Source organism: Ammodytes marinus, assembly GCF_949987685.1.
Source record: "Ammodytes marinus genome assembly, chromosome: 10".
Lineage (NCBI taxonomy): Eukaryota > Metazoa > Chordata > Actinopteri > Uranoscopiformes > Ammodytidae > Ammodytes > Ammodytes marinus.
In genome coordinates, this window is record NC_137214.1 from 28,116,776 (window position 1) to 28,241,178 (window position 124,403).

Sequence of the window (124,403 nt, forward strand, 5' to 3'; positions counted from 1 at the left end):
CAGCTATTTTAAACACATGAGTGAGTGTTGCGCTGTCTGACATGTTGCTTCACGCCGATGCACACGGACGGACACTGTAGTTTATTTATAGTCAGTCGATCCCACACAGCTACTGGTGGTTCTGCTGCCTCGGATAAGTAACCAGCAAAAACACATGAGTATTAAGCAATGGATGAAAATGGATCCTAGGAAAATGCACTTAAGCATAATTTCCCTATGGTTTTAGAGGAATAAAATGATTCTATATATGTAAAGAAAAGTTTTGGAAGTTAGTAAAAACATCACAGAGACAAACTAAAATATTCCTGGTTTTGGCCTTTATGCATAAATACAGAATAACAACTGCTCAATCTTTTAAATAAAAATTTTATTAAGTTAAAAAAAAATTATCTCTTTTCACTATCTGTCTTTTTAATGTCTTCAGATTCATTTTGGGAAGTTTAGTTAATGTAAGTGCTTTAGAAGTTGAGATCTTTGTTTCAGAATATTGAAAAAAAACTAATGCTGAGATAATGGCCGTAAAAGATGGTTTAGGAGAAATACACAGACGCAAACAGACTGAGAAGGGCAAATTAATCTTTTAATAAAAACTACATGTATAGCCTTTTAACAAATACGACTATTAATCTTGCTTACAGGCGTGGCAGAACAATCTCTATGATGGCGCTGGAATGTGGAAGAAATGCACTTAATCAAATGTCTAGATCTGCTGTGTGCAGACCAATGCAATGCCTGGAGGAAGATTTATAATGAATTCAATTTGTTTAAAGCTTCATATAACAAAATGAAGTGAGTGGGATGTTGAATGATTGAACTCTTCTGCTCTCATGTCAGTCTCTAGGATGTAAAACCCATTTCATATAATTTAGTTAACGCAGGAAAATATATAATTCACACAAGTTTGTTGATTAAAATTGACTCCATGGAAACCAACTGAAAATATTTATAGTTGGTTGATGACGTCTATTATTAAATGATTTAGTTCAAATAAAAAAGAACCAAGGAACGAGATTAATGTTAAACTGACTTTTGATTAAGATTAGAAAAATTAAGAGATACAACTTCGATTAATTTGCTTTAATATGTTTTAAACAATGACTGATAATGATGACAGCAATAATAATAATTGGAAAAATGGTGATAATGTTTTTTTTGTACCAAGTCCAAAACTACGTCAAAGACTTAAAAAGGCAAGAGTGTCCAAAGAGTATGTTGACCAGAGTTGTAACTTTTTGATTAAAAATTTGAGCAGACGTCGCCATGTGTAAAAAAACTAAAACCTTCAACTAAAAGAGGCTGAAAAGCTCTGAACTGTAGGGTCAGATAATGATTTATTCTTTGGGTTCGTCACATTAAGAAACACTTTTCACTTTAACACCGTGTTCTCTGATCCATTGATAATACAAAACTATTGATTACTGCAGCTTTAAATAATACTCTTGACCAACTTTTGTGTCTTTGTTCATTTTCCTCGGAGTGCTGCTCATTTGACAGGCAAACACACACACACACACACACACACACACACACACACACACACACACACACACACACACACACACACACACACACACACACACACTCGTCTCATCCAGGCCGGACAAGTCTCCCGCCTCTGTATTGATTCCATCGATCAATTCCTCAAACAATGTACTTTTAGTTCCAACCAACAACAACAGCAGTGAAGAGACTTGCTCTGGGTTCATTAATATTTATGGGCTAACTCAGGGTTCTCTACAGGCTGACCTGTCACCGCTGTTGTAACTGCTGCTGTAAAACTGCATCTCAGACGACACACACACACACACACACACACACACACACACACACACACACACACACACACACACACACACACACATACACACACACACACACACACACACACACACACACCCACACACACATACACACACACACATACACACACAGACACACACACACACACACACACACACACACACACACACAGACACACACACACACACACAAGCACGTACACACACACACACACACACACACACACAAGCACGTACACACACACACACACACACAAGCACGTACACGCACACACACACACACACACACACAGAAACACTCTTACACACGTTCACACACACACACACACACACACACACACACACACACACACACACACACACACACACACACACACACACACACACACACACACACACACACACACACACACACACACACAGTGACTTGTAGTGACTGAGGTCAAAAGGCTGCCCTTGAAGGTGATTTTACCACAAAGTGAGGAATATATCTGGAATATTGTGTGTGTCACTGAACAGGTTTATGTCTGTTTCACTCGTTGGGTAAAGCAATGTCCTGTACCGTCGTCAATATTGAAATTAAATTCATTTATAGCTAATTCTGCAGTGGTATAAAGCCTTCAACATTTTTGCAGCAGTGTGTAAATGTGCTTGTAAATGAAGCTTTTTGAGGACCAATTTAATCTTTTAACCTGTCACAGTGAGGACATTTCTCAAGGTGAGGACATTTTGCTTGGTCCTCAATTTTCAAAGGGCTGTTTGAGAGCTAATGCTTGGTTTGAAGGTTAGTGTGAGGGTTGAATTTTGTAGTTTAGTTTTGATGGGTAAAGGACCTATGAGGAACTTTAGGTATTTGTTGATTCTAGCGCCCCCTCTGGACAAAAGCGGCTGTGTTTTTACGACACCAGTGCCTGCAATCCTAAAGATATTTGCTAGCTTGCATTTGTTTAGGAAGCGAGTGAAATAGAGACGGTAGGATGCATAGCCATGAGGTAATGTATTTATATGTGACTATGTCAGATTAATAATGGAAATATGACCATGGCGAAGCAAAGCAAACTTTGATTTAGAACCGTTCATAAACACAGGCTGTTCCAGTCTGCCTGCCATAAATCGATTTGTCTGAGTTGGCGGGGATTCAGACCAGAGCAAAGGCATTAATAATAACTATATAAAAATAACATTATTTTCGCTGATGTTCTCGTTTGCTGTTGCAGGTCATTCATCCTCATCAGAGGAAAAATGTTTTCCAAAAAGTTTCATAAACTTTTAAAAGTTCTTCGTAGGAGGTATATCAAGGATTTTGCACACAAAGATAGAAGTCCAAGGATGTGTGTCTGTGTGTGTGTGTGTGTGTGTGTGTGTGTGTGTGTGTGTGTGTGTGTGTGTGTGTGTGTGTGCGTGAGTGTGTGTGTGTGTGCGTGCTATCTCACGGATAAGGATGGGAATTACTTTCCTCCCCACTAGCAGCATCTCCCGGCTTTGCGAGCGTGACGGGGAAATGGTCTGTGTTATGGAGGTGAGCGAGGCGCAGACATCTGCTGTTAACAACTTCTGCCTCATCAAATTTGTCGGACAATTGAATTCCACAGTTTTTCTTCCCGATATTTAAATGCATGCTGCGTTCAGGTGACTGCTCCCACTGTGAGTTAAAACTGAAGCCCGTATTTTTCTGGTCTGAGTTTATTTGTGTAATGCTCTTAATCACAGTTACCGTTCTCAAAAAGGTTTCACGACACATTCCACATTATGGAGCAACGAATGTGAAAATTGGTTTTGAAACTACTGATCAGCAAAGCGTGGACATTTATATAATTATATATAAAATATTTTAAAATATAAATAAGAATTGTGGATTTTAAGAGCTGTGTGTTTTCTTTCTGCTGAAGCCTGGTCTGAGGGATCCAGTCAAATTGTTGCAGTTAACAGTGCAGAAGCACAATACATACTTTTTATTTATTTTTTGGAACATTTTTAAAGATTCATAACAGTAATTGTACCCATAAAACCCTCGTGCATCCTTCAGCTCAATCAGCTGTTTAGAAATATATCGTAAGATTGGCTCGACTAAACCCCTTTGTGCATTTGGGATGAAAGTGGACAAATTCACCTTCACTATCAAAAATAATTATAACAATAAACATTCAACTAACTTACTCTCTCAATTGGAATGTATTTATGACACTTTGACTGGGAAAATACAATTTCAAATCTTTTGTTTAAATGTATTAATTTCAAGCATTTTGAGGGGGGGAGGGGGGCCTTACAGATTTGGGCCCTGGGTATTTAGGTCCACTTTACCCCACTACAACGCCCATGGCTGTTAAAGGTGTTTGACATCCACAGCGTCTGCCAATGGAAACACTGACAGAGACACACAGACTGCCAGCCAGCAGCTCTGCCAATCAATCAAACAATCTGCAGACCATCAACACATCATTCACAGCACCGTCTCTTATCTGCAAACCTACGCAGAGTCGTAATGACCTAATTAGACTCAGGCTCTCTCACACACACACACACACACACACACACACAGAAAGACACACACACACACACACACACACAGAAAGACACACACACACACACGCACTGACACACACACACACACACACACACACAGAAAGACACACACACACACACACGCACTGACACACACACACACACACACACACACACACACACACACACACAAAGACACACGCACACATGCACGCACGCACGCACACACACACATACACACACACACACACACACACACACACACACACACGCACACACACACACACACAGAAAGACACACACACACACACACTGGCAGCTGTACTGGTACAGTCAATGAGGTGGCTCATTGTGATGAATTGGTGGGCCAGGGTCATTCCCATGGTGCATTTCTCTCACCTGAGTCTTTCAAACGTTTTAGTTAATTAAGTGAAAAACTCGTCTCAGCTCTGAACTCAGTCTAAATGGACTGGAAACAAATGAAACCTGCAACACTGTCCGAGCAGGTAACAACCAGAGGGTCATTTAACATATCCTTGAACATATCTCAATGTTAAAAAAACTAATTTTTTTACTTTTGCCAATGTTTTCTGCAAGCCCTGGTTACATGAAACGTTAATGTTTTTACGTATGGCAATGTCTGTGTGTTGGTAGATCTTTCCAGCGATATCTGGACAACAACTAAATGGACTGACAAAACTTTCATACAGTCATTTGAAGTACCCAAGAGGATGACCCCTAATTATTTTGGTGATCACCTTGACTTAAGCTCTTGTGTTTCTGAGTGAAATGTCTACAAAACTATCAACATTATGTTATTTAATGTGTTGCTTTTAAAAGTGTCCCCCAAACATAACTCAAGCTGTCTTTGGAGTATCAGCGAGGAAAGTGCTACCGATGCAAAATTTAGCTATGGAAATGTTACAGAAAGAGTGGGATGTGGATTACTTTATGACTGTGAGAGATCTCAATAAAATACTGCCTGGTACAAGGAGGATCGCTCATTCATCCTTAAACTTTCTTGATGGTTTACTGTGTCTGCTTGCAACCATGATGATTAAACCTAAAGAAAAAAATCAAATTCTTCTTTAATACAGAAGTTTCCACAACATTATATTTCCTAAACTTTTAGTAAATTACCAAGTATTTGCAAGACTAATGACTTTCCAAACATCCTCAACTGTACTTTTGGGATTTGGGGCTAATTAGAAAATACTAACGAGGTAAACTAACTTCAGTCAGTATGTACCACTTTTAATTAAACCCATAAATATGCACTTACAAAACAAACAAACAAAAAAAACACATACTTTTTAGCGTCTCAACTTTTAATTGTGTCATTGTATCTACCATGTTTTAATTTATTTAAGATGGATAGAGGTCTTCAATTGAATTAAACTAAAGTGATCTAAGCACCACTGTGCCTAAGTAGATTCTCACAGAGCATTTACCATGGAAAATACTTGTATAGTCTTACCATAACTTATCCAACCAAGTTTGATCCTCATGCTCTTTCATCCAGCATAAAATCAATAGTCTACAGAGACAATATATGAGCTTATGGATGGAATAAAGGCTTTAAACGTTCCCCCAACACATTATTTTCTAAATGAGAAATGTATCTTTCTTGTGCCTCTTCTCCTCATTAAACAGATAAGATATTAACTCACACTCATTTACTCAGAGACTGTGGGCTGTGTCAGCTTCTGTTGAGGCATCGCAGCATTGACTGTCGATGACTCTCTCTCTCTCTCACACACACACACACACACACACACACACACACACACACACACACACACACACACACACACACACACACACACACACACACACACACACACACACACACACACACACACACACACACACACACACACTCTCTCTCTCTCGCTTACTGTCTTTTAAATGAATACATAGTAGCACTGTGAGAATTTCCTTCTGCTTTTATGCAACCTTTTTTGATTTTACAAAAACAGTATGTTGTGTGTTACTCTTGTTTCCTTGATTTAAAAGTATTTGGATACCTGTATCCAAAAATGTTGATGGATACAGTAGAATATAGATAGATAGATAGATAGATAGATAGATAGATAGATAGATAGATAGATAGATAGATAGATAGATAGATAGATAGATAGATAGATAGATAGATAGATAGATAGATAGATAGATAGATAGATAGATAGATAGATAGATAGATAGATAGATAGATAGATAGATAGATAGATAGATAGATAGATAGATAGATAGATAGATAGATAGATAGATAGATAGATAGATAGATAGATAGATGGATGGATGGATAGTTTGTCTCTTAGTTTCAGTAAAGGACTGGTGGTGTATGTGTCTGGGTGTGGGTTATTGAGTCCAGTCAGCTGCCATCCATCTGGGCAGGTCTGGATGTTTCAGCACCACGGACAGCGCACAGCCTCAGTCCATCCACAGCTGCTCTATTATTAATGCTCTGATTTATCATATCCAGACAGAGCCACCACACAAACAACTGCAACAAGGACCACATAGACACAGCACAGTATGTATGTATGGATGTGGTATCTATGTGATAGCTATAGTTAATACATACAGTTGCTCACATAATCCTTTTCTCGTTAATAGTTGAGAAAATAAAGTATACCTGAAAATGAATTTACTAAAATCACACGAACAATGTAAAGCTATACCTCAAAGTCCATTTCCAAAGTCCATTTCAAATCTTCAAGACCATAAAAAAAATCTATTGTTCTAGACAATTTCTTGTGAAAATGAAAACAATTTTACTTTATCACTTTCTGACATAAATAAAAACTTAGAAGTACACCAGAATTTTGTCTCATATTCACCATACATTGATGCATACAAATTCACTAGACTGCAGGAAATGGAATGTTTGATTCAACATTTTCTGGGTAATGAGAACTAGAACCCCGATCTTAAAATGCCCCCAAAAAAGGTTGAACGGAAACCTACGCCTATGTGAAAGCAGTGGTCATTGGTTCACAGGACCCTCAAATCAGCCACCTCCTTCTCTGCCCCCCCCCCCCCCCCCCACCACACACACACACACACACACACACACACACACACACACACACAAAACGCCACCCAGCATTCACTCTTTGCTTGGCTGCAGATCAGACGACACTGTGTGTTCAAGAGAGAGGTGGGGAGAGGAAAAACGAAAAACTTTTTCTACATTCTATGGACAGCGAGGTGATTTTTGGATAAACGTTACCATCGCTAATTGTGTGTGGATTATTGTCAAGTGAACACACACACACACACTCCCTCACTCACACACACACACACATTGCCTAAAAGGAACGTGATCGTGCATGGCATTAGTTATTTATATATTCCTGTAAAAGCGTCTACCGCTGCGGGCATGCGAGAGAGACGCCACAGCTTTTGGAGACTACTAAGCAGTTAGGGCGATCGACCGCTGGATTTAAGGGTTCGTGGTTCGATCCCCGCCTCTTGCCACATGTCAAAGTGTCCATGGGCAAGACACTGAACCCCGGATTGAATTGAATTACTACCGATGGATAACTTGCACCCTGCTGCTGCTATGTGTGTTTGAGTATGTGTGTGCGCATGGGTGATTGTGGCAAAACAATGTAAAAACGACTTTTGAGTTCTGAGGGGAAAAAAAATCAGTGAAACCCGCTAGAGTGGGGTCCAGTTACCATTCACCATTTAAAGCGGTGAGGATCCAACTGAAGAGTCACTGATGTCCCAATGTGAGAGACGCACGTCCATAGGCGACGAGGGAGGATGAACGAGCCGTGTGGAGAGCGACCGAGAGCGGCAGCAGCAGAGGCGGTGGAAGAGGCAGCGGTGGAATATAATGAAGTTGAGTGGGAAAGGACTGTGCGCCGTCTTCTCCAGCACCCTCCTGTTCGTGTGCGCCCTGAGCGAAGTTGTTGTTGGATTAAGATGCGTCTCGCTGGGATCTACGGTGAAGGGGCATTTCCACCTGGGGACCTCTGCCGGGGCTTTCTACTCGGGCTTACTTGTGGGCTTGGGGCAAGTCCTGCTGAGCTGCGCGCTGCTGTGTTGCATGGACAAGCCCCAGTGCCGGAATTTATTTCTCCTAGGCGTTGTGGTGTTTCTGTTGGGAGTCCTGACCGCCTTTTCGGGCGCAGTAGTGGACGGGGACACGGCTTCTCTGGTGGCAAGGAAATATTCACATTACTGCTTCCATGCGCTGATTGTGAACCCCGCGTGCGAGCAGTTGATGGAGTACCAGCGCAGTTTGGTCATCTCCACTGTTCTAAGTACGTTGGAGTGCGTCCTGGGGCTCATCAACTTACTGGTCATCAAAAGGTACAAAACAGCGCAGTTTGCTAGTAGGAGCCGGCAGTGTCGTCACCACCATCAAAGACAGCGCGAGGGAGCTATCATATTCAGCGAAGAGAGGGACATCTCTTCTGTGGATTTTCAGCCGGTGTCTTACATCAATTTGGGTGTTTTTAACGTGTTTGACGAGACAGGCGCGGAAGTGCAGCGCAGCGGGCATCCGTCCACAGAGCTGCCTGGATACTCGCCCACGGACCCGGAGCTCAACCACTGTTTCCCTTTCTCCTACCCGCTTCCGAGTGAACTACCGCCCGCTTATGAAGACATTTTCCCCGCTGAGGCATGCAACACATAGCCCCCCCCCCCTACCCTATCAGAAGCTGCTGTGACAATCAGTGTGACTTTGAATGGGTTAAAGCTGTACTGTGTAAGATTTTCAAATAAATACAAAAAGTTGGTCTTTTTACATTTTCATTGGCTTTTTGTCTATAATAACCATCCCACTCAAATTTGACTTAAAATGGACTTATTCTCTAAATATTAACTTATGTCTCTCTAGTGTCTGTCCCCTACATTCACGCCAGGATGACGCAGGCACTCAGTGATGTAAACACTGGAATGCATTAAGTACTAGAGACAAAAGATAAACTCCAAGACTTGCTTTGGATAACTATTTAGCTAATTATCTAGAGATGGGAGAGCAGTCAAAAAAGAGACCACACATTCCAGAAAGTAATGCCTCCCCCTCCCGCTGTTATGCCTTCGAATGAAACTCTGGTGTACGCCCACAACGCAGTTTCGTTTTGAAAAAAATATCTTGGAATTGCATCAGGCCAAAGACGTTGTAATGACCACTTTCTACCAGAGGTGCTGCTAAAAACACATTACAAAAAGCAAAGTGATACATAGTACAGCTTTAACAATATATCCCTTCCTCCGCTTCCAACCAAAAAAAAACAGTAAGTTGCACACAGGAGGAGGGCAACAGCAGTGGATTTTTAATCAACTGGTTCCTTCTCATTACAACGGTCTGGTAGCATTGAATATCAAACATCAACAGACAGACTTTGCAAAGTGAAACGTGCAGGAGAGACCGATGCCCATAAACGCAACAACAGCTTGATATTATAACAAACAAGAAGCAGAGTTTGTGTTATGAATGTTTGCTGTTTACATTTTTACTTGTGAATAAAAAGTGTATTCAACCTCATCTGGTGACGTCATGACGCTGCTCCCACTGTAGTTAAGTTAAGTTAAAGCTGGGGTGGAGGATTTGGGGAGAAAATGGCAGTTGGGATAGAGATTCGAATCCAAATACCTCAACCGCTCCACTTGTTCTCTTTGGTCCCTCCCCTATGGTCCCTCCCTGACACGTTCTAGTCTACACCAACAGTCGTGCCAAAGTGAATGGACAGTCCCAACAACCAATAAGAACAGAGAATCGGAGCCTCGCTCTGATTGGTCAAAGTGCACAGCTCATGTTAATTTTGACCAATCAGAAATCACATACCCCAGCTTTAGGTTAGGTTAAAGGCCTTCTTCACCGGTTGGAATATGAAGGTGTATTGAACTCGGAGATCCTATGAAGTATAAATGTGATGATCCGATTTCAATTTTTTTTTTTTTTCACCTAACTACTCTCTCTCACGGAGCTGAAAGATTATATGTCCTCACAGAAAGCGAATGAACGAGAGCCGGCAGTTAGTATGGATCACGATGAGGTAATGTGTTTGTGTTGTTGATGTAAATAATGACTATTTCAGATAATGGTTATCTGATGATGGTGAAGCAAAGCAAACTTTGTATTAGTACCAACCGCTCATTCATTTAGGAGTAAACACTGCAATCTAGTTTGCTCTCGTGAAATTGTATACACGTTGCTTGGCAACGTCGTCCCGCCCGGAGCCATATCACTCTCCCTTTTAGCTTCATTGCATTCTCTTTTTTTTCTTTGATGGTTCAGCCCCGTTATCAGTCAATATGACGACAAGCAACTGTCTCAAACAAGGCTCCCGCTCCCCTTCCCTCACCTGGAGGGATAGGCTTCTCAAATCGCGTTGCTGCGCTTCACTGAAATCTGCGACCAATACGGATATGTGACCATAGAGCATGTACGCGTGAACCGAAAATCGGACTGGGTGTGCGACCAGACCAAACGTAGTAATAAAAACTATATAAAAACGTCTTTCTTTGCACTGATGGTCTCGTTTGCTGTTAAAGGTAATTTATGATTATGAGAGGAAACATGAGGCTGTTTAAAAGATATTTAAATGTTACTCAGAGCTGCTTTAATTGGATACACTGAAGGTGAATAGGGTAAAACTAAATATCATCATGAAACTTTAACAGCTGATTAAGTACATTAAAACAATAATTTTTTCCCAGAAATATTTGAACAAATATGAACATTTGGCATTATCTAACTTATTATGTGTTGAAGGTGGAGTCAGTGATTCTAGAGAACGCTTGTTGTCAAAATCACTTTTTGTAGAAAATCAGTGAATATCTGCTCATGATCTGCTACCTGTCAGTATTGTGTGTGCGCTGAAAAAACAATCTGGTGTTAATAAACAGCCTAGGCTCTGTAAACTGGAATGAAAACAAAGGAGTTCCAAATATCAGTTTACAGAGCCTAGCCTGTGTATTCGCACTGGATTTTTTTTCTTCAGTTAACACACACTGTACTGACAGGTAATGGATCGTGAGGAGATATTCACTGATTTGGACAAAAAGCTTTCTCCAGAATATATGACTCCATCTTTAATGATGAGTAATGTGTTGTATCACAAGAAGTGGGGGGACAATCTGAGCCTGAATGCATCATTTCCTTCATGGTGATCCCTCAGAAATCCCTTATTTTCATGGGTCTTTAAATGCACCTCCAGATGTGGCATGCAGGGTGTCTGTATATGGTGCAGACTGAAGGCTCCGCTGCATTGTTTTCTGATTTTAATTAACTTCAGTGCACACAACGTTTAGCTCTCTGCATGGATCCCCCTATGGCCATCAAACCCCCCTTCTCAACCTCACTGTTTTTAATGTACGGCTGCGATCATTATGTGCTTAACTTTAGACAAGATTACTTTGAGTTAAATGAAACCAAAACGGTCCCTTTTAGCCTCAAATTAAAGCCCCTCAAATGAGCATCAGTGGCCAAATGTCTCTTCAGAGGCACTTTGAGGGGAAATACTTTAAGAAGTATCCTTTGCTTGGCTCAGTGTTATAATCCTCTTCTTATCCCTTCTCAAACTGTGTGAAGATGCTTTACACTCACTCCTTGTACTTAAAAGTTGGGGCCGGGAAAAAAGGCCTTTTGGCCAACAAAAAATAAATAAATAAAAAAATCAATTTTTTTCTTTAATTCCATGCCAGAAGAAAAAGCAAACACAGCTATAACTCAGGGATTAAGTCAAGCCATTGGCCGAAGAACAAAAGGGTTTTCTTGAGGGAGCAATGGTGTCCTACATTTTTCACTGAGGGGCGTCCAAAGGAATCTGCTAACAAAAGCTAATGGTTAGGGCTCTGTTAAAGTCACCAGCTGTGGCCTTGCATCTTAAAACTATAGAACAGAAGAGAATATTTTAGCTGATAAATATAAAAGATGTGTCGCTTCATTTATGATCCGCCCTGTTAAAAATGTTACCTAAGTAAAAGTAAGTATAGTAGGTATAACCAGGAAAATCTACTTAAAATAAAGTAAAAGTACGCAATGCAGATATGACTGTTCTATACAGTATACTAGATTATTATAACTCATGCATCAATGTCAAAGTAGGGTCTGTAGCTGGATGAAGTGGAGCTTTTTGTAGTGGACCTCAAATACATTTTATTTTCATTGTGAATTTGAAGTTTTTTTAAATGTTTTCATTCATAGATTGATTGTTTGCTTGGTAAATATTAAATGATTGACAGGAAAAGAGGCAAAACCACACATTTGAGAAGCTGAAACCAAGACATTTTTGGCATATCATTGAAAAATGACCCTCCACTGAAATGATCAAACGAGTCAACAGCCAATACATTTTGTCAATCAGTTATCGATCTTAAGTTATCTTAATTGGTGAAGTAAGTTATCAGTTAAATTATAGTGGAGTAGAAGTATAACGTAGCATGAAAAGAAAATAGTGCAGTATTTTCTTAAATTACATGTGCCTCAAACAAGTATAGTTAAGCACAGTACTTGAGTAATTGTACATAGTTACATTCTCCACCTCTGTATTTTTTCACTCCTTTATGTGATTGCCAAACAAAGCTTTTCAGTGGGACAAAAGATAAAATAGGTTTACCTCCATACCTCTACCCTCAGGGGAATTCTGTGAGACTCTTTTCCACCTTCATTCTTAGCTTTCAACATCTTGAAATTGAAAAAAAAAGCCAGGTTTTGTACAGAATACAGATCATTATATAGGGGAGCTGCTGCAATGACGAAACACTGCTTCTCATATGTGTTTATTTTATGCATGGTGTAGTGTGCTAAAAAATATATATATTCCGACATTGAAAAACTTTGAGTATTCAAGAAGCTATATATGGGAGACAGGCATCATTAAGTTCTACTCAACCGGAGGAGACTTTATATGGTGTGAACCGACAATATTAAGTATAGATGAAACTCCAGTCTGCTATGCTACGTGACCCTCCTATTAAATCTCTGGGAAATTCACTTCTGTCTTTATTTGCACTGGGAGTTATTGAACTGAGGCTTAGCACAGGGGATTTAATATATTTTCCTTATGACTTATGCGATAATTGGATGAAAAAAAAGTCTAGAATTTTTCAAAGTCAGTCAAACTGTGCGTAAACATCATGACAAAATGTAGATAGATTACTGATTGCTATAGTCCCAGAGTCCCGTAGATGCTCTGACATTTTCTGACATTTACTATTGAAATCTATCGCACTGATAACACGTCAATATTGAAACTTAGTCAAGATATTTAAAAGATAATTTTGTTGGACTACATAATGTCAAAAGTATGACGCTATAGGGTGATTAATAAGTCAGAGATGGGAAGCTACTAAAGTCCTATACTTAAGTTAAAGGTGCTATGAGAAACTTTTTAATATTTCTGAAACTAATTCTTCCTGAAGATCATTGATTACATGTATCAGCAAACAAGACCATCAGTTATACTGTTTTTCTTAATACCTTTGTCATGGGTACGCTCACCCAAGAGCAACAGCTGGGGTAGCAGAAACACTACCGCTGGTGTGCAAAGGGGGTGCAAGAAAAAACTTTGAGTACAACTCAACAGTTAAAGACTGCGGTAAAGCTGGAAACATATTGACAGATTGGAACATCTACGATCAATAACTCGTAACACATTGTTAAAAAAACAAACAATGCATCTTTGCTATTGTCATTCAATACTTTCACTCTGCAGTGCAGTTATGAGTTGAGCTAAAGTAGTGTGGTTTATTTGAAGCTATAGTACTGACGTGATTCTTGGTTGAAAGCACTTATTGGAAGTCACTTTGGATAGAAGTGTCAGCTAAATGAAATGTAACGTAATGTAAAAGCTGAGAAAACATCTGCTTTTGGTGAAAATAAGGTTGTAGCAAAGATGCATTGTTTGTTTTTTAATAACATTTTGGCCATACGTTATTGATACTGGAAGTACAGTATGCTCAAAGTGCATAGGCTATATGCATACAAAAATCTATCTCCCGTGGCCCTATTTCTATTTAGTACCAACAGGGAGAGCTGTAAGAACGTTTGAAATGATCACGTTTTTTTTCAAACACTAATATAAAGTCAATAACCACCACTTTAAAATGCTATTGCCAGAGGGTATCTCTAAGTGATTACCTCAGCTTATGTATGCACTGTGCTTTTGAAGATATCCTTTCTAGCACTTGAAAGAAGAAAACTACTGGTTCAGAGGTGAAATGGAGAGTAATTGCATGTTTAGAAAAAGAAAAAAAAGAGAAAAAAAATGATGTCGTAGTGTGGGCCAGTGTATTATCTGAAGATCTGTGTTCTGTTTCGGTCTCCGTGGTGACAGAGCCCTTTGTTGGATTGCATCGCTGCATTAGTGTAATGACACCAGAGGCCTCCGGCGCTGGTCACACAAACTCTGACAAAACGCTGACTTGCTGCATTTCAAAGTTCCCCCACAGAGGAGTGAATGGAAGGGTTTCTGCACAAGTGACTACTCTGCAGATAGCTGGATGAATGATGTTGAAGAAGGTATAGATCAAAGATGTGTCAAAGATGTCTTCAGTGCTACCTGAGACTTAAAGGAGCAGTGTGTAATATCTGAATATTTAGTGGCAGTTATAGTGCAGAAAATTCCATTTCGACTAAGTCTGTTCTGAAAAAATGCCATTAAATTCTACACACTGCACCTTTAAAGCCTCTGGAAACTTGGTCTAAAATAGCATTAAAAAATATATAAATTATATTAAAATAAGATTACAATATCTTATATTTGGATTGATAAATATGCCTACTAACTCTTTTCAGATGCTTACTAACTATCATGCAACTAACTCCTCATATTACATAGTTAGAAGGATTTAGTGGATTTGGGTCTACATGGGCTTTAAGACAATGAGCTTAGGAACCAGTACTAACACAGACAAAATGATAGTTGTGAGAGAATCACAGACGCAAATGGTTCTCAAACACACACACACACACACACACACACACACACACACACACACACACACACACACACACACACACACACATACACACACACACACACACACACACACACACAAACATGTCTAGCGTTACATTTTTATCTCCATCTGCATGGATCTGAATCTATATCAAGGACAGGTCTGCCAACCAACCACACTTATGGTTCAAAAATCAATACCCTCTAAAAGCCTTTCATTAGACACGTATCCATTTGTCTGTGTGCGGCTGCCAGCCATCGGAAAGTTGTGTCTGGAAAAGCTCCAGTGGTTTTATAAAAGGCAACACTGAGCCTTTGCCTGGACTAAAGTGTGGTTCACTACCTTTATGTCAGTGTCTAAGCCATTAGACTCGCTTCTGCCAAACTCTGAAAAAACCTGATTCTTCTCTGTAATGTCTTTGAAGATTACGAATTTCATCTGCTAGAGTTCTCTGACTGAGTAGGCACACACACTAACATACGCACGCGCTCACTCACTCACTCACTCACTCACTCACTCACTCACTCACTCACTCACTCGTGCAGGCACACACACACACGCACACACACACGCACGCACGCACGCACGCACGCACGCACGCACGCACGCACGCACGCACACACGCACACACGCACACACACACACACACACACACACACACACACACACACAAACAAAGGCACCAACACCAGGGCTTCAAAATGACTTGGCAGCTTAACTAGGCCTACATGTGTCCCATGTGTTCACATTATTTTCAGATAATTATGAATGTACATGTGATGTGCTGGAAACATAATCAAAAGGATCTTATGCTTTATATTCAGCGAACACAGAGTCACTTCCACTCACTGATCACATGGATGCTGTATCTGTCTGTGTGCTTTGAACTGCAGTGTACACTATGTTCTGGGTGTCACACACAGCTCAGTGACGCAGGCAAGGAATGTAGCAGACATTTTAAGATGGAGTCAGCGATTCTGAAGAAAGTTTTTGTCGAAATCAGTGAATATCTCCTCACAATCCACTACCTGTCCGCACTGTGTGTGTTAATACTCAAAGCAGTAAGTCACCTGCATTTTCTGGAACTGTAAACCGTATCAATTGGTCTCTACAAGTGTTGAAGAGAGGTCGAAAAACCCAAACCAAATCTCCATCCACTAATGAAGAAGCTGTAATCTCTTGGACCAAACTACTCTCTCCAAAGTGTAATGCTTTAGTCAAAGATAGTTTAGATCAGACTTTGATTAAAGTGTTAGAAGGACAATAGGAACCAATTATCAGCTTGAGTGCACACAGGTTGATACCGCTGGAGTTTTTTTTTTGTCGATTCTGCACCAGAGATTTAATGTTTAAATTCAGTCATTTGCATTTAAAGGAAACCTGTATACTGCACCTATACCTCGAGAAATATCCTCCACTTTAAAAATGTGACTTCATGGTTCGTATCATTTACTGTAATTTAAAAAGAGGGAACAACTTTGTATAAAAGGAGAAAAAGGGATGTATTGACCAGGGTCTTGCCGCTTGGCTAAATGTGGTCGATCGGGGTTAATGAAAGACTTAACAACCTTTTAATGACCAACTTGTTGGAATCTGTGGATTACAATCGACTTGTCTCACTTGGTGTCTTAATGGAGTTAACACTTAATGAATGCTCTGTTTGCTTCTAATATATATGTCTCCTATACCATCCCTAACGGCCATTATCTCGACATTCATTTTTAAACTGAAAATCTGAACTTCTAAAGTACTTACATCAACTAAATTTTCCATAATCATCCTTGGGACTATTCTGAAGGTTATTACATAAGGAACGATGTTGTTAATTGTTTCATGATACATTTCGTTCTTAAGAAATGAAAGCATGTTAGAAACTTGCATATAACATTTCTAAAAAAGTGTAATACAAATAAATATTATTTTATTGTAAGTAATCAATTGGAAAAGTTTCATGATGAAATCTATAAGCTAAAATGTTTGCCCTACTCACCTGCAGTGTCTGGCTTTGATCCTGAAAATGATCAAGTTAATGGGATAGCTGAGCCATATTTCTCACCTGCTACAGTACATTACTCTGAGTGTGGAGTCATTATGAAAAGTGCAAGACAGTGTCCTGACATTTAAAAGTGGACTATAAAATACTGCACGTTTAGTTTGCAGGTCAATTCCATATGGCGAGACCTTGAACAGTCTAGTAGTTGGACATATGTATCAATGAAGGGATCTTAATGTAGCTCACGACACTGCTGTGTAGGTCATGCCAGTAGTACTTTACCTCCTCTTCCTGAACTCTAAACAGTATAATATGGTGTTTACTACTGTGGCCCGTAAAGTGCGATGAAATCATGAAAACTACTATCTCCAAAAGTTCAATGTTTCAGTCAAAGATAGTTAATTAGACTTGTATGAAACTGTTGGATGCGACATCCTAGAAAAATTTAAATCCGACATTTAAAGGAAGCTTGTATTGACCCCATATAGCCTACGTTTGATAATCATGATTAACGGGCGAATTAATCGCACTAAAAAAACGGCGCCCGGTGTGCAAAGGCCTTAAGCACCCATTTTCAAACTTCAAAGTTGATACTTCAGGAGGTTTGTGGAACAGCACAATAGACTTAATGATTCATTTCATCATAGCCAAACATCTGTCTACTTCCTTATCTACTTCTTAATCCTGAAAATGATCATTGATATTGTTACATTGAAACATTGATACTATAGTCATTATGTTAGTGCGAGAAAGTGTCCTGCCAATTTTAAATTGCCGTAAAAAAATACTGCTTCTTTAGTTTTTCAGGTAATTTCCATATTTCTTGCCCTCACTTGAACACACAGCCAGACCTTGAAAAGTCAAGTCGAATCAAATTAATTTATCAATGAAAGAAATCTCAATCTACACCCACAACACTGCTGTGGAAATCAATAAGCCAGTGGTAATGTTATGCAAACAGCAAGTGTTACCCTGTTGGCTTCAGAGTTTTAGTGAGCTGAGTATCTCTCTGTAACTTGGATCATAAAGTGTGGCCAAGCTTCTCCTACTGTGAGGGGAATCCTGGCATCGTCTACGGCCACAGAGCGATTCGTGTGTCAATCAATATCTCCTGCAGTGGATGTGTTTTCAAAAGGGAGCCAGCACTAAACACACACACACACACACACACACACACACACACACACACACACACACACACACACACACACACACACACACACACACACACACACACACACACACACACACACACACACACACACACACACACACACACACACTCTCTCTCTCTCTCTGAACTCGCAATAAGATCTTTGGCGCGCCGCCATCTCCCACTTAGCAGACAGACTCCTGGAGCGGGGCGAGCGGTGCATTTGAGGTAAGGTCGAGATCTTTTTCCAGGGAAATAGGCAACTTAGAAACACTCCCTGTGTTCCAAATCGCATAGCCAGGCCTACTCTTTCATTTGACTATTCTACATGCTACAGATGATCATAAGAAGTATGTAGTTAACATGCAGTAGCCATACACTTGGCACATACTATAACTTATTTGTTTCATCATAACATGATGCCCTGAACTTGCCTTCTGCTTAGATCTGTCAAATTGCTGGTTGTTTTCAAACAGGGGATCTGTCTCACAGTAGATTGTGGGTGAGAATTGCCAGAAGGGCATTTAGCATGATGTATTGGGACATCCTATATGTTCACATGAAAGAGGAATGATTCAGATATGTCCTTCAAGCAAATAATATGCAGAGGAGGGTCAAACCGCTGACTGATTTATGACAACGTGATTTACTCCTCTTCACATGCGCACACATCTCTCTAACGGTTTGTTTTCAATATCATTCAAGGTTATCATGATTGTTTAATTTTTAATCAAAGGTAGAGTGTGCAGGAAAAAGGCATGTTTTAATTAGTGTAGGCTATATCGGTTTAAAATAAAAGTGTTTTTTTACTACAGTAGAGGACACACTTAACAGTTCTGCCATCTTAAGTAACTACATTCTTGTCCTTGAAGGCCACCGTAGCTTCTTTAGATTCTCCCAAATGGAAGCGGTTAGCAAGGGAGCATTGTAATCTAGAACCTCACTACTAGAAGCCGCTAAAAATACTCCAATATTACTCACAGCACCTTTAAAGAAAAGGGTACAAATAAGTTCCCAAAGTGAAAGTTGTGCCCCTAAAGATACAATAATTTGCCTTGTTTTTCTGAGGGTGTAGTGTAGGCTACTATGAGCTTCATCGATTTTTCACTGAAACTATGATGCTGATGAGAACGGTGAGACTGACTGACCCAAAACAACCCAAGACAGAAATTCCAGCAGTGATAAACCGTGGCATTATGCTCCGACACGTTCCTCTCCCAGAGTTTACCGGGGGGTAAAAAGGAGGGCTAGCCAGGTCCTCATGAGCCGCCATGTTTTATCAAAGTGATTTATGGCCGTAGCTGCTTCCAGAAAACCTAAGGCCAAGAAGCTGAGTGCAGTGGGCCAATGTTTAAAAGCCTTAGCTACTCAACAGAAGGTCATGTGTGCCCGGGTGTGATGGAAACCTAAAAACACTGTTGGGGGGCAGTAATGGTGGGCCTGGGAATATTCTCCTTTTCACATACACCAAACAGGCACCTGGCGATTTAAAGCTTTAGTGTGTAACTTTTTAATTTAAATTAATGTTCGTTACACTCAAGCAATTGCCAAACGCGTTGACACAAAGTTGATTTAGCCTATAATCAGCCTAGCTTTTTACATTTTAAAATAAAGCATATATAGATAAACGTATTTTAGAAGCCTCATATGCCTTGATGGTACATTCTAATTTTCCTAAAAAAAAAATCACAATTCAACGTTAAAATTAAATTATTTATTAGTCAATTATTTCATCATTCATTTATATGATTATTTTCATGAATCTAATTGGTTGGTCCACTAGTCAATCATCTAGGCCCACCCATAGATCCGCCCCTGTAGGGGAGGGGGCTGACAAGGTGAGGGAAGACGTCTTTTGTGTTTAGCTTTAGTTGGGCCAATAAACCCTGACTGTTATTGGCAGGGCAAAAGGACTGTAGCCTGTGTGTGGGCGTTGAAACAAAAAGTAATTTGGTGTAATCACTTGGTGGGTCCACAGAGAGTTGCATTTTGTAAACATCAGTCAGACTGTCAGACGTGTCGGGAAGCAGGAGAGTGAAGAAGAGTGTCTTAGTTGGTGACATGCGGCTTCATCGTCTCAGACAATATAAACTTTAAACTTGTGTCAACAAAATCCTCCACACTGCAATTCATACCATTTTCACCATGAAGTAAAAAGTTACAAAATGTAAAAAGATTTAAATGTTCCCAGAATGCACGTTGTAGTCTTGATATTCTGTGATTTGATTGTAAATAACAACATACTAAAGACATGTTGACTTTGCCCCAAAATGTTTTCAGTTCAAATGATAACATAACATTTTTTTTACCATGAAATTTGGAATTTCGATTGGTATGGATCAGATATCCAACTGATTCCAGCCATAATGGATCTGATACTGACATTGGATCGGTCCCATCCCTTGTATACAGAACGGGATGTAGGCCAAGAAAATGCACAATAATTAAATATCTCTTTTAGTCTGTGATCGCCTCAGGATCCCCCAGGAAAGCTGGAGGCACCAAACATTTTTCAGTAACTTCAGGACAAAATTTGTTGAACTGGGAAATAAATCTAGATGTTACTGCAATAAGACGTTCTACTTTCTTTTTTTTTTTTTTACCATATCTATTAAAAATACATGTATTAATGAAAGAATTAACATGAAAGTATCTGTATCACTGTGTTCAATTCATGGACATACAGTATTTGGTTCTGAGCAAACCGTCAAGAACGTGAGAATTTTACCGTAAGTACGTCACTGCAATTGCTCAGCTGCTTTTTGAAAATCTACAGAAAGTAAATAGCAAAAATATATGTATTTATGAAAGAAATAACATTAAAGTGTGCACTGTATCTACATTCATAGACATGGTTTGGCTTTGAGCAAAAGTTCACATTAAAAACTAATTGAATTCACTTTTGTGTCCGTGTGATTTCTGATCTTAAAGTGCATCTTTGCCTTTGTAGGGCCAGAAGAGAGGCTCCCACTCAGTGTGAGATGTGATGGCAGTGCAGTCCAGCTCCTGAAGGCATAAAATAATTATTTGGTGGGTGGAGAGCAGCTCGAGGGTTGATTACTAAATAACCTTCCTCCTACTAGAGCATTGTATGTGGAGATACGCGGCTAGGTGCACTTTCAAAGATGCTTTCTCGTGTCCAGTTTCACTAAGTTGGTAGGAGAGAATTTGACAAGAAAAACTGCAGTGAAACAACCAGTATGTAGTGAATCTTCGCCCACCACGACCAAGGATGCACAACTTTGACAGACAATTTAATGGGCAAATAATCGCTAATATAACAAGAGACCAGTGGCTAATAGAGTTCTCTAATACTTTATATATGGAGATAATTCATTATGAGATATCAGGGAAAGCAGAAACCTTTAAACCGATATGGCAGCCTTTCCTTGACTTTATAACAGTACTGGAGGGACCTTCATGACACCTTATTGACTTTTTATTTTTTTGCTTATACCTTTTGCCTATAGTTTAAACAATGTCCTTAGAAACCTGTTAAGTAGAGCACCCCATGTTGGTTGTTTGTTTTGTTTTCATGGGCAAATGATCGCTAATATTACAAGAGGACAGTGCATGAATTCTTAATAAAATGTCAGCTTGAAATATAGGAATGTCCAACTTTAATCAGGCTCTAAAAGTGTTTCTCCCCAAAGGACTTGTTACAGCTGAAAAAACTAAATCACACTGAAACTGTAATGGAAGTGTTGTAAATCATTTATTTCATTATAAGGAACATAAATAATTCAGGAATGAGTCACGATTAATTTTATACAAAAAAAAAAAAAAACTTTGGGAAATATTCATCTCTCACTTTTCATGATTCAGTATCAACTCAGACAATACAGAAATCAGAAGGCAAACACAGAAAAAGTAAGAAAAATGATCATGGAATCACCCATTTTTGATAGAGCAGTAAAAATGCGAACACACATATAAACAGGATGATCTAGATATAAACCATAACCTACATGAAACAGAATGAGAAAAAATATGCTAATTTAATTAAGTGTGGAGTCAGTGATTCTGGAGAACAGAGATGCTCCTGGTTAAATAAATAAATACAAATGTTGCTATAGCTATGGTGGGCACCTTTTGTTAACATACCAGTTTACAGAGCCTAGGCTGTGTATTAACAATGGATTTTTTCCCCCACACACACACACAGAATGGAAAGGTAGCGGATTGTGATGAGACATTCACTGATTTTGCCATCAAGCATTCTCCAGAATCACTGACTCCACCTTTAATAGGAAGCCCAAGTTATATGGATTTGTTTCTGACAACAGTCTAACAGCAGGAGAAGAACATAGCAAAACAAAATGACTAATGAAAGCTAATGCAAAGCTATAAAATGTGCTGCAAATATCCGTCTGAGAAACAAAATTCATACCTTAAAACATAGATCCAATATACATTTCAACTGAAGTTTCATACATCAATATGACTCTAAAAAGATGTGGTTATTAAAAACTATCCCCCCCCCCACCCACTTTTCATGTGATGTATTCACTGCATTTCAACACTTGCTCAGAAGCTCCTCAACCGCATATAAAGCGCAATTATTCTGATCCATTTCACGGCCCGCTGGTTATTTGGTTACAGAGGAACGGATTCACACAGACACTGCCGTCCCATAAGATTTACCAGACGCTGCTACGAGGCTTGTTGCTGCTCCGGTGCAGTCAGGTTTCACATTGAGCTCCGTAGAGAAATGAAAAAAAAAAAATAAACCAACTTATAAAACTGTTATGTAATGATGCAACACTAGCTATTTTCTGTGAGCATTTTTTATTGGAGTTTATTACAGGCAGACTGGAGACACCACTCTCTATTCAGCTATTTGGACTTCATTTTAAAAAGGGATATTTCTTGACTTTTGTGTACCGTAGATAAAAACAGTGAGTGAATATTTCCTCACAATCCACTATCCGGTAAGTTAAGTAAAGCCTAAGTTAAAGGTCATGTTGCTAGCTGCGGTGGCCCCCATGCTTACATACCAGTTTACAGAGTCTAGGCTTTTTTTTTCAGCGCAAGGACAGTACAGACAGGTACTGGATCATGAGGAGATATTCACAGACAAAAAGTGATTATGACAGCAAGCAGAAGTAGATTTTCTGTTCAATCTCACCACTCACTGTACTGTTAGCATGTGTTTTACATCTCTGGATTGTTTAGAATGAACCAACAATTATGAATGGACCAAGAAAAGGTAATGCCAAAATGTAATCAGCTCAAAACCAAAGGTAAAACAAATGAGATTGCTGTCCACTAGCACGGAACCTGCTGCCAGCACCAAGAAAAATCACCATGGTAATGGTATTACCAAACTCCGTGTTCCAATGTACTTTGGCAATTTCTCATCGTCCGCAAAACCAAAGTGGTGGCACGCACGCACTCTCACTCTCACACACACACACACACACACACACACACACACACACACACACACACACACACACACACACACACACACACACACACACACACACACACACACACACACACACACACACACACACACACACACACACACACACACACACACACACACACACACACACACACACACACACACACACACACACGTTTTTCATTTCAGTGCTCAGTAGCTGATGAGATGCAGAGGAACGCTGATCCAACATAATTCATCTTCAAGCTTCAGAAAACCTGCCGAGCAATTCACCAACTACAACTCAACTCTCTATCTCTCACAACAGGAAAATATCAAGCTGAGGATTTTTTTAAAGGTGAGAAACTGCAGGCAAAAAAATAAATCGTTTTTTCATGCACTGGTCAACTTTGAGATTTTTTTTTTCTTCAATAACTTCCAAAATCATCTTTCATAGTTTTATAAATAAAAGGTCCAAAATGTACATTCAGGTGTTTATTTTACTAAACCTTGTCTATTTGCTCATGTATGTTTCTCCTATACAATCATCTTTAACGGCCATTATCTCAACATCAGGTTCAAATACCCTGAACCAAAAATCTCAACTTCTAAAGCACTTACATCAACTTAACTTTGCATACTAATTCTAAGCACTATTCTGAAGGTTATCACAGGTTATCACATTCATATGTTGTTAATTGTCTGATTCATTTTTAAGACCTATACTCAGTATTAATTGATTTAATAAATGAAAAAAGGCATAAAAATGAAATGGAGATTTTAACTCTGGCTTTATCCAACTACAAACATCTAGATTCTTGGTTTTTACAAGAGATGCGAATTTACCTACAGTATATTATATTTAGTCATAAATAGCCAAATATGCGTATTTATTCCAACATTTCAGAAAAAATTACAATACAAAAGATAATTATTTCAATGCAAGTAATCAACTGTATGACTGATTGTTTTACCCTAATCACCAAATTTCAGTGTGTACAATAGCTTGATATTGTAATATTTATAATAATAGCTCGATATTGTAATATTTATAATAATAGCTCGATATTGTAATATTTATAATAATAGCTCGATATTGTAATATTTATAATAATAGCTCGATATTGTAATATTTATAATAATAGCTCGATATTGTAATATTTATAATAATAGCTCGATATTGTTGGCAGGTTGTTGGTTAAAGACATCAGTTAAGCGATGACATAATGATGTTCCTTAGACAAGCGAAGTGATGTGAAGCGCACTGAACGCTGACAGAAGAAACCACATGAGTGATGTAGATTATTATCTGCTTCATCAACTCTCTCACTCAGACTGTGTTTGAAAGCTGTGAATTCCCCTGTTCCAATGCACAGAGGGGGGAGAGAGGGAAAGGGAGGGAGAGAGAGAGAGAGAGAGAAGGCACTAGACAGACTAGTGTGTTGTTCATTTAGAGAAGGAAAAAAAGGGTCCTTTCAAATTTGACCTTCGTAGCCTGAAAAACAACCCAAAAAATAGGCTGAAAAAAAGGTGTCTCCTGCTTTTGATGCAGATCAGCTAACCTGCAGCCATCCACTTGCAGTGTGTGGGTGTGTGTGTCTGTTTTTGTGTGTGTGTGTGTGTGTGTGTCTCTGTGTGTGTCTGTGACCCTGTGTGTGTACACAAATGTAAATCCTCTTGTTTGTCTCGACTTTTCAATGTTTTTGGGGACATTTAAAATTCCATATCCTTGTGTGTGTAGTCGCCGTCAAGGTGAGACACAGCGGCGACCAGGCAAAACAAGGTGTGGGGGGCAGACTATTCAAACACACTGACAATCAACTTTGCCTTGCAGAAAACCTGTGTGTGTGTATCAGTATGTGTGTGTGTGTGTGAATGTGGTGTGTGTGTGTGTGTGTGTGTGTGTGTGTGTGTGTGTGTGTGTGTGTGTGTGTGTGTGTGAGACATAGCGGCGAGTCGACCAGGCATAAACAAACACAGTGACGATCAACATTTGCCTTTTAGAAAATCTGCGTGTGTGTGTGTGTGTGTGTGTGTGTGTGTGTGTGTGTGTGTGTGTGTGTGTGTGTGTGTGTGTGCGTGAGTGAGTTTGTGCCTCTGCGCTGCCTGTGGGAGCTCTGGGGATGTCAGCAGTCTTTTAGCCGCGGGCGAGATGCGTCTTCAAGGCAGACAGCTCGTCAAAGTGAGTGACAGTTCAGTTGTTGGTGTGGGAACTTCCTATTGCTATTTTTTCACTTTCCCCCCAAGATGAAAAGTTGCACACTGTCGCTTTAACAACAAAATATTTCAACTTGGCAAGTTTTTTTATTTTTATTTTTTTTCTGGACAAATCTCGAAGGTGGTTTAGATGTGAGAACTGCGATGTTATAATGAGGAAGTAACTGAATGAGACACCGCTGGTCATTGACAACACAGACCGACACATAACTAAACTGAATAACGTCTGGAGTGAAAGAAGTAGCAGTTTGCTGTTATTTTGTGAAGCAAACGGAGTGTTGGGGTCAGTGGTTAGGGGAATAGTCACAGGAGGATTTTTTTGTATTACATCTGTAATCGTTTCCGACTTTCGGTAAGGTTTTGGCAAAAATACGTTTGTGTTTTAATAACGTTTTGATTATGACTTATCGATCCCAGAAGTCCTAATCTGTCCGTCAATATGTTTCAAACTTTCAGTCTTGAACTGTCGAGTTTATTCTCTAAAACAGTGTACGAGGTGTTATCGATGGGCTGCAGACCTCTACCAGACATTACATGCTTTCAAGACAATACAATTGCTACTGTATTGATAAAATCTCAGCCAGAGCTGGAGGAAAATTACAATACATTTGTTCATAATTCACCATGATATTGTCTGTCCTTTTTAAGTTTACTTCTGTCTGTATGACCCGACTGGGCTGACTCTCTGGCTGGTTCTAATTGTGGTTCGATGTTATAGGTCGCTGTGGCCATTCTTTTTAAAATTATAATGGGGATCATAATGAATGTGTTGGAAATTATGATAAGAATAACTGTCGTTCAGTAAGTAGATGTATATTATAAATATTGGTTTATTGTCTCAAAGCATATTGATAAAAATGGTAGACTATGAGCAAGAAGACCCACAGTTCTTCTGATTTACAAATATCTTAAAGCTTTTAGTTTGTACTTTAGGGACGCAGTTTTCCAAAACATTCTAAAACACACAAACATCTCCGTAGCTTCGTCTGGTGTCTGGTATTATTTCTAAAAGGTTTTTCTGTAAATGGAGTGTTGAATACATTTATGTGAATACGAAGAGAAAGAATAATATTACATCATACGTCTTGAAATAATGTCTTGAAAGCTTCCATACAAAAACCGCCTGTATGCGCCTCCACGTTTCACCCACACAGGCGATTTCACTCACGCTGCCTGATTAGACCGACGTGTGGGCCGGTGCACAATCGCACTGATGAAGTCTTCATTTAAATTAATGTTGGTTCTGTTGTAAAAACCCAAAAACCTTTAATAATTAGTTCATAGACTGCAAAACATCATAGCAGATTAAACTTCTATCAGGATCAGCATGGGTGTTACCGATTAAATAAGTCACTACTAGCTACGTTTCCATCTAAATGTGAAGAAAATATTTTGAAATTAAAATACATATAGGCTATATATATATTCAAGAAAAATCCACCACATTTTTTTATTTTGCCATTTCATAACCCAAACTCTTTTCCATTTGAGGCAATACTTCAAAATGCTAATCAGTACGGTGATGGAAAAACCAAAATCTGTTCCATTCATGTGTGCCAGTTAGTCATGCTGTCAGTGAACCAGTATGCTCTGTACCAGGATTCCTGAAACTGACACAGCTAAAGTGCATTCAGCGGTCATTTTGTTTCATGATTCACACCTATGCTGCACTGCTCAACTCACTTTTAAACTAACTTGCAATCATCCAGAATAATTGAAAACTCCTGTGAGGGCGCAAATGTTCACTAAGCTGTAATTAAAATAGAAAAAATTATATATTAATAATTCCAGCTCCATACAAATCATGTTTACACTTATTTCCCCACATAAAAACATGATATTCTCCAGTGGAACATCAAAGTCATTCCATCATAGCCGAAGCCCAAACCTCATCATGCTGCATTGTTGTCTAATTAGCCCCGTAGCTCAGTGTACACGTGTCCCTGAGGTAATGTTATTATAGGTAATATATTCACTGTATTTACATGTAGAAAAAAGAAATCCTCCTTATAGAAATTCACTTTAATTCAGTCGCGAAACAGTTTCTCCTCAGAAATAATTTAATAATCAAATAGGCTGCTTGAAAAATACATTAGAAGAGCATTTTTTAAATATTTTTTTGCAAACCCAAAAAACCTACAGATCCCTTTTTCAGAAGCACACATTGTGATCAGTTTTACAGGTTTTTAAAAGGTGGAGTCAGTGATTCTGGAGAAAGCTTGTTGTCGAAATCACTTTGTCAAAATCAGTGAATATCTCATCCTGATCTGCTACCTGTACGTACTGTTTGTGCCCTAAAAAAAGTTTATACACAGCCTAGGCTCTGTAAACTAGGTCATGTTAAGAAAAGGGGCCCACCATAGCAATTCACAGAGCCTAGGCTGTGTTAAAACACCAGACTTGTTTTCAGTTCACACAGACAGGTAAGCATATTGTGACGAAATACACACTGATTTTGACAACAAGAATTCTTTAGAATCGCCGACTCCACCTTTACCAACGACGATAAGCATACAGTAGTCCGTCTCCTTCAAAGTCTCTCTCCGACCCTTTTAACTTCTGGAAAATCCTTTTTACATTCAAATTAAAGTCTCTCTGTTGCTTCCTAAGACTTACTGGAACTCGGGCTTTGTTCCATGGCGTTGAATATGAGACAGATGGCGGCGGTGAGCAGCAGGTGCATGCACTCGTAGAGCAGTTTGGGAGAGAAGACGCTCCAGATGAAGAGATGGTAGCGCAGCACCGTCACCAGCACGATGTAGGCCGCGGCCGGGACAGAGCGCAGCAGGGCCAGGCAGTAGCACCCGTGGCCCACCGCTACAGGGCTCCTGGAGGAAAGGGAAAAAAAAATATTATATATATATTTTTTTTTGTGATATTTTTCGGGTTTTAAAAGTACATTATATGGGGCGTTCTGATGGCGTAGTGGATAGAGCGCGTACCATATTGGCTCTCCCCCCTGTCTCTCTGTCTCCCCATCTCAACTCTAGTCTAATCTAACTGGGAGGAAAATGGTTTGAGCTACTTGAAATGACAGAATGCTGTGTGAATCAGCATAAAGGTCGAGCTCGTCAGCTGATGGGGAGATACACACACACACAGACAGACAGACAGACAGACAGGCAGACAGACAGACAGACAGGCACGCACGCACGCACAGCATGCGGCATCTTGTCTGATTTAAAGTGTTATGAATAAATGAGCTGATACAGAAGCTTAGTTCAACTATTACCAGATGTTAGTTATACAGAATGTGGGTAGAAAAGTGAAAGTCGTATTTAGGCCTAAACCCGTTCAGAACCAAATTAAGATTCAAATACATAAAAAATAAATTTAATGGTGGATTTCTATTGCACTCATAATTTATGTTTATTGTATATGTATATAATAATAATTTAATAACAACTCTATAATGTTATCTAACTATTATTATATATATATTTTTTCTTTTACAATTTTTACAAAACTACGACGAATTTCTTGCTTCTCCTCTGTTTTAAGCATCCCGGAAAAGTAATTTCCATTGGAATTGAGAGGGTTAAAATAAAACTAAAGAAATGGTCTCTGAAAAGGGTAACCCAAATGTGCAAAAATAATAACTTAAATATTCAAAATGAAGGATAAATTAAGCAGTGAGTGGGTGAGATCCAACTGCTGACAATATGGCACCAAAACAGTGGCTTTAGATGAAAGGCAAAGGTTGTCCTTCAACACAATGTTTTTTTTCCAAACCATTTCACTGTCGAGCTCAGAGACTAGAAAGAGATCAGCTTCCTGTCACCGGCTCCACTTATGCCTCTGCACAGCTCTCAACAAAAAAGCTTTTTTTTTTTCAAAGACACAATGCAGCTTTTTGAAATGACGTACACGGTGGAAACAGTCTAACCTCGAGGTGTCTTTGTCAGGAGGGGGAATTGAGATGCTTTACATATGCTCCTATAGAATGTAGAAACATATACCTAGGCATAGGGGGATTTCTGTAAGTATGTTACATGCAAAAATTAGCATACATAAGGATTTTATATTAGGTTACGTTTTGTATGCAAGAGAACGGCAAAGTATTTTTTTTATTGCACGTGATTAAGACTGTGACATTTAGATAGTTTTAATGTCAAATTGTGTAGTAAGCAGTGTATTAAATCAGCGAGAAATGGGATTGATAAGTCTGTTAAATGCAAAAAGGTTGTAAAGAAAGATATTAAATCAAATACAGTATAAAACCAGTATTGAACAGTTGGATTAGTACGTTGTATTGCTTTAACTGTTTGTATTTATGTCAGAATGCGACTTTTTAGGGACATTTTCAAAGATGAAGATAAAATCCTTTTGACGATTCTCCTCTGATCAGTCTGTTAAAGGTTAACGTGCACTAAAGCCATTTAAACATTCGCCTCAAACTGTAAAAAACTGCTTTGAGTCCAGAGTGATTGCGAGAGCCGTTGAAAAGCTATTGATCAAAGTCTGTTTCCAGTCACTGTGTGTGTGTGTGTGTGTGTGTGTTGTGGTGAGGCTGCTGATGGTGCAGAGAGAATCCTAAATGAGCCGCTGTACATCAGGCTGTTTCAGACTTTCATTCGTCATAATGTCTCTGAGTGAACAAAACACATTACAGGTTACATGTTAATACGGAAAGAATCACGCTGTGATTAAAATCAATAAGGATACAGGGTTGTGATTGTCCTGGAACGCAGTATGGATTTAATTTAAACACAGACAGACAGACAGACAGACAGACAGACAGACGGACGGACGCACATGCACACACACACACACACTTAATGTTAGTGTAAGCTCAGTGTCATAAAACAAATCCCAGCTGTGTTCACACATTCATCATCAATATTCTAAGTGAATTTTTTCAATAGAGGCAATTTTATAGAGGCTTAGAGATTTTCATTATTTCTCAAATTTTTTATGATGTTTTTTATATATTTTACAAAAAAATGATCCTGAAAACATTTTAGGGCAGTGATTTACCACTAAAGCCGAAGGTGTAAGTATTTTAATGTTTTTAGATTTCACGTCTCCATCTGCTACAGAGGCTGAGGAATAAAGAATTTAGTAAGCGTTGACATTCTGTGCAGTTTCTCAGAAAACCCTCAAAAGGTTTTGGGAGGTTGGGTTAGGAGTTGTTATTAGGCGGACTTGGCTCTTGATGGGTTATATTAAATGCTACTTTATAATCAGAGACTGGACCAATGAAACAGAATCACTTGTACCATCAAAGAAAACAAATGATACTGTATATACCTACTTTTTTCTTTTTAACATAAAGCAATTACTTTTTTGTAGACATATACCTGCATTTTCGCTAGCAGCGTTTGAACAACAGAAGCAGGTTCAACAAACTCTTCCTATGCAAATACCTGTCTACTGTATGTCTACATCAAAACAGCATTTCAGTTTTGGCTCCATCACCATGGCAGCTGTTGCCCAGTCCCAGACCTCATCACTCAAGGCTGTGTTCAAACACACACGCACACACACACACACACACACACACACACACACACACACACACACACACACACACACACACACACACACACACACACACACACACACACACACACACACACACACACACACACACACACACACACACACACACACACACACACACACACACACACACACAGGCTTTGCTCCATTGAAGGTCTTCTGCAGGTTAAGCTGTTAACATGCATCTTTGAAACCCTGTGAGCTCGTTCTCCTTGTTGCACTGAGTAAACCAATTAGCAGAATATTTCTCTGCACCTGTAGCCTCTCGCCCACAGAGAGGATCTGGTATTAAGAACGAAAAAGTATCAAGAAGAAACAAACTAACACTCAAAAGTGACTGCAAAAGTGATGATGGTGTAAGAAAGTGTATTAGGCCAGGTGGGAGAATTTTTTTTAGAAGAAAATATGTTTTCATTTATTTTTTCATTATGCATTTCAAGAAAAAAAGTTGAAATTTTGAGAATAAAGTCGACAGGTCGAGACTGCGGTAAAGTTGGAAAGATGTTGACAGATTAGAGCTTCCGTGATCAGTAACTTCTGAAAAAAATTAACTTTATTAAGAAACAAACGATTAAACTTTGCTTTCGTCCTAAGGCAGTCAATGGGCTACAACCTAATTTTTGACCCAAACCAGACGTCCTCTAAGCTCCACTAATAACATTGGTCTCTATGTGCAGCGGGCCGTGAGACGAGAGCACAGGGACCGTCTACAAAGGGCGACACCCAAGAGAAAAATATTGAATACCTTCACTCGTATACAGTGCGGTACAGTCACTAGTGGAGCTTAGTCTACTTTAAAATAATAAGTTTGTTTTATTAGGTACATAAGGTTGTATCCTCTTGTCTGCCTTACGACGATAGCAAAGATTCATTAAGACCTAGAGATTCACAAAATTATATTTCCACTTTTTTCTCTTAGTGACTAAATGATAAAAATAAAAATAATAATAATCCTCTTTTCCTATTTTTTTCCATCCCCCGGCCCTAATATTCTACTGTATAGAATTTTTTTTGGATTAATCCATTATTGGAGAACAGCCCTTGTTGGACATCCCTGCCATAAAGCAACACATACAGTATATAATACCCCATAGAGCAACATATACTGTAAATAAACCCCCATAAAGCAACATACAGTACATATAAACCCCCCTCACCTGTCTCTCTGCGAGCTGAGGAAGCAGACGAGGTGACAGGCCCAGAGCAGCGGCCCGGCGTACGTGCTGAGGGCCGTCAGGAAGATGGCGGGCGCCTCGATGTAACTCTCCAGTCCTACGAAGCCAACAGAGATGTCCACCGTCGCTATGTTGTTAGAGTTACCCTGAAAACACACACACACACACACATTCATGTTTTTATCTCTTCCGGGGACATTACGTAGAGATACATTGAATACCTGGAGACTTATCTTTACCTGGACCTTACCCTAACCCTAAACCTTACCCTTACCCTAACCTTAAGTCTATTCATACCATAGAGTAAGCCTTCCCCCTAAAATGCAAGTATTAACGTTATGGGGACTTCCATTTTGTCCCCAAAAGGAAGGTACGTCCCCAATATCACAATATGTAAACAGAAAAAAGTTCCCACAACATAAGTAATACACACACACACACAGACACACACACACACACTAGAAAACACCTTTCAGCATTGCAGAGGGCACAGAAATAACTAACAAGTACACAAAGGTCTGTGTGTGAGGCTTTGTAAGCACTTCAGAAGGTCTAGAGGAATGCTCCTTTGCTTTATCATCATTAACTCGTAGCTTCGGGCCACTTCCCAGCAGACCAGTTGTTTGTGTGTTCCAGTCCCTGACCGGAGAAGCTTTCTGTGTGAACCTGGACTCTTGTTAGACCCATGAAGGGCAGGGTGTAAATTTGCCAGCACACACTTTTTCTATTTTTTTTTTATAAAGAGTATATTTCTAGCTCAGTTACCTTTGCAAACAGTTTTACAGTATCTCTGGAACAAGCCAAATACAGTATGTCTGTAGTAAACTTTTCTAAGGCTGTTTTATGTATTTTCTTTTTTATAGCCACAATTCAAAAGGTATTTGGTTCTGTTAATGCATGAAATATTCACAAAATGAATAATGTAACATAGCACAATATGCAATGCAACAATATATGCTAGGGGTTTCTTATGTCATTTTTTGCTGTAACAGCTAAACCAGAATATAAGAAAATCATGATGACTGTCTTTAAAAATTCTAAGTCAAATATATTAAAGTGTCTTTGGACAGTGCAGATCATGGTATAGTGGGATCGCCATCTAAGCAGGTTAAATTATTTTGGGAACATTACAGCTAGTTAAATCAAGGGAAACAAAACACGATATATCATTGACAAGCTTTACAATAAATTCAGTTATTAAGTTAAAACTATGATAAAAAAATAATACAAACTGGCAAATGGACTTACTAGCGTTTTTTTAGCCGATTTTCTCAGTCCCAAAGCGCTTTACATTTCTAACCACATTCACCCATTCACACACACACTCATACACCGATGGCAGTAGTGTTACTTAATCTGATTATCACATTATTCAGATCAATGAAATTATTAAGAATCTTTTCACGCCTTCAGACAGATCAATCAAACTGAACCTCTGAACAGCGGCTCAGACAAAACGCCTAAACGCCTCCGCTCAATTATTTTCTTGTAAACTTCAAAGTGGCCCGTTTACAGTATTTCACTGTGTGAGTGTTTTGCAAAATCAATATCCGCGTGCATAACAAGTGATTATTACACTCAAAAATCAATTGTGATTTTAAGCTGTAGCACACACAAACGTGAACACACACACACACACACACACACACACACGCACGTCTCTGATCAGAGAGGAAGAGCACAGCTTGCTCCACCCGGGTTTAGAGTCATATTTTCTCTTCTAGCTTTTCTTACTGAAATCTCTCTGTGATTTTTCAAATGTGTCATTGTGTACCAGAGGAAAACATATCACTTATGCAGAAACAGGGAGTACAACAAATGGTTTTATGATTACATTTCAGACAAATTGTCAAGACAACTGTCAGAGAGTGTGGCTGATATAATACAGGCGCCGCATTAGGAGTCAAGACACACTTTTGATTTTTTGGGGGAAAAGTCTGAATACTGTGTGCTGAGAATAACTTAAAAGCAGTTTTATTTTACCAAGATGTTAGCCCGATGAGACCAGTTTGATCTTGTACAAGTTTTACATTCTTTTCTCTCCAACAGATCAGTTTGGACTTTCTCCAATCTCCGTGGGGAGGAGGTCGGTCAAAAAATGCCCTAGCCAATCAGGGCCTGTGTTCTGACCTAATGTCCATCCCTTTTTAATAGAAGGCAGCTTCTGATTGGTTCATGTAGTCGTCAATCTCTAGCCTCAAGAGCACAGCCATATCGCACAAGTGTATTCGTCGATCCATGTTGACACCAGTGACTACAATAACCAATCAGGGGCTGCCTTCCACTAACGGACGGGATCCGGTCCATCCCCACGGTTAATTCCTCATGTCACACAATTTAACTTTTTTTTCTGTGGCAATCGTAATGTCTGTATCCTAGGTTACCTGGAATATGTCCCATAATCCACTTGTGTTAGTGTGTGTTTGGCTGCCAAGAAACAAGGACACTTTGAAAAACAACAGATTCTTGCCAATATTTATGATAAAGCTTTTCATAAATACAACGGAGAAAGTAACTATGCTGCTACATTGAAGCTACAGTATAGTGCGTAACGTTTCCATATAAACTTCAGTCATGGGTGTGACTGAAGTTGCACACTATAACTTTAAATGCCACTACACTGATCAACTGTAACTGAACTCGCCAGTTGTTCTCAATTCAACATCCCTTTGATTGTTCTGTATAACAATGGGTTTTAGTTGCAGAGCAGCGAATTTGAATCAAATATGTCGCTTAGTTTAACCGATCCATTATAGTAACAGCTTGGTTGAGAATGTTATTACTCAAACGGTCTGTAATTACATGCCTGGGCGCCTACACTAAAGAATAGTCTGGTGGCGGTTTATTCTATTCCAGAGGCCATCAGAGTATTAATGAGCCAAGGGTGATAAGGGTAATTAAACTGTTAGGGATGTAGAAATTCAGTGTTGACAATAATACACACGTCTGCTGTCTTCGTGTGTGTGTGTGTGTGTGTGTGTGTGTGTATGTGCAGGTTAAATGAAAAGGCAGGTGTCATATCTGCCTTTGAAGAACATTCGGAGTTCTTAACACTATAACTCATCCACAGAAATCACACTAGTCCAGTTGGCCTTCACGCAAGTCCGGAAATTAAAGTTTATTACACACACACACACACACACACACACACACACACACACACACCCCCCCACACACCCACACACACACACACACACACACACACACACACACACACACACACACACACACACACACACACACACACACACACACACACACACACACACACACACACACACACACACACACACACACACACACACACACACACACACACACACACACACACACACACACACACACACACACACACACACACACACACACACACACACACACACACACACACGCTTGCTCCTATTACAGTATCCCTACACTTTATCAGAGGTGATAGCTTTCACTAATACATCTAGCCTCTGTGTCAGAGCGGTAAATTACATGTCCCTTACAATCAGACAAGAAAAACTAGCTGCCTGCCCTGAACTGACTTTAATAGACAGCGACCCAGTGCTCACACTACCATGCTAAAGAACAGTTTTTATCACCATGCCATCCAGTTTTTAAACTCCAATGAAAGTTGTAGGACAGAAAAATGTCTATACCTGTTAATGTCACGTACAGTACGTCTTTTTCTATATTTTTGTTACACTTTAAGTATATTGTCACTTTTATGTACAGGTATATAGGTCTTTGATTTTATTATTGTATATTTATTTTACTTGTACCCTACTTTTTAACTTACATTTTTAATTGTTTTTGAAACAGTCTAATTTTTCCTCTGATGATTTTAAATGGCCTGTAACTGCAAATGAAAACATCAGCGAAAACAAAGCTATTTGTATAGAGTCAGTGGCGTGCACAGACATTTCGGGGGGCAGATGCTCAGTGCAAAAAAAAGGGCACAATATATTCTATCGATGAATGAACAAATCATTTTAAGGGTATTTGTATAAACCCCCCCCCTGGCCTAATGACTGTTAATACCCGGCCTCACATTGAGTGTTTCTCACAGGAATTTGGGAGACTGTGTTTGGGACCCTGGACCTTGTAAGGGGGTCCGGGGGGATTCTCCCCCGGAAGAAAAATGTTAACCTTTTAAAGAAAAATTCATCAATCTGGTGCACTTTGAGAAGAAAGCTAAGGCTAAATCACCTGTGTCAATGTGGGCTATTTAGTACTATTTTCTGGAATAATTTGGAGACACAGAATTACCAAAAAGCAGAAAGAAAAGTTTGAAAAAAAAAACAGTCAGCTTCGGATTTTTTTTAAATAATCCCTTAACCCGAATTCTGTCTTTGAAGTCTTCGTTAGGCCCCTGATCTCCGTACTAATAATATCCTATTAAGGTAAATACAAGATTACTGCAAGTCTGGTAACAGAAATAATTTATGGTTGGGACAAAATAATATAATTAGCTTATATAGCTTCATGACTGATTTAGTACCACCAACCCACTTTGTGTACTTAAAATAACATGTGTGGACAGCTTTTAAGATATTTCAATAACATTTGAGGAACAGTTCAACATTAAAATATGAGCTTTAAAAGGCCCTGAACAGTTAACATGACTCTGGTCTTGACTCTAACCTTTCATCTTCATCTTCCTCCTTGCTGCTGGTGGATGCTTTCATCCAGGAGAGCAGACAGCTGCTCCCCTGGGCTGCCTGCTGTAGCTCCCTTTCTTTTTCCTTTTTAACCTCTCCTTTCTAGGCATTATACTGCAGCTGTGAACTGCTGCTGCAACGCGCCTCCGTTTGTGTCCACTCTGCGCGTTCACGTTGACAAAGTGTGCGGAGGAGGAGGAGGGGGGAGGGGGCATATTTATTGGGGCATTATTGTCAAACGTTTATAATCGTTGAGCATTTATAAATGATAATGTCGGCATGGGCCACATACACTGTAAAAAAAAAAGAAATAAAAAAAAAAGAAATAACTTTCAGATTTAAAAAAATAAAAAATTCAAAAGGGCACTTGATTGGGCCAGGGGAAAAGGGCAGGTGCTTCAGCACCACTTCAGGTCTACCTGTGCACGCCACTGTATAGAGTTAATATTAATGCCTTCGCTCAGATCCAATATCCTGGAAACCTAAGACAAAACGATTTACAGCAGCAGACCGGAACATCCTGTGTCCGAACGGTGCTGTATCAACATTTTCTTTGCTTCACCATCATCATATTACCATTATTAAGCTGACATGGTCACATGTGAATACATTAGCTCATCACGAATCACACACCGCCTAAGCAAATGCAAGCATTGCAGGCACGCGCTATAGCAAAGATCTTGAGGACAGCAGGCGCTGGTGTTGTATAAAACACTTCCGCCTATGTACAAAGGAGAGGCTAGAATCAACAAAAACTGAAAGTTCCACGTAGCGAGTTTTTACAAAATGTAAAGTAATATGATTCCAATATGTCTTAAAGCCATCTATTGGGTTTTTAAGACTATTTTGATGATTATCAGGATAATTGTAAATAAGAACGTGTTCGTAGTGACTTACCTGTAAAAATAAAGATGACATTTTTTTTTTTTTTTTAATAAAATATGGCCAGGATATTTATGAAGTGTAGTTTTCATATGGACCCATGTCTATTCACATTATTTCTGTAAATGTGTTTGATTAAAAGAAATAAAAGATGTGTGTGCTTTCAGTGAATCAACAAAAAAAAAATCTTATACCTCATCGATTACAGATTAATACATTACAGCCATTTATAGAGTTCTAAATAATATTTTGATGATGATTATGGGGATCATTACATTTTTCTATTTTTAAATTGTGGGTAATTGTGACAGCTCCTTTTCAAACTGTCCCATGCCTAGTTTCCTTATCCCTGTTGCTTACCTGAAAGTAGAAGAAGGCCTGTCCAAACCAGTAGTGCATGATGGTGGTTTGCGCTGCGTCATAGTGGAGTTTCTTCCAGATGAACTGAGCCATGAGCGTCTGAATCAAGAGGCAGCCGCACAGCACCGGCAGGTTGTGAGCTCGAAACAGCAGCGAAACCAACAGCACCAGGCCGCTGTAGATTTCCCACAATCCTTTGCTCCTCAGCTTGGCGTCCGCAGAGATGATCTGGGAGCGAAGCAGGTCCTTGGTGCCCGAGAAGAGGATGCCCAAAACAAAGACGTAAACAAACCGCGCCTCCACTGTTCCCCTAAGAAGATGACACAGAAAAGTAACACATTGTTAGCTTAGGAATATGCATAGACTGAGTAGGGCAGCACAATTAATTGAAAAAAATTAAATTGTGATCTTGATTCATATATCTATGTCATCTCATTTCTAAATGATGACGATTCCCCCATACATGTAAGTCACACAAAATGTTCACTTCTTTTCTTGGGAAGAATTCTAGTTGTTTTATTAATGACAATTATAGCTACACAATGTCAAGCAATTAAAGTGTCATTCACTCAAACAACTCAATAGATGTTGTAACTTGCCAGTATTCCTCCTTCAGTCTCGCAAAATAAGAGAGGAACATTCTAATTTATTTGGTATTATTATTACTTATTTTCTTACATTAGAACAGACTTGTATGAGAGAATCGTGGTTTACATTCTTGGGGAGAAAAATCGCTATCCCAATTTTAGCAAGAAATCATGCAGCGCCACTCAGTGTGGAAATTGTGTCTGTAACATAAGAATATGAGAACAACAGCAAATTAAAAATGTATTACAGTGTCTGCCTTTCTCCAGAAACTTCCGGTCTCAGTTAACATTGTGGTATATGCAGCAGTTGGTTGGACACCCTTGTGCTTGGAAACTCCCAGCTCCCAATGTGTTAATCATTAATGTGTTGGGTTCAGTAGTCAGATGTATGCGACCGGCACAATATTACCTGCATTTTAATCTAACAATTATCCATGTGCCGTAATATTTGTGCGTGTGAGACGGATTTCAAAAGAGTGTTTTGGTTTATTTTGTTGGCTGCCCCACAGCAGAAAAACAAAACAGAAAGGTTACAGAGTCATTTTATGGATTTACAAGAAGACACTTATTGATTTTCCTGTACAAAACTCCTCATTCAATATTCAAGTAATCGTTGTAAGGGTAATTATGGGGGCGGTGGGGCCTGCAGCTGTCCATGCATTTAGCGATGAAATATCCAGTGATAGGTTTTAGATACGTCAAATTCAATTGAGCATAAAAGTCCCTTCAAAATATAATGGATACAAATAGAAAAAAAAGATTAAAAATAGAAATAAATAAGGCAAACAGTTTGTACAACTGAAAAGATATATATCATCCCTGTGAATCTGACATTATTTTGTGGATTAAGAAAATGTTGATAAATGCGGAACCTCAAGATACAGTATATGGGCAAATATGACAGCAGCACTAACAGCAGATATGAAAAATTTAGTGTAAAAGCTAAAAAAACAACAAAGAATAGCTCAGTTTTAGTGTTTTGTGTTTCAGTCACTAAAGGTATAGTGCGTATCTTTTTCATGTAAATGAATGTTGACACTAAATTGATTAGGCTTATCAGCTCCACAAAACTCTCTGTATATTTTTCAATATGGCACCGTTTACAAACTGGTGTCGCCCCCTGACAAATGCGCAGGAGCTCAGAAAAATCGCAAGAAATGTTTCAGTTGTTGATTCTACTGCTAAGAAAAAACCTGGACATACAGCAGTAGGTATAAAATCCATGCACTGCACGTTCACCGAATGCTTGCCTAATGTGCACCGACAGTGTTGTTGTAATTACTCAAGAAAATTCTCATTGGGGGCGATAGAAGTTACGCACTATAGCTTTAACTTTATTCATTATATCACTGAAAAAGCTAAGAGTATACAATAATTTTTTTAATGAGACAGCTAAGGATCTACATTTGGTACCATTGCATTAAGTCAGACCCCTTTGTAATACTAGTTCACTACATTGATTCATATCATACCCACACACACACACACACACACACACACACACACACACACACACACGCCTGCCTCTTCTCAGACAGGATTCCTTATATTTCTGTAACTCATAACCTTCTTTCATTTAGTATTCTGTGTGTCAATGTAACATTAATAATTAAAGGCATGAGACAGGAAGACAGAATGAAACGCCGCAGGAGAACACACACACACACACACACACACACACACACACACACACACACACACACACACACACACACACACACACACACACACACACACACACACACACACACACACACACACACACACACACACACACACACACACACACACACACACACACACACACACACACACACACACACACACACACACACACACACACACACACCGTCTTGTTGTGCTCTCTGCAGCGCTACAGTCTAAGAAACAGGGTATCAAGTAAGTTTAGGGTCAGATTACTTTCTTCAGCTGCCAATGATGTAAGAAAAATCTATTTTTTCTGAGTAGCACAGGTAGTAAATAATAAGGATAACAAGATTGTTTGTGGCAACACTATGTAATTTTTTTTTTCTGTTTTCACACTGTGTTTTATACAGAAAGTAACACAACTTGTTTACCAAAACATATCGCCTGTATTTCTTGACATAATCTAACATTGCATGATAGATGACTGTACAATACGTCTTACTAGACCGCTGATCTCGGGGATATATAACACGGTTTACTACATCCTGGTTATCTTATATCCGTCCCTATATTCATAAGAAGAACGTAACATATTGCAGGAGCAGTTTTTGTCTTTAAGTTGAGAGTGTTGAATCAAAGGATCCAGTAGCAAGCCATGACATTGAAGATGCCAAGAAATATTATGGAGAAATGTTAATTTTAGGAAGGCAAGAAAATAGCAGCATGTCACTTTTACAACAACATGTTTACAACAGTTTTCATAAAGTATAGTATATATACATGTTAAGGGCCCTACACATCCAAACAGGTGTTTTTCTGATGACTATGGCGTAATGTGCCAACAAGTAAGATAACATGGCACACACACACACACACACACACACACACACACACACACACACACACACACACACACACACACACACACACACACACACACACACACACACACACACACACACACACACACACACACACACACACACACACACACACACACAACACACACACACACACACACACACACACACACACACACACACACACCAAATTAAACTGCCAAACTTTTTAAAACGATTCCTGTCTCTGTCTGCCAGTTTGACAGGGGAGCACATGCTGGGGTGATTGTTTACAAGAGCTGTGAGTGTTTATGAGCTGTTAAATCAATGCAATTAAAGAACCGATGCGTGCTTTCTTTCAATTATAAGTCTCATAATTCAACACTGAATGACATAAATCATGTGTCTAGTCGGTCGAGCTCTGGTAAATTCAATCCAAATTAGTTTCTAGTGTATTTTAACGTCTTTATCTGCTAACAATTCACATTAAAAATCTTAGAAAACAGGCGGTCCCAGCCCTTAATGGGTTAGAAGTTGAGTTATGTAAGTTTTGAATTTATGTCCGCGAGATTTAATAAAGATTTAAGGATGGGTATTAAAGTGTGTGCCCCTGTGGGTGTGCGACAGCGAGTCTGGGTCTAAGGTCTGAAGCTACAGCAAGGTTAATAAAAAGTTTCACTGGGACTCTTCTCCTCCTAAAAGGCTTACTCCACAGAAAACCTCTCTCCAGATATTAATTATTTATACGCCCCAAAAAGTTCCAAATCGAACCTTTAAAGGAAAAGTGCTTTCGATTATGAAGGGCGATTACATTTAGTCTAAAATCCAATTCAGGCATTCAGCGTATATGTCCCCTTATCCACGGAAAACTTTTGCCCCTAAATTGTCTGTTTAATTAACTTAGATTCATTGTTTGTCCCAAAAAAAAGGAGAAAGAAAAGACATAAGAGTGTATGAGTGTGTGTATGAATGGGTGAATGCGGTAAAAAAATTTAAGCGCTTTGGGGCTGAGAAAATCGGCTAAAAAGCGCAATATAAGTCAAGTCCATTTACCATTTATTTACCATATTAGTTATAGCAATGATAAGTTGTTTTAATCGTATTTCAAAATGGAGGGAGGAGAAATACAGAGCAAATTAAGTTTTTGGAGACACTAAATTTGAGTTTAACCCAGAAAAACTGAGGATTTTAATTGTATTATTCAAACATGTAGAGATTCTGCTATTCTGATTATTATAAAATAATGCAGTTACTGTCCAGAGCTAATTCAAAGTCACTTTCAAACTGTCCAAAAGTTTTTTTTCCAATACAGGAAAGTAAATAAGCTACTTTTCAAAAAGCAAACAAATATTTAAAAGGAGATGCATGTGTTTTTTTGTATGGGTACAATTACGGAACAATGACAACCTAATGTTTCTAGATACTGTATTGCAAGCAATGCTGTCTACTATCTACTGTGATATTGTTTTAAATGATTGTTTTATGATGACTGAATAAACAACTACAAATACTACTACTACGAACATATATTAACACTGCTATAGAGAATACAATGATTTTCTGACCAGCAGATCATATTCATAACTGGATCTTATATTTATTTAAAGAAGCTTTTGGTTATATTCCCAAACTGCAAAGACTCCAAAGCTATTTACGCATTAAAAAAAAGATCTCCTGTTTGCAGTGACATTACACGATGACATTACGAAAGCTACCGCAGAGTAGAGAAAGGAACTGTTCCGTTGCAGTAGAATCCAGGCAAAGCTACAAAAGCATTACAGGATAAAAGCTGATCCTCAAGGAGTTGAGAGAGCATTGCCCATGTTTTATTAATCAGTGTGTTTTATGGAAACCTGTTCCAACAGCGGAAAAGGCACCGAGTTATACGCTGCATACAGACCTATTCTTTATTATTCACGACTCTCCTAACAATGTGGCGGGGATTGTGTTCATCATTATTTTATGCAAAAGGGAAAAAAAGTAGAAAATCCTAGGCCTTGGATTTGACTGTGTGACGGTGACAGTGATAGGGTTTTGTGCTACAGAGTTTTGCTTGTTAACTTGCCTCCCAGGGGGTGAAACTTTAAAGCCTTCAGGAAACCTGGTCTAACATTATATTTTTTTTTATGAATATATGTAATATAAAGGTTTGGTTTCTTAATAAGCTTTTACAAAAATCTTGATTGGAAATAAAATGTTATAAATATTAGAATGAAAACTTTGTTAAAAATAACTGTCTAGATATTTGACAGGACTGTGCGGGCGTGGCCGTATCAAACGGTCTCCATGTCATGTCATTGTCTTTATAGAACGTTCGGGCAGAGAACTGCCGTGATTGGTTCAAAATACTTACTGTGTCATAAGAACCAGAGCATAGCCCTTCTCATCTAAACTGAATTTCTGTAAAGTTTATCAAACTTAAATGACAATAACTTTCATTTGGATTGATAAATATGCCTAACTCTTTTCAGATGCTTTACTAACTATCATCCATTTAACTCCCCACATTACATAGTTAGAAGGATTTTGTGGATTTGGGTTTACTGGGGCTTTAAATAAAGATGTGTTATCTGACAACTACTCTGGGTATTCATAGACACATTCTCCCCTATGAAAACCTGCATGTGTTTCTATGGACTGGACGTCTTGTGTACTAATCCACATCACTCTGAGACAATAAGCATTTTGACACGACACTGACGCACGCAGACTTTGTGAGCGCTGAAAGATATCTTGTTTGCTTTGACATTTTCAGGGCAGGAAGCGCGAGGCCTCCTCCTCCTCCCTGTCTGAGTATTAAAGGCTATTTGCAGTTTATGTAACTTCCCCAATTGCAACCTCACTGAGGTAAATGTCTATTTGTCATATTGGGATGTATAAATAACCACCTCAAAAGTGTCCTGATTATAGTTGTCGCAAAGCACAGATTTGCAGATATCAGATAATTCACCTTTTCCAGCTCCTTCTTAAAGGTGGGGTCAGCGATTATGAATAATGCTTGTTGTCAAAATCTCTTCTTGTCAAAATCAGTGAATATCTCCTCACGATCCGCTACCTGTCTTTACTGTGTGTGTGTGTGTGCTGAAAAAAAATCCTGTGTTGATTGTACACAGCCTAGGCTCTGTAAACTTGCTAGCTACAGTCGGTCCCTTTGGTTACATAACATTTGTTTACATACCCAGGAGCACACGCAGGTAGCGGATCATGAGGAGACATTCACTGATTTTGATAAAATTATTTTGACAACAAGTGTTCCCCAGAATCGCTCACTGCACCTTTAAATTAGACTTGTCATTTAGCTAAAGGGTTGTTACGCAATCTATCATTTTCATCTGACTCCACAGATAGAAATTGGGCAGCAATGATACTAAGCAAGAAACCAGGCAACCCCTCGGGACAATAACCTCTTGCAGCACAATCGCAATGTCATGTTTCTCCAAACAGACAGATGTAATCCAGGTTAAAAAGCAGATACTGTAACCATGGCAAATGCTGTGTTGCAAATGCTGCATTTTTATTTTGTGTGTGTGTGTTTGGTGGCAGAATGCAAAATCCTCCTGGAAATCAAGTCTAGAGGTAGATTCCTGTTGCAGCCAGACTTCAATCTAATTAGTACGGAAGAGTGTTAGAGCTACAGGAGAGGGGAAAAGAAATGAAAGGAGGGTGTTTATTTTCTTCATTATGAAATCGAGAAAAAAGTCAAAATGTTGAGAATATATTAGACAGTCAGAGACTACAGTGCAAGCTGTAAAGATGTTGACAGATTCAAACCTCCGGGATATACCTCATAAGTTAAACATTATTAAAACACAAACGATGTATATTTTGCTCTTTCCAAAATCCCTCCCTCATTAACCAGTATGACAGACACTACATAGTTGACCCTATAGTCGGCACTGAATTTCATTTTCCTGTCATGGATGAATCTTCTTTGTTTTTAGCAACTTTTTTATCTTTAAAATGTGCCGTAGTGGTTAGAGCGCCCGCCCATAGAGGCTCAGTCCTCTCCACAGCAGACCAAGGGTTCAAATCCAGCCCGTAGTCGTTCTCTGAATGTCATTCCCTTCCCTGCCCAATTTCATCTCTGTCTCTCCAAAACTATCCAATAAAGCATAAAAAAAAAAAAAAAAAAAAAAAAAAAGACCGCTGTGGAGTTTTTAGCTTACGTTGCCAAGGCTACTGTCAATTTAAACATATGAGCTGAGTATTTTAATTATATTGAATCTTCACGTGGAACACCATGTAGTTATTTTAAACCTTGAACTTCTTTATTCATGAATATGTAAAAAAAAATTGGATTTGGACTTTCAATCCTTGGGGAATTCTCCGCATATTACTCTGAGAAAACTAGACAGTACGAATCAATCTAGAACATGTTTTCTGCATTATGTTTGTGTTAATGGTGAGAGAAAATAGTAGCCTGTCAAAATGGGAAACAGAGGAGCTGCCTGGATTCCATGTTACCTTGGAAACAAGCTCCAGTGTTCCAGCGAGTGAATAACAAAAGGTAAGACAACGACCAAATCCCCTCAACAGGTTTTTAGTGTATCCCCTCCATCAGTCAACTGCAGCGGGCCTAGCACACACACACAGGCGCTCACACACACACACACACACACACAAGCGCGCACACACACACACACACACAGGCAGGCACACACAGAGTCTCACGGACACACACACTCTCAAAGACACGCACACAGGTGCGCACACACACACACACACACACACACACACACACACACACACACACACACACACACACACACACACACACACACACACACACACACACACACACACACACACACACACACACACACACACACACACACACACACACACACACACACACACACACACACACTAAATCATTCAATTCAAGGTAACGTATTGCCATAGGAATAGCTTTGAAGCAGACAAGCTTGATGACAGCTTGAAACTGTTGCATCCTATCTCCATTCTCACTATTTTTTTAAAGATAATTTTTTGGCATTTTTGCTTTTTATTAGACAGTTTGGAGAGACAGAGATACAATGGGGTAGAGAGGGGAATAACATGCAGAGAACGACCACGGGCCATATTCTAACCCGTGTTCTGCTGTGATGAGGACTGAGCCTCTATGGGGGGACTACACTCTAACCCCTACACTTCGAGCGCTTTATTTAAAATAATTCTTAATCAATACACAAGTTATACAGTGTTATAGAAAAGGTACCAAAATTAAAAATATTCTTGAAACTTAAAATTACTAAAACAACAGGGATCATTGCAGTACAGCAAATCAGAGTAATCAAGTAGGCTAACTCCGTGCCAGAGGAACCAGCTTTGAAGCAGACTATAGGGCTGGCCCACTGTGTGTCTGATCCACAGCGTTGAATCTGGGCACGTTGAACTCACAGCCATTGAAACGCCACAGGGACAAAGTGGCAGAGTTTAAAACAACGGCTACATACCGACCGTCTAATTGCACAACAAACAACTGGATCAATAGCTGCTCTGCTGGCAGTAATGGCTGATGTCTTTCTCAGCTTTTGGTCAGATTTAGAAGAGAAAGAAAACTCATTTTGAAACTGGTTTAGAAAGAATAAAGTACAAAGAATGGCACTTTCTTGAGCTATGCTTAAAGCTGTAGTGCGTAACTTCTGTTGCAACCATGAGGTATTCTGAGTAATTACAACAACACTGTCGGTGTATCTACATGAGGTAAGCCTTGAGCTATTGTGTACGGATATGTTTCCTTCTGCTGTACCAGCAGGTTTTTTCTTAGCGGTAGAATCAACAACTGAAACATTTTGTTGGCGCTTCTTGAGCTCCTGCACCAGTGTCGGGGGGCGACACCTGTAAACGCTGCCATAGTGAGAAATACAGAGAGATTTTTGTGGAGCTGATAGGCTTAATCAACTTTGTTTCAACTCATTTGGCGATGACTTGAATTTAACGACATTCATTTATGTGAAAAAGTTACGCACTAAAGCCTTAAAGTCAGCGGAAGCATAATGATTTTGTCAGCAGAATTGCCTTTGAAACAGGGGTTATAAAATGGTTTACCTCTTAGGTAATAAAAGTGAAGACTGAATTCTGTGTGTGTGTGTGTGTGTGTGGTTGTGTGTGGGTGCGTGTGTCTGTGTGTGTGCGTGTGTCTGTGTGTGTGTGTGTGTGTGTGTGTGTGTGTGGCCTATGTAAGAGTGTGTGTGTGTGTGTGTGTGTGTGTGTGTGTGTGTGTGTGTGTGTGTGTGTGTTGTCTATGTGTGAGTGCGGGTCTATGTGTGTGTAGTAGGGGTTCACAGGTGTTTTGAGACGAGTGTGAATATATTTCCATTTTTAAGAGGGGATCGGTATGCATGAATATTTTTAAATTGGGAACCTGCGCCACAGTCCCTCTCTGGATAAAGGCACTACATGATAAAATGGGTCATATTCTTTGCAAGTGGGGAACCAATTCTCTCACTCTCACACACACACACACACGGACAGATGAAAACTTGAACATTGTAAACGCTTATTTGTGGCTACACGTGTGGTTGAGAAATCTGCCAACAATGCTGAGAGGGAGGACAAGGACTGTAAGAAAGTTTGGCGATGATTTACACACACACACACACACACACACACACACACACACACACACACACACACACACACACACACACACACACACACACACACACACACACACACACACACACACACACACACACACACACACACACACACACACACACACACACACACACACACACACACACACGCAGAGACAGACTTGGCCGTCAGCCGACTGCTTTGATGTTGAGCTACTTCCTTTTGGAAAAGCTTGGTCAGAAAATTTGATTTGCTTCATCTTTTATGCAGGGTTCACTTCATACAGCTTTTTAAGAGAAAAATTCAATCACTTTCAAGATTTTGAAGTTCAACTTTTTTAAAAGGACCTGAAGCTTTACATATATTTACAGTATATGAAGAATTTTTTTTTTATGATTTCATACATTGAACGGTGTTCATAACATTTATATTGACAAACACCTAATAAAGCTATTGAAGTGGATGGATTTTCGATAAAAATATACATTTATAATACTTAGAATAAGTACTGAAATCCAATATAAAAGGGTGTGCCCTTCCTTGTCCTTTGTGGTATTCATTTATGCTGAATTTCTAACAGCTATTGAAGAAAAAATTATAATTTTTTATCAAAATAAATGTTAAAAAATAAATGAGTAATACATAATAAATCTAAATGAGTCTGCTTCGAGAGCCCAATTTAGTATTGTATTATAATTTACATCAGGTTATTGAAAATAAAATTGTGAAAACTAGACAGTTTTTTATGGATGATCCCTAGTCAGTCTGGTCAATGCGGAGGAAATCCAGCATTTTCCATGTGTTCAGATCACAAACATATTTCAACGTTAAACAAACAGCAAACGGTTCAAATCAAGACATTTCAGTTGTTGTTGGGTAGCAATCTCGAATGTCTCACTACGCAGTTCATGAATAAAAAGCAAAGCATATGTTCGCCTGTAGGTTGATCTATTTTAAGGTTCATGTTTGATGATGCCATAAAAAAGGTGTGTGTGTGTATGAGTGAGTGAGTGAGTGTGTGTGTGTGTGAGATTGCGAGAAAGAGAGGGAGAGGGATTGAAAGAGCGAGAGAGGGAAACAGACCAAGAGAGACAGACTGTATCCACGGCGACATCAATCCCACTAACTCTTTGAAGCGTTTAAAGGGAGCAGCGTTCACTGTTCTAAAGCCCATTAGCCGTTTTGAAAGATGCAATAGTGCAATTAGGCAGTTGGCACAGAGGGATAGTCAGAGTGGGAGCAGGGCAGTTGTCAGGGGGCTTTACTGTGATAGAACACACACACGCCTGCACGCACGTGGGCGCGCGCACACACACACACACACACACACACTATACAAAGTCATTCCTTTTTAAAATTAAAATGATGGTGTGAAAGGGAAAAACACAGCAATAACACATACAAGATGTTTGGCTTTTTCAATTCAGATAAGTGAACTGCTCAGATGTTCTCTTTCTAAAATACCAAACAAAAAAATCTGACCCATGGGAAATTAGATCTTTTTTTAACAATTTAGGAGTTGAAAGCTAATTTGTACCATACTAAAAAAACAAATCACTATTCAAGTACTACTACACAACTATAGCATTCACTTTCCCAGCACTCACAATAGAGCATCTGTTATAAGGCCCAAGACTAACGTGAATACATCGATTTACAGCACATCCTGTGTCTCCCAAATGCTACTAAATCAAAGTTTACTCTGCTTCACCTTTTCAGCAGGAAATGTTATTCAAACCTCTACATATTCAACTTTTAAACTCCTTTTATACGATTATGACCTTTATTAACTTTTTCAAATCTTCATACTCAGCTATCCAGTTTAGCGTAAGCTGTTTCAGCATTCACACGCATTTTCAGCAGGAAATGCATTTTCTAGTACCATTATTAATCTGATATAGTCACATATTATTACATTACCTCATGGCCATGCATCCTGCCGTCTCTCTTTCCCTAAACGAATGCACTCGGAATGCACTAGCAAAGATCATTAGGACAGCGGCCGCTAGTGTCATATAAACACTACGGCTTTTGTCCAACGGGGGCGCTAGAATCAACAAATACCAAAAGTTCCTCATAGTCACTTGGCAAGACCTTTGCCAATAAATCCCCAGTCTGAACTAAAGTCTAGAATACTTCCTGGAGACAGTCTGGCAGTATAATGATGAATGAACTTGTTCAAGTCTGAAGGGAAAAAGTGGAAGTTCTGGGTCAACTGTCAACCTTGTGTCAATCATACAGTTCGTCAAAAGGAGCCGAGGTCCCTGCAATACTACAGTCAGGCGTGTGTGTGTGTGTGTGTGTGTGTGTGTGTGTGTGTGTAAGGGGGTGAGAGGTTGAGCTTATAATTAGGTGAGCGAGTGGGATAGACTGCCAAGAAGAACAGCAAAGGTTATGGGCAAGGCCAGGTAGTGCCGGTACATGAAGGCAGGTCACGGAAACTAGTCAGGACGAACTATGTGCCCCCCCCCCCCCCACCCCTCGGAAGCTCATTATTTCCTGACGAGAGGGTTAGTGGCTAGATAACTCTCCGTGTGCCAAGCTACAGTCTCCAGGAAGAAAAATTACTTACACTTAAGGGGCTGCTAAGATTGTCGATTTTATTAATTTTTTTAATGGAGGATGCTAACAATGGCTATTACATATAGATTGTGCTAAAATGCTAAAAGGTTAGCTGTACCGTATGCAGTTTTTTAAGAGGCATTGATCATCGTAAAAAAAAAGGTTTTAATTATTCATGATAGGTTCAAGGACACGGATTATTTAAAAATGCTCTCAGCACGGAAGGGTTGCGCATGACATGAACTGCTTTATCATACATTGTGTAATATGGACGTGATTATGAAGCTTAATGTGCTTGATTAAGGCTTGAGGATGCAGGGCAGGACACTGTTACCCTCCCCTAGGCATAACCCACAAGGATTTCAGTGCATCAGCAGGTTAGAGAAATCCAAACGCTTTCCAAGATTTATCTCTCAGTGACGGCGCGGGGGAGGCAGGAGCAATTTAAGAAGTGAGATAAGAAGAAAAAGCTTTTTCTGAGCAGTTTTTCTGTATCGTTAGGAAGTACAGTAACAGAATTCCCCTGGAACTTTTTCATCTTATAACTGGACGTGTCTGATTGTCAAATACATTTGTGAAGCTTGATTTAATATGATTATCCTTTATATAAAAGATAAAGAAATGAATTCAAGAGTCTACAGCAATGATATCAATTGTGTGAGGTTGTACATTAGTCATGCTGTGTTCCAGATAACTTGCAAGTAAAGATATTAGGAGTTCCTACTTGTTAACTCAGAGCATATCTAATCTACCCTGATATCATGAAGCTTTAGTTGTCAGACGTCAAAAAAACAATGGAGGCGCACATCAATAATGGTTAACCATCTACTAAAATGGCAATGTAAAATTGAATCAAAATAATACAAACTATCATAAAGCAAAACCTGTTCTTGATGTGATTGATATCAAACATGTTGCCAATGTGTGCCAGTAATTAGCTGGTTACGAATAACTGTGAAAGTTAACAATATCTTCTCTGCAGTTATTTGAGAGAAATACATTAAAAAATGCCTAAAAAAGTGAAAACATTAGCTTGAGTACTGCTGACCATGCAGTTGTCTAAAGACTTGTCTGTCATTTTTGCCTGTTCTGTATTTTGCACATCTTGAGCCTCCCACAGTAGCTTCTACCTTCCTCCAAACCATATCCCAATTTGGACATTGTTACTGCTCAGCACCGGAGGACAATGAATGGGTTTGTATTTCAGTCATGGAAGCTAAAAAACAACCAATTTTTCAAAGCAAATTTGAAAAACAATTTGTCCAATATTGTGCATTGTGATTTATTGCTCTGTACAGTGTGTTCTCTAATTAGTGAGGCCTTTTTCCTCTCTCTGTTGTTTTCATCAGTTACAGAGGACAGGAGGGCTTGTGCCAAAGACCAGAAGAGAATAGTCGATGCTGCTGCAATTCTTACCGACCGCCATTTCAAATCAACAGCCATAGATCAGCTTTCAATGTAATTCATTTAATTTCAGGTGAGACACTGGAGCCAGAAACAGCACAGGTCAATTCTGAGGTTGTTGGGTGTTTTGCTTCCATAACATGTCTTCTTTCATACTAGTATAAATAAAATGTCCAACATGTACATTTAGGTGTTTATTTGACTAAACCTTGTCTGTTTGCATCTGTTTATTTCTCCAATACAACCATCTTTAACAGCCATTAACTCAACATTAGTTTTTTTCAATACTCTGAACCAGAAATTCTAATTCTAAAGCACTTTCATCAACTAAACTTTCCATAATCATTCTTAGCACTATTCTGAAGGTTATTACAGAAGGATTTGTTAATATTTTGTTAATCGTTTGGTTTATGATGCATTTTATTTTTTTAAACATGCCGAAAATGCATCTTTGAGACGTGTACATAGTACAAAACAAAAAAAAAAAAAAAATGTAGTAAATCTTCACAGTTCTACAGATGTGGTGTCTTCCAAACGACACACACACACAGCGCTGCAGACTGAAGGCACAAACTCCTGCACTTCAAACCAACCCACCAACAGAGGACAGACTGATGTGATGAATGAAAAGATTGATCTCTGGGGGGTCCAAAAAAAGAGAGAGAGAAAAAAAAAGAAACTTACTTGGACATAGTTGGCCCGGCGCGTTGCCAGGGAAACGAGACGTTGCCAACAGCTGCCCGGTAACTGTAGACGCCCAACAGTCCGAGGGCGAGGGCGACTTTAGACACACAGGAACAACGCCTCTGGACCAGGACGTAGATAAACACCAAACAGAACACAGCCAGCAAGGACAGGACCGTCCTGTGCTCAGAGCTACAGAGACACAACAGGAGGAGAATTAGTCAGTAAGGAAATCACTGAATACTTTGAAACTTAAAACACATTTATAGTATGAGTTGTAAGTATTTCAACATTTTCCTTCTTTCTTTTTTAACCTTTATTTATACAGGTAAATCCCATTGAGATCGGAGACTCTTTTTTCAAGGGAGACCTGTTCCCATTTGCACTTTACCATTCACACACACATTCATACACTGATAGCAGGCTAACTATCGACATTCACACGTTCCTTTATTCCTTAAAGAAAGTAGGGGAGTGTCTGATATGGCGATATTTGATCATTAACGATAAGAATATGTCCACGATCCGTCATTACATTAAGATAGTTTGCATAGTACTTCAGTGCAGATTCTATTGATTGCAGTTCTACACTCATACACACAACGCATTCTTTTTCCCAACCAAATCACACTATTTGCTGCTCCATTCCCTAGATACACACAGATGGAACCAAACGTGAGCCTAACATATGCTTGTAAACAAAACTGTGGGACCTGACGTGCCTTGTCTTGTAAAAAAGTCCTAACCAATACGTACAAAAACAAAGAATTGTGATAGAATCGAGATAATAAAAATTGTTATATAATATTTTTTCCACATCTCCCTTACCTTAAAGTTTAATTAGAAAAAATAAATAATTCAGTTATTTAATCGATCAGAAAAAAAGAAAGCAGAGGAAGACAGCAACATGCGGATGAGATGAAACCCAGTCAGACATATCCTCCAGCAAAATGTCCGCTCGATTTAGAGTCTACACGGTCTGAAATTACACCTCAATGATACCCAGACAGGAAATAAAAAGCTCAAATTACATAATCAAAGTTGAATATAGAATCCGCATATTTAGCCGTTAGCTGTATCCGACAGCAGTATAAAGTTGGGTATTTGAGACTAGAGGCATAACCATATAGTCTTACGGGCTAAGGCTAAGGCTACTACCCCAGATCTCATTACCCAAGCAATAGGCAGCGGTGGGAGGACGAAAGGGCAACACCGGACAGGGAAAAGGTCAAGATCCACATCTCCATTCCCACATTGTGTTGCATGTTAAAGAACAAAACCATAATTCCCCTGCCCTGTTCTGTCGCTAGCAGAATATTAATGGCCTTGCGAAACACAGCCGCCAGTCTTACAGAGAAATCACTCGCTTTTTTCAGTCGGAGGTAATCACAGAAGGCTATTTTGCCTCCTTGAATCTTTCAAAGAAAATTCTAAGCGGAGGAGGGGGGGGGGGGGGGGGGAGAGGAGGGGTTGCTGTCGGCTTAACGGCAAAGAAAACTACTTAGGGACGTTTAAATGTGAGGAGCCAAGACTTGATAAGTGACAACACTGATACCTTTTCTTAAAATGCTGCAATGAAAGAAAAATACAGGGACATATTTTGTTATTAAGTGTAATTTAGCTGTATTTTTTTTACTCAAACTAGCCCTGTCCAATATGTCTACTCTATTGGACCATTTCCTATATTTTATCCCCATAATGGCTTTCAGAATTCCTCAGAGAAAAAGGAATGAATTTCTTACTCTGATCTCAAACTCTTATGTGTCGGTGTGAGATGAAAATGTGAGATTGAATATCTTGTCCCTGCTTTGCATTCCAGTCCAGCTGAGGCTATACGGGATTTTTTGGTTTCTCGACCAAATTGGCATCTGTCTTTTTCTATAATGAATTTATCCCCATGTGAGTGCAGAACGTCTATATTTAAAACATCTTGATTTATTCATTCAAAATTCCATCAACATTAAAACCTCAAGTTTACCACGGATTTATTACCCATCATATTTTTAACTGAGGCCTTCCCTTGGAAATTAGTTTTTGTAATGCCTTGTCACCTGCAGTGCATGTTCCCACATATATAAGTACAATACACTATATCCGTTTAAAGGGCCAGCAGCCCCTTGTTCATGACTGTCCATAATACAACAGGTGTAGGACAGAAAAAACAACTAAAGCTGCGTTTGGATGGACAATATTTCTTCAAACCAAATGAATTCGTTACGTTTGAAGATTCCAACTCAAGACTTAAAGGTGGAGTAAGTGATTCTGGAGAAATCTTGTTGACAAAATCACTTTTTGTCAAAATCAGTGAATATCTCATTAAGATCTGCTACCTGTACGAGTGTACGTACTGTGTATGGCTGGGGAAAGAAATCCAGTGTTAATACACAGCCTCGGCTCTGTAAACATGTACGTAAACAAAGGGGTCCCATCGTAGCTACCCGTTTACAGAGCCTAGGCTGTATAGTAACACTGTGCTCACACAGAAGACATGTAGCGGATCGTGAGGAGATATTCACTGATTTTGGCAAACTGTATGTGTGATTGATTTCACCTCGTATAACACATTTCACAATATTGATAATTTTAGAAGATAAGTAAACCCAACCTGTTGAGCCAGTGTCCCATGTCGGGGAGGTGCGCCCACTGCACTCCCGTCTGGTTGAGCGAGCGCAGCAGTCGACAGCAGACCAGAGTGAACGGCGGCGTCGCTAATGCTAGCCACTTCTCTGAGTACATCTCTGCTTTAGGGTGAGCGGAGGGATGACAGTCTTTGGAAGGTAGAATATGCTCGTCCTCATCATCATCTCCGTGGCTACGCTGTTCTCTGAAGTATTTTCGGCAGACATCTTGGAAGACGGCGAGGCAGAGAGTGTTGAGGAGAAAGTACCAGGTTTGGTGTTCTTCCTCCACGAAGCTGCTAGCCGCTAAACTTAGCGTGTGTCCAATGGTGCCGGCAAGAAGCAAAACATCCAGGTCTGATAGAGACCAGTCACTGCCGACGCTGCTCAATTGAGACTAGAGGAGAGAAGGAGAGAAGAGGAGAAAAAGTGCATTGAGACAATGTCAATTTTCTCTAATAAAATTGTTGTAGAGATGTAGGCTACTTTATTCAAGCAAAAAAGTGTGCAAATTTGATAAATTATATTAAAGTAGATACATTTTTTAAATGCTTAAGAGCCTTACTACTTATTATATTCTATAATATTTGTGTCACAAGGTACCTGAATATAGTCTTTTCCTTTACATAAATAAATTCCGCCATAAATCGATGCACAAATTGATGCATAAAAAGTCACCAAAAAGCAGGACATTCTAAATGTTATGGGTGAGGACCCACAGACCCCACCCACTTACTGCGTCCCCATCGAAAAACCCTACTACCATTGGGCCTTTCAAAACAGATGAAACTTTTTCGGTCGTGATGAAGATCTGGCATGATGTTTCATAGCCAAAACCAACAAATAAATAAACACTGACAGACAATCTTAGGGGTATGTGTGTTTACTACATCAAAAAATCCATTTAATTTAAGACCATTTTGAACTTGACAACCACACACACACGCCTGACTGCACACTCACTCTGCCCACTCTCATCTCGCCCACCTCTGCACCGTGGATCGATTGGCAGTTATAATTGTCCAACTCCGTGGGATAATTATTTGAATGAAACTGCTGCTCGAGTGATTCATACCAATCTGCTTCAACAATGAAAAACCTTCATCTATCGTGTCACCAGTGAACCGATCCATGTGCTACATAATAAAACCACTTAAACCTGATCTTATGTCAACCTTAATCGTTTCAAACTAAAAAGAAAAAAGAAATTGTGTCTAAATTGATGCATATTCTCTTAAAATTACCTTTTTAAAAATGAATGCTAAACAGTTTGCTCTGCTAATTCATAAGGTTACATCACTCACACATTTCTACAGTATGTATAGTTCCCAATAGCACAGCAGCACACAGCGACCCTGAGCTGTCATTCACAAATTTATGGATGCTTCCATCACATTTTCAAAATTGGTGTTTGTCCAATCGCGTACTTGTATGCAAATTACTTCACTGGTCGGTGACAGCCCATTGCCATAGCGATGCAAGTTCAACTAAAGTTCAGCCAACTTCTTAGTTAATGCTGCAGCAATATTTTAACCCAACAAACAAACTCTCAAGTACACAGACAAGCATCTTAACCTTGCAGGACTGACTGAGGGCCATATCACTTCAGAGAACCAATTACAAGCTAACATTGTGGTCCGTTTTCACATATAGTGTGACATTAAATATTTAGTTTATTAAAGATATCTATTATTTGCCACCACATATGTTGAAAATATTTTAAAAATTAAGAAACATATGGCTCAACTGTGGAATTTAAAGCATCTGGGTTGTGTTAATTCTTACATAATATACTATTTAGTTATTTTCTTCTTTTTGTAATGAAACTCTCTTTCAAATAATATTAAATATAAAAAAAATAATCAAATATATTACTCAGATGTTGCAAATGTAGGATCTACAGCTCTAGGGTTGCATTCATTTTCATACACTTTTTTACTTTAAACTCTTTTGCAATCACTTATATTCGTTTCAAAGTAGTTCAAGAAATATTATTCATTTCACCCACACACAAGTGAAGGGGTTGAGTCAGGTCTTTGGTTAAGCGGGATTTACCCATTCATTCACTCTGTACATGAATCTGAACTATCGTTGCCTTACTGAGAAGAGGATGAATGTCCTGTGTGCCTAAAACTTCTTTGTTCTTTAGGATAAAATCTCTCTCTCTCTCTCTCTCTCTCTCTGCATGAAAGTTTTTTTAAAAGCAATATTGCCAAAGCAAAGCATCAAATCATATTATATTAAATACTATATAATAATTCCCCCATCCTTTTTCAACCTACATTGCCGTTGTGAAATCTAAAATAAAATCAACATATCGTCATGTTGTCCTGTAGTGAGACGTTTGTATACTCATCCATTCACATTATGACTCAAGAGCATTACTTTATAGCATTAGCATCCATACAGAATACATTTTTCATACTATAATATTTCCACATTAGTTTTCAACCTTTAATTACCTTGCCTTAGCAATATATCACACACATATCTGATTAAAACTGGGATGGGCTCACAGACCTCTGTTCCAATCTGGTTCGGGTCCAACTTCCACGACAGGAAATAAATTCAACCTTTATTTATACCCGAGAGATCGTTGAGGGGTGACCCTAATTTCCAATGACGTCGAATCATTATTATATCAGAAATATTAAATCTCACTTGGCAAGCGTTATTTAAAGCAGGTCAGCGTGACCTGGAGGATAAATACTTGGCCCCCTCCTTTTCGATCAATATGTGCAGCCACTAAGCCAGACTTTTCATAGAATAATTACTTATACGTATTCTGACGATACAAAAACTAAATATTTAGATTTCTATAGGCGGGGGACTTCTTTCTCTCCTTGTTGCTAAGCTAAGCTAACTGGCTGCTGTAGCCTCATATTTAACTGTCAAATATGAGCGGTATTGATCTTCTCATCTACGTCTCCACCAGAATGTGAATAAATGTCTAATAACTATTCCATCAATTATTAAAATAAAAGACACTACGACGGCAAGGACAAAATCTTCTGTTAATTTGAAGGACATGACACAGAAGGATATTTTCTAAGAAGCCTTGGGCCTTTTATATACATCACAACGTCTGTCAATCGAAATCTGGACTGAAATCTGGTGTGAATTTGAGGTTGAATAAAGGATATTACTCTTCTGCCCTGTCAATGCCCTTTCTTTACACCATGAAAACAAACCACATAGAAATGACAGGACTGTTAAATTTTTGTCTAAAATGTAATATTTTGCCCTAAGGCTACTGGAAGACTTCTAAAGCCATTTTTCCATCCATCAGTGCATTGGTATGATTTTTGGCAAAAGTGCTATGAAACTGACGCAATCAATCATAATACCACTAGAAATGCTGCAACTATCCTCAGGTCTTATACGTGGATTTGATTCATGATATTCCACTGGCAGGATATTGAACCCAAACTCTTTCTGACTCGTCTATTCTTCTTCTAAATAAATAATACATTACATTTTGTAAACTGTTATATTTTAGGCTATACTTAAAAAAGGTTTTGTGACTTAATACATTTGTTAAAGTACACTATCTATCTATCTATCTATCTATCTATCTATCTATCTATCTATCTATCTATCTATCTATCTATCTATCTATCTATCTATCTATCTATCTATCTATCTATCTATCCGTCCATCCATCCAGAAATAACTAGCAATAACATTCATATAATAAAAGGCAGATTTTGTCATTGAAATAACATGACTAGTCTTTTTCTCTGGTCTACCAAACTGTTTGAAAGCACTTTGACAAAAACACTTTATCCAATTTGCAGAAGCCGGGGCTTAAACCAAAAGAAGAAAAAGTGAACATACTGTATGCTTCCTTAATCTTCCAAGTATTTCAACTCTCTCTCACACAGAGAAACTAATCAGGACATCTCTCCAGTAAGGGTGTTGAAAGTTGCCCTTGATGCAGGCGCTTGTCAAATCAAACCAGACGCGGCTTTGCCCTTGGATCCAAACTGATTCAAGTGATGTAACAAGACCTTACCTGACAGTTTCTTACCCTTTCTGACTTTGATTTTGGTTCTGCACAAAATGTCCCTGCTTTTTTCTTCTTAATGCTAACTCATTCAAGCTGGATTTTTGAAGTATTTCTGAATTTTAAATGTTGCTGAAAACGGTCCTGAAATTTGCTAAATATTTTATCCCACCAGAAAAAGTCTTTAGAAGAACTGTATATAGAGAGAGGACTTCTTTCAAATGCATTACTATTAACAATTAATAATGCGACAATAAAACAGCTACGTTATCTGATATCAATATCTAAATGAGTGTGTCAGCCATGACTCAGAGGACACTAATTGATTTTCATCACAAAGGTTTTTACGGAGATAAAAGATTTCTTCCATTACGACGGGCCGCGACAGTACATTTTTAGAACTAGACACGGAACAAATCAATATGTCGCTTTCAAGGTAATCAATCGGATTTTAATAATGATAGCAATATTATAGGTGAAGTAAGCTATTTATTTATGTTAATATAAGTGTTAAATCGCTCTTTATTCATACAGCGATCACTTCTATAGTGTGCGCGTTTCATAAAGCCGATCTCTCAGTCACTTGTTCTGCATGCAATCGGCAAATAAACTTTTCGGAGATCCCACTACTGATAACCAATCAGAAGAGAGAACGCTACAAACTAGCACCCGTCTCACTGCCGGTGCACGTGCAGAGCGACAGATGGGTGAATGTTTATGCGCCTACAATGGCGGAGCAGGTAAAAATCCTTCCCAATGTCTGCTTTGATGGTTTTAATCATGTTCTATCACACTTATGGATCTGAGATGATGCTAGATAACTCGCTGCTTGAAGACCGCAGTAAATTTATGTGGTGACGCTGGGACGAGGGAGGGGACTGCTAACTGCAGTCACTGACAGGAAGTTAGCTAAACTGACCATTCCGCTTACTGAACCTTCAACTTAAAGTCAGTGCAACTAAGCTGAAATGCTGAATATCGCCTCTCTAAGATTAGATAAAGGTTTTGTTAAAAATATATACCTGCAGGGAGATTCTGAACTAACTGATCATCACAGGTAACACATTTTATAGTTGAGGACAGTTTACAATTCATCAAGGAAAACGCCCAAAGCTTCGATGGTTCCAGATCCTAAAATGTAAAGGATACTTTGCTCGACTACATGCCACAAGACACAGCTTTCTTGTCCGACTTCTAATTCTAAAGTGGTATCATCCGTCTTCTCATGGAATCCCAAGTCACAGAAAATCTCTACAGGTCCGGTATATTCCCTCAACCATGTTCCAGTGTAGAGAGATAAGAGGGAGTTACATTTCTACACCCGACCTAATGGCCCGAGTGGATTTCTCTCATGACTTTTCGTTTGTGAGTATCAGCACTTTCTCAAAGTTCCCAGAAGGGAGATGGCTGGGACTTAACCTTTAGAGATAAATTATAATGAGCAAAGCGGTGCAGCACTGGAGAGGTCTCATCTTTTAAGCCACTTCAAACAAACACTAAAGATTGAAGTCCTTCCACCTGAATACCTATATCCCCGATTGATTGCTCACTTTTAGAAAGGCCATCTAAACCTTGCTGGAAATTACTCCCATTTGCATAAGGTAATTTGTATCATAGCTGTTATAAGAAGGGCACAAAAAATTACATTAACAATTCATGACACAAATTTGAAATACCAAGAAACCAACTGAAAATGCTGACACAACACTGGGTTATTGGCCACAATTGTTTACTGTGCTAAAGCTTCATTCGTCTCTCTGGACTTCTCAGTCTGTCAACCTTGTACGTTTGTATTTCACTGTAACAGCACATCTCCTGCCCTTTTCTCCCTAACATAATTAGCCTAAGCACTAAGGATGATGGAAAGTTAGGTTGACGTAAATGCTTTAGAAGTTCAGATATTTGGTTCAGAACATTAAAAAAACTTTGTCAAATAGCCATTAACGATGGTTCTATAGGAGAAATATACAGGCGCAAAAAGACATGGTATAGTAAGATAAACACCTTAAAAGGTGCTGTAAGCGGAATGGTTCTTTTAGCTAACTTCCTGTCAGTTACTGCAGTTAGCAGTCCCCTCGCTCCTCCCTACGTCACCACATTAATGCACTGCGGTCTTCAAGCAGCGAGTTGCGAGTTGTGATAAAACATGAAAAAAACATGATAAAAACCATCAAAACAGACATTGGGAAGGATTTTTACCTGCAACGCCATTGTAGGTGCATAAACATTCACCCATCTGTTGCTCTGGCGTGCACCGGCAGTGAGACCATGAGTGAGACGGGTGTCGCTTTGTAGCGTTCTCTCCTGTGATTGGAAAAAAATTTGGGGATCCTCCAATAAGTTTATTTGCCAATTACATGCAGATTATGTAAGTGATCACTGTATGAATAAAGAGCGATTTAATACTTATATTAACATAAATAAACCGCTTTTAATGTAAATGTTGGACCTTTAATACTAGTATGAAAGAAGACATGTTATGGAAGCAAAATAGCCAAAAAATCTATTAAATGACCAGTACTTGAAATAACAATGTTTTTTTCGCCTTAACAGTCGAAAAATGTATAGGACTGCGTTCTCCTTTTCAAAAATGCCACACTAGGGCAAAAGAAAACTTGCTTCCACACAGAGAGGAAGGCTCCATGTAGCTCCAGACCAAACTCATCTCAACAGATTTTATTCTGGTCGGCTTGAACATATTTTTTAACGAGAGCAATGATTATGGGGTCATAAAGTTGTGTTATAAAAACATTACAATACATATGCTATTTAAAATGCATGGATTGTGTTCCATGCTTCAGTGCAGCAGGCAGGCAGGCAGTGGGCTTTCTGAGAAATGTGACCAGATTTTTAATTCTGGAAACAATGGGCGGTTGTGACTTCTGGGACGTAGTGTATAGAGTGTAAACCCGCAGCAGAGGCGACTGTAGCGGCTTTGGTAACAAATTCATGTTTTGTTTTTGCCCCCATGTTGTGCTGTTGGCTTTTGCAAATACAGTATCGCCACTGGAGATTTAGAAACACTGTATAAAGCTCTTTTTTTATGACTTATGTATTGGTTCATTTTTTAGGGACCTTATTGCACACTAATCAACAGTCAGTGCCTTAAACAATATAAATATTCTCATACTCTTAAAAGGTCTAAACATTATACATTATATTTTTTGGAGTGTCATATAACTGCATTGTCAACATTAACGCTACACCATCATTATTAAATTACTATTTCTCTGTGCAATACTGCAGTGCAATTAAGGAATAATTAAGGGCGCTCTTTCATTCTTCATACTTGGCACTAGCCATTAAGCAATATAAGCGATATAGACATTTGCCTAATGCCCCTTAATCTCTATGGGGCGGCCAAAGAAAATGCATTTTATTAAAAAAGATGAGACAATAACGAAATAAAAATTAAACTTCCTTAACAAAAATGAAGCTCTGCTGTCCCCTACCAAACAAAGCACTCCAAGGATTATGTGGTGAAAACAAAGTTGAACTAAACAAAGGAACAAGACGCAGAGAAGTAAAGTCAAGTCAAACTGGGAGAAGTATATTCTTATACAAGCTATTCTTGGACAGTTTGCAGCTCTGACGGTCAAATCAATGACTTTTGGAGGTGGCTGCTTTAAGAAGGGGCTATCATTGTTTTCATATTGCAGCATCCATATGTTTTGTCCGTACGTTTCATCAGTTTGGAATTTATTTTGTCACTTCATATAATTAGATTTACAAGTTCCTAAGAAGAAATCACAAGAAATATGGGATTACTAATGGGTGAACAAGTCTTTACATGCTGATTTGTACATTATGTGAGCTAAAATGTATATTTGCAAAACACAAAATTGTTTCATAGCCATGTGAAGAGAGGCAACATGTTACAATGAGGGAGGGGGGTGTCCCAATTCAAAATACTGCTTGGAGCCCCCACAAATCTAGGGCCAACCCTGAAAATCCCCCATGAAATATACATGGCAAGTTGTGCATACAGCCAAGCTCAATTTGATTCATACAAATGGTGCCCAGACTCTAAAATCCACTAAGACAGGCCCTTTGCTAATAAATCTAGTAAAACCTTTCCTCAGTGATTTAAAGCAGTACTAGTTAAGACTTTTCTAACGTTGCTAAATCACAGTGAGGATACAATAGACCCGAGCATGTCTGAGCCGCAGTAGATTTAGTAGATACTCTCAAATAAATGATGAACGTCTCTAGTAAGTAATGAATCTCTACACGCCGGAAGAGAAATTAAATGCCAGGGAAAATAAATCGATCTTTTAAACAGCAGTAAATTAGCCATAGACATAGACAGCTGGATTAACATGTATGTCCTCACATTACCCTTTACTTTTCTTCTTTATAGAGCAATCATTGTTTAATGTAACAACTGTAGTTGCTTATCTACATCCTAGTTCCCCAACAACCCATTTGTGATGTTTTCTCAGTTCCTATTCATCCATGTGCACTTCATATGTTACCCTTGTTAATTGATGTCTGTGTTCTTATTGCTAATTTAGTTGTTATCTAAATAGCATTTTATGTCATTTTAAATTGTATTTTAAGCTTAATGTATTCTATGTCCTATCCCTACTTCCCTTCTCTTAAGTGTCTTTTGTGGCTTGTCAGGTCCCCATTATAAATAAGACCGTGTTCTTAATGAAAAAACGCACGCAACTTATTTTGCCTTAATTTGTAAACGCTGCCATACTGAGAAATACAGAGAGACGGGGCGCCCTTAGCTCAGTTGGTAGAGCGTCCCCCCCGGGCCGGGCCCAGCAGAAGACCCGGGTTCGATTCCCGCCCGCGGTCGCTCTCTGAATGTCACTCCCCTCTCTGCCCCATTTCACCACAGTCTCTCTGCACAATCAATGAAGCATAAAAAAAATGCCCACACGTCCCACTGTCTCTGTGTTTTCCAACTTCATTTTAAAACCTCAAACTCAACCAAAACTGGCGACGATGCACAAATGACTTCGATGATGACACGAAGAGGGAAGAGGAACTGCTAGAAATGTAACTCCCAAACCAGTTATTTTTATTTTTTTTAGTTTCTGTTTTGTTTTTTGTTTACTGTATTATTTTAACTGTAGACTGTCTATGTTAATTTTACAATAAAAATGTAAGTGAAAAAAAAAAAAAAAAAAAAAACCCTCAAACTCACCTTGCCGTAGACCCTCTGGCCTAGTGGGAGTCGCCGCGTTGCCAGAGCGACCAGAATACAAAACATGGCGGCGGAGAAGGCGACTGCGGCGAACACCAGTGCCCAGGAAAGGCTGCAGAAGTAGCAGGAGCTCTCGGCCGACGTGCAGACCAGGACGTGAACAGAGGAGAAGAGCAGACACAGCAGGTAGAAGGGTAGAGAGAGCAGAGAGGAGAGCACGGGGAGATCCACCACTGCCTCACCACTCAGGGCTTCAGGCATCGCTAGCACCAGCACCAGCAGGAGCTTAAGGGTTGGGAGAGAATGGAGGGAAACACAGGGGAAATGTTATGGGTTAATTATTCAACGTTTTGTGGAATTTATTGTACTTACAACAGCACAACCACAACAACAAAATATCGCTAGCACAGGCATCGCTAGTAGGAGCACCAGCAGGAGCTTAAGTGTTGGGAGAATATAGAGAGAAAAAGAGAGGAAATGTTATGGGTTAATTATTCAACGTTTTGTTGAATTTATGTTACTTATAACAGCACAACCTTTAAAAAAAGAATGTTTATCCCTTTATTCATACAGGTAATCGCTTGAGACTGGATTCTCATTTACAAGAGAGACCTGTTCACACTCATTCTGTTTCCATTCATACACCGATAGCAGCAGTCACCACACAGGGTGAAAGCTAACTATCGGGAGCAACGTTTTTGTTGATTATAGCGACCTCTTTGGACGGCTGCTGTCATTAAGATTTTTGCTAGTACTGGCGGGGCGTGAATGTTTGGGAAGCGAGTGAAAGGGAAACCATAGGATGCATCGCGATGAGGTAATGTATTTATGTTATATGACGATGGTGAAGCAAAGTCAACTTTGATTTAATATCATTTATGAACACAGGCTGTTCCAGTCTGCCTGCTGTAAATCGTTTTGTCTGACTTGGCTGGGATTCAGACCCAAGCAAAGGCATAAATAATAACTACATGAAAATAACATTCTTTTCGCTGATGGTCTTGTTTGCTGTTACAGATCATTTAGGATCATTAAAGGAAACATTTGATTATTTCAGAAATATTTAAAAGTTCCTCGTTGAACTGTTTTCCTCCATCTAAAAATAACGCTTTTAAAATATGGACATGGTTGTTTGTGAAAGCCTAGTTTCCCTGTGTGTATCTGTGGCTCAGGAGGTAAAGCTGTCGTCCATTGATCGTCTGCCAGGTTTGGCGGTTCAATCCCCACCTGCTGAAATGTCCCCGGGCAAAAAACTGAAACCCAAACTTGTTTGTGCTCGCTCCAATTGTGTGTGATGTGTTTGTATGCCTTTCTCCATTCTGCTAAGCCTTGCTGTAGTGATAAATGTTATGTTATTTATTAGATTTTTTTAACTATAGTATTTTAGGGTGCCAACTGACAACTGGCAGCTGACTACTGTCTGGTTTCGGTGAAAATGAGGTTGTAGCCAAGAATGCATTGTTTGGGTTTTAATAACGGTTTGGTTATGAGTTACTTATTGATACAGGAAGTTTGAATCTTTCAACATCTTTCCAACATGACCACAGTCTAGAAACTGTTGAGTCTATTTACATTTGATTACATTTCTACTTTATTAACAAAAATTGTATTAAACTTATTCTCGACATTTTACATTTTTTTCTCAAAATACAATGATAAACAAAATTTAAAAAAAATGTCCTCCTCACTTTTTTCTCTCAATTGGCCCTAATAGTTTTCCATATTTTAGAGTTGTAACAATAAATATAATTGCTCTGGGTGCTTGTGTGTGTCAAGCACCCAGAGTGTCCCCCTCCACCCCTGCCCTGGGCCCAGGCCTTGCAGCAGACCCGGGTTCGAATCCCACCCGGGTCAGTTCTCTGCTTGCCTCTACATCTTTGCCCCATTTCAACTCTGTCTCTCCAAATCTGTCTAATAAAGCAAAAAAATGCCAGAAAAAAAAGATCTAAAAAATATATATATAATTCCTTCGGTCCTTACCTGGAACATGAAGACCATGCCAGCGATCATAGAGTACATGTCATATTTGCCGAGCTGTTTGCTGAGTGCAGAGCTCATGGCAGCCAGAGCCTCTAGATATTGCTTCAGCACCTTCTTGCCCATGTTGGACAGTGTCTCCGAGGTGTTGCCCTCCAGGTAAAGCTTCATCCAGTTCCCGTGAGCCTTTTCCGCCACTCGGAACTGCTCAAAGCCCGCCTCTGTGAGGGGAGAAGAAGGAACCCATTATCACCTACACGTTATATTAAAGCTACAGTGTGTAACTTTTTCATATTAATGAATGTTGGTTACTTTCAAGCCAACGCGAAACGAGTTGACACAAAGTTGATTAAGCCTATCAGCTCCACAAAAGTCTCTGTATTTCTCAGTGTGGCAGCGTTTACAAACTGGTGATGACACTGGTGCAGGAGTTCAGAAAAATCCCAAGAAGCACCAAAGAAATGTTTCAGTCGTTGATTCTACTGCTTAGAAAAAAAACTTGGACGTACAGTAAAAGGACTAAAATCCATGCGCGATCACCGAAGGCTTACTTAGCTTTTCCATGAACAATGTGTTACGTTAACACACACACACACACACACACACACACACACACACACACACACACACACACACACACACACACACACACACACACACACACACACACACACACACACACACACACACACACACACACACACACACACACACACACACACACACACACACACACACACACACACACACACACACACACACACACACACACACACACATCCTTCTGTTCAAAAACTGTGATACTTTTCTGAACCATTCAAAGTGTAGAGACCTTTTCACTTTTATAAGTAACTTATTTAAAAACAAACTAAAGAAAAGTCTGGAGTCTCGCTTCAGAATGCTGCCTATCTAGCTGGATTTCCTCATAAGGGTAAATACAGGTCTTTCCTTACTATTTGTTTCCTTATGAATGGAAGTCCCCTAATACTACTTGTAACTTCATCAATAATTCTGATGCATGTTGGATGTGTTAACCACAAAAATCAATTATCTTTCAGTTATTGTTCAGTTTCCTATGTCAATATTGTTCCTAAAATTTAAAGAGATAATATGACCGTGGTGGTTGAACCCAGTTAGTCCTTAGAAGAAAAAGAGAAAAAACTAGGTTGTATAATTTGCTAGATCGCTAACGATGACTCACTCACATGTTGACTCAGAGTTAATGAAATGATGTCTGTCTTCTCATTTTACATCAGTGCTTTAGGAGCTAGCTCAAGGACGAAGCAATATGGAGGTTTGATTTGTGGTAAACACACACAGAGAAACGCAGAGACACGAACACACACACGCACACACAAACACACAGTCCATCACACACACTAAAACAGACAGGCACACACACACACGCACACACACTGACACATTGTGACACACACACACAAAGTATCACACACATACACTCTCTCACGCACACACACACACACACACACACACACACACACACACATTCTCTCTTGTTCCATCACCACACACACAGACACACACGCTCTCCTAAAAACAATATTTTTCACGCACACACACACACACACACACACATTCTCTCAAACACTCTCACACACACACACACACACATTCTCTCTAACACTCTCACACACACACACACACACACTGACAGACACACACGCTCTCCTAAAAACAATATTTTTCAGCATAACACCTATCTCAGCAGCATAGGCATGAGGGGTGATAAATAGTGACTTTTGCTCTGCCAGACAGACGGCTTGGTAGAAATATTAGAACCTTAAGCCACAGGCATGAATCACACAATATCGATGGCCCCGGCCGTGTTTTCATCTGTCTAAAAGTGCAAGGATTTGTTAATGGCCCTTTCCAAGATGCCCGGGGTTAGCAGCACGGGAAAAAATAACACACAATATGAAGATTGAAACAAGGCAGACAGTGATGGATTTAAGAGAGAGTTTTTAGAAGGAATTTCATGATTTATGAGTTCTGTTGCTATGGGCCTTGAGTGACAGATGATATGCAGATACTTGGGGCTATGCTTTTATCATATTGATCCAGAAATAAGGTTAAATATTTTACATTCGCTTTTCTAATGTTTATTCTTAATCTTGATGTATGTTATGCCCCTGTAAAGCACTTTAAATTGCCTTGTGTCTGAATTGTGCTATAGAAATAAACTTGCCTTGCCTTAAAAAACATATTATGCTATATCTTTATAAAATGTTAATTTAATGTTAATTGGTTACACCAGTTCCATGCAAATAGACTCAACTTTTCCACCGCATATGAGAGAGTTTGATCAAATTTTTAATATTTTAATCTAATTTTAAATAAATTCATGTTAAGAAAACAACTTGTCAATGCTAACGTTATCTACGAAGAAAAAAAATGTATAGAGTTTCTTGGCTCTTATAATATAAAATTACAATAAAACAATATAGTGCAGGGGATGGCAATAGAATGACTATAACATCATGCAATTCAAACTGTACAACATTCAGGCCTTACTGCTGAAATTCAATTGGCAGTTAAAGGTGCTACGAGGAACTTTTAAATATTTCTGAAACAGTCTCATTTTTCCTCTAATGATCATAAATGACATGTAACAGCAAACGAGACCATCAGTGAAAAGAGTGCTATTTATATATATAGTTTTTCTTAATGCCTTCGTCATGTGTACGCTCACCCTGGAACAACAGCTGGCGTAGTAAAAAACACTACCGCTTTTGTGCAAGAATTAACAAAAGCTCAAAGTTCCTCTTAGCACCTTTAAAAGTAGCCAGAGGCTTCAAGATGCAAGGGAGTAACACTTAGAAGCCAAATGATCTTATTTGGTTTTATTTGTTTATTTATTCATAATTGTGTGTCTCTTGGTTTTTCCTTCTCTTTTCTTTCTTTCTTTGTGGGTTGCTAGGCGCCAGTTCCACCAATAAAAGAGCTCTGAATACGTCCAATTCAAACCTCGGAATCATCAGAATTAAACTTTAAAACTGTTATTCTAACATAAAGACAAAGATAACTGATTAAAAAAAGCTTTAAGAGAGATTTCCATAAAATGACAAATCATAAAATATCCATTTAGGGCAAACACACTCAAGCTGAGAGTGGCCGGGCATTAGAAATCTCCGCTAAATTATTCAAGTACTTTTTTTTGCGACCTTTGAAAACTGAAATTTGCATATTAATGTCTTTGGATAACTTCTGTCAACTCCAAATTTTGACCCAAACAGATGTCAGACAAGATAATGCTACTTAAAATATAATCCCGGGCAAATTTCCATATATATATATATAGATATTCTTCTGCATAAAAGCTTCATCATTAACCGAGCAGGCACATTCATAAAATAAAAACATTTAAAAAAAATCAACATATCCTTATGTAGGTCTGGCTGAGATCATTTCCATTCCATTCTATTGCTATGGAAACCAGGGACCAAAAATAGAGTGGAGAAAAGTGAGCTGCCAGTTAGCGGTAAGTTTTACTAATTGGGAAGGCATGCAGAAGTTTGTTCTAACTTGAAAAAAAAAATGTCAAACTTTAGATTTGCAACTCAACACACTTGTAACTCTAGTCTTGACAACTCTGTGTGTTTTCTTTCAAACAGCATATGGTACATTTGTCTTTAGAGTTCAACCGACTGGGAACACATCATGTACTGTGGTGCGTGGGCTCAAAGATGACACGAAGATGTGTTAAAAATAGCAGGACTTCTAAAGGGCAGGTTGTTTTTATATCATTACCTCAAAAGGACAGAGAGGTGTTGTTTGCTGTACTGACTATACAGCCTTCTGAGGCACATTGTTATTCATGATACTAGGCTGTGTAAATAAAACGGACTTGACTATTTGATACTGACATATTATATGGTAATACTAAAAGTCAACAGCCTTGTTAAGGGTCTGTGAGACTTATGCTAAGTGGGGCTTTTAGCTAAATGCCAATGCACTTAGTTTAGTATTGTATTATCATGTTAATTTATTCAAATTAGAACTAAACACAAAATTCCCTAGTGTGACTAGTTAAGCAGATATTTTCCTTAAGACAACATATTAAATTCACTGAAATTTTTAACAGTGAACGGCACCTGATTTTAATAATTTTTTATTAGAGTTAATAAAGAATTAGAGTTATTAGAATTGCTCCTAGGGTCATATGAGGGCTTGAGTCATATTGTTTTGCCAATCTATTGTCCAATCAATTGTTGTTGACATTGGACCTAAAGCCAGAAATCTGTCCCCAAGTCAGGATCAACAAACTCATTATCAACTCATCGTCTGGGAACCATGAAAAGTCCCTAGAGAATTCCCTAGCCATCCATCCATGTGATGGTTGTGGTAGATATTTTAGCTTGGACCTAAAATGGTGGCTTGTCCTCTATTGCTTGCTGTAGTCTCTACCTATAATATTAGTGAGGCACTTTCAGAACTTTCTCATTAGGTAGAGTGGCTGTGTGACTGTAAGCAACCCTGACACCACCTATTATCTTTTAGCTCATCATGTCAAAAGTGTTTCATGTTCAAACAGCGACTGATTCTGAACTTTTAAATTGAATTAATTGCAGCATGTTCAATGGTTTGCCGAACAGAAGCGAGTTATCAAAGAGTTGTCCCATCTGCCCCCTTCCCCTCGGTAGAACTTAAAACTATGAGATTAATTACATAGATGGTAATTGCTCTTATTTGGTGTATCAAAAGTTTGTGAAAGTGAAGGACAAAACAGGCAGACAAACAGACAGACAGGCAGGCAGACAGGCAGGCAGGCAGGCAGACAGAGAGACAGGTAGACAGGCAGGCAGGCAGACAGACAGGCAGACAGAGAGACAGGTAGACAGGCAGGCAGGCAGGCAGGCAGGCAGACAGACGGGCAGACAGACAGACAGAAGGAAAGACAGACAGACAGACAGACAGACAGACAGGCAGATAAGCAGACAAACATACAGACGGACAGAGAGAGAGAGACAAACAGACACAGACAAAAAAGGGCAGACAGACAGACACACAGACAAAAAAGGGCAGACAGACAGACACACAGACAGACAGACAAAAGGGAGACAGACAGACGAATAGACAGACAGACAGACAGACAGGAGGTGTGGGGGGAGAGCCTGCAAGATGGATAACTCTGACAAAGACAGTGACCCCGAGGTAAAACTCAGCGAATATATGTGCATTCATTTGCACAAAAGAACGGGCAGCATCAACGTTCAAGAACAGACTGTCTGTGAAGCTCCCAAGTGGCATTATCACAGTTTTAAGGACATTTTATTCACATCTTTAAACAACCAGAGAACAGATTTTAGACTCTGGGTTTAACACTTACATCCTGACAGGAACAGGTCGGCCCTGAATTTTCTATCTATTAGATGGATTTTCTCTAAGACTATTATTCTTCGTACACTTGCTCCTGTATCATGTGGTCAGTACTTTTGGCAGCCTTAACTACCCTTTCTTCTGTGAAAGCATTTTTGACTCATCTCAAAAATACTCATACTGCAAGTTAAGACATTTTGAGGATTCCTCTAGCTGTAAGATGAATATTTTCAACTTGTTAACCTTAATTAAGAGTCCATGAACCCAAATAAAGACGTGTGTTTGAATGTATTTCCTTTAATCTATGAAGACAAGCTTTGGTGTGACGACTCGTTTGAAATCTAGAGATGATTATTTGGTCTTGATCAGACTGTTTCAGGTTAAACTGTGTGAGAAGAAGCCGCTTTGATGCTTTTGATGCTCTGTTGCCGTCGACAACATCGACACCACACTGTGAATAATGAGGAGATGGACTTCTAACTCACTGCGAAAAGCGTCTCTGACTCAACCGTAGTCTGAGCCATCTGTGTGTCTCTTCAAAGAAAAACACAAAACTCTATGATCCTCTATGTTATCTGAATTACTTGTTGTGTGGTGCCTGGACCCTTGGTAGTTTCAAGGTGATGCGAAAGTTTTGATTTGACTTCTAAATTGAAGGTAAGGGTCTATAGAACAATTTTGGTTCGAGTGTCAAGAAAACAGATTTTTTTTTTTTTTCTTTTTAAAGATATTTTTTGGGGCATTTTTATGCTTTATTTGATAGTGCAGAGAGACAGAGGTGAAATGGGGCAGAGAGGGGAGTGACATGCAGAGAACGACCGTGGGTGGTAATCGAACCCGGGTATGCTGCTGGGCCCGGCCCGGGAGGGGGGCGCCTTACCAACTGAGCTAAAGGCGCCCCCAGAACTTTTATTTTTTTGGCCATCTTCCAAAATGGCCACGATTGAAATAATTAATTTTTAAAAATCTTTATTTAGGTTTAAAAAAAAAGTTTGGTCTGGTTTATTGACACTCATCAAAACATTGTTCTATAGATCCTTACCTTCAATTTAGAAGTGAAAATGAAAATTTCCCATCAATTTGAAATGGAAACAACGGCCCCCCACTATTGTGGAGTATTCTGATTTTACTAGCTGTCATAGAGCCCTTTTAGAGCATGTGTACAACTAGGTTTTATTTATTTTTTATGATTTTAAACCACATATTTTTGCATCATCTACTGGTGAGATTCTACATTGTAACGCTCCCTTGCTAACCCCTCCCTTTGGGAGAAATGTATAGAAGCTACGGTGGCCTTCAAGGACAAGAAACTAGTTACTAAAGATGACATCATCCACCACTGCCTCAAGTCTTTCCACAATATCAAGTGATGAGGTGAAGATGTATTTAGTTATTTATTCTATAGTACTTCTTCTTCTTGGTCTTCCAACAGGTGCATTTCCCCAGGACACCCACTACAAATAAAAATGCACTAGGCTGTCCATTCAGTGCTACAGTAGAAGCATGGCGGCACGCCCAGCTCCTATGTAAATACAAAAGGCCTGTTCTAAAAGGAAAAGAAATAAAAGAAAAAACGAAAGAAAAGAAAAATGACCCGCTGTGCATCTGCTGCTTCTACAATCTTATATTAAAGTTTGACAGACATACGGCTGAGGAAAAAAGCGACTACATTGTTATTTTGAAATGCATTATTTCTTACTATCGGCAAAAAGACACATTGCTGGGCGTATGGAGAAAAAAAATCTATCCACTGATACCATCACCCAAACCTAGAAACAATCCAGAATAATGATGAGCTCCCTGCTAGACAAGGTCTCGGCTTTCTGGGCGTTTTAATGAGCTCAGAGGTTGGTACACAGGGAATTTGTAAACCCACCTTTCTCCTTGTCAGGAACAAACAGTAACAACATCTTTGTGAAGTGTGTGTATGTATACTCATAATAACAAAATCAAAAAGTGCTTATTTGTGACATAACGACCCAAGTCTCCAATTAATTAAAAGGGCAATCATAAAATGTGTGACCTTTGGAGAGTAAGTTCAATACTTTGTCGGTGAAATTCAATACTTTTAAGGCCTTATTTTGAGGACGTTAAAAAAGGGCAAATTGAGAAAGTTCAATACCATATACAGCTCTGGAAAAAAATTAAGAGACCAGTCTGGATTTTTCTTGAATCTTCATCTCTACATAACTTATTGAAAATGCTCTTAATGACAAAAAATATGTTTGAATTTTGGTAGAAATGTTGTCAGTAGTTTATAATATACAACCAAAAATGTTCATTCTATTCAAAAAGATGCCTATAAATAGTAAAACGAGAGACACTGAACATTTGGAGTGGTCTCTTAATGTTTTCCAGAGCTGTATATGTAAATACACACACACAGAATATGAAATTCAATGCTTTTTTAAATGCTTTTTAAGAACCCCGTTAGTAAACCCTGAACGCACCTTTCCGGTAGTCTGGTGTGCTGTCTTTGAGGAGGCAGTTGAGCTGGTGGCCATTGAGATGCAGGAAGCGCAGTTGGTCTCGCAGTGAGCTTTCCTCCAACACAGCGGCGATCACACGGCCCACGCTGTTCTGAGAGATGGGCAGACCCAGACCCAGGGCCAGGGTGGGGGTCAGGTCCACCTGCTCCACTACTGCAGGAGGCTCCATTCCCCCTGATACACACACACACAGGGCAGACACACACACACACACACACACACACACACACACACACACACACACACACACACACACACACACACACACACACACACACACACACACACACACACACACACACACACACACACACACACACACACACACACACACACACACACACACACACACAACAAAGCAGTTAGTGAGGGTTTTCAGCAATACATAATGGTGAAATAATGACATTGTGCAATAAGTTCATTTCTTTCCCATTTGTCCTACTTTTATATGGGTCCCATACATAAGTAGTTAATGTGCCCCATTTCTACCTTGTTCAATGTCCTACGTTTTTTTATTTTTTTGTTATAAAAATCCTTATTTTGCTGGGATACAACAATTTAATCACTGGAGCTACAGTATCTCATTGTCCCTGTTTTCAGTCTAGACTACAGTGACTCATTTGACAAAGTGTATTAGTGACATCTTGTTTGTTGATAAGAATCAGGACGATGATATGATTTTTGTCGTTTGTCGTTGTCAAAAGTGAACAGACGTCTTTAGGTTGACACTTTGCTTCTTGTAGAATGTAGAGCGTACAAAAATACGGAGCTGGAGTCATTTTCCCAAATTGTCTGTGTCTGAGTGAAGTTTTATCTGTTGTAATAATGACACTGGTGTATACTACATCCCATTAATGAACAAAATGGCCTGTGTGTGAAAGAGACTTAGTTATTTTTAAGAATGCGCAATTAATTTTTCTTTTTGTAGAAAAAGCAAGAATCAAGAACTCAATTTTTAGGAACAAAAATCGGAATTCACATTTTAGAAAGAATCTTGCAGCCCTGCTAAAAGACCAAAGTCGATAGAGCCTTATTTCAAACAAAAATATTTTTAAAACCCTTGGAGATTTCTTTTATCAAACACTCATCCCATATTGACTGTGTGTAAAATCCTACACTATTATTATCTTAATATGATGTTGCCACCGGCCACACGCCTACACTGTTACTTTGAACCAAAACCTCTTCAGATCAATATCTCTGTCTCTCTGTACTGTTCTGTTTGCTTTACAAAGAACAGAGAGACTCAATGTGAGGCAGAAAATATGTGTCATAACTCAGCAAAAGGGTACACACACACGCACACACACACGCACACGCACACGCACACACAAGCTGATTCATAGATGAGAACACTCTGCAGCTGATGTGACAAACCAATATGATTTATCTATTGTAGCTCCCACATATCAAATCTGAGACATCAAAAGTAATTTTTTATCAATTCTTAATTTAACTAGAAGATAACTTTGAACGAAAGCTGGATTTAATAATAATGATATGTAACAATAACATATAAAAGTTCAAAAGGTCTACTTTTATCTTCACGTCAACTCCAGTTTGAATATTTCTATATTTTTCTCAACATCTTGACTTTAGTTTTGAAACATAATAGCAAAAAAAACTCTTCAAATGTTTCTTCTCAAACTGGCCCTAATTCTCTCGCATAGTATTACGGCTTCTTACAGAAAAACAAGAAAAAGTCGTATTATACCCAGATACTGAAGGACACAATGTCTGAATCACTCTCCTTACACCTACACAACCTGATTAAACTTGCATTGCCTCCCTGGATCCCCTCAGCAATGTTGACTAAATCTAAATGTCCTTTGCATCTGCATAAAGACCTTTCTGTTTTCTCACTGAAGCGTTCGAGATTGGAAAGTGAATCTCAGGTGCGCAGCCGGTAATGTACTCTGAGCCACTGCAGTATCTTATAATGAAAAACACAACAGGTAGATGAGGTTATTCCAATAATGACCTGCTACTTCTCAGCATGTTTTAAAATAACCAGTTATACTGATGAGGACACTGATTGCACTTACCTAACTGGTGCATTAAATAGCAAAAAATCTCCATGCCAACGTATGTATATTTAAGACGGCTGTTTTTAGAAACTACAGAAGGTCCCTTATAGCATTAAGTTTACAAAAGGACTCAATGTGCAGCAGATTTCAAACTTAAAGCTTTAGTGCGTAACTTTTTCATATAAATTAATGTTGGTTACATTCAAGCCGTCACCAAATGAGCTGACACAAAGTTGATTTAGCCTATCAGCTCCAAAATACTCTCTCTGTATTGCTCCGTATGGCAGCGTATACAAACTGGTGTGGGTTACATTCATTCTTTCATTTATATGAAAAAGTTACGCACTAAAGCTTTAAGCTGTTGGTACCACAGCAGGAGATACAAAGCGAAAGCAAGAACTCTGTAGCAAGAACCACTCAACTGAAGTGTCAGTGATTAATTAACATAAATGTTCTATAAATAAAACTAATCCATGCACGAAAAAGATGTCAGAAATAGACGTGGCTGAGAGAAAAGCAATTATCACCATGGCACTCCTCACACCCAACTATATTATCACTTCAAAATAAAAGTCTCAGTTCAGTTTCTATTTGCACCCTTAGGAGATGACATCATTCCTCACACTTAGGAACATAAAAAAAACGTTCAAATGAGCAGGACATTAAAAAAAAATATTTCCGCAGCAAAATAGTGGTGAGATTCTAGATCGCAACGCTCCCTTGCTAACCCCTCTCTCTCTCTCGGAGGAGGAGGATTTACAGAAACTATGGTGGCCTTCAAGGACAAGAAGCTAGTGACTTAAGATGGCATCATCCACCACTGCCTCAGGTCTTTCAGCAATATCAAGCGATTATACACTAATTAAAAACATACTTACATACATAGAAAATTGCATTCCACTTCTACCAAGTCTGTTCTGAAAAACGGCAATTACATTTACACACTGCACCTTTAACTGGACAGTCATGTTTACACACTTATACATGGGTATGTATGTTGACAATTTGGAGCTGCCACACACACACACACACACACACACACACACACACACACACACAGTTCAATTATTTTAATGAAAAATGTGCTCTGTTTACCTTTCCTCTTGAAGGCCGGACTGATGAGCACCAGCGGAGTGTTGACCTCTTGCTCTGATGATCCTCCGTGACTACCGGTCTCAGACATTCCGTGGTCTCCACACAACACCAGTAGGTATGGCAACGATTCATCTGCCTCCTATAGACAGACAGACAGACAGACAGACAGACAGACAGACAGACACACACACACACACACAAGCAGAGACAGACAGAGAAACAGAGACAGACAGACAGAGTCAATTGATTCCACATATTTGGTTCTTAGACATGCAAAACAAAAAATGTTATACCCAAAATTGCCTCTGTAAAAAAAATGTAGACTACGTATGTAAATGACAAGGTTTAATGATGATATCTATAAGTTTAAAACCTTAAGACCCGGCAGAGATGAAAGCTATTTACGTGTCATGACAAACACTTGGCGAAGTGTTTTTCCGCTGCAACTTCTCAAGATTTAAAAACACACGGCGAACAAACACAGGATGACAGACTTCTGATCAAAGCTTGGCATCGTCTCTAAGTGATTCCCTTTCAACTATACCACAAACACACACAAACAAGCAGACAGACACACACACACACACACACACACACACACACACACCTACACACACACACACGCACACGCACACGCACGCACGCACGCACGCCTTCCGCTAGCTCAGAGTTTGACAAGGACACCTTATGAGTCACGGCAGTGCGGGGGCTGATTTAAGAAACACGACTACATTACAGATGTTAACAAAACAAAAGCCAAAAATCTTGCCTCTCATTACAAAACTCTCTAAAAACTCTTGTGAATGTTTCTATCACAAATGAATAACGGGGAAAAAATCAAAGACTACAGACCTCATTTATTATTAAAGATTGCAAATTGTTCCCTATCAAGCCGAGATTAATAGACAAATTGAAAGACAGAGAAAAGCAATGATTGCTGCCGGGACAACGTCTGTTTGGAAGCCAAGTGAGATAAAATGTCAGTTTCATTTCAGTGATTCTGGATTAAGCTTGTTGTCAAAATCAGTGATTGTAATCTGTTACCTGTCTGTACTGTGTGTGCACCGGAAAAATTATCTGGTGTTGATACACAGCCTAGGCTCTGTAAACAGGTATGTAAACAAAGGGTAGCAACATGCCAGTTTACAGAGTCTAGGCTGTGTATTACCACTAGAATCTTTTTTCAGCCCACACACAGTAGGGACAGGTAGCCTAGAGGAATGTGAGGAGATATTCACTGATTTTGACGAAAAGTGATTTTGACAAGAAGCATTCTGCAGAATCAGTCAGTGTGTTTACATTGCAGACTCATAATCGGGTAAATAAACTAATAAGACTTCAACAAGACTTGTAAAATGCATGTAAACAACACCTTTATCCGATCTACTTCGCACACAAATCGGCACATTAACGGACAAGCGAAGTCGGATAAGAACACCTAGATAACTCGTTCATAGTCGGCATTCTCTCTGCATGTATACAGGGATCGGCATGGGGGGGATCGGATATCGCATATCGGAGTTCTCGTTCTGCGCTTGCTCGAGAATCCCTGCGGAGGATTTCACAAGGAAGTGGAAGGAGAAAATAGTAGGGGTTGTTGCCGGAAGTGAACCGGACGTGGCTCTATAACCACTTGTTGAAAGGGCTACAGCGCCACCTAGCATAGTGGAGACAGCCATGCATCGGACATTTATCAAATATTTGAAAGGCCATGTACACTCAGACAAGTGACGCGGTCCGTTCGAGTGGCAAGTTCGGTATATGTGATAATCCAATCCAGTTGTCCCATGGAAACGCACTGACTGACTCCACCTTTAAAAGACAAACTGAAAGACAGAGAAATGCAATGATTTCTGGGATAAAGTCAGTTTGGAAGCCAAGTCAGATCAAATGTTAAACTCATTTAACTTCATTCAAACAGACAAGAAGAAAAAGGCCAACGTCAGCAAAAGTGTTTCTGTTTTGGCCGCAGCTGCAGTCATATATTGATCATACTTTTTTGATACTGTTGGAAAATGACATAGAGATGTGATGATGCCGTTCTATTTGTTACTAACTCAGCAAAACAACAACTCCTGGCCTAGATTTACCCGTCGGCTGCTTGTAATAAATGCAACTGGACACATTCATTTTTTTTCAACACTCAAAAATCCTAAACCAAAAAATCTCAACTTCTAAAGCACTTACATCAACCCACTTTTCCATAATCATCCGAAGCACTATACTGAAGGTTATAACAGAAAGATTTGTTCATATGTTGTTAATTTTCTCATCTATGATACATTTAACTTGTTATAAATGCCATGGGACACTTTTTTATTTTTTTTCTATATACACCAAACCAAAACCAAAAAATCTCAACTTCTAAAGCATTAACATCAAACACAGTTTTCTATAAACTTTCTTAGGTACTATTCTGAAGGTTACTTATATGCACTAGATTATACCTCTTGGCTGGTTATAAATGTCTAGGCCATCCTACCAACCCATCAAATGCTTTTTTTCTTTCTTATTTTCTTTCTTTCATTTCTCTACTGTTATTCATAAACGTTGCAATTTGATTTGATTGCAGGCCTGTGGCATGACATAAGATAGCATAGTTGACATTGTTACTACCTCAATGAATATATCTTGATACTAAAAGAAAAGAAAAAAATTAAAGAAAACCTCTTTTTAAACCAATACACCAGGTACCATGCTAAATCATGTGATGGCTCATGTCCTCCATAAACAAGCCAGAAATAACAAGCTGTCTGGTTTTCATTTTCTTTTTACTCCGCGATCATGTTATTCTACTTGGTAAATCAGTGATTCCCAGGTAGCCGTATTAGTACAACAGGGGGTACGTCTGCAGCTGCCAGGGGGGGTAGCTCTCTAGCGCAACAGTGGAAAAGCTCAACTCATTAACTCTACTATAAATAATCATATTCACATGTTTGTGTTGGAGAGGAGAAACAGCCAAAAGTAGTGGAACAGGTTTTAATAATTCAAGCGCCTGCCACTCCAAGTGGTCGTAGTATGAATGCAAAATGTGTTAAGAAACCGCATAGCAGGGTTCCCTTGCCTTCTTTACCATCAAATTCAAGTATCCACAAGGCCATAATTTGAGGCAAGGATCAAGGTTGATTACTGATACAACACTGAATATTTCTATAGTGAAAACTAGCCGCTTTGCAATGCACAGCTTTAGCCATTATTTAAAAAACATTTTTTTGTTCAATACCCAAAAATCTCAACTTCTAAAGCACTTACAATAACTACACTTTCCATCCTCATTCTGAGCACTATTTCAAAGGTTATAAATGTAAGGATTCGTTCATATATTGTTAATTGTATGATTCATGATACATTTTCTTATGTCACAAAAATGCATTTTTAAGACCTTTACAATACATGCTATTTTCATCACATTTTGCATCACATTACAGCAGAAACATTGCCAATTGAATGCTAGCCTGCTTTTCCCCTCCATTGTGCTACAACAGGAGCCACAATTCACTCAAGGATTTTAGTGCTGAAAGATTCAGCAGCGAAACAACAGCCTGTTTACATGTGCAGTCACACACACACTGCGACACACACTGATCACAGAAAACATGGTCGTTAATGCAGGAGCTTCTGAAGGTATTCTGAGGGACCCCACTGTGGGCTGGGAGCTATTTATAGGTCAGAAATGCTACTGTGGAAACGAAAAGCCACGTCTTTCACTAATGTGACTGAAAAAAAAATGACTTTCTAACTATTACCAGTCAAAGATCTCACTGGGAGCATCATGTGCGAGGCTGCCATTGCCCACAGCGCCGTCACTATGAGCCGAGAGAGGCAGGATTTATTTAGACAGAATTAACAAGTTTGGGGTGAAATGTGGCATCAACATTTCCAGAAATATCCGTCATAGCAGCGTTAACAAAGGGGGAAAAGTTCACAAGGATAACTGCGCTTGGAGTCTGTTTTCAGCTATGCAGAAAAATGGGACTTGTGTTGACATAATTTGAAAGGATAAATACAAGCTACACAGCTGAATAGCAGTGAGAAAATGCCCATTAACAACAAAAACACGGCGCAAAGACAATATATGTGGAGAGAAAAACAAGGGCTCGAAGACCTGCACACTGATCTAAAAAACATAATTAAAGATAACGGAAAAGCTTAACAGTTTATTAAATCTTCTGGGGGGGTTGTGCAACAGACAACAAATAACCTGCTGTAATAAACACCGCAAATGATCCGTCTTATTAAAATTCTCATCCCAAAACTGATAGTAATGCAGAAAAATCATCACATCATTTATTATTTTTAACTATTGATGAGAACGTCACATTTATTTATTACTCATCATAACCTCAAAACCCTTAAAATAATAAGTATATTAAAAAAGAAGTTGGTATTCAAAATTCAAACAGGTGAAGTCGAGTGTAGGGAATTTTTATGGAGAGAAAACAGATGGTGACAAGCAACAATTAAATCAACCAGGCAGCCCAGACACACGTAATAAATCAAGTCTAATTATCTGAAAGTGAAATCAACAGCCGAGCCATTTTCCCCAAATCAGAAAGTAAACAAACTAAAGGTTAAAAGGTGTAGATTTTAGGATTTCAAATGAATCAACGTTTTTGATTAAGCAACAACAACACCCATATGATGTATTAACCGTACGTAATTACCTCCCAATATGTACAGCGGGTGAAATAAGTATTGAACACGTCACCATTTTCCTCAGTAAATATATTTCCAAAGGTCCTATTAACATGAAATGTTCACCAGATGTTGGTAACAACCCAAGTAATCCATACATACAAAGGAACCAAAACAAATACGTTCAGAAATTAAGTTATGTGTAATAATGTGAAATGACACAGGGAAAAAGCATTGAACACCTGAAGAAAGGAGTGCCAATAAGGCATGGAAAGCCTAAACGACAAGTGAAATCTATCAGCAATTAAAAAGAAATCCAGCCCCTTGTCAGTGCAAATTTATATCAGCTGTTTCAGTCCCAACTGATGGCCTACAAAAAGGTATCATTTCAAAGGTGTCACACAAGACACATCTCATGATGGGTAAAAGTAAAGAGCTGTCCCAAGACCGTCGCATCCTAATTGTTGCAAAACATAAAGATGGCATATTGGTTACAGGCACATTTCTAAGCTTCTGAAAGTTCCAGTGAGCACTGTTGGGGTCATAATACGGATATCGATATGATGCACAAAGTTCTAAAGTCAAGCCAAGTCCAGTCAAACCTTATCGTCAATTCTTAAAATATGCAGGCGAACATAAGGATCAAAATGGCGTTTGTCTCTGACCCACGGTGCAATAGGAACAATAATAATAATAAAATAAAGTAGAATAGGATAAAGATAAACAATATTTGCATTAAATACATTTTAAAAATGTATGTCAGTATGTCAATGCGTCACTCACCTTGTCACACCAGTTATGTCAGAAACCGTAGGCCCGGGAAGCTTGAATAGCTGTCAGTCACTCCCCTTACTGGAGTAGACTATGAGAGTTTACTATTTTGTCGACATTTGGACTTTTTTCTAAAATCTTCATCTCTACATAACGTATTGACAATGCTCTTAAAGTGTAACTGAACCCTTTTACTTGTTTTTTGAGATATAAGCTGAATTAAATCTCTATGTTGTGAAGGAACACATATATGCTGGTGTTAATATTGAAAAAAATTGCAATATGTTAAATATCGGCAATTTAAGAAATGTTTTGTATTGTAAATTATTTTAGAACTTTACTAAGATTTGAAAATAACTTTTTCCTTCGGGTTCGAAAAATGACGTACATGTTGACCCCATGTACGTCATCACGTCGCCGCAAAGCCAGTCACGCTCTTTACAGGTCCATGGCTGGTCCATGAGCTGCTACTGTTATACTGTCCCTCCAAGGATGTTATTTCGGGGGTTAACACCCTCACTTCTACCGGCAGTGTGTCTGCATTAACTCGCTTGTGCACGCACACACACACACACACACACACACACACACACACACACACACACACACACACACACACACACACACACACACACACACACACACACACACACACACACACACACACACACACACACACACACACACACACACACACACACACACACACACACACACACACACACACACACACACACACACACACACACACACACACACACACGTTCATTGCTTCACTTTATTGACACACGCTACCGCTCGCTCGCTCGCTCTCCTCGCTCACACACACACACAGCCGCTCGCTCACTTGCGTTACTGTCTCCTAACTCTACGATAGAGGTACCCGCCAACAATTTAGAATAAGAAAAGTAAGGAAGTCATGTCATTCAGAGTGACAGCTAGCAGCTAGCCCCCTCCTTCACAGACACCGCGCGCCCCCTTCCCTCCTGAATGTCGGCCGGCTGATGTGGGAATGTTTAAAAACAATGGTTCTAAAACAGAATTCAGAATCCATGGTCTGAAAGCATTTTTCAAAATCGTGCAGTAGCTCAAACAGGGGGTTCAGTTACCCTTTAATGACAAAAAAATATATTGGAATTTGGTAGAAAATGTTGTCAGTAGTTTATAGAATAAAACCAAAATGTTCATTCTACTCAAACATTTGCCTATAAATAGTAAAACGAGAGACACTGAACATTTGGAGTGGTCTCTCCATTTTTTCCAGAGCTGTATACTAGCAAAGATTAAAGCTGGGGTGGAGGATTTGGGGAGAAAATGGCAGTTGGGATATAGATTCGAATCCAAATACCTCAACCGCTCCACTGGTTCTCTTTGGTCCCTCTCCCCTATGGTCCCTCCCTGACACGCTCTACACCAACAAAGTCGTGCCAAAGTGAATGGACAGTCCCAACAGCCAAAAAGAACAGAGAATCGGAGCCTCGCTCTGATTAGTCAAAATGTACAGCTCATGTTAACTTTGACCAATCAGAAAACACATACCCCAGCTCTAAAGCAAGAAAATGTACCTTTGAAATGAGCGAGCTGTGGATCTTCTTGAAGACGTCGTCCATCTCTAGTAGTTTGGGCTGGATGAGTGAGCTGTGGGGTCCGCTGATGTGTCCGATGTGGTCCAGCCCGAGGTAGTGGAGGATCAGAATGTCCCAGTCGTCTCTCTTCAGGGTGCTGTCCAGGTGGCGCGTCACATTGTTGTCCACCTACAAAAGAAACAGGATGGGGGTTAAAGGTGGAGTCAGTGATTGTGGATAACGTTTGTTGTCAAAATCACTTTTTTTTGTCAAAATCAGTGAATATCTCCTCACGGTACGCTACCTGTCCGTACTGTGTGTGCGTTGAAAAAACAGAGTGGTAATACACAGCCTAGGCTCTGTAAACTGATATGTAAACAAACGGTATGTAAAGAAAGGGGGCCCAACGTAGCTTGCAACATGGCGGTTAACAGAGCCTAGGCTGTGTATTAACACTTGATAACTTTCATCATGCACACACAGTACAGACAGGTAGCAGATTGACAAAAAGTGATTTTGACAAAGTAAAAGGGCATTCTCCAAAATCGCTGACTACACCTTTAAAAAAGCGAGATACACACATTTTGGATTTGATAACCAACTCAGGTTTGTATTATTATTCAAACCCATTTCCCCCTAGAGCAAACAGACAGTGAGCTGACAGGAGATTTACCCCAAAGCTATGACAGAGAGCCGGAATGATTGTCTCATTATCGTCGAGCAAAGATCTTCCGGCAGATTCTTTACCTTCATATCACATTTTTAGGTGAAGGGCTTAAAAATCAGCACGGCCAATATTCTAGTATAAACACGAACAGATTGCACTCAATCCCCACAGCACATTGGGAGCTTGGAGCTATGGCATACGGAGCTAATTGGTGAGCAAGTTTTTTATATACTGTATATATATATATTTTTTGTGAGATCTCATCTCAGTGCCTCTGATCAGCAGCCGTCATCTCTTCAATGCACGTCACATATTACACAGAGCAGATACATAAACCAAAGTTTGACTTATTTTTACTAAATTTTATACAGTTTTTGATGTGTGTATGTGGTTGTGTTTTGGTTAATAAATACTGTATATAGCAGCAGTCTAAGGTAAACGTTTTTTTCAACAGATTTCAATGTCGCCTTGTGTTAATTGACAAATAAAGCAAATTAAATTCACTTTATTTTTTTAATAGACATAGAAATATGATTTTTGGGTCAATTCAAATTAGATTTATTTTCCATCGTACCTTAAATCCCTGTATAACATCAGCAGAGAAAATACATCACTCATATCTCCCATACAGGCCTTTCACACCACCGCAAAATCGTATGACATATCATGCATATCTATTTGACCCGTCCATACCTCAGTGTAGTCGGACACAAAGAAGGAGGAAGGAGGTGGTCCCATCATGCTCCATGAAGTGTTTGGGGAAATGCCAATAAAATCTACACACTGTACCTTTATACAAACATAGAAAATACAATCACTCATGTCCCCCAGAGAGAGCATGACTGTTTGACCCGTCCATACCTCTGTGTAGTCGGACACAAAGAAGGAGGTGGTCCCATCGTGCTCCATGAAGTGTTTGGGGAAGAGTTTCAGCCAGGTGTCGTCTCCGTAGAACACCATCTTCTTGCCGGCTGCCTTGGCCTGCCAGATCAGGTTGTCTTCCACCAGCGCGGGAGAATTCAAGTTCATCACCACATCTATGAAGCCCGGGATGCTGCCAGTAGTGAGAGCCTGGGGAGGGATATACAGATATGTTTGTGTCAATGTAGTTTTTTGAACAATAATTGCCTTTTAAAGCTATAGTGTGTAACTTTTTTTTTATAGAAATGAATGTCGGTTGCATTAAAGCCATCGCCACATGAGTTGACACAGAGTTGATTAAGCCCATCAGCTCCACAAAACTCTCTCAGCGTTTACAAACTGGTGTCGCCCACCGACACTGGCGCAAGAGCTCAGAAAAATCCCAAGACATGTTTCAGATGTTGATTCAACTGCTAAGAAAAAAACCTGGACGTACAGCAGAAGGATTGCCTTTAGACGCACTCACAGTGTTGTTGTATTAACTCAGAATTCCTCACCGGAGCAACAGAAGTTACACACTATAGCTTTAATGGTGTTTTAAAACTTTACATATTAATCCTTAGAGAAAGGTGAAAACAGTTTTCATAGACAATATTAAGAATCTCATTTCCCCCTTTTTTTGTAGCATAAAAGCCAATTCCCAAACACCCCAAACCAATCATGCAGCACCAAATGTAAACTGAATACTGAACAGGTAAACTGGTGACTGGGTTGTGAAGTTTGGTTTCTACTGATTTCATCATCATGGAATTTGGAATAAAACAACACTGGCCTCAATGTAACTGACAAGCTAAACACACAGAGAAAGAGAGAGAGAGAGGGAGAGCGAGAGAGAGAGAGAGAGACAGAGAGACAGAGAGAGAGAGACAGAGAGAGAGGTGCATCATAAAGTGGGGAGTACAAAGGCCCTGTCTGCATGCACTGAAGGGGGGATGAGATCGCAGAAGTTGGCAGGAAACTGTGTTATCAAAACCCCCTTAGAGCTGCCCGGAGGTCCCACCGAGCAGCTCAGAAATCTGGGCTGAAATCAGAGGTGACTCGGCCAGCCTTCTATTGTGCAAAGGGGCCCTCCATGTTAGAGGAACCAAACCAGGGAGCTGGGTGTGCACATTCAAAGTCATATTGTTATCACTTCTCAAAGCGAGACACTACAGGCAAAAACTTTTTTTTTTTTTTTTTAATCACAAGCTGGTCAATTGTTGAGATTTTGGGCTTTTTTGTTTCCATATCATGTCTTTCGTACGTGTAAATAAAAAGGTCCAAAATGTAAATTTAATTTTTTAATACTTTAATTGTCTGATTTATGAAACATTTTCTTTATAAAAACGTCACGGAAATGTTTAAGACCTGTACGCAGTATTTTTTTTATGTATAATGAATACTTGTTTTGTAAATGGATGTAAATATTTGCGTAATTAGTTAGATACTGCATCATTTGCATTATTATTTTTTTAAATTCTGAAAAATTGGAATACAACAAATAATTATTTTAATGTAAGTAATAAACGGGCAAAGTTTCATGAGAAATCTATAAGTTAAAAATTGACCCATATTTACCTTTAATTGTTAAGTAGTTTATTTTAATGTGTTTTGCTTTCCAAGTAAGTACTTGTCATACACAGAAAGTCTATGGCAACTCCACAGACACAACAGAAAAAATACCAATAACCTAAAGACGTCACACCCCCTGAAAACAGCCTCAGGGCCTGCCACAATATATTCATATATTTATCTGCTATATCTCCTATAAACCAAAAACAACGATATTTCATCAATTTGTAACATGTTATATGGGAGCAAAGTTCTCCTCTGTCACTTTAAAACAGTTTTTTTCTTTTCGCCTTCTTAACAATGACAAAAGTAATAAACATAAAAATAAAAAACCGCCGGGAGCATTTCAGTTTTGTCATCGTCACTCCCAGGTATTGCTGTTGACTGGAAGCTAGACATTCTGAGCCTCTTCTTCTTCTTCTTCTTCTTCTGGGCTTTTGTTCCTGAGTTCAATTATTCACCACTTCCTCCCTTCCTGCCTTCTTTCCTCGCGGGTTGTTTTTGCTCCTGACAGCAGATGCTTGTTTCATGAAGAGATGGATGCTTCAGCTTCAAACAAAAGGCTTTTTTCTTTCAGTCTCACTGAGATCCAACAGAGCTGTGTAGAGGTGCAGACCAATGGAACCAGTAGTTTGAATGGGAAAATAACAGGAGTCTTTTGCCTGAACACTTTGCTGTTAACAGTAAAACAGAGGGGCGTATGGATTAGGGGTGGTGAAAAAAAATCGATTCATGTAGAATTTTGTTCGACAATTTTTAAACGATTCCTAATTTGCAACAGTTCAACGCTGACTTACGCAACAGCAACGTCTCCCCCAAACTCCTTATAGTGACTGCGATCAGGGCCGCCTTTATGCACGGGCTTACCTGGGCTGAAGCCCCAGGGCCTACGAAGATCAGGGGCCTCTCCAAAAAAAAAAAAAAAAAAAATTTTTTTTTTTTTTTTTACTGTCAATATAGGACCCTGATCTAAGAAGGCGCCCCCTAAAGTAGCTTTAGGGGGCGCCTTTAGCTCAGTCAGTAAGGCGTCCCCCTCCCGGGCCGGGCCCAGCTGCAGACCCGGGTTCGATTCCTGCCCGCGGTCGTTCTCTGCATGTCACTCCCCTCTCTGCCCCATTTCACCTCTGTCTCTACACTATCAATAAAGCATAAAAATGCCCAAAAAATATCTTAAAAAAAAAAAGAGAGAAGTAGCTTTAGGATAAGGGATTATTTAAAAAAAAAAATGGATAAAATGGAATGCTGACTGACTGGATTTTTTTAAACCTGTATATTTTTGTTTCTGCTTTTTGGTATTTCTGTGTCTCCAAATGATTTCAGAAAATAGCTCACATAGGACACAGTTGATTTAGCCTTAGTTTTCTTCTCAAAGTGCACCAGATTGATGAATTTTACTTTAAAAGGTTCAAATTTTTCTTCCGGGGGGGCATGCCCCCGGACCCCCCTAAAAGGTCCTGGGACCCCACCGCTGTCTCCTCAATAACTTGGAAAAACACTTTAACCAACCATGTGTGTCTGGTTATTAAAAGTCATTAGACCAGGAGGGGGTTTAAGTACATGTTACCTTAAGTGATTTTGTATTTCATCAATAGAGATATTGTGGTGTAGACTAACATGGCTTTAACGCATCTGTATTGTAAGACCGCCGCCCAGGGGGGCCTACGAAACCTCTCAGCCCCAGGGCCTAGTGGCAGGTAAAGGCAGCCCTGACTGCGATGGTCCCCATCTCCATAAGGTAACAGACTAACTATGCATAAGTACCTCTTACAACACCCCACTTAAATAATAAATAGTGAACTATCCCTTTAATCAACTAACTTAAATTTTACTTAAAGTAGCTATGAGTAACTTTGAGTTTCTGTTGATTCTAGCGTCAGTTTGGGATAAAAGCAGTAGCTAGTTATTTTTATGACACTGCCGCGTGCATTAGGAAGCGAGTGAATATACGTCCATGAAGAGAGACAGTGATAAGTTACAATGAGGTAATGAATTATGTGACTTTGTCAGATTAATAAAGGTAATGTGACTATGGTGATGAAGCAGATAAAACTTTGATTTAGTACCAATCAGGAAACACAGGCTGTTCCGATCTGCCTGCCGTAAATCGTACCCGTGCGAATGCATTAATAATAACTATAAAAAAATTGCACAATTTTCGTTGATGGTCTCGTTTGCCGTTACATGTCATTTATTTGAATTTCATCTTAGGAGGTTTAAACGCATACCTATAAATAGTAAAACCAGACACAATCATTATTAGTAGTAGTGGTCTTATAGGTAATTTTACTGTAAAGAAAACGATCATCTCGAGACATTCAAAAGCCCTATGATGATAAAAGTCCACAGTTTTAAAAGAGCTAAATATTAACGATTCCGCCCATTTGGATGAGTGACTCATCATCAACATACTGATTACTGTACCACAGTATGAGTCCCCGGCCCTGCAGCGTGCCACTTCTTAAATGTCAAATACAATATCCGCGGGGCATACAGAGACTCCCTGGCACAGACAAGTGATGAGAAAGTTGAAAAGGTGCCAAATAACAAGCGCAAAAAAGGGCTTTGACTAAGTCGGGAGTCTTCTGGAGCCTGGCAATTTATATTTATTCTTCCAGTTTCCTTTTCATTTTGCTTTTTCATTTGACTTCTGAAAAGGAAGATTTTTTCTGCTATTAACTAGAAACCAGCGTCGGTCTTCTCAGGCCTCATTATTACCAGATGATACAGTGGACCGATAATGCACTCGCTGTACTGTGTATTAGTTTTTTTTTCTCTCTTCTTTCCAGTCGGATATCAGTCTCTCAAACACCCACAATGCTTTGCTGCTGCTGCTCCTGCTGCTGCTTCTGATTAACTGAATGCATTGTCCAAATCCAATACATCAGTTATAATGCTTTTCTCTCCGGAAGATTTTCCAGTTCTACTCTGTTATTCCAGTCTTTAAAGCCCCTGTGAACCCAAATCCAACAAATCCTTCTAACTATGTAAGTTGGGGAGTTAGTTAGTTAGTTAGTTAGTTAGTTAGTTAGTTAGTTAGTTGCATGGTAGTAAGCATAAGCATCTGAAAAGAGTTATAGGCATATTTATCAATCTAAATATAAGATATTGTCATTTAACTTTGATAAAACTTATGGGGACAGCGACAGCTTGATATTGCCACAACCACACAATCCTGTCGGTCTAGATGGCAAAAAAAAGAAGCCTTTCCACTAGTTTTTATAATATTATGAACATTTATTCCTGCATAGATAGATAGATAGATAGATAGATAGATAGATAGATAGATAGATAGATAGATAGATAGATAGATAGATAGATAGATAGATAGATAGATAGATAGATAGACAGATAGTATGGTTAGAAAGAGCAGGTAAATTGAACCCATTATCATTTTATGGCAGGTAGAGCTTTTGGTGTGTGTGTGTGTGTGTGTGTGTGTGTGTGTGTGTGTGTGTGTGTGTGTGTGTGTGTGTGTGTGTGTGTGTGTGTGTGTGTGTGTGTGTGTGTGTGTGTGTGTGTGTGTGTGCGTGCGCGTGCGTGCGTGTGTGTGAAGTTTGTGACTGTATCAGATACAGTGCAGGGAGTGTGTGAATAAACGGCCGTGCCACTGAGAGATTATGATTTAGGTTAGTTGGCTGTGTCATAGCAGTTAATTGGGTGCAATGCAGTGATAGTGGGCAGTGAATGGAAGCTGGCTCATACTGCCACCTACTGTTGTATCACACAATCTCAATGCTGAGATCAAAGAATTTTACCTCAACACTTCTGATGTTTGACCAAATGTTTTGTTATTTTGTTGTATTTTTTTTTTTAAATAAATGTTTGAATAAATATGCACATTTGGCAATATCTAACTAATTATCTGTACATTTGCATTTCTTTAAAATACAAAAAATCTAGAGTTATCTAGTTAAAATCTTTATTGTATTATTATTATTATTATTTTTATTTTTTTGGCATTTTCAAGCTTTATTAGACAGTACAGAGTTGAAATGGGGAGACAGAGAGAGAGAGAGGGGGGATGACCTGCAGTAAAGGTCCACGGGTCGGATTTGAACCCGCGACCACTGCAACGAGGACTGTGGCCGATATGGTACGCCCTCTATCCACCACACCACCGGAGCGCCCTGCTTTAGTGTATTCTATAATATACAGCAGCAGTATATAGTCACAACATTAGGTGGACAAACTCAAGGTGTTGTGAACCCTCAAATGTGATAAAGTGGCCCTTCTGCAGGACTTTATAGATGTCCCACTACCTGCAGGCTCTCACCAAAGCCTGCAAATCAAACTAACACATTAATGAACAGCTGAGGTGAAGTGGCATTTTCAATTTGTCCTTTGCTCCTTGTCCATACTGTGATCAACTATTCTGCAGCATTAACCCTTCAGACCCGTGCTTCTAAATCAGAAAAGACTATATTTTATATCGATTTCTCTTTTCTTTTACCATCAATACATTTCTTTAAAGCCACATTGCGTAATTGTTTTCATATAAATGAATATCGGTTACATTCAATCCATTGCCAAATGAGTTGACACAGAGTTGATCAGCTCCACAAAACTCTCTCTGTATTTCTCAGTATGGCAGTGTTTACAAACTGGTGTCACTTCCCCGAAAATGTTTCAGTTGTTGATTCTACTGCTAGGAAAAATCTGAACGTACAGCAGAAAGAATAAAATCCATGCGAGATCACCAAAGCCTTGCCTCATGTAGATGCGCTGACAGTGTTGTTGTAATTACTCAAAATTCCTCATGAGCCACCCAGAAGTTACGCACTATAGCTTTAAGAAGCACATCACACATCCAGAGCTGTCTTAAGGCCCCTTCCCTACACCATCACTGCCTCACTTAATCAAAACCCTCTGGATTATCGTGGAACATCTGTCTGCCTTCAAATCCACCTCAATCTCTCTCAGCTTTATCCCTTTATCATCCCTCAATCATTGACCTGCTCCAATTTCAATACAAACAATAGCTCGAGAAAGAGTCCCCCCCCCACCTCCCCCCTGTTGATTTACAGACAGCTGGAATCAATGTACTCACACATCTACCTCTTAATTCAAAACAATTCACATCACATTGGCCAAGCATCAAAACTCCACAGGCGCAAGAACCACTGTAGTTACATCTTCAACATCCCATCTTCCATAAAAATATAACTGAAGACATGTTTGTGTTGTCCATCCATCTATTGATCTATGTAAAAAAAAAAATCTGTTGTTAAATACACTTTCTAGGCCCACCATAGCTAGCAATATGCCTGTTTACAGAGCCTAGGCTGTGTTTTAACACTGGATTCGTTTTCAGCGCACACACACACACAGTACGGACAGGTAGCGGATTGTGAAGGGATATTCACTGATTTTGACAAAAAGTGTTCTCCAGAATCGCTGACTCCACCTTTAACCTTTAATAGTCATTAGTGTTCACATTTTATAAGTTACTGAAGTTATATTTCACTTCTTCATCCTAGTCTCCACCGTCTTTGACACATCCTCTCTGCTGCCCCCGCTGACTGCTGAGTCTACGCTCTCTCCCAACCTGTCAGACCACATTCTTTTTATCTGTGCTAAAAATGTGAATGTCTTTTACTGTGTTCGAAGTGTTTGGCTGTGTGTGTGTGTGTGTGTGTGTGTGTGTGTGTGTGTGTGTGTGTGTGTGTGTGTGTGTGTGTGTGTGTGTGTGTGTGTGTGTGTGTGTGTGTGTGTGTGTGTGTGTGTGTGTGTGTGTGTGTGTGTGTGTGTGTGTGTGTGTGTGTGTCTGTGTTTTGTTTGTCCTCTTAACATTTAATTTGAGCTTCTTTTCAGCCCCCAATCTCCCTCCCTCAAATGAAATGGCTTTGGCCAGCCCATCTTTGTGAATAAGAATTTGTTCTTATATGACCTGCCTGGTTAAATAAAGGTTAAATAAGGAAGGATTCCTATCTACTGTACATTAGGATTCATACAAAGCAGGTTTCTCCAGGCCCTCTTCTTCTCTCTCTTAAAGAAAAGTATTTTAACGACATGCGTTCTCAAGAAATGCTGACTCAACCTTTAACATTTAATGTTTAAGTTGTTATTGTTTAGTGACATTTTATCGACCAAATTCATCAGAAATCACTAAAGAACGATCCTATCTACATTACAAACCATAAACAGCTGAATTTCTCCAGGCCTGAGTTTTGGCTCCAACCCTCTTCACTAAATACGCCAATATTACACACTGTACCTTTAATGTGCATTTGTGGTTATGGGTTGACATTTTTTTTTAGGCAACTGAGGTTGTTCTCATCACCACCAGTCAAACCACATTTAATAGAAATCACTAAAGATCCACATTATGATTAACAAATAGCAATATTTAAATTGTTCCTCAGTAGCAGAAGACCACACGTTAAAATCTGGCCCGTGGTCGTTCTCTGCATGTCATTCCCCTCTCTGCCCCATTTCATCTCTGTCTCTCCAAACTGTCTAATAAAGCATGATAAAAATGCCCCCCGAAAAAGCATCTTTTCCACAATTTGAATCATAAACACTAAACAGCACTATTTCTCCAGGCCTTAGTTTGAGCTCCAACCCTCTTCTTCTCTGTCTTTCCAACAGCTTGACGTTGTCAGCAAATCTCTGATCCTCCCACCGACGCTCCAGCATGAAAGAATGCCTCACATTCTGCCCTGTGACACATGGGGATGACTACTCTACCTCTCCTGACAGCTTCAGTTAGCATCCTAGTGCCTTCAACACCAACTCAGCACTGCCTATGATATGATACACACCCAGCAGATTTTTCCCTTTTAAGTCAATTCCTTAGTGAAATCTCTCAGGCAAGCACTGACAACAACACAACACTTTTGACTGTTTTTTTTTACAGAGAATCTGCCCAAAATGTAATGGTTTTCAGGGCAGCCAACTGTCACACACAAGGCAGGCGCACATGGCATGACTGTTATTCCCTCCTGGCTCTGCTGCTCCCCTAAAAATACCTTCTCATCACCATGACACATCGTCCAAATGTGACACCGTCTTTTCAGCACTTTTCAAAAATCCTGCCGTGTATGTAAAACCTATTTACAGTTGTAGGCTGAAATAAGAACTTAGTTAGTTAGCCCCTTATCCAAAAATTATCCTCACACTTTTTTTTTTTTTAAACATGGTTATTCCAGACTCAGAGGAACACTGTGTTGGAGACATTTTTGGCTCCGACACTTGCACCTCTCATGGGATGGATGCAAAGTTGGTGATTAATTCATATTTTTCTTTTTTGCGTTCAAACTTATCACAAGTCATGTTTTCCCAGGGCCCACGGACACCACTTTAAATTACTTCTTTCATCCAAACCAACAGAGCGAAGCCCAATGATTTAAAAAAAACATTATAATATAAAAAGGAGAAAATACAAAATAACGGTAGGTTTATCAGGCATTTTATGGGCCCTTTAGTAGCTTGCTTTTCCCAAGGCAATTGCCTACTTTTGCCTAATGCTAGGTCCGCCTGTGGCCTGTGGTTGTTAAAGCAAACATTTACTGCTCCATCTTCTTTTGTTTTTCTTGTTGATTTTGTTTCTTTACTTTTCACTAATTCATTATGTCTTTCTTAAAATCCACACATTTTGATGCCACACAAAATGGAATCAAAATGTATCTGGAGTGAAGCAAATCCTTACATCTTTTATGTTGTACCGTTGAAGGCCCGAGACTCAATAACTTAGTTTCCAAAAACTGCTTCTGTATTTGGACCCAAGTTCGACTCCGGCCTGGGCCATTTACTGCATGTACCCCCCACCGTCCCCCTCTCCTCCTTTCAACTCTGTGCTTAAACTATCCAGTCAAAGTAAAAAACACCCCAAAAATACATTTAAAAAAAAAGGATAGTTCCTGATGAATAAGGATTGAAAAATGGGTCATAACATGGGATGTTGAGGGCCCCGTACCTGGGCTTCATATAGGCCCCAAATCAAGTCAAAGTCAAGTTTTTTTATTGTAAGTTCTGATATATGCAAGACATACATCAGAATCAAAATGGCGTTTATCTCTGACCCACGATGCAATAGGAACAATCAAAAATTAAGTAGAATAAGATAAAAATAAACAATTTTTACATTAGATACATTCTAAATACTAAGTAGTGCAATGAAGTTTTGGTACAATGTAAAACAGTATCTATAAAATAGAATAGAAAGTAAAAAGTAGATAAGTTAAATTGAAATGTGCAATGTGATGTATGTAAAATATAAAAAATATACCTAAACCCTCCCCGGATATCATCCTTTATATACATTCTATGGTCCTACCTTGATCCTGGGCATGGTGACGGTGGGCGGTCTTGCTTTAGCCACAAAGCTGTGTGATGACCCTCTCTCCACCAGGTTCCGGGTGTAGGGCATGTTAACGCGCCCGCCCGGCCCGAATACGAAGTCCTCTCGCAGGGCATCGACTAACATCACTACCACACGCTTAAACAGCGGCTGGGGCAGGCGAGTGGAGTTAGGGGTCCCTCCTGAAATACAAGCAGAGAAATACATCAGTTTTAGCTGCTCTGCACTGGCTGGCTTTCTTACAGAATTGATTTTAAAGCTATAGAGCGTAACTTCTGTCGCCCCCATGATATGAGGAGTTCTGAGTAATTACAACAACACTGTACGCATCTACATGAGGTATGCACGTAGGTATGATCAGGTATTCAGTGATCGTGCATTGATTTGATACCTTCTGCTGTACGAACAGGTTTTATCTTAGCAGTAGAATCAACAACTGAAACATTTTGTAGGGCGCTTCATGGGATTCTTCCTGCGCCAGTGTCGGGGGCGACACCAGTTTGTGAATGCTGCCATACTTTGAAACACAGAGAGAGTTTTGTGGAGCTGATAGGCTTAATCAACTCTTTGTGTCAACTCTTTTGGTGATGGCTTGAATGTAACCCTCATTAATTTATGAAAAAATGACGCACTATAGCTTTAAATAATATACAGTGTGAATGTCTTTCTGCTTTAGCGTATGCATATAATTTCCACTAAGCCAGACGTAACAAAGCGAATCAGTTTAGGCTGACCCAGCTGAAACATTCGGTGGCCTTTACGGTGGTGTTGGCATCGTTGTCTATACACTGCTGGTGCTCATGTAAATGACCCAGCTGGCTAAAACGTTGCCTAAATCCAAACATTTTATATCCTGGCACTTTTCGCTCTTTGTTTTTATTATCTCTTGAATGCAATTTAAATATTTTCCTATGTCTTATTTTAATGTATATACATATTCACAGTATTGATAGATAAAAGATAATCATAAAAAATATATAACAAAAACAATGGAGCAAGAGGCTAAGATATTCATCTATAAATCTATTGAGTTTTCGGGCATTTGGACTTTTGATCTTTAATTCAGCATTTTTTAATAAATGAAATAAAAAATATTGTGGCATCCACAAAGCTAAATGTATGAATGTAGTATTTAGTTATTACGTTATTAGCAAGGTATTCTATGTTCTTGTTCTTTAAAATGATTCCATAATGGACACAGTTTAGTAGGCTGCTGCATACCTGTCAACATTGTGAATTCAATTTAAGGGACATTTTCTTCACTATCTCTGACTTAAACTAAAATAGGCTTACTAAACTGAAGTAGCCTATATTAGTTTAAGGCATTTAGGATTATTTTAAGGCATAGTAGGCTATACTGTATAGTCTTATAAATAAAATCTCAGGTGTGTGTGTGTGTGTGTGTGTGTGTGTGTGTGTGTGTGTGTGTGTGTGTGTGTGTGTGTGTGTGTGTGTGTGTAGTAGCTCACCTGTCAGGGGCTCCAATGGCAGGTCCGAAAGCTTGTTCTTGGAGGAGACAGAAGACTTGACAGGCACCGGGAAAAACCCTCTCAGGAACAGCGCACAGCCCAGGACTTCACATATTAATATAAACGACGCAAATACAGACGAGCGGACTTTCATTTTGATGCTTTAACGACGAAAAAACGTCAACATTTACACAAATATAAGAGAAAAAAAGGCTAAACTGACATTCCGGTTCAGTCTCGTGTCATTTAACGACATGTTACAATAGCCACATGACTCGGTGTTTAATAAATTGACACTATATTATGTATTTATGGCTCTAATTAAGAATAAAGAAACAATAATAGCATTGAGCGCTGTAGCCATTCATATCAGCTTCCGCGTTGATAACATGGAACTACGGGTAGCAAGTAGAACCAAACAACACTCATACGCTTTTATATACCATAATATACCTTATTCATAAATGCAAATTTCAAAAATCCAAACCATGCTGCTACTACTACTCAACAATAATTGCTTGATTGAGTCTTTGACATGTTTTAAAAAATTCAAATTCAACTCGCCTACTTTTGTTTTTTAATGTCTTCAATGAAATTACGCAAATATTATAAAGTAAATTGTAAATGCTTGAACTATTGTTGTTAATACAATTAGTAATGTATGTATTTGTTTGTAATATACTGTTGTTTTAATGAAGTCGTATTTAGAAAAACAACAAAAACCGTCTGCTCTTCTGTTTGAGCCTCTGCTGCCATCTTCTGGTCACACTGCTTAAAAAGGACAGCCTTTGTTTCCATACGAACTACAATTCATAGCATACAGGTGAAACTCGAAAAATTAGAATATCGTGCAAAAGTTGATTTATTTCAGTAATTCAACTTTAAAGGTGAAAATAATAAATTATATAAACTCATTAAATGTAAAGTGAGATATTTCAAGCCTTTGTGTGTTATAATGTTGATCATTATGGTTTACAGCTTATGAAAACCCCAAATACAAAATCTCAGAAAATTTTAATATTACATGAAATTTAAAAAAAAGGGATTTTAAATACAGAAATGTCGGCCCTCTATAAAGTATAATCAATTCCAATTAATTTTCCAAGATATTCTAATAATATGAGTTTCACCTGTATAAGAGATAATATGCAACTTGGAGCTTGTCGGGATACACAAAGTGTATTAATGGGTCTAGAAAGAATATGTACACAAACACAGCCTCAGCAGTCGGTCATGAAGCAAGCAACAAAAGTAAAATAAAATATGTTTTTATTAAGATAGCCCAATATCACAAACAGCCATCTGCCTCAGTGGGATTCACAGTCGGTACACAATATGACACCCTCTGCTCTCGCGGACTCTTGAAGAAGTTATGTTGCATGTTGTGTGTAAAATCAGCACAATCACAATATTTAGCAGCACCTTTGACCACTTTATTAAGAGGGTTTCTACAATAACAATGCTATATTGCATATATACCATTGATATTGTTTTTTATAATTAAATAAACTAACAGTATTCCAGTCTATTTGTCTTTCCTCTTCAGAACATTAATGAAAGCGTCTTTGGGAACTTGAACGCTGCCGATGAGACGCATCTTCTTTTTACCCTCCACCTGCTTCTTCAGTAGCTTCATCTTCCGTGTGATGTCGCCTCCGTACTTCAAAGGAAAATTAATATATATATATACGTATTAGTTAGAGTGTTTGGGGTACATTTGTAATTTCAACAATATTTAAGAGATAAGAAAAAATGTACTCACACATTTAGCGAGGACGTTTTTTTTGTACGCCTTTATCCTGAGAGAGGCAGAAATGTAGTCATGTCAACAACAAAAAAAAATTCTCAAGTATTTTCTGAGCAATTCAATTTCACATACATTCAACTAATAAAGTCAGGAATAATTTTGTATTGCATATCACAACAATATTATTCTCTTTAGCACCTTTCACACACACAATAAAAGTTATGAGGCATCATATAAACATCCTTTCTCATCTAACACCATTCTTACAAAGGCTTGAGTGTAGTGTTAATGTTAGTAGGCTGCTTACGTTTCCCTTGCGATGACTTTACTTCCGATGGCGGCCTGTACAGCGATCTCAAACATCTGCCTTGGTATGGAGTCTTTGAGGCGCTCACACATGGCCTTCCCGTTAGTGTACGCGCGATCTCTGCAATGAAAACACACAAATTATGACCAAAATCTACTTTAAAATGCTACAGCTCTACTCTGCCAGACAATCTATCAACAAATAACCTAAATATACAGTAGATGATCGGGGCGCTCCGGTGGCGTTGTGGATAGAGCGCGTACCATATTGGCTCCGGCCTTCGTTGCAGTGGTCACGGGTTTGAGTCTGACCCGTGGACCTTTACTGCAAGTCACCCCCCCCCCCTCTCTCTCTTTCTCCCCATTTCAACTCTGTACTGTCAAATAAAGCTTCAAAATGCCAAAAAAAAATCTTTAAAAAAAAGATACAGTAGATTAGATGATAATGATATACATAAGTCATATCCAATCATCACAATGGCCTTTTAAAATTCAAAATGATGACCTTTTAATCACGGTGTTCTCATTAAATAATCAGTGCTGAATCTCAAACCAGAGTGGAAAACCGACACACATTGTTTACAAAGTTCTATCAAAAATCGGATCAGTGTTCTCCCAAAAGTTCAATAAAAAAAAGTTGATGTTACTATAAAATTGCCACATTCTTCCATTGAGGCAGTCTTTTGCAGATTTAAAAAAAAAAGTTTGAGATTTTGGGAGAGATACGCTCATTTACTTACCAAATGTGAGAATACCTAAGCCTCCACACATGAAGATTGATGGTTGTGTATTAAATATCTGGTTGATCTTTTCCTTTAATGGATAAAAATCACTTGATAAAAATATTCCACCGATGTAACTAGCTTCTGATCTTGCCAGGATATCCTCGCCTGACCTGATCGTCCGGGGTTACTATATTTCAGTCATTCCTTCTATAAACGAAATCCTGCTCTATGATTGGTTAGAATCGTCTCGGCTTGACTCCAATGCTTACAGTATAAACGGTGAGAGAGTAGCCATCGCTTGTGAAATGACTGAGTGCCCTTCAATCACCGAAGTCTGTTCTGGCTTTTGGTCATACAGTAAATAAGTAAATTAAATACAGATCGGCTGTGCGTCATCACTTTTACGCCAGTGAATACGTCTCTGTATTGTCCTTGTGACCAATGGAGTAAAGTCATGGTCCCGGTGTGTAAAATAATAGATAATGTTTTAGCGCTGGCTGCCAAGAGGCCATTTTTAATGTCACCCTGGGAGTTGGAGACATTTCATGCGTCGTAAGCTCAGAAGAATAACGACAAATAGAGCAATGAAACCCTGAAACCCTCCATACCTTGAAATGACTGTATGTGAACCCAGGGCCACCCATAAGGGGTAGCAACTGTGGGAAAGCTTTCTAGGGCCCAGTGCTTTGCTGGCGGCGAATACATGCGCACACTGAAGGCCACAGTAACGACGGGCATGAAGTAATCTCCGGCTAAACCCCGCCTCCCTCTGGTTTGATTGGCTGCTGCGACCAAAGCTTGAAATGACTGACGAGCGGGACCTGCTTCCTACGGGCACTGCACTAGTATTTATTAAAAAAAGTAAATTATATTGACTGCATTTGAAGCCAGCTGATGATTTGAACCATGCCGTACCTGTGTACAATAGTGGTGAGCTCTTCCACAGATTTTCCGTTCAGCAGAATGTCCATCTTTATGAGGTCAGCCGTCTGGTAGCCTGCGTTCTCATAGTCGAAGCTTCGGAGTCAGACAGAAGTGACACAGTATTTTAGTATTAAGTGAAAGAAAATGTTTCGCTTTATTAAAACCAATTTTTTGCATCTTGCTACAACCACATTTTGACTGAAACCAGACGTCCTCTAAGCTCAACTAATAACTGCATCGTGCTGTATAAGAGTGAAGGTATTGAATATTTTTCTCTTGGGTGTTGCCCTTTGTAGACGGTCCCTGTTAGTGGAGCTTAGAGGACGTCTGCTTTCAGTGAAGATAAAGTTGTAGCCCATTGACTGCCTTACTATAATAATAATAATAATAATAATAATAATAATAATAATAATAATAATAATAATAATAATAATAATAATAATAATAATAATAATAATAATAATAATAATAATATATTCGATTTATATAGCGCTTTACTCGCACTTAAAGCTGGGGTGGAGGATTTGGGGAGAAAATGGCAGTTGGGATAGAGATTCGAACCTCAACCACTCCACTTGTTCTATTTGGTCCCTCCCCTATGGTCCCTCCCTGACACACTCTACACCAACAAAGTCGTGCCAAAGTGAATGGACAGTCCCAACAGCCAATAAGAACAGAGAATCGGAGCCTCGCTCTGATTGGTCAAAGTGTACAGCTCATGTTAACTTTGACCAATCAGAAATCAGCTTTAAGGCGCTTAATACTGACAACATTTCCCCAAAAACTGCTCTTTTTCTCCACAGCTGTATGTATTTATGTTGGCAGTACTTGCTCAGCATTACCTTGCATATCCCGAGGACATGGACTTGAGGAGATCATAGAAATCCACAACGATTTCATTCAGAGGGAAAAGATACTTCATCATGACGCGCTGGTCGTCTATGTACAACATGTTCTTCTGCACGGCTCGCCGATTCTGTGAGCACACAAAAGATTAAATAATAATTATTTTTTATAATCAATAATACATTGCGTCTTATCTGACTAGCCTAAATATAGCCTTTACCAGAAACTATTAGCACAGAAAACGTGCAAATTTTTTCCCTTGTTGCCTGACCAATGTCTCTGTGAGAACTGATTATTTTGCAGAGATCTGTTGAGTATTAAACATCTGCATGGGTGTAACGGTATTCAAATAAATTGTCCTCTTTGTCCGAGAGCCCTTTGAGAGAATGTCAATCAGCTTACCAAGCCTTTTGACGATTTGTTTTAACTGAAAATCAGACACTTCAAAGTCACATTCCGCTACTTCTAAATCTCTGCCATGATACTCACAAAGGACAATTCTCATGTGGATCATCACATCTAAGCATCAGAGAGCAAGATTTGGCAAACAGGCTTTAAAATATGCCCTACTGTCAGGCAATTAGTATTTGAAAATTAATTTTCAGTTTTTTGTTCAACATAGGCACCAAATGGGTGGGATTTAACATAGGTTCCATAGCTTAGCCGGGGTAATGATGATAGCTGCGCAAATGTCCCGTGAAATTTCTATTGTAATTGGTCCATGTTTGAAACCTAACGGAGAGGCGATCTGACATAACATATTTACGCACAAAGGCACAGAGGAGTTGTGCTTTTAGAAGTACATGTTAATGAATTTTGGTGGTATAATTATTTATGGTGATGGTAATTGTATGAGGTTTGTCGGTAAAGTGTGTTGTATTTTGCAATGCTTTGTTTAGGTTGAGTTCAGGTTCTATATAAACCGTAGTTATATCAATCTTTGGCAAAAGCGGCTATTGCATTACTTGTGATCATCATTCTGTCTAATGAAAGTCTACTAATAAATATAATGCATTGTCTGTTTTTTTTCAGTGGTGTTGTTATTTTGTTTGTCTCAAGTTAAATGGGGTTCCTGCACTTTGAAGAGTCAGCTAATGAGCTCCAGGATGATCATTTGTAGAGGTAGGCTTTGCTTTTGCTCATTGTCAATATATTCATGCCTGTGTTCAGTCATTGTGCTTATTATTGCATGTTAAGACAGTTAAAGGCCCTATTCCAATCTCGAGGCAATAGAGGGTAACTTGATAAAGGGGGATCTGGAGAAATACAACAGCAAGGTTTGGGACACCCTTGCTTTTCTCCCATGGAAAACGAATAACTAAAATGAAAAGAGAAAAACAACAAATCTTTTTTTTTGGCAGGAGACTCATCTATGCGATAAGGAACAAGATTAGTTAAAATGGGCTTTAAAAATACCTATCACTCATCTTACAAACGATGAAATACATCATATGGAAAAAGCTAACTTTCTCCCTGAACCTATCTATAGACAAATTCACTAATAAATGGAGGAAATGTAGCCTGGAAATCCAGACCCTGATATCTTAATTTGCCAGCGCCTAGTGGCAGGTCTGGGAATGCCAGGCTAGTGGAAATGCGCAACTCACTTTGATGCAATAGCCCCTCTTAATGACAATGTATAATTAATAGATTTGTAAGTGGGTTTTGAGAGATACAGTTGTTTATTTGTGTATGCATATGGGTGTGAATATTTGAAGGTATTTAGGTGAATACTATGTAAATATGTAATATCTCTAAATATACATGTACACATATGTACAGTATATATGTGTGCATATAATATCTTGTCTTTATATGCTTGTGGAATGCAATAGCTCCCTCTGGTGGGCACTGAGAGTGTTGACAGCTGGACCATGGACTACTGATTCAGACCATGAAATGTGAAATGCTCTCTTGATGCTCATTGTATATAACAAAAGGATCTATTTCCTAATAAGTTGACGGGGGGGGGGCGACAGAAGTTACGCACTATAGCTTTTAACAGTCATGTAATTCATTTTCTTCCTCTTACCAAGCAGAGAGCCATGATCCTGCCAGTGTAGTCGTCTGGAGCCAGTATCGTTCCCATCACCATCGGCTCCAGGTACCGAGACACAACGGAGCGGTCAGGGAAATGTGCCGGGTTCACTATGGTGATCTCCTCTCTGCCATGCTCCTACCAAAGACAACCAGATGGATGGATGGATGGATGGATGGATGGATGGACGGACAGACAGACAGACAGACAGACAGACAGACAGACAGACAGACAGACAGACAGACAGACAGACAGACAGACAGACAGACAGACAGACAGACAGACAGACAGACAGACAGACAGACAGACAGACAGACAGACAGACAGACAGACAGACAGACAGACAGACAGACAGACAGACAGACAGACAGACAGACAGACAGACAGACAGACAGACAGATAGATAGATAGATAGATAGATAGATAGATAGATAGATAGATAGATAGATAGATAGATAGATAGATAGATAGATAGATAGATAGATAGATAGATAGATAGATAGAGAGTAGTTATTTATTATATAATTCTTTATTATATAATTCTTTATTTCAGACCCAGGGGGATCCATATCAACACAAACAACATAAACAAATACACAAACACAGAGTAAAAAATACACAGCCTTTCACAATATTCAGTGCCAAGCATACAGACATGATCGCCAATGGTTCCACAGTCTGGAAGAAAATCTGACCGAACTGCATAGAGGGTTGGCCAAAACTGCAATTAAGTTATTTTCTGACTCAGATGCCCTACACATAAATCCATGCATCAGGCCACGTAACACAGCAGAGCAGGTAGGGACCCCAACACTTACAAACATTTGGCTTGCACTGGAGCTTCTTGGAGCTCTCAGCAGTAGCCTCATGCTATCATTATAGGCCACTGTAAGCTTTCTAATGCTGCCTTGTTTATAACGACACCACAGGTGGGCAGTATACAGCGGCGTACAATACGCTCTAAAGAGTGAGATTTTGACAGGTACAGAGCACATACTAAACTTACGGCAGAGCATGTTCGCTTGTGCATACAGCTTCCGACGCTGCCTATAGATATCATTGTCATCAGACAGGTCATTAGACATAATATGGCCCAAGTATGTAATTTCACTGCACACACTGAGTGCAGTGCCAGACAGATAGAAGTCAGGGAAGGTTGACTGTCTGTCTCCTCTGCTTCTGACAATCATGATCTTACTCTTTTTTGCGTTGTATTTTATGTCAAAATCATCACCATACTGTGTGCATACTCTCAGAAGCTGTTGTAGACCAGCACTATATGGGCTAAAGATGACCAGATCATCTGCGTACATAAGGTGGTTAATGAGTGAGTCCCCAATCCTACAGCCTGTACCAGATGCATTTAAAATCAAAGACAAGTCATTCATATACATATTAAAAAGAAAAGGAGACAAAATTCCGCCCTGGCGAACACCATTGGTAACATGGAAGGGATCAGATGTTACACTCCCCCATCTCACCCTCATTGCCTGATGCGAGTACCAATAGACCAAGATTCTAATTAAAAAACCAGGAACCCCACTTTTAGACAATTTTAAAAACAATTTCCCATGATTAACACGATCAAAAGCTTTAGAAGCATCAATAAAACACATGAACATTGTGGAATTTTGCCTATTGTATTTATCTAAAATTTCCTTTAGTGCAAAAATACATAAATCAGTACCATGCTTTCTTTTAAAACCAAATTGGTGGTCAGTAGACAGGACATACCTCTCAAGTCTACTCAGTAGAACTGTCTCCAGCACTTTGGACATGACACTGGCCAAAGCTATTGGCCTGTAATTATCAGAGCTGTTTAGCTTCCCCACTTTATCTTTTATCACTGGTACTAGCACAACAGAGAGCATAGAATCTGGTAACACTCCATGAACAAAAAGGCCTGTGTAACATAGAGCCACCAGAGGGTATAGTTTCTTACTGGCAAGTTTAACATGTTCAGCTGTAATATCATCCTGACCACAGGCCTTGTTATCTCTTAACTTCAATATTGCTTCATGGACTTCAGCAGCAGTGACAATAACATCATCATTAAAATATACACTATCCACTACAAACATATTACCTTTTACACAGTTTAACAGTTCATAGTATTGTTTCCGCCATAACTGTGAAATTTCATCAGGACCACTCACACCATCTATATTAGATGGAAGAGATTTTTTGCAATTATTGATAGTTTTTATTTCTTTCCAGAAGTCATTAACATTATTTTTTTGCAGCTTCCTTGCCAGTGAATCTGACCTCATAGTGTTTTCATTTCTTTTGATATAGCGAAGTGCATTTTTAAATCTAGCATTAGTGCATTTTTTATTTTCAAATAAAGGGCCATGCCTGCTTTTGCCTGACTCAGCCCATTCTTTAAAAGCATTTCGGGCCTCTGCATGGAGCTCTTCTACATGGTCCTTCCAACCTGGCTTAGCATTGAACACTTTAGTCCTATGTTTATATAGTGGCCTGCTCGAAATTTTAAGAGACTCCACAATTGCTTCATACAAAGAACATAACTCTTTACAATGTTGATCATCTTTACAGTTCATATCCCGACACCATAAGGCATCTCTTGGTACCTGAATATTACACAGCAAAGCATCAGTATCACTAACATATTTATTGAGATCTGTGCTAGACAGTTTTGTCCAATCTATTTTTCTTACATCAATGCCTTTATCCACAGGCAACAACACAGGTAAATTGCCAGTGTTCAAGACCATGTGAAAGGGTATATGGTCCGTAGTAGCCAAATCATAGTCAATCTTCATAATGTCAATGGAGTCATGGGCATCCACTGTACAAAGGCAGTGATCTAGCCACGAAGTAGAGTGCCAGGCCTCGCTGATATAGGTATAACTATCATTTGGCAATAGTAATTTACTTGATAAAATCAATCCACTGTCTGAACTAAACTGAGCCAAATGTTTACCAAATAAAGAGTAGGCATCAGTTACATCAGCATTCATGTCACCAATAACATATATGCAGGTAGAAGGATTGTCCTGAATAAAAGACATGATAAATGCCAATCTACTGAGGTACTCATCCTCATTTTTCATGCACTCATATGGCGTATAGACATTTAAAATCATTATTTTCTTATCATTACAACACAGCTCAATTCCAATTGCCCAGTCAACTCCCAGTCGTATAACATTAACCAACTGGTCATATTTTTTATTCCACATGGTGGCCACGCCCCCTGGGATCCTCCCCCGGACGACTTTAGCGCTCAAGTCAGTTGTTGATTCACCTGCCCCATGAAAGTCCCTATGTATAGAATTTAGTCCTCCCAGGTCTTGTTTAGCCAGGAACGTCTCCTGAACACACAAAATGTCACATCTCTCCATCAGTTTGTCCACAACAACACGGCGTGATTTATCAGTTTCACTGTGGCCAACACGCAGTCCACGCGCATTGTAAGATACGACACAGATGTTCATAGTAAGGTTCATTCATATCCCAGCAGCTACTAATGCAGACCGGCTCTCGTGTGGAGCTACAGGTGTACCATGGCAATTCAGTTCACTCCCCCCCTCACCAACAACCTTGGGTACACGGGCCTCATAATAGCGGCGAACATAAGTCCCCTCGGGCCAGAGTTTTGGATCATACATATCAGCAACATTGTTACATTCAGCGGTGATGTGAAAAGAGCCATACCTGCTGCGGGCCGACTCGATCTTTCGACACGTCACTGTTTTAGCCTCCAACTTCTCCGTTAAATAGTCACGCAGCGTGTCTGCATCCAGAGTGGGAGAAAACCTAGTGGCAAACACATTCACCAGCTTTGTTTTCACCACTCCAATGTTACTCTCAGTGCCAGTTCCAATTATTCCATCATTCCTTTGCTCACGTTTAAAGTGAGCTGGCTTGTTGCGGGGTTTCGGTGGCACATTTGCTTTAAGGGACCCCAACTTTTTGCGACCTTTTTTCACAGCAGCGCTCCACTGTGGGGACTGTGGCTGTGATCGTGGCGATGTGACTTCCACATCCAGTAGCTCCTGCTGTTGAGTGGAGCCCACCAGCCCCTTCCAGTCTACCCGTGAGGTGCTGGCGATCTCGCCGGTATGCCTATTCAGTCCCAGGAGACGCGACTTAACAGTTGGAGACGTTGTTGACTCATCAGGGCGCACGGGGGCCGATAGCCCCCGCACGGTGCCAGCAGCCCCAGGGTCGTAGTCCGATGTACGGTGCGTCTCCACCGCTGCCACTCGGCGATCCATGGCCGTAACAATTGTCCCCAAGTTCTCACTCACATCTGCCTGAGTATCCAATGCCTTTCTCAGGCCAGAGACTTGTTGGCTCAGCTGCTCCACTCGGCTAAGCAGAGCCGAGACGTCCATATTGCCGAACCCGACAGGTGGCAGTTCATCCAAGTAATGTGAAACAAAACGTGGAATATCTTCACCGCACTCATTAAGTAACTTCATGCAGGCCTTGATATTATTCGTGTCCTTCTGTGAGCCTTTGTGTGCAACACAGCGTTGCGTTGTATTCGGGCATAAGTCAAACAACAGCCGCTTGGACTCCTCAATCCACTCAGATGAAAAGTTGTTTGTTGTCAGTAAAACAATTTCATCGTTGCTTAATGTGTTCATTTTAACCACAATAAAATTCAACAATTCATCTTCCACTATCACCTTCCCACAATCCGTTTTGTAGATTTCAGGTTTTGAGCGAGGGCAAGCAGAGCCTCCACCAGCAGCACGCACCTCCGCCGCCGCCGCCATGGTACTGTATTCTATAGTACCATTTTTTTTTTTTATTATTATACACTTATCATTACATACTAATCTAATGAATACTATATTCCATTTTTGCCAAGGCTTTTCTGAAAAATGACAATACATTCTACAATAATAATTTATATATTTTTTATTTTTTTATTTTGAGTGTATTCTTAGTAATTTTTAAGTTATATCTCCCATGGGTCATTGTACAGGAAACCCCGTGCCAACACTGCCAGAGACACTCCGTTTATCATTCATATTTAAATTGCTTCAAACTTTAGTTTTTGGCTGAATTTACAGCACAAGCCCGGCTTCTGTAAATGCCCGGAGAATATACAGCTCTGGGAAAAAAATAAAAGACCACTCCAAATATTCAGTGTCTCTTGTTTTACTATTTAAAGGTACAGTTTGAGTAAAATGAACATTTTGGTTTTATTCTATAAACTACTGAAAACATTTCTACCAAATTCCCCCCAAAAATATTGTCATTAAGAGCATTTCCATTAAGTAATTTAGAGATGGAGATTTAAGAAAAAAACAGACTAGTCGCTTAAAGGAATACTTCACCCATACGGAACCAGCATTCTATCATTATGAAATGGCTATTATAATATAATGAATTAGGTTTTTCTTCCCTCAGTCTTTCCTTAGTCTTCCCTTGGCCCAGCTGTCCTGTTAATCCTAGCCCTACATTTTCCCTTGTGTGATGTCACATTAGTAAAATGTAGGGTTAGACAGTGAGACCATAAAACACTCTTTCTGCCTTTTCTCGGGCTAGGATGAACCGATTTCAAAAATGTTTGCACATTTACACTACAAAAGGATCTCAGAGTTCAATATACCTTCATGTTCCCACTGGTGAAGTTGGTCTCCTAATTTTTTTCCAGAGCTGTGTATAATATTATGCGCTAGCTCTTACCTTGATGAGTTTGGGTGAGGAGAGGACAGCCTTGTAGGGCACAGTGGGCGCCGTGACGATAACCGACGCATTGTATTCCTGCTCCAAGCGCTGATTAAACACTTCCATATGGAGAAGACCCAGGAAGCCAAGTCTGAAGGGGCAAAGGCAAGGGTTAGCAGGCTCACTCAAGAATGTCTGATATTCAGGCACTTTAATTAGTTTTTTAAGCTTTTTCTTTTTTTTTTACAATTTAGTTTAGTTTTTTTAGTTTTTTTGAGCATGTGTGAAAACAGAAATCAAATAAAAAAAGATAAATCTGAAATAGATAAACAAAACAAAGCAGATGAACCCCAAAAAATATATAAAATATTTAACAAATTTAGTAGTAAAAGGTATATACACTTATTATAATACATAGCTTGAAGGTGAATTGCCTTAACTTCAGTCAGCAAAGATACAACAGATACAGAATACAAAATAAAAAATAAAAATACTAATAGCAGCAGAACACATGAATCAAGCAGTGAAGTATCCACAATGTACTATAAATGGTTTCCACAATTTACTATATATATTTTTTTTAACCAATGAAGGCCTTATTTTTTTGGTTGACCACGAAGCATGTCTTAACTTTCTCGGTTGCTCGGCTCTGCTCATTGCCGACAATTGTATTTCCCATTCGCTGTCACATTGCACGTAACAACCTTTATATACAGTCTATAGTAACGACCCCAACCCTCTCCTGTTTTGTCCTAAAAAGTAATTTTTTTAAATTCTAATTCTAAATTCAAAATGGCGGCCCTCACCTCCATCCGGCGCCCAGGGCCATGCTGCTGTCTCTCTGCACGGTGACACTGGAGTCGTTCAGGGTCAGTCTGTCGATGGCGCTACGCAGGGCCGGGTATTCTGATTGGTCCATCGGATACATGCCTGAGGGACAGAGGGAAAAAACAAAAGACATAGTGCTTTAGAAAACTCTGTATATGTATGTAGAACGCACTCAGGAGCACTTACTGTACAAGCTACAAGTGAAACAATACATGCACTAAGAGGGGCTACATAATAACGATGATGAAGATTATTTATATAGCACTTTTCTTAACAATGTTACAAAGTGCTTCACAAAATAAAAAAGCTACGGTGGCCTTCAAGGACAAGAAGCTATAGTTACTAAAGATGGCATCATTCACCACCGCCTCAAGTCTTTCTCCAATATCAAGTGATGAGGTGAAGATGTATTTAGTTATTTATTCTATAGTACTTCTACTAAATTGCCTTCCAACATAACAGGTGCATTTCCCCAGGACGCCCACTATATATAAAAACACTTAAGGCCGTTACGTTTGCCTGTTATGTGCTACTGTAGAAACATCCTTTGTAGATATAAAAAGCTCATTCTAAGGTAATTAATGAAACAACAACTTTTATTTTCAAACATTCTTGTGAATATTATTCCATACCAAGACTTTTCTGAAAAATGCCCATACATTTTACGCACTGTACCTTTAATAACAAGTTTGACTTGAGCATCAAAACAGAGCTAGGAGTCCAATATTACCCCTTAAAGTCTTAGGAGCTACCTTATATACAGTCTATGAGAGCGACACATCCAATCATACTGAAATATTCAAATGCTACTGTTCTATTGAGTGTGCCAAGTCCTTAAAGCTGGGGTATGTGATTTCTGATTGGTCAAAGTTAACATGAGCTGACACTTTGATCAATCAGAGCGAGGCTCCGATTCTCTGTTCTTATTGGCTGTTGGGACTGTCCATTCACTCTGGCACGACTTTGTTGGTGTGTAGAGCGTGTCAGGGAGGGACCATAGGGGAGAGGGACCAAAGAGAACAAGTGGAGCGGTTGAGGTATTTGGATTCAAATCTCTATCCCAACTGCCATTTTCTCCCAAAATCCTTCTCCCCCAGCTTTAAGTAAATGCAAATCTTGTTTACAATAATAGAAAGATCTTGTTTTCTGGTAGCATGGAGCAGCTGTGTGTATGAGTGGCGGTCTTACCAGCGAACACCATGGCCTTGGCAGGTTTGAATCCTGGCAGAGCCTCCACCGGCTGCTCCTGGTGGAACAGCGTGTCTCCAATCTGGGCTTCCTTCACATCCTTCATCCCCGCGATTATGTAGCCCACCTGCCCCGCAAACCTACAGCCACAGTGGAGAGGGAGTTACAATACACAATAAAGCAACGTAAACACACACTACAGGCTTATACACTGTATATTATGTAGCCCACCTGCCCCGCAAACCTACAACCACAGTAGAGAGAGGGAGTTACAATACACAATAATGCAATGTAAACAACTAACACAGAAAAGATTCATGCACATTGAGTCCGTATTTTTTGGTCTAAAATTGTTATGTAAAATAAATACAAGTTTTATGAAGAGGGATAAGAATATACCTTATTGATCAACTGGGGGAAATACACTTTTCACTGTATTATTGAACACACACAGACATGCAAACTTTCTTTTTTCTCCTGCTAACCATGACAACAGTGGAGCAGGAGGTACACACTTAAGGCTTATGCACACTGAGTCCAAATTTCTTGTCTGGTATTGTCGCACGTTGAAAAATACATACGAGCTCAGGTTTATCACAAGTTGGAAAATTTGTCTGTCATTTAACTTTTCGGACCATCTTCGATTTTGTGTTTTTTGCTTCCTATATGTGTTGGGGTGTGTGTGTGTGTGTGTGTGTGTGTGTGTGTGTGTGTGTGTGTGTGTGTGTGTGTGTGTGTGTGTGTGTGCGCGTGTGCGTGTGTGTGTGTACAAGAGCCTTAATGCAGCTTAATGCAGTGTAAACAAGGGGACAGTTGGAGAAAAAGATCCCTTGCTTATCAAGTGTTTGGACGAATGCTTATTACAAACAAACAGTGCAGTGAAGCAGGCTGGATTATTATTCAAAGATGGCTACAGTGGATAAGTCGGAGAGAATCAGATTTCAAACAATGTTTTACTGTTTCAATAGACAGAATTTGAACAAACCTATGCTGAAATTTTACAAAAACTTGTTTGCCAGGTGCGGAAAAACACTGACACCATTATTGTTGGTTTATTCCATAGTGTGTTTTGATTTAAATAACCTTCAACAGTTAAATAAACCGGCATCGATGTACATACTGTAGATGCTGAGAAGATGAACTAACTGGTGCATAAGAAACATCCAAGTAAGTAATCAGGTCATTAAGCTTCATTTACATTTTCTTCCTCCAGGGTAAAGTATTTTTTGCTGGGAGTTTTTCCTCAGTCAAGCTTAGGGTCCAAGGGGCAGATGGTGGTGCCATGTATTGTGAACGAACTGTGAAGCCCACTGAGGCATTGAATGAATAAGAACTAAGACACCAAATTGTGAATTACAAAACTCAAAATCAGGGCACCCTTGTAATGTATGGAAGATTTTTTTTTTTTTTTTTTTTTTTTAAATCAACTTGAATTCAAATTTCAAATTTCCTGAAGACCAAAGTTATATGATAAAAAAAAAATGTGTTAATTAAAAATTCAGATTCCGATTATTATCACATAAGGGATGGTAGGATGGCCTTGTAAATTGACTAATAAAGTTAACTTAAAAACTTAAACTTAAAGACACAAAAAAAGACGCAATTTGGAGAAGAAGATAGAGGCCCCCCAAAAAAGATTTGATAATGTTTTCATAAACTAAGCCCATTTTCATCTCTATTGTGGTTTATTTTGAACAAAAATCAAAGAAAACTGACTTTGAATACTTTAAACAAACAAAAGAGCAGGATGTGGGCTAAGCCATTGTAGAAAAAACTTTTTGCTGGTTTAATCAGCCACACCTTGCATTCTGTCCATCTCCACTATATACCCATGGGCACTCAAGACCTGTAGAGGTCGCCAAAAAACAAGCATTGCACACAAATAATAATAAATAGAATATTGCTCCTACAGCTAGAATAACATAGTGGTGGTATAAATGACAGTACAGGAGTAAGGAATACCACCTACAGTTTCTGTGTGGGGTGTTCGTCTGGCCTCAGCAGCCCCAGTTCGTTGACCTCGTAGGATTTCCCGAGATAGGCCGAGACAATGCGGTCTCCTTTCTTGACCTTCCCCCCAAACACCGCGATGAGAGCCACCACACCGCGGTAATGGTCAAACGTTGAGTCAAACACAAGGGCTTTGAACGGGTCGTTGATGTTTGCAACAGGCCTGAGAATATAAAGACAATGACTAGATTAAAAACAAAAAAACAACACTATACAGTTTCAGGGGTATTTTTTTTTCTTTTTCACACAATATAATTATTGCATTTTTTTATTTTTTATTTTTAAAAACACACACAAGCAAACAAACACCTGCACCATAAAAGTTGCTTTCTTACTTAAAACAGTGTTCCAGGGATCCATTTTTTTTTGTGTGAAATTTATTAAGTTATGAGAATGTACCTTGGAATATTTTCACATCTCCAACACACCCAAATTTACATAATGCACCTTTAACTTTTATGTGTCAAACATGTTTCGTGCGGGGAATAAAACTGATTGAACTTTCTTACGCTGGAATTCTGTTCACGACCTCTTGGAGAACCGTTTCAACGTTTGTTCCAAGTTTAGCTGAAATCTAGAAAAAAAAAAGATGAAAACACAAATCACAAATTAATTTTTTTTCTTTTTCTATTTTTCAGTTGTGTTTTTTTTATATAATTATTTCCTTCACAGCATTAAAGGAAACAGTGAATTGTATTTTACAGATTTGTATTTAGCAAAGAAAGAAAAAGGTACAAGATATCAGTACATTAGACAAGACAATACAGTATATGCCCATGAACGTATTTATAAATTCATTTCTTAGATAAGTGATGCTTGAGATCTAAAAAGCAGCTCAGATGTGCTCCAACTCACCCGGATGCATTCTTCCCGTGGGATATCAAACACCTTTTCAATCTGAGACTCCACTCTCTCTGGATCGGCATTCTTCAAATCGATCTACGGAAGATACATACGTCAGATAAGAATAACTGCAGAAATTGACGTGACCAAAATGAGACGTGTCATGAGGGCAGGTAAAAATACACACACACACACACACACACACACACACACACACACACACACACACACACACACACACACACACACACACACACACACACACACACACACACACACAGTATGTGATAAAATGCATTCATTCATTCAAGCTTTATTTGACCTCGAAAAAACCTTGAGAGGAAGCTCTCATTTACAATGATGTCGAGAGTACAGCACATAATACATGTGCATACAGTAATGAACAAGCAAACAAACAAGTCAGTCAATTAAAAACAATGAATCCATTTCAATTTAAAATAAATAAATAAATAAGAACAAAAACAACTATAATATGCGACTATAACAGAACATGTACAGTATAGTAGGTCTCAGTTCACCTTGTTGATAACAGGAATAATCGCCAGTTGAGCTTCGAATGCCAGGTAGAAGTTAGCCACCGTCTGCGCTTGAACCCCCTTCCCAAGACAGCGAAACATAAAACATGAAACAGAACATACTGTACATCCATATTAATGCACTGAAAGAAATATGTTTTTGTACCTGATTTGCGTCGACTATCAGCAGCACACCTTGACACGCAGAGATGGATCGAGACACTTCGTAACTGAAGTCCACGTGACCCTAAAGAGAGGGAACGAGAAAAAATGTTAGTGAAGCTTTTAAACAGATAAAAAGTGTGATGAGAAATAGTGCGGTAAAAAGCCATTTTGGTCTGATGTTGCTGAAATCAACATTTTGGACGACAGAGGTGAAGCCGTGGAGATAAAACCTACAACACACAACTTTTTTCAAATGATGAAAGATAAGAGGTATTCTACATTAGCTTAAATATCTGTAAGCTAAAATCAGTCTTTCTTTTTTTTTCTGAGTTGTTCTGACCGACTAGGGCGAATGTTTTCTCCGTATAAATATATAACAAACACAAAAACAATAAGGAAATGAAGAAGTTCATGTGGATTTTCAATTTGAGTGATTCAAATCAAATTGTACAGGACATACCCGCATGATGTGACACATTTATATTGAGAAACACCTTCTGCACATTCACACTTAACAGGTCTCTCTTCAAAATGAGTCCCCGTGTCTCAATGAGATTACCTTAGGACTTTTCTGTTTCCCTTTTATACTGTAATTTTTATTTTACTTTTATTAATATTCATTTTTTTCTTTTTCGCTTTTCTAATGTCTATTCTATACTTGTATGATGTATTTCATGCCCCTGTAAAGCACTTTGAATGGCCATATGTCTGAATTGTGCTATAGAAATAAACCTGCCTTGCCTTGTCTAGCCTATAAATACAATTTAAATAAAACAGTAAAAACACAGCTTAGAGCACATATTACCGGTGTGTCTATGAGGTTGAGTAGATACTGTTCCCCCTTGTAGGTGTAGAGCAGCGAGGCGGTCTGGGCCTTCACTGTGATGCCTCTCTCTCTCTCCACCTGCAGCTTGTCCAACACCTGCTTGTTCTTATCCGTCTTTACAATGGCACCTGGATGGATAGACAGGGACATTCATTTGTCAAAGTTAAAGTCAAATGTATTTCTATAGCACATTTAAAAACAACATCAGTTGACCAAAGTGCTGTACAAAATTCAATACAAAACAACATATAAGATGCATGAAAAAAAGGGAGGAGTATCAAAGTCTCAGCTTTTGTTGAAGGCCAATGCAACAAAAAAAGTAAGTCATAGCAACGTTTTAAACTGTTAAATTCTACAGGTATCCAGTTAACTGTAAAAGTTGTATTATTAATAGACGACATATTAAAAGGTGGAGTCAGCAATTCTGGACAACGCTTGTTGTCAAAATCACTTAAAAAAAAAATCAAAATCAGTGAATATCTCTGCACTGAAAAAATAAATCCAGTTCTGTAGGATCTGTAAACTGGCATGTTGCTATAGCTACGGTGCGCCCCCCCCCCCCCTGATTACATACCCATTTACAGAGCCTAGGCTGTGTATTAACACCCAAAAAAAGCCACACACAGTATTGACAGGTTAGTGGATCCCGAGGAGATATTCACTCATTTTGACCATAGATATTATATAAAAGATTTTGACAAAAAAAAAGTTCCACACACTTTGAGCAGCAACTACATACGAATGATTCTTTGTAATAGCTGACACAATGTCCTCTCGACTTGGGGATGGAATTAAAAGCTGGTTTGAATATAGGTTTCAGTGAGTTTGACACACACACACACACACACACACACACAGTACATCCTACATCCACTATACAAGGTACCAGGGACTACAGATGAAAATGAGCTTTTAGCTAACTCTGGTACTGATAATGAGCTGTGCATTGTGCCTGCTAAGTAAATATATAAATAAGGTACATGTACCGGTCATCTCTAACAGCCGGTCTGCTAGCGTGCTCTTCCCGTGGTCGATGTGAGCGATGATGGAGAAGTTTCTGATTCTCTCCACGGGGAACTTTGACAAGTCGATAGTTTCCTAAAAAACAAAACGAGAAAAAAGAAGAAGAAGAATCCTGTGTGTTAGTATGGCAAGACGATCAACAACTACTGCTGAATTATTACAGTGATAGATAGATAGATAGATAGATAGATAGATAGATAGATAGATAGATAGATAGATAGATAGATAGATAGATAGATAGATAGATAGATAGATAGATAGATTTGTAATTATATGTTCTATTTTGTCTTACTTCCAATGATAGTGTGTGAAATGGTGCTTCTGCAACACAGCAATAGCCCTTTGGGGATAAATAAAGTTGCCTATCTATCTATCTATCTATCTATCTATCTATCTATCTATCTATCTATCTATCTATCTATCTATCTATCTATCTATCTATCTATCCTGTCTGTCTATCTATCTATCTATCTATGGTGAACATTGTATGAATAATACTGTATTAGGCTCATAGACTGATTAGGCTACAGAGTAATGATCTGAATCCATTCACATAGACCAAGTATTTCCCCTTAATTATCCCTTTATATCTATATAGCCTAGATATATTATTGTTGTCCTTTACCTTTCCTGTCTGTGAGCTGGCCATCCTGGAGCTACATAACACGGGCAGCCTCTTCATCCAGCGATGTCTCCACAGTGTGTAGGTCATATTATCCTGTTGGATTTTCCTTTTGCACATTTTAAACTGTAAAGCGCGTCTCAATAAAGGCGATTCACACCAGCGTTTAGCCAGAAACAGCGACATGTTAACGTGAAGTCAGTGACGTAACTAACGGCATGACAATAATTGGAGATTAAATACACCAATCTTTAAAGTAAATAATCCTAATAGACATCCCGGTGCATGAGTTCTTAGCGAGCTGACATTTTGGGTGACAGTTCAACGGCAAGGAATTGTGGGAAATGTGGTTTATTTTCCAAACCAGAGATGATGTAAAGAAGCGAGATGATACCCTGCGCCCAACTCCCGTTTTCGTTTATAATGTCAAGAGCAAGTGAGAAAACCGTCAAACGCTGTTATTAAAAGTGAACGCACTCTTTCATATTACAAGTGATTGTTTTCTATAGCCCCAACTTAAGATTGTAAAGACATTTTTAATTTGACGTTTTCTAATATAAACTTTCGACGTATTTGTTTATTTTTGTTTTTATTGATGTTAGTTTTCATTTACATCAATATGAATTTCCATCAGTCAATAAAGAGTAAAAAAAAAAATACACGAGAATTACTTTCTTGTCATACTGTTAATCTTTGTCCAACAGGAAATCCCGCCTCCTCAATTTATCATCAGATTGAGGGATAAAAATGGATATCAGTTGCTATGACAACGATGCTGCAGCCTTTCTTGCACAGGAATAGATGAGCGCTTTGTGCAACCAGAGATAATAAGCCTTTTACGAGCCTCAGTTTCTGCCTGTCATGTAATCATCTTTATACAATATTTATATTAATATGGGTGTGTGTGTGTGTGTGTGTGTGTGTCAGTGGTGTGTGTGTGTGTGTGTGTGTGTGTGTGTGTGTGTGTGTGTGTGTGTGTGTGTGTGTGTGTGTGTGTGACACGTTTACACTGAGGATTGCATTGAATCAAAGAGCAAAGGATAATTATTTTTCTTCAAGATAATCGCTAACAGACCACCACACACAGCCTCATACAAGGCCTGTGGTTTTTTTTTATTACATTTCCTGATTCCTGCACAGTTCCTTATAACACAGTTCCCGTAGGTTTCTAACTATAGTCATTTCTCAGAAGACATCTCCACCTTTTTTTTTGCTGTTTTTTAAATGCAAATAATGAATTTTGAACATTTCATTTTGGGTTTGACATAACTAGGTTACTGAAGCCTTTCTGTCTGAAGAGTCATGTCTCACCACATCATGCCATTCATAGCCAGTGTGTCCCCATAGCAACGTCAGCCATCAAGTGGATGTGTGTGTGTGTGTGTGTGTGTGTGTGTGTGTGTGTGTGTGTGTGTGTGTGTGTGTGTGTGTGACTGTGTGTGTGTGTGTGTGTGTGTGTGTGTCTGTGTGTGTGTGTGTGTGTGTGTGTGTGTGTCTGTGTGTCTGTGTGTGTGTCTGTGTGTGTGACTGTGGGTGACTGTGTGTGTGTGTGTGTGTGTGTGTGTGTGTGTGTGTGTGTGTGTGTGTGTGTGTGTGTGTGTGTGTGTGTGTGTGTGTGTGTGTGTGTGTGTGTGTGTGACTGGGTGTGTGTGAGAGAATGAGTGAGTGAGTGAGTGAGTGTGTGTGTGTGTGTGTGTGTGTGTGTGTGTGACTGTGTGTGTGTGTGTGTGTGTGTGTGTGTGTGTGTGTGTGTGACTGTGTGTGTGTGTGTGTGTGTGTGTGTGTGTGTGAGTGAGTGAGTGAGTGAGTGAGTGAGTGAGTGAGTGAGTGAGTGAGTGAGTGAGTGAGTGTGTGTGTGTGTGTGTGTGTGTGTGTGTGTGTGTGTGTGTGTGCGCGCGCGCGTGTGGTGTGTGTGTGTGTGTGTTTTTGTTTTGTGTGTTATTGGGGATTTTGCTGGCTTAAATTTATTTTAGCTTGACATGGTCCTCTTTCGCTTCAAACAGTGAACCAACGTTGACTAAAAAACATTGTTCTTCTACAGTAGATGTTCTAGATAGATCGCGTTAGTTTCCATCATATATTAGGATTTGAGACTACCATATATATTGATCCCACATGAGTCCTTTGGCTTGAAATAGCTGCTCCCAGGGTATTTCTTCAGGAGTGCACAGGCCTTTCTCATGTTACCGCAATCAAAATAAATCAAATTAAGGTGTCAAACCAATTTAAAATAGGAGCCTGAAACTATGACGTTAATAAGTTTTAAATTTAATTTAAGAGTTGCTTCAACATCTGTGAGGGGGCTGGCTTAGGGCCCGTCAACAAATTATTTTCATTTTAGTCCGAAGTTACCACAACTTCTTGAACATTAAATTAAAAAGAAAATTCAATAGATTTCAATGCAGAATTCTCAAAAAATCTTGGACCAGACGTGGCATGGTTAGTGACACTGAACGAGGTTATATTAATATTAAAACACTGAGTTTTTATATTGAGAATTAGCAGTTTTACAGAAGCTCACAGACAAACATAATTCGGTCCGTCACTCAAGCTGCAAATAACACATCTCGAGGCAGATGGTGCTGAGAAACGAGGACACACAGACGACTGGAGACACTTCTTGCTTCTACATTCAAGCCATCGCCAAACGAGTTGACACAAAGTAGATTAAGCCTTTTAGCTCCACAAAACTCTCTGTATAACCGTGGCCTTCAAGGACGCTAGTTACTAAAGATGGCATCATACACCACTGCCTCAAGTCTTTCCACAATATCAAGTGATGAGGTGAAGATGTATTTAGTTATTCATTCTATAGAGCTTTTACTTCATCTTCCAACAGGTGCAGCAAGACACCCACTATATATATATATAAACGAGAAAGGTTGTTAAGTTTGTCCGTTCTGTGCTACTGTAGAAACATGGCTGTGCAACATGGTGGCGCATACCTTTCCTTTGTAGATATAAGGCTCATTCGAAGAATATAAAAAAATTTAAATAAATTATTTTCACAATACTGAAAAACATATTTTATTTAATCCAATTTCTACCAAGTCTGTTCTGAAAAATGCCTAAAAAACCATTAGCCAGTCATTTATTGACGCTCCCTAAATCGACCCACAGTGGTTGAGCGTGAGAGCGGTGAGGTGAACTAACCGACCTCATGCTTTCACACAACACTGAGTAAGAAAACGCTGCCGGATCTAAAGTGAAAGCCTTTAGAATATCTTAAAAGCAGTCTTATAGGCCTCTATATGAAGTGCTCCGTTCATATAATTCGAATACACACTAAATTAGTAATAGAAATCAGTTATGAAGTTTTGTAGACATGCTTGTAAGCATATCTGCTACCAGACACAAACACGTGTCAGTATTGTTTTTCAATGAGATGTAAATATACGCAGAATTAGTTAAACATTGACAAATTTCCATACTTATTCAAACATTTCTGAAAACAACTGCAATACAAAAAAGGAATTGTTTTAATGTTAGTAATCAACGGGTAAAGTTTAAACGGATCACGAACTGGGTTAACGTTCTGTGTATCGAAGAGACGAGAGATTACAGTCTATGCTCAGACTGAACACACTGGGGTATGTGCAGTGCAGGTCAGCAAACTTTGAGCGAGCGTTTTAAATTATAGCACACTAGTGCCACAGGGCTTTTAGTTGTGTGTGTGTGTGTGTGTGTGTGTGTGTGTGTGTGTGTGTGTGTGTGTGTGTGTGTGTGTGTGTGTGTGTGTGTGTGTTTTCCCGTATACAGGCTCATAATGATCGTCCCTGGCAGCATTAGGATGTATCGCTTGACAGCATCCTCTCTCACTGTCCCATGATCCCACTGTGTACAGTAAATATATTTCAAGAGAGAATCCGGAACTGACCCCAACATGGACAATATTAAAGGTCACATATTATGTAAAATATATTTTTCATGGTTTTTCCAACTTTTAAGTTGAAAACAGCAATTCCGGAGAACGCTTGTTGTCAAAATCAGTTTTGTTCAAAATCAGTGAATATCTCCTAACGATCCAGCTTCAGATTCCTCTCCCCTTATGGCATCACAAAGGGAGAAGCCACACCCTCCCCCCATCATTACCAACCTAATTTATCACTACATCCGCCTGTGATAAGCCAAACCCCGAGATCCACCTGAATCTAACACACCTGCCGTTAAGGACAATCAGAGCACAATGGGCCTTTTTAATCGCGATAAACGCTGATTTCAACTGCGTTAATCGTGTGCTGCTATTAACGTGTCACTTGGACGCATCGTTTTTAGTTGTTGTCAAGCCACCGCAGCAGCTTCCTTTTTCCTACTGCCGCAGCCATGGAGACAAACGACAACAATATACGCTTATGAATCGCTGGTTTATCTTCCCAAACGGCTCAGTCGACAAGAGCTACCACCTATGAGCTAAGCATACATGTGCTTGGAAAAACATTTCACACAACACATACTGTACCTATAACTAGTAAAACCAGAGACAGTGATCTTGTGGAGAAATCTCTGTTTTTTTCACTACTGTTGAGCTGAAAAGTAGACACAAAAACAGAGTCAAAAACACAGCAATATCTCTTTAGTTCAGAAACGTGGCACAGACTAGACGTAAAGAATTGAAATGATATGTGTTTTATTAAAAACTGTGCACTGAGTCAAGCATCCAATCTTGTGAACAATCATTTTATCTGGAATGTTAAAGTATCTATCAGGATGTCGGAGGAAAAAAATATGAGTAAAAAACGTAATAAAATATAATATAACATACCTGACAACATCATTTGTTACCAAAAAATAAATAAAGGAAGAAGAAAGTAGATCTTATCTTCATGCAAGCTAAATTAAGTGGACATATTGATGTGGAGCAAAATCATATAACTTTATGAAAGACAGTAGAGTCCTATATATATTTGGCTACTGACATGGGGCTGAGCTAACCTGTTGAGACCAGCGTGATCGCGTGTGAGCTTCTTATTTGTCTCTTTCTCACAGATTAGTCTGTCTTTGTTTGTTTGAGTCCATGTGGTTGTCAATATAGCTTTGTGAGACCACCAGCCATATCTCACAAGCTTATTTGTCGATTCTGCTATATGAAGAACCAATCAGGGGCTGCCTTCCACTAACGGACGGAAAGCTGGGGAGGGTCTGGTCTGACTGGAGGCTTGACTGATAGATTGACAACTACATGAACCAATCAGGGGCTGCCTTCTTCTAACGGATGGAATGTGGGGAGGGCCCGGTCTAACTGGAGGCTAGATTGATGGCTACATGAACCAATCAGGGGCTGCCTTCCACTAACTGACCTCTCCCCACAGAGATTGGAGAAAGGCCAGACTAATATACGGGAGAGAAACAAAAGTGAAACTCGCGCAAGATCATGCCGGTCTTGCCAAACTAGAGCTGAGAAGGATTTTTCTTGATAAACAACATCTATGCAACACAGACTGTCTCTACCATCTTTTAAAAACAAGTTGAAACACTTATTTGATTTGCCTACAGCTCAATCGCACAGCGCCACATGCTCTCAAAGTACAATCATCCCTGTTATATTGTTGTTGTTGTAATAATGCGATACAATGACGATTGAATATGGCTTCTGAGAATGTGTGTAAACGACAATCAACCTGATTAAGATTATGACATGAACGTATGAATCTAGGACTATTTTTTATGATGAAAGAAATAACATTTACTATCAGAGGAGAAGTGAGTTTCATCCACACAATATTCACTGAAGTTCATTTTGGCACAACGCAGTCTTATCCCTTTTAATGTCTGTAATTATTTCGAAAATACCGATTTCACGATCTTCAAATGTGTTGTAAAACCAGACATTAGATGTGAATAATGGTTGATTAGTATACAGTACAAATACACACTGGCCTCCAGAGTTAGTGCCACCACAGACAAGCCAATAAGAAGCTGTAATATACACATTTTAATCGCACATAGTGGTCGATTGCTAATAGAATTTAAATTAATATAAAAAAATTCTAAATTACAAAATAATTTGAAAAACAAGTAGTGAATAAAGCGCTTTAGTTCGCTTGTGCTTCTCCTTCTTATTTTCATCTTAGAAATTCTTTGAACTTTTAGCAATAGATCACATTTATTCTTCTTTACTTTTGTTGATGCAGTAAATGTAGAAAATCCATAATACTTTTTTTCTTTGACTAGTCGGTGCTAGTAAAAGCATTTTTTTTTTTAATAAACATATCATTCAACGCTTTGTGGATTTCTGTTGGGGCACTTTTTTGGATCACATATATAAAAACAACAGTGATTGAATGTACATATTTAAAGCATCAATGAGTTTGAGCTTTTAACGCCTAATAACATAATTCTGTTTAGCATTTTTCTTTGTTTCTTTCCCAATAGATATTTTCCTGATATGTACCCAAATGGCACACTAAAACATTGCAGCTTCCTCTGTTTTTTTGTGTTACAACCTTTCTGGCTTGTGGTGTTTAAATAATCCTGGAGGTCAGAGCTTGATCACAGCCGCATACCAGCAGGCACAGATAACGAAACAACTTTTACACTGTCACATTTTTATACACGTGTGTTTTTGCATCGGCTTGGACGAAAAAAAAATAAGTAAAGCCACTCTGAGATGGCACATAAATAGAGAAATATGATACTTATCACTTGTCTCTTTCACTCCAAAGAATAAGATATATACTGTAATATTAAGAA

The 124,403-nt window shown here is 39.1% G+C and overlaps 3 protein-coding genes across 3 annotated transcripts; 1 reads left to right on the top strand and 2 right to left on the bottom strand.

The window, feature by feature from the left end:
- Positions 1-8,148: 8,148 nt before the first annotated feature.
- On the top strand, positions 8,149-8,955 carry tmem271 (transmembrane protein 271; the record flags this gene model as incomplete). Its single annotated transcript, XM_080035853.1, has 1 exon — positions 8,149-8,955. One exon carries the CDS (start codon positions 8,149-8,151, stop codon positions 8,953-8,955), a length of 807 nt encoding a protein of 268 aa, XP_079891979.1.
- A 19,107-nt stretch (positions 8,956-28,062) lies between these two features.
- On the bottom strand, positions 28,063-97,812 carry pigg (phosphatidylinositol glycan anchor biosynthesis class G (EMM blood group)). The gene is made up of 13 exons (XM_080035211.1): positions 97,438-97,812; positions 95,945-96,150; positions 86,059-86,268; positions 84,531-84,719; positions 77,560-77,698; positions 74,399-74,611; positions 66,615-66,832; positions 64,635-64,919; positions 55,458-55,867; positions 52,853-53,044; positions 38,548-38,857; positions 32,642-32,805; positions 28,063-28,810 (listed from the first exon to the last, which is right to left on the bottom strand). The coding sequence occupies exons 1-13, from the start codon at positions 97,589-97,591 to the stop codon at positions 28,588-28,590; spliced, it is 2,913 nt and encodes a 970-aa protein (XP_079891337.1). The 5' UTR covers positions 97,592-97,812; the 3' UTR covers positions 28,063-28,587.
- Positions 97,813-98,755: 943 nt separating this feature from the next.
- guf1 (GTP binding elongation factor GUF1) lies at positions 98,756-117,968 on the bottom strand. Its single transcript, XM_080035259.1, has 17 exons — positions 117,717-117,968; positions 117,055-117,166; positions 116,048-116,196; positions 115,244-115,324; positions 115,081-115,158; positions 114,554-114,637; positions 114,208-114,272; positions 113,658-113,861; positions 111,689-111,828; positions 110,479-110,602; positions 109,691-109,823; positions 104,018-104,161; positions 101,982-102,115; positions 101,131-101,232; positions 99,492-99,611; positions 99,200-99,236; positions 98,756-99,097 (listed from the first exon to the last, which is right to left on the bottom strand). The coding sequence occupies exons 1-17, from the start codon at positions 117,897-117,899 to the stop codon at positions 98,963-98,965; spliced, it is 2,025 nt and encodes a 674-aa protein (XP_079891385.1). The 5' UTR covers positions 117,900-117,968; the 3' UTR covers positions 98,756-98,962.
- Positions 117,969-124,403: the final 6,435 nt, after the last annotated feature.

Excerpts from the sequence above, each read along its gene's own strand:
- guf1 (XM_080035259.1), bottom strand. The coding sequence starts at position 117,899 with ATGTCGCTGTTTCTGGCTAAACGCTGGTGTGAATCGCCTTTATTGAGA. Across the intron at positions 111,829-113,657 it reads GAACACCCCACACAGAAACT|GTTTGCGGGGCAGGTGGGCT; the intron begins GTAGGTGGTATT and ends CTGTGGCTGTAG. Across the intron at positions 102,116-104,017 it reads GGATCATGGCTCTCTGCTTG|AATCGGCGAGCCGTGCAGAA; the intron begins GTAAGAGGAAGA and ends GTGTGCTCACAG.
- pigg (XM_080035211.1), bottom strand. The coding sequence starts at position 97,591 with ATGAAAGTCCGCTCGTCTGTATTTGCGTCGTTTATATTAATATGTGAA. Across the intron at positions 74,612-77,559 it reads TCCGGCCTTCAAGAGGAAAG|GGGGAATGGAGCCTCCTGCA; the intron begins GTAAACAGAGCA and ends TGTGTGTATCAG. Across the intron at positions 28,811-32,641 it reads CTCAGCTCGCAGAGAGACAG|GAGCCCTGTAGCGGTGGGCC; the intron begins GTGAGGGGGGTT and ends CCTTTCCTCCAG.